Below are 144,179 nucleotides of genomic sequence, written 5' to 3'. Positions count from 1 at the left end.
TTTAGTTGGGGCCCAAATAACTGACCCTAGAAACATTGCTGAATCTAGGGTAAGTTTATATCATTTGTTCTTGAAATTTAATATGGGACTGCTAATGCATAACAACACTTATGTTACGATGAAGATACATAAAGTATTGTGCTGCAGATAAAAATAATTACTAAGGTCCATTCTGTCCTGCTTATAAAAAAAACAAATATATAGTGGGAGATACTACTAAAGATGAACTATTCTGAGAGATAGCACTATAGTAAGTTTGTCATTAGGCTATAAGTCTGAAAGCCAAAATTGAAAAGACATTTAGAAAGAATGGTAGAAGCATAGAAAAATTAGGAACATTAGGTTTCCATATTACAGTGAAATTATACTTTAAAAACTTGCAATGATAATATAATCCTGTCTTGTCTCTTTGGGTGTTTTCTAATCTCATTTAAACCTAAACCAGGATTCAATATACAATGGAGACAAAGACGTGACACAAAGATTATTCTTGTAAAATAAGGACAGAATTTCCAACTCAACGTAAAATGCTATTGCATATCCCTAACCCAAGCAGATTCAAAGTTATAATAGTAGTGTAAACAATTTAGTTATACATTATAAATATAGTACCATCAGAGGATGGTAGTCCTTTCAGCAAATATGTTCTGTGAATAAGAACAGTTATGCTCCTAAACTATTTTGAATACATCATTCTTATAAAATCCCAGGTAACTAAATTTAGTACGATTTTTAAAAATGTTTTCTTAGTGCAGTATAGAGTAGTGGTTAAGAATGTGTGTTGGATATCAAATTCTATTTCTGCCTTTCTACTAGCTCCATGACCTTGAACAAATTACTTAACCTCTCCGTGTTTTAGTTTATTTTTTGCACAACTGGGGAAATAATTATACCTAATTCATAGGGTTGTTATGAGGATTAAATGAGTAAATTCATATAAGCCTCTTAGGATGGTGTATGGCATTAAGCAAGAGCTTAGTAAGTATTGACTAGCAACAATACTAACAGTAATAGTGATATATTATTATTTATATTGATGTTACTGTAAAATTAGTCCTTTAGTTACAAAAAGGCAATTATAATTCAGTATCCCAAAATTAAATATTGTAAGTAGAGGTTAGAACATTTTTTCCATTTCAGTGTTTAAATTGTCTGATGATGGCTAGGCATATGAACAAGTTAAACTATATTATTCCTGTTTTAACATCATGAAATAGTAAGTATCATAGTCCCTTAGCAACAAGAAATGCTCTGCTGCTGTGGATTTTATAAGGCGAATTTCAATACACATTCAGAGGAAATGCCATTTATAAGCATATGGTTAATTGAGTGCCCACAGGAAAAAGCCCATTAAGTACTACTCCTTGGTGGGCTGGTGAACTATGTCTTACAATTAGTACTTCTCTGTGGGAAAAAATAGAGCTTGTCCTTCTTCCAAGGAAGGTAAAATTGGTAGCATGGGAACACTGAATAGTTTGGGCAGGGTTGTATATTTTATTCTTTTAAATTTGCTCTTCCCTGTATAGGGGGCAGTCCTAGCACAGCCTGCTGCCTGTTCTGGGACCCACAAATACACCCTGTGCTCAGGACCAGGAGTGTCGCCCTGGCAGGATCAAACACAAACCCCTGGGAGATAAGGGGACTGCAAGACATTCCTTCCTCTAATGTCCTGAGTGTATGTGAAGTTCACTGGAGACAATCTGACTCTGGGGGCATGTGTACGACATCCAGCTCACCTCACAGTGCAACATCTGTCCCTGGTAGGGAGGGAGCGGGGTTCTCCACTAGAGCACACAAACACAGAGAGGGAGGGGTGCTAAAGTAGAACATCTCCTTGTGCCGGCAACAGACTGACACCCTCTGGCTGTGGAGAACCGACCCCACTAGTGATGCTGACCTTGTTCTGTCTTTTCTCTAGGATAATAAAAGTTCTTTCCATCAGAACCTGTGTGATTCGTACTTTTGCTGGAGGCCCCAACACCAATATTAGAGTGGGTTGACATCTCTTTAGGTGTCTCTCCTCCTGACTGACATTCCCAATTGGAAATGTAATAAAAATTTTGTAACCAGGTTTTGTTCCATTGATTTGCCTGATAAGAAATTTAGATAAGAGAGCTTGGCTCTATGATACCACCTTAGAGCATAACCTTATTTTGGTGGGGACCATTGAAAATAAGTGTATGAATATGGCTTTCTCTTTTAGTCATGCCCAAAACATATCCATCCATATTACACACATTTTTATTCTCTCGTTCAATTTTGCCTAAATACAGATATTATTTTGACTTGTTTTATGTAATGATCATTTTTAAATATTGAAGATGTTTAGAAATGTGAAATCTGAAATGACTGTACATGCAAATGTACTGTGTGCAAATGAAGAATTATTTCTGCTGTTTCTGTATTTACTGGTTGCTTTTTATAGTTTTTGTTGGCAATCTTACTGATAAAATGAGATGTGTTCTAAAAGTGTTAATATTTTTAACCCAGGTACATCATGTGTAACTGTGTAACTGCTGGTAGAAGATAATTTTTTTATATTTTTACTACTATGCAGAAAAAAAATTATATATTCTCTGGTTTTATAGTTCTTAACAACTCCCTTTTTGCTCTTATCTTCAAAAACACTCATTGAGTAATGTTTTAGTTATCTTCTTTGATGTAAATTTATTTGTTATTGTTCTCTCTCTCTCATTTATGCCTATTTGTAACCCTTCTACCTTTTTTTTTTTTGCTATTATTTATACTGAAAGTAGGGTCTGCATATAAGTGTTCCTTCAAAAAGTGCATCAATAAAAATGACATTACTTCATAAAAATATTTTGTCTCTTTTACTTGGAGAATACCCATACTTCCATAAAAATGGTAGTTGGAGTATTTTCACATTTTGTATGTATGATTGGATGTTAGCTTTATTCATATGGCTTGAAACCTTTATTTCAGTGGGGGAAAAAATGTTAGAAATGAAGAAACCAAGAGTTTATCAATGAGGAGAATGAAAATCAGAAAAAAAAAAAGGCACAGAATATTTTAATAAGCACCTGCATCCCGTTTGACAACTAATAAAAGAATATTTGGTCTGTGTGGGTTGTAAAAGAGAACATTATATCAATCCCAAACACACAAATACTCCTCAGCTAAGATGGCACTTCTGCCTAGGAACCAGGCATACCCTGGGATTATTATGTCACTGCCACAGCAATGTCTCTAAAGCCAGATAAAGATGAACTAAGACTCTTGAGTTACATTCAATAGCTCAATAGGGAACTGATAAAAACCTGTTTTATTTCATATCTCCCAGTTTGGTTTGTATATAAATGAAAGAAAAGGGTTAGTTCTAAATAAACTATTTTAAATGCTCTTTTTCATCATTAATTCTCCATTCTTATATTTCATTAAAGCTACAGAAGTTTTGTTGTTATCCTTCAAATTTATCTTTGTATACATCTAGATTCTTTAGAAGATACCTAAATACAATTGAGAAACCAGTCACACATTTTTAGTGATCCTTAGTGAAAGGATTAAGCAACTATACTTTGCTACAATAGATCATCTGAAGTTTTCAATAATTATTTTAAATAACTGCCTGAATCAAATTTATTGGGTATTTTATCTGGTGAGTTAATTTTAACCTATTTGTTGTTATGTAAATTTCTCAGTATATTTCTATGTTAGGCTTAAACTGACACACTAGTCCCATAATTTTAAACCAATCATTTCAGATCTTTCTTCGTGTATAACTCTATGTTAAGAATGCAACTTTTAAAAAAAATGTGTATCTTCCAATTTTTTATTAAAACAAAACAAAGCAAAAAAAACCACAAAGGTTTTGTGAGAAGAACCAAAACTAAAATAATTTCTATCAAAGGAGTAATCAAACAAAATAACTAATAGTCAAGGTAATTTTCACTTTCACCTTTGGGTGTTTAAGAACATTTTAGTGTATGTAAGGATACTGGGAATATTAAATTTCTCATACAAGATGTAAAAGTTTATAGAAATTTAGGAAATGTTTAGATGAAAATGATAAAAACTTTACCTGAAGATATTAAGCAGTGATTCTCAAGGAGAGGGAAGAGAATGATCATCTTCCCCCAAGAATTCCTACATAATGAGAGCTGCTACTGAGAGAAGTGTGTGTACATATAAATGACGTGGAGACTGGGAAGCAGTTTTAGAATGCAAGTTTGAAATAAATAGATACTGTGTTCTAGGATGAGAAAAATAAGTGTTAGTAAAGACATCAGTTCTTCAAAAGAAACTGATTCAAAATGTAATGACTAATGAAGGGATCTCACCTTAGCAGATATTTAAAATATACAGCAAAATGAAAATAACTGAAACAATGTAGGAAATCAACTTCCAGAACGGTGGGAGTGAGGACATCGGTGAACTCGCTTTCCCAAAAAAACAACGAAAATACTGGCAAAACAACTAAATCAGCCTTTTCAGAACTTTGCAAATGAACCAGGGCCACAGGATGAACTGAAAAATTGTCTATCCAAGAGCAACTACTGTACTTGAGGAATACAGTGGGTCAGTGGCATTTTAATGAGGTGATAGTCCCATCCATTCTTCCTCCCCAGCTCGGTAGCAACGTAGCCATGAAAACCATCAGTCCCACAGCCAGTGGAGAAGACTGACCTCTCTGGAGTTTAGTTAAAAGTAACATCCCACAACACAGTCAATATTTTCCATGTTTGCAGCATCCTGGAAAATCTCTATTGCCAGCATTTTATGACTATTTGATTTGATTCAGAGTGAAAAAAAAAAGTCCTACCTCCAGGACATTGCTGAAACAATAGCAATCTGCTGGGAGCAACAAACCTGCCTAAGGCTCTAATTTCAGTTGAGGTAAACAAGAACCTGGCCAGGAATTTAATAGGAAATCCTGGAGGAGTAGACGACCACAGGGAACTTTGAAATGCTTTGACACAGTCCCTGAGGATCTAAAAGGTTGTGTTAATCCACAAGGCTGTGTGCGTGCTCAGAAAAGACAGGGCAAAGAAGAAGTCCCAGTCAATCACCTCTGGCAGGCATTGAGGTCCTATACAAGGAGGAAGTAAAAACTAAAGCTTTCTTATAAACTGCCTGAAGTTTGAAGTGAAACTTCTCACACGGATTTCCATGGCAAAGAGTGGAAGACAAAAAGGCAAGGTATTTCAGGAAATATGACTGATCATTGGCTGACCACTAAATTATAGTGACCTAGAGGTGAGCCCCAAGGAAACAGCCTTAAAATTAAAATAACTTAAGACTTTAAAGAGCTAAAAGAGAATTCCATGACAGGGAATGCAGAACCTACACAATTAGTACAAAAACTTGCTAAACAACTATGCAACAACAAGAAAAACAACAACAAACACTGGCAGTAGGGAGGGAGGAACCAAATACTAGAGTTATACAATATATTATCTAAAATGTCCAGTTTTCAACAAAAACTACAACACATACAAAGAAACAGGAAAGCATACCAAAGATGCTTTGGCAGTAAAAAGCAGCCAAGGAAAATGTCCCCAAGTAGGTCTACATTCTGGAATTAGTAGACGAAGTCTTTAAAATTAGCTATTAAATACATGCATTTTTTCATAGAGTGAATGGAAACCATATCTAAAGAATTAAAGGAAAGTATGGCAGCAATGTCTCATGAAATTAGAGAATACCTATAAAGGGATAGATATAAAAAAGAACCAAATAGAAATTCTGGAGTTAAAAATTAAAATAACTGAATTAAAAAAGAAATTCACTAGAAGGGCTTAATAACAGATTTGAGCTTGTAGAAAAAAGAATTAGCAAACCAAAGATGGGTCAACAGAGATTATGCAATATGAAAAATACAGAAAAAAGAAAACAAATGAACATTGCCTCAGAGACCGGTGGGACATCATCAAGCATAGCAACATATGCATAATGGTGGTCCCAGAAGGGGAAGAGAAATAAAAAAGGGAAGAAAAAATACGTAAAGAAATCATGGCCAAAAATGCCCCAGATGTGATGACAATAATCTACACATCTAAGAATCTCAACCAACTCCAAGTAGGATAAATTCAACGAGATCCATACATAGACACATTATAGTCAAACTGAAGAAAGTCAAAGACTAAGAGAAAATCCTGAAAGTAGCAAGGGAAAAATGACCTAATCATGTATAAGGGATACTCAGTCAGATTAATAGTTGATTTCTCATCAGAAATGTGGGGGCCAGAAAGCAGCAGATTGACATTTTCAAAGGGCTGAAAGGATAAGACTGTCAACCAAGAATTCTATATGCATCTAAACTCTCCTTCAAAAATAGAGATGTTCGCAGATGACATGATTTGGTATGTAGAAAATTTCAATGAATTTTTTTTTAAAAGCTAAAACTATTGAGTTCAGCAAGGTGGTAGGATACTACATAAACATGCTAAAAATCAATTGTATTTCTATATACCAATGATGTACAAATGGACACCAAAATTTAAAATAAAGTAGCATTTAGAATACCTCAAAAACTGAAATTCTTAAGTATAAATCTAGCAAAATATATACAGGATTTATATGCTGAAAATAACATAGCACTGAAGAAAGAAATAAAAAAAATCTAAAATAAATGGAGAAATGCCCTGTGTTCAAGGGCTGGAAGACTCATGGTATCAGTTCTCCCCATACTGACACAGGTTTAATGCAATTCCTGTCACAATCCAAACCAGAGCTTTTGTGGATATAGACAAGATTATTCTGAAATTTATATGAAAAGGCAATGAACTAAAGTAGCTAAAACAATTTTTAAAAAGGAGAGTAAAGTGGGAGAAATCAGTCTACTCAATTTCAAGACTTACTATATACCTACAGTAATCAAGACTGTGTGGTATAAGTGGAAGGACAGATACTTAGATGAATACAACAGAATAGAAAAAGCATATACAGACCCACACAAATATGCCCAGCTAATTTATGACAAAGGTGAACCTCATACAAAAGTTAGTTCAATGTTACGTATGAGGGAGTCCCGATTAGAGTGAGTGCTGACGTCTCCTCAGAAACCATGGAGGCAAGAAAGCAGTGGGCTGAAATACTTAAACTGCTGAAAGAAAACAACTGTCAGCCAAGAATTTAATATCCAGCAAGACTTTCTTTCAAAATCAGGGAGAGATTAAGACATTCCCATATAAAAAAGCTAAGGGAGTTCATCCCACTAGATTTGCCCTAGAAGTAGCTAAAAGGAGTTCTTCAGACTGAAACGAAAGGACACTAGACAGTGGTTCAAAGCAGCATAAAGAAATAAAGACTGGAGGTAAAGGTAATCATTTGGGTAATTATAAATGCCAGTATTATTGTGGTGTATTGTTTGACATGTAACTCTACTTCCTACATCCTATCGCTGCTAAAATGCAAATGCATAAAAATTAATGATAAATGTATGTTTGGACATATAATATACAAAGATATAAGTGGTAACAAGCACAAAAAATGGTGGGGGGGACAAAGAGATTTAGAAAAAGTTTATGTGCAAGCTATTAAAGTTGAGTTGGTATCAAATCAAATATGACTGTTATATATTTAGGATGTTAAATTTTAACTCCATGGTAGCCACAAGGAAAACAGATGAAAAATATATCCAGAAAGAAATTAGAAGGCACTCAATATGATACAACACCAAAAAATCAAATAAATGTAAAAGTAGGCATTAATGGAAGTGAGGGGCAAAAAAGGAATAAAACTTACAAAGGCTAAATAGCCAAATGGCAGAAGAAAGTCAGGCACAAAAAGTATCATAAATTTTTTTAAAATGTTAAAATAAATTTCATCAGACTAAAAACTTTTCTCAGAAAACTACCATATGACCCAGCAATCCCACTACTAGGTATATGCCAAAAAGAATTGAAAGCAGGGACTCAAAAAGATATTTGCACTCTGAGTCATAGCAACATTATTCACAATTGCCAAAAAACGGAAGCAACCCAAGTGCCCATCAACTGATGAAGGGATAAATAAAATGTGGTATATACATATGATGGAATATTATTCAGCTGTAAAAAGGAATGAAGTCCTGATAGATGCAACAACATAAATGAACCTTGAAGACATCATGTTAAGTGAAATAAGCTAGACACAAAAGGACAAATATTCTATGATCTCAATAAGAATAAGCAAAATCATAGTCAGGAGCCAAAACATAAGTTACTAGGGCACAGGGTGGGAATAGGGAATGGGAAGTTAAGGCTTAAAGAATACAGGGCTCCTCTTTGGAATGATGGAAATGGTTTTCATAATGGATGGTGGTGAAGGTAGCACAACATTGTGAATGCAATTAAGAACACTGAGAAATATATCTGAATTAGGTTAAAAAAGAGAAATGTTAGTGGGTACATATGATAACAGAATTAAATTAAAAAAAAAATCCACGGATCTACACTACACAGTGAATCCCAATTTAAACCATGGACTTTAGTTAATAGTATAATTATAAAAAAAAACATGCTATCATCAATTGTAACAAATGTTCCACACCAATGCAAGTTGGGGGTGGGGTGGTGTGTGGGAACCCTGTATTTTAAACATGATTGCTCTGTAAACCCACTTCTCTAATAGACAAAAAAATATATTAAAAAAAGACATTGTTGGTTCTGTTTCCCTAGGGAATACTGACTAATACAGAAAACATAAACAGGTTGAAAATAAAAGAATGGAAAAAGAACAACAGAACAAAACAGTCCTAAAATAGAATAAATACCTAACACAGACCCTACAACTTAATACATGATAAATCAATGGAAACAAGATGGATTATTTATATAAAGTTACTTAGAAGTTTCTGATTTCCAGTAATCATGGGCTGGGTTATGAAGTTTAACTATCCTGTTAAAATCTTTGAAAGCTTTTAAAAAGTGGTTTAGTTCCAAGCAAATTTTTGGATAGGAGCTTGTACCAGAGAGATGTGAGAACATGGAGGCACCAGAGCACTTCATGCCCTGAAAGCACATACCAATCTAGAATACTTGGGTCAGGGTCTATGCAGGACCACAGACGCAGAAGTTAAGGTCCTGCCCTCACCCAGGGTGAAAAGTCTTACTGGATACCTTTCCCACATTAGGTGAGGAACCCAAAGAGATGTATCCTCAGAGTAAGAGAGAACCAGATGGAGGCAGGTCAAGATGGCAGAGTGGTGAGGTAGACGTTTTAGTTACTCCTCCAGGGAAGTAGGTAGAAAGCCAGGCACTGCGTGGACCGGACACTGCAGAGCAATCTGACTTTGGGCATGCTTCATACAACACTCATGAACACGTGGAACTGCTGAGATCAGTGAAATCTGTAAGCTTTCACAGCCAGGGGACCGCGCCCCTCCCTGCCAGACTCAGTCCCGTGGGAGGAGGGGCCGTCAGCTCTGGGAATGAGGAGGGAGAACTGCAGTTGCAGCTCTTATTGGAAACTCATTCTACTGATCCAAACTCCAATCACAGATAGACTGAGACCAGACACCGGAGAATCCGAGAGCAGCCAGCCCGGTGGAGAGGAGATAGGGTAGCAAAAACATCAAGAAAAAGCCCCAAAAATAAAAGCAGAGGCTTTTTGGAGTTCTGGGGAACATAGAAAGGGGAAAGGCAGAGCTCAGACAGTGTCAGGCTCATATGCAAATCCAGAAGAAAAACCCTTTCTCTGACTCCTGGACCTTTCCTTAACGGCCCTAATTGCTTTGTCTCTTAGCATTTCAATAGCCCATTAGATCTGCAGGGAGGGTCTTTTTTTTTTTCTATCTTTTTCTCTTTTTCTGAAACAATTACTCTAAGAAGCCCAATACAGAAAGCCTCAAAGACTTGCAATTTGGGCAGGTCAAGACAAGAGCAGAACTAAGAGAGCTCTGAGACAAAAGGCAATAAGTCCAGTGGCTGAGAAAATTCACTAAACACCACAACTTCCCAAGAAAAGGGGGGTGTCCGCTCACAGCCATCATCCTGGCGGATAGGGAACACTTCTGCCCATCACCAGCCCCATAGCCTAGAGCTGCCCCAAACAACCCAGTGTGATGGAAGCACTTCCAATAACACACACACACACCACAAAATTGTGCGTGGACATTAGCCTTCCCTGCACCCTCAGCTGGTTGTCCGAGAGTTGGAAACGTGGAGCAGTGTGAATTAACATGCCCCATTCAGCCATCCTTTCAGCAGACTGGGAGCCTCCCTACACAGTCCTGCAGCCCAGAACCGCCCTGCGGAGACGGCACTCACCTGTGACACAGCACAGTCATCCCTCAACAGAGGACCTGGGGGTGCATGGCCTGGAAGAGGGACCCACTCGCAAGTGTCAGGGGCCATACACCAATACCAAGGACTTGTGGGTCAGAGGCAGACACAAACTGTGGCAGGACTGAGCTGAAGGATTTGACTATTGCAGCAGCTTTAAATTACCAGGAACACCAGGGAGATTTGATTGTTAGAGCCACCGCCACCTCCCTGACCACCCAGACACACACCCCATATACAGGGAGGGCAACACCAACTACACACACAATCTTGGTACACCAATTGGACCCCACAAGACTCACTCCCCCACTCACCACAAAGACAAAGCGGGGAAGAACTGGCTTGAGGGGAATAGGTGGCTCACGGACGCCACCTGCTGGTTAAAGTGTACTCCACAAAGCTGTAGATCTGACAAATTAGAGATAAGGATTTCAATCGGTCTACAAATACTTAAAGAACCCTATCAATTTAAGCAAATGCCAAGAGGCCAAAAACAACAGAAAATTTTAAAGCATATTAAAAACCCAGATGATATGGATAACCCAAGCCCAAGGACCCAAATCAAAAGATCAGAGGAGACACAGTACCTGGAGAAATTAATCAAAGAACTAAAGATGAACGGCAAGACCATGGCACAGGATAAAAAGGACATGAAGAAGAGCATGGCACAGGATATAAAGGACATCAAGAAGACCCTAGAAGAGCATAAAGAAGAAACTGAAAGAGTAAATAAAAAAATAGATGATCTTATGGAAATTAAAGAAACTGTTGACCAAATTAAAAAGATTCTGCATACTCATAGCACAAGACTAGAGGAAGGTGATCAACGAATCAGTGACCTAGAAGATAACAGAATGGAAAATGAAAGCATAAAAGAAAGAATGGGGAAAAAAATTGAAAAAATCGAAATGGACCTCAGGGATATGATAGATAAAATAAAACATCTGAATATAGGACTCACTGATGTTCCAGAAGGGGAAGAAAAGGATAAAGGTCTAGGAAGAGTATTCAAAGAAATTGTTGGGGAAAACTTCCCAAATCCTCTAAACACCATAAATACACAAATCATAAATGCCCAGCAAACTCCAAAGAGAATAAATGCAAATAAACCCACTCCGAGACACATTCTGATCACACTGTCAAATACGGAAGAGAAGGAGCAAATTCTGAAAGCAGCAAGAGAAAAGCAATTCACCACATACAAAGGAAACAACATAAGACTAAGTAGTGACTACTCAGCGGCCACCATGGAGGCGAGAAGGCAGTGACATGACATATTTAAAATTCTGAGCAAGGAAAATTTCCAACCAAGAATACTTTATCCAGCAAAGCTCTCCTTCAATTCTGAGGGAAAGCTTAAATTTTTCACAGACAAACAAATGCTGAGAGAATATGCTAACAAGAGACCTGTCCCATTGGAGATACTTAAGGGAGCCCTACAGACAGAGAAACAAAGAAAGGAAAGAGAGAGACATGGAGAAAGGTTCAGTACTAAAGGGATTCAGTATGGGTACATTAAAGGATATTAACAGAGAGAGGAAAACATATATATGACAAACATAAACCAAAGGATAAGATGGCTGATTCAAGAAATGCCTTCATGGTTATAACGTTGAATGTAAATGCATTAAACTCCCCAATTAAAAGATATAGATTCGCAGAATGGATAAAAAAAAATGAACCATCAATATGTTGCATACAAGAGACTCATCTTAGACACAGGGACACAAAGAAACTGAAAGTGAAAGGATGGAAAAAAATATTACATGCAAGCTACAGCCAAAAGAAAGCTGTTCTAGTTTGCTAATGCTGCCGGAATTCAAAACACCAGAGATGGATTGGCTGTTATAAAAGGGGGTTTATTTGGTTACACAGTTATAGTCTTAAAGCCATAAAGTGTCCAAGGTAACACAAGACCAATCGGGTACCTTCACTGGAGGATGGCCAATGTTGTCTGGAAAACCTCTGTTAGCTGGGAAGGCACGTGGCTGGCATCGCTCCAAAGTTCTGCTTTCAAAATGGCTTTCTCCCAGGATGTTCCTCTCTAGGCTGCAGTTCCTCAAAAATGTCACTCTTAGTTGTACTTGGGGTATTTGTCCTCTCTTAGCTTCTCTGGAGCAAGAGTCTGCTTTCAACGGCCATCTTCAAACTGTCTGTCATCTGCAGCTCCTGTGCTTCCTTCAAAGTGTCCCTCTTGGCTGTAGCTCCTCTTCAAAATGTTACTCACAGCTGCACTGAGATCCTTCTGTTATGTCAGCTCATGTATAAGGCTCCATTGATAACTGCGACCCATCCCAAATGGGTGGAGCAACACCGCCATGGAAATTATCCAATCAGAGTCATCACCCACAGCTGGGTGGGGCACATTTCAAAGATACACTCAAAGAATTACAATCTAATCAACACTGATACGTCTGCCCACACAAGATTACATCAAAGATAACGGTGTTTGGGGGACACAATATATTCAAACTGGCACACGTAGCAATATTAATCTCAGATAAAATAAACTTTAAATGCAAGGATGTTAAGAGAGACAAAGAAGGTCACTACATACTAATAAAAGGGGCAATTCAACAAGAAGAAATAACAAATCATAAATGTTTATGCACCCAATCAAGGTGCCACAAAATATATGAGAGAAACACTGGCAAAACTAAAGGAAGCAATTGATGTTTCCACAATAATTGTGGGAGACTTCAACACATCACTCTCTCCTATAGATAGATCAACTAGGCAGAAGACCAATAAGGAAATTGAAAACCTAAACAATCTGATAAATGAATTGGATTTAACGGACATATATAGAACATTACATCCCAAATCACCAGGATACACATTCTTCTCTAGTGCTCATGGAACTTTCTCCAGAATAGATCATATGTTGGGACATAAAACAAGCCTCAATAAATTTAAAAAATTGAAATTATTCAAAGCACATTCTCTGACCACAGTGGAATACAATTAGAAGTCAATAACCATCAGAGACTTAGAAAATTCACAAATACCTGGAGGTTAAACAACACACTCCTAAACAATCAGTGGGTTAAAGAAGAAATAGCAAGAGAAATTGCTAAATATATAGAGACGAATGAAAATGAGAACACAACATACCAAAACTTATGGGATGCAGCAAAAGCGGTACTGAGGGGGAAATTTATAGCACTAAACACATACATTAAAAAGAAAGAAAGAGCCAAAATCAAAGAACTAATGGATCAACTGAAGAAGCTAGAAAATGAACAGCAAACCAATCCTAAACCAAGTAGAAGAAAAGAAATAACAAGGATTAAAGCAGAAATAAATGACACAGAGAACAAAAAAACAATAGGGAATAAATAACACCAAAAGTTGGTTCTTTGAAAAGATCAACAAGATTGACAAGCCCCTAGCTAGACTGACAAAATCAAAAAGAGAGAAGACCCATATAAACAAAATAATGAATGAGAAAGGTGACATTACTGCAGATCCTGAAAAAATTAAAAAAATTATAAGAGGATACTATGAACAACTGTATGGCAACAAACTGGATAATGTAAGGAAATGGACTATTTCCTGGAAACATATGAACAACCTAGATTGACCAGAGAAGAAATAGAAGACCTCAACCAACCCATCACAAGGAAAGAGATCTAATCAGTCATCAAAAAGCTTCCCACAAATAAATGCCCAGGGCCAGGTGGCTTCACAGGGGAATTCTACCAAACTTTCCAAAAAGAACTGACACCAGTCTTACTTAAACTCTTTCAAAACATCGAAGAAAATGGAACACTACCTAACTCGTTTTATGAAGCTAACATCAATCTAATACCAAAACCAGGCAAAGATGCTACAAAAAGGGAAAACTACCGGCCAATCTCCCTAATGAATATAGATGCAAAAATTCTCAACAAAATACTTGCAAATGGAATCCAAAGACACATTAAAAAAATCATACACCATGACCAAGTGGGGTTCATTCAAGGTAGGCAAGGATGGTTCAACATAAGAAAATCAATGTATTACAACACATTAATAAGTCAAAAGGGAAAAATCAAATGATCATCTCAATAGATGCTGAAAAAGCATTCGACAAAATCCAACATCACTTTTTGATAAAAACACTTCAAAAGGTAGGAATTGAAGGAAACTCCCTCAATATAATAAAGAGCATATATGAAAAACCCACAGCCAGCATAGTACTCAATGGTGAGAGACTGAAAGCCTTCCCTCTAAGATCAGGAACAAGACAAGGATGCCCGCTGTCACCACTGTTATTCAACATTGTGCTGGAAGTGCTAACCAGAGCAATCGGGCAAGACAAAGAAATAAAAGGCATCCAAATTGGAAAGGAAGAAGTAAAACTGTCACTGTTTGCAGATGATATGATATTATATCTGGAAAACCCTGAGAAATCAGTGATACAGCTACTAGAGCTAATAAACAAATTTAGCAAAGTAGCAGGATACAAGATTAATGCACATAAGTCAGTAATGTTTCTATATGCTAGAAATGAACAAACTGAAGAGACACTCAAGAAAAAGATATCATTTTCAATAGCAACTAAAAAAAAATCAAGTACCTAGGAAAAAACTTAACCAAAGATGTAAAAGACCTATACAAAGAAAACTACATAACTCTACAGAAAGACATAGAAGCGGACCTTAGAAGATGGAAAAATATTCCATGTTCATGGATAGGAAGGCTAAATGTAATTAAGATGTCAATTCTACCCAAACTCATCTATAGATTCAATGCAATCCCAATAAAAATTCCAACAACCTACTTTGCAGACTTGGAAAAGCTAGTTATCAAATTTATTTGGAAAGGGAAGATGCCTCGAATTGCTAAAGACACTCTAAAAAAGAAAAACGAAGTGGGAGGACTTACACTCCCTGACTTTGAAGCTTATTATAAAGCCAGAGTAGTCAAAACAGCATGGTACTGGCACAAAGACAGACATATTGATCAATGGAATCAAACTGAGAATTCAGAGATAGACCCCCAGATCTATGGCCGACTGATCTTTGATAAGGCCCCCAAAGTCACTGAACTGGGTCATAATGGTCTTTTCAACAAATGGGGCTGGGAGAGTTGGATATCCATATCCAAAAGAAAGAAAGAGGACCCCTACCTCACATCCTACACAAAAATTAACTCAAAATGGATCAAAGAGCTCAATATAAAAGAAAGTACCATAAAACTCCTAGAAGATAATGTAGGGAAACATTTTCAAGACCTTGTATTAGGCGGCTACTTCCTAGACTTGACACCCAAAGCACAAGCAACAAAAGAAAAAATAGATAAATGGGAACTCCTCAAGCTTAGAAGTTTCTGTACCTCAAAGGAATTTCTCAAAAAGGTAAAGAGGTAGCCAACTCAATGGGAAAAAAGTTTTGGAAACCATGTATCTGACAAAAGACTGATATCTTGCATATATAAAGAACACTTACAACTCAATGATGATAGTACAGACAGCCCAATTATAAAATGGGCAAAAGATATGAAAAGACAGTTCTCTGGAGAGGAAACACAAATGGCCAAGAAATACATGAAAAAATGTTCAGCTTCACTAGCTATTAGAGAGATGCAAATTAAGACCACAATGAGATACCATCTCACACCAATTAGAATGGCTGCCATTAAACAAACAGGAAACTACAAATGCTGGAGGGGATATGGAGAAATTGGAACTCTTGTTCATTGTTGGTGGGACTGTATAATGGTTCAGCCACTCTGGAAGTCAGTCTGGCAGTTCCTAGAAAACTAGATATAGAGTTACGCTTCGATCCAGCGATTGCACTTCTCAATATACACCCGGAAGATCTGAAAGTAGTGACATGAACAGATATCTGCACGCCAGTGTTCATAGCAGCATTATTCACAATTGCCAAGAGATGGAAACAACCCAAATGTCCTTCAACAAATGAGTGGATAAATAAAATGTGGTATATACACACAATGGAATACTATGCGGCAGTAAGAAGGAACGATGTCATGAAACATATGACAACATGGATGAACCTTGAAGACATAATGCTGAGTGAAATAAGCCAGGCACAAAAAGAGAAATATTATATGCTACCACTAATGTGAGCTTTGAAAAATGTAAAACAAATAGTTTGTAATGTAGAATGTAGGGGAACTAGCAATAGAGAGCAATTAAGGAAGGGGGAAAGATAATCCAATAAGAACAGATAAGCTATCATGGGTAAATTTAATGTTCTGGGAATGCCCAGGAATGACTATGGTCTGTAAATTTCTGATGGGTATAGTAGGAACAAGCTCACAGAAATGTTGCTATATTAGGCTACTTTCTTGGGGTAGAGTAGGAACATGTTGGAAGTAAAGTAGTTATCTTAGGTTAGTTGTCTTTTTGTTACTCCCTTGTTAAGGTCTGTTTGAAATGTTCTTTTATTGTAAGTTTTTTTAAATTTTTAAAATTTCTTTAATTTTTTATACAGTTGATTTTTAAAAAAAAAGTTCATTTAAAAAAATAAACAAGGAAAAAAAATATGCAGAGCCCCCTTGAGGAGCCTGTGGAGAATGCAGGGGTATTGGCCTACCCCACCTCAATGGTTGCTAACATGACCACAGACATAGGGGACTGGTGGTTTGATGGGCTGAGCCCTCTACCACAGGACTTGCCCTTGGGAAGACGGTTGCTGCAAAGAAGGGGCTAGGCCTCCCTATAACTGTGCCTAAGAGCCTCCTCCCGAATGCCTCTTTGTTGCTCAGATGTGGCCCTCTCTCTCTACCTAAGCCAACTTGAAAGGTGAAATCACTTCCTTACCCCCTACATAGGATCAGACACCCATGAATCTCCCTGGCAACGTGGAATATGACTCCCGGGGAGGAATATAGACCTGGCATCGTGGGATGGAGAACATCTTCTTGACCAAAAGTGGGATGTGAAAGGAAATGAAATAAGCTTCAGTGGCAGAGAGATTCCAAAAGCAGCCGAGAGGTCACTCTGGTGGGCACTCTTATGCACAATATAGATAACCCTTTTTAGGTTCTAATGAATTGGGGTAGCTGGCGGTAGATACCTGAAACTATAAAACTACAACCCAGAACCCATGAATCTTGAAGACGATTGTATAAAAATGTAGCTTATGAGGGGTGACAATGGGATTGGGAAAGCCATAAGGACCACACTCCCCTTTGTGTAGTTTATGGATGGATGAGTAGAAAAATGGGGGAAGGAAACAAAAAAGGCACCTAGTGTTCTTTTTTACTTTAATTGCTCTTTTTCACTTTAATTATTATTCTTGTTATTTTTGTGTGTGTTAATGAAGGTATCAGGGATTGATTTTGGTGATGAATGCACAACTATGTAATGGTACTATGAACAACCGAATGTACGATTTGTTTTGTATGACTGCACGGTATGTGGATATATCTCAATAAAATGAATATTAAAAAAAAAGAGAGAGAGAACCAGATCTAAACCTGCTCTCCCTACTCACAGCTGCAACAGACTGTGAAGAGCAAGAAAAGAAAACGTTCCCAAGAAGATTTGGCCACAGAGCATCTAACTCACAGATTTGCTCTTTAAAAAATGGATATCCTAGGTCAGTCAAGGATTCTCAATTTATGTAATTGAAATAGTTTTTACTGATCATGCTCCCAGTTACCTAGAAAAAGCAAACACAAAACATCTTTCAAGGAGGGAACATCTATCATAGAACTTGGGAAACTTCCATAGTTGATTATTCCAAGCCAACAGCTGGCAAGCAAAGATAAATAGACATACAAAGAAACAAGGCAACATGAATAAGAGCAGAAAGAAACAACAGGCAGCAGAAACTAAACCTCATAGACTTCAGATATTAGAATTACCAGATACATATTATTTAAACATGTTTCTGTGTTTTAGGAAAGAACAGACAAACTTGAAAACATCAGCAGGGAAAAGGAAACTAAAAAAAAGTAACCTAACAGAAAATGAACCAAACAGAACTTCTAGAAATGAAAAATATAATAACTAAAATTAAAAGCTCAGTGGACACGTTTGGCTACAGATTGGACACACAGAAGAGAATTAGTGATCTGTAATATACATCAGAAGAAATTATCCAGAATACAACATAAAAAGAGAAAATTCAATTAAAAATACAGAATAGAGGGTAAAAGACATGGAGGAAGAAGAGGAGAACAAAAATGGAGGCCAATGCTATATTTGATGAAATAATATCTGAGGATTTCTCAGAACTGATAAGACAACAACTTACAGAGTTAGGAGGCCAGGAAATTCCAAGTAGAATAAATAAAAATAAATATAATCCACACTGTAGCAAACCAAATGTAAGAAAAAGTCTTAAAAGGAACCAGAGAAAAAAGATAATTTCAAAGGAACAAAAGTTTGATATATTACTGACTTTTCAACAGCAACAGTGAAGACCAAAAACAGAGTGGAATGCACTGAAATAAAATAAAATATAAATCTATTTGCAGCAAAAAAAGTTTTCTAGAATGAGAATGAAATAAAGACATTTTCAGACAAACAAAAACTGAGAGTGTGTAATTAGCAGAGTCTCACTAAGGAAATTCTACAGGAGGTATTTCAGGCTCAAGAAAGTGACCTCAGATACAAAGACACAGATTCAAGAAGAATGGAATAAACACATGTGAGAAAATGTAAATGAATACTGACTGTATAGAAAATTAAAAAGTCGAGTGGGATTTTTAAAAAGATGTATTAAAAATTCTAGACAGCAAGAACTTATGTCAGGAGGAAGTCAGTGGAGTTAGAGCGTGTTTAAAGTCCTTGCATTATCAGGGAAGATGAGGGTAGAGGTTTTGATAAACTTTAGACCCTGATATGTTAAGTTTATGGGGTAATTGCTAAAAGCATAGAAATAAGATATGAAAATTTTAAACTATTAAAAGAAAAATGGCATGATAAAAATAATAAACCAAAAATGGCAAGAAAGTGGAAGAAAGAAAGAAGAGGTAAGTCAAATACATACAAAATAAAATAGTAGACATAAACTCAATATAACAATTATGTTAAATGGTCTGAATTCTCAAGTTGGAATAGAAAGACTATGAATCTGAAGACAATGACACCTATATGATATTTATAAGGTACATATCTAAAAATAAGGATACAGAAAAATTGGAAGTCAAAAAACTGGAGTAAATATATATGTATGATTCTTATTTAATATTAACACAGCCATACCAACATTGGTGTACAAAAGAATTTGATGTAGCTATATTGATAGTAAAGTAGATTTTAAGGCAAAAAGGAGTATCAGAGATAGAGCCACTTCATAATGACAAAAGGTTCAATTCAATAGGAAGATATAACAGCTTTATAAAAAAAGGTTTAAAATTTACATGCACTTATTAACATAGTGTCAAAATATATAAAGCAACAAAAAAGTCAGAATAAAAAGAATAAACTGTACAATCATAACAGGAAATTTTAATGCAACTCTCTCAACAATTAAAAGAACAAATATCAAAATGGATCAAAGACCTACATATACAAGGTAAAACCATAAAATTCTTAGAAGAAAACATAGGGGAAAATCTTCATGACCTTGAGTTTAGCAATGATTTCTTAAATATGACACCATAAGTATGAGTGACAAAAGAAAAAATTAGATAAATTAGAACACCTACAACTCAACACCAAAAGCCAAACAACCCAATTTAAAAATGGGCAAAGGACTTGAATAGACATTTCTCCAAAGATATACAAACGGCTAATAAGCACACAAAAAGATGCTCAACATCCATTTGTCATTAAGAAAATACAAATCAGCGGGATACCCCTTCACACCCACTAAGATGGCTATTATTTTTAAAAATAGAAAAAATGAGTGTTGGCAAGGATGTAGAAAAACTGGAACTCTCGTACATCACTGGTAGGAATATAAAATGGTACAACATCTGTTTATATGTTTAGCTGTCCCTCAAAAAGTTAAACACAGTATTACCAAATGAACAGGCAATTCAATCCTAGGTATATATTCAAAAGAACTGAAAACAGGGACTAGAACAGATACTTGTACACTACTGTTCATAGCAGAATTATTCACAGTATTCAAAAGGTGAAAACAACAACCCATGCTCATCAAAAGATGAATGTGTAAACAAGATTTGATATATAGAGATACACACATACACATATACAATAGAATATTATTCAGCCATAAATAGAAATGAAGTTTCTAATGAAACTTGAATCATAATGAACCTTGGAATCATAATGTCGAGTGCTTTATATATCCAGACATAAAGGACAAATATTGTATGATTCCACTCATATAACATATCTAGAATAAACAAATCCATACAGACAGAAAGTAGATTCCAAGTTGCCAGGGGCTGGCCTTGGAGAAGGGTGGAGGGTGGGGACACAGAATGGGGAGTTATTGCTCAATGAGTACAGAGTTTCTGTTTGGGGTGATAATAAGTTTTGGTAATGGGATTGTGGTGATGGTGGCACAACACTGTATATACAATTAATACCACTGAATCACATACTTAAAAATGATTAAAATGGGAAATTTGAGGTTCACTATTACCACAATAAAAATTAAAAATAACAGACCAATGATATTAAAAAATTCATTCCAACAAAATTACTTAACAAATATTTACAGAGTACCTATAATTTAAAAAACAGTAACCATTAAGTTAGATTGTTATTTCAAAGTAAATTGTGATGGGTTCAACTAAATGCAACTCAAGGAGACAAAAAATTTTGGAGGAAATAAAGTTGAAAATATTTAAGCAATATCAACATTGGTAAGGATTTTCTAAAAGTAAAAGCAATAGAGAAAAATAAAGGAAAAGACTGATAAATTTGATTTACAAATTTTTAAGTCTTGGGTCAAATATTATAAAACAAAACCAAATTAACTAGGCCCTTAACGAATATGCAAAGAAAAGTAAATATTCTTAATATACGAAAGCTCTTACAAATAAATAAGAAAAAAAAGGATACCAATGTAAAAATAGATAAAACTCTTAACCCAGGTTAAATCAAAAGGTAAAAGAAAAGATATGTCCAAGATTGTAGCAGCACAATTAATAATAGCTATAAACTGGAAACTATAGTAGAATGGACAAATAATCCCAAATCTATCTTTGCCAGTAGAATAGATAGATAAATTGTAATATATTTATCCAAAGACAATGAATGAACTATACATTCAAAAACATTGAATAATCTCATAATGTTGAGAGAAAAAATTCCATATATAAAAGATGTATGTACTATGTAATTTAATTTGTATAAAGTAATCTTAGGTGTTTAAAGTCAGGGTCGTGGGCTGGCATGGAGGGATCTCATGACTGGAAGAGTCTTGCTTCTAGGATGTTTCTTGAGATTCAGTTTCTTGATCTAGTTATTGGTTAACGAGAGTTCTCATTTTGTGAAAATCCACTGAGGGCTTCACTTATTATTTGCACACTTTTCAGTATGTATATTACACTTCAATTAAAAATTTTAAAAATATGATATGCGGTATCCTCAGCTAACTTCTGCCACACTCTATTAACTAGTGCTTTTAACTTAAGAAACAATTATCAAATCCCATTGGATCCAAGCATTTTGAAACATAAGGATGAGTAAACCAGAGTCCCTTCGAGTTGTGTACAATGGGTCATTGTTAGAAAACTAGAGCAATGGAATTGCTAAGTCTCCTGTGGCACGATTTTATCACGTCTCAGTGTTTGAAGATCAAACCAAATTGATTTAAAACTTCTCTAAAAAATTAAATATATCCAACCCATAAAATGATTTAGTCTATTATTTTTCTAACTGATCAGGCAAGTCAGCTGTTGAACATGCAGGCTTTGTATAATGAAGATTTTGTGTTTTTTAGGAGGATCCACAGTAACACATTTGATAAACTTTTATCTTAATGTGCCTTTCCGGAATACCAGTGTGACCTCAATCTGAACAAAGCCTTAGTTGATGATGCTTGCAGGAGGTAGCTTTGCCATTTTCTCAGCCTATATGCTTGTTATTGAATGCAAATCAGATTCATCATTGAAGATTTCATCTGCCATACAAATGCATAATTGGCTATGTCTGAGCGACCAACCACGTTTTGTCCTGAGCAAATTGCTCAAACTGCATTAAGCATAATTAGACTAAAATGGCAACCTTATTAATTTGTCCTTTACTTGTTTTCCAACGGATTGGGCCTTATTATTATGCAAACATACTATAAAGAACAGCCCTATAAAAAGCTCATTATTAATTTCTCTTCATTCATAACAGGCTTTTATGCTGAAAGATACATAAAATAATTTCTAATTATGTTTATCAAACTGTTTCCTTTTGTGTATCTTATAGGAACCATGGGTTAACAGTAAGACAAATGTGAAAAATTTCTAAACTAACCACTGCTCTTCCACCTCAATATATTTTAACATACACTTTTATTGATGAAATCAATCAACATAGAAATCATGAAATTATAATTTTAAACAATGTATTTGTTGACTCCACATTTTCCCTACAACATATTTTTCTTAAAATCACATTCACTAAGCTTCTTCATATACAATCCACAGAATTTTATTTGTAAAATGTTCACCACAGTTCTTGATTTCCCAAAAGCAATGACACCTGTTTTGTTCTACTTCTTTTACTGTTGTTTTGATTAGGTAAATGTGGAGAAAATGAAATGCATGAAACTGGCTGTCATCTGTGATCTGACAATTTCATCATAACTGGTTTAAGCAGGATGTGCTTCACACTGAATCTCTAAAAAGTCTTTGATAATCCACCTGCTCCCAGAACTCAGACTTGGCCACCAATGAAGTTTTTGCAGGCTTAGAAATGAAATCCTTATCCATTAAAGGCTAGGGTGGACTTAGCTTTATAATCTGGCTTAAGTTTTGAGTAGATAGATTCATGCAGTTATTCTTGTGATTTTATATTTCATCAAGAAACTGAATTCTCTCAAATTCAAACATCGCAAATTAATTAGGGATGAGTTATTATTAAGCATTTTGTAAATAAAGCACTTCTTACAGGTTGTAAAAGTTATTTCTATAGTTTCTATTTGGGTGAAAATTTTCACTCTTTAAAGGAAATATTTTCATAAAATCTGAATCAAGCTCTTCCACAGCACTATAGGTCAGAACCGGCTTGCAAGGGGAGGTGTTAGTCTAAATGCGTTTAGTTATGGACTTGCCAAAAGAATTCACTATAAGAGGATGACATATTAAGTTGATGACATATTAAATTTAATGATATATCATATATTTACAAAAGATAGCAAATATTAGTTGCTATAGCCCAATAAAGCACTTGATAACTTACATCAAGTTGATCAACTGACCAGTTTTCTTTCAATGCCAAATTTTTTGCATAAGCTGTTCCTTTACTCTAGGATACTCCTTTCCAAACACTCTGACTATTTTGCCTTTCCAGTTCAGGACTCATCTCCTTTACAAAGCCTTCTCTTACCCTCATGGCCACATTCAAACCTTACTTTTCTGACAGCAGTTCCTATCTATTCTACGTATGTAACTACATAATCACACATAACCTTCGGTTCTCTGTTTAATTTGTGCAGGTCTTCTATTCCTCTTAAGATGTTCTTCAAAAACAGCAACTCTAACATAGATGATAGGTCGATAGATATATGTAGATAGATAGATATAGATACATATATACATAGATAGAGTCAATAAATGTTTGTCTAAGTGGATTCTATGCCTCTCACAGCATCTCTTCTTCTTTTCCTTTTTCTAAATTAGCCATGCCTCTAGTTACTCCTACCATCTGTGGTGCTACTGTTTTTTCTACATTTTAAAATAATTTTCCTTAAGTATAAATATCTATCAGGTATAAATGGAAGTTTGCATGTACTATGTATACAGCATATTCATATAATGCAATTGGTCCTAACATTCAATAGTATAATTTTGTCAAAAGGCAAAGACTCCTGATATAACACTTAACAGGTACTCAGTGAGTATAAACAGAGTCTGATTTTTATAAATCTAATTTTCACTGGGCAAATCCCTTGTTTCCTCTGACTTCAAAATGGAATTAATAAATTCTGCTTCTCTCTAGCTCAAAGAGATGGCATAATGTAATGTTAGTGTGCTCTGAACTCTAAGCAGAAACAGAATATATGTTCAAGTTATAAATGACCTAGAGCTAGCTCACTTATCTACAGAAAGGGTATTTATTTGCAAAGCACTGATATCTGCAACCTGCTAAAGGCATTTTCATGGAAACTAAATTCATATTGGCTCTAGGCACTAAAACTCATGAGAAGCAACAATCTAGTACAAGAAAAAGGAAAGAACTTAATTAAAAGCAGCATCTAACAATTTAAGTGACCACAATGCATCTGAATTTGAATTACACTAGCCATGACCAAAGTAACCAAAACTTTTATCAGAATTGTGGGAACAGGGCAGTTAAGCTAACAAATGTGCATGACGCTCAATATTAAATTGAACTATGTGAAGTTGATGGTATTTGGGCTTTTTTACCTACAAAAATAGCAGTTTTATGTGGTTCAGCCTAATTATATTAATATATTGATTTACATGGCAAGATTCCTATTAAGAGTTGTCTTCCTGATATTCTAGAAAGGCAGAGGAGCAGGATAAATGACTTGCCCAGGTACCCAGTAGGACAGTTAAGACTATACTCATATTTTGTGTTTGTTTTTTTTTCTTAGCTTGACTACCACAAATAAACCCATCACATTATTTTCTTCACTGGTGTATTATATTAGTTCTTCTTTACAACGTCAGCAAAATTATCTCAGAACTCAGTGGACCTTAACTGCTAGCCTAGACTTGTACCACCGAGCTGGTATTTAATACAGACTAGGAATCAAAAACCCAGGTCCCAGTCTCAGTTTGGCCATGGCAATTCCCTTAAAATCTAGATAAGAGCTCACTGAAGAATAATTCCTTGACCCAAGATAGAATTCTGTGAATCTAGGGGGTGGGAATGCTAGGGTTTCTTATTTACCACAAGGCCCAAGATTCTGCTGAATGTATTCCATTTATGCATCTTTTCCTCTTCCTCCACAAGCTGTCACTGTCTCACACTGGACCCTGTTCCTAAATAATTCTTTTTAAAAAAAAGAAGACAAAAAAGAGGGAGAAAAATGAGGAAAAAGGAAAAGGAAAAGGAAAGAGGAAAAAGAAGGAAGAAGAAGATGGAGTCACTTATTCAGGAATTTATGTACAGAGCTGGTTGTACTGCAGAATGGAGAGCTAGGAAGATTTAAATGGAAAGGATGAATACTAAATATTCCCGTTCTTTAAGGTGCTGCAGTGCCCCCAAAGGTTAACAATCCTTCTCCTTTCTCCCTCATCTTTGTTTCCTTCTGCACCGCCTCCATCCCCAGGCCCTGCTCATTTCTCATGTAGAACAAGCACTTGAGCAATCCCCTGTGTCCTTGTCTCCAGCTTGCCTTGTGCTCAGAATCTCTTTCTTTATTCCCTGGGGTCATTCAAGGTATTTTTTCTAAGCAAAAAAAGTTGTCTCCCTAAGAGAAAAGAAACTCTTCTATTAACCATAAAGATAACGATTTTGTCATTCTCCTATAGCAGGAGTATTTTGCCTAATAACTTATACTCTCGAAACCTTAATTTTTTCACCTGTAAATTGGAGGCATTCTACCTGATTTGCTTGTGTCTCAAAGTCATAAGTATCGACAGGTATCTATATTTATGAAAAGTGTTATACAAACTGTGAAGTTCTATACACATCTGAGAGCTTTCCGTGGAAAAGATCATGGTTTACATAATACTGGGTTTCAATTGGGAAGGATTTCAACTGCGAAGTACCCATGTGTCAGGTACTTAAAATACATTATTTAATTTATACCTCACAATATTGAACAGTCAGCACCACCATTTTACATACGGAGAAACACACAGAGCAATGACAAATAACTTGCCCAATATCAGATAGCTGTTAAGTAGGAGCCACAACTTAACCTAAGTCTACAACTGCCTACAAAGCCTGTGAGTCTGTTTGTTCACTTGTTCATTTTTTATTACACCACAGGGTGAGGTTTGAATTACTAAGCAAAAAATATTTGGCAAGTCACTTAATATATCAGCATTTCAGGGGTTTTTCTTTGTAAATCAGTAGTAATATCTGTGCTGCCTGCCTCACAAGGATTTTCAAGAGTCAAATGAAGTACTTTGAAAATCTGAACAACCATTTACGTAGCAGTGTTCATTGAGAAGAGGTGGATGCAAAGTAAAAGTATTTGTTCTATCAATAATTTTAATCTTTTAAGTTTCAGTTATCAATATATCATTTCAAAAAGAAACTAAGTGTAGAAAAATCTTAATTGGTGTAGGTTCTCAAAAAGAGAAATCTCAAACATAGAAATAGAAAATAAATGTTGGTATTTATAGCCTTTCAAAATTTGTGTTTTAAACCTAGATACACATACTTAAGTGAAGAATACTTAGAATTCAAATGAAGATAATAGAGATTATTTTGTTGAGGGAAAAAGATTATAAGTACCTCACTATATATTCAAAACCTCAATAGTATAATTTCAGCAAACATTCAAAATTTTAATAAGGTCTTTTACGCTAAAAATCAGTTGTGGTCATATTGTATTGACATGTTTGTGATGTCCAAATAAGTACATGAAATATTAAACAAATTTTGGAAATGTGAGTGTATGTGCAATTTTCCTTTGATCATTATATTCTGTTATGATGAAAACATTGACAAGAGTGTACAAATATTTTTATTGGCTGATATGTATGTAGTTATATTTTGGGCGGCCACTTAGCATTAGCCATTATAAATTCACATTTCCTGTGAACTCTATGAGCATAAAACTGATGAATTTTGCCATATTATAGAACCCTAAAGTTATAGTGTGATACAATTATTAAGGAAAAAAGCCCATTTTGTTTTAGAAATTTGTCATAGGGATTTAAAAGGTCACACAAAGTTTGCAGAAAACTGTAAAGGAGGAGGAGGTGGAACAGTTCCAGGAATTCACACAGATCTGGGAATGGTTCACATTCCCAATAGCTAGAATGGAGAAACAGCTGTAATACACAGAGTGTCAGGTACAGTTCTCAGAAGATGGACCAGATCAGCCCTAGTCTAAAGGCTGCTCTGGCCCTGCCTCACCAAGCTTTAAAGCGAGCCATAAAGTGATCAACTGTTTCCATGTGACTCACTTGCATACTCTCCCCCCAAAACACACATGCTTACAAACACATGAAAATATTTAAAGGAACATAAAATATCTAGCATTTAGCAACATTAATTTCACAAAGTTGGGCATCCAATAAAAAATTACCGGGAACACAATGAAGTAGGAATATATGACCCAAAATGAGGAGAAAAAGTAATCAATATAAACAGAGGCAGAAATGACCTAGGATGGGGAGGAAATGGAAAACCATTGAAGAAATAATAGCCAAAATGCATCCCAATTTTCTGAAAACTATTAATTCCTAATTCCACAGGGTTCACTGACCCCAAGGAAAAGAAAAATTAAGAAAATTATATGATAGGGCACTTAGTAATCAAATTGCTTAAAACCAGTGATAAGGAGAAAATTCCAAGAGTAGCTAGAGAAAAAAGGAACATTAAATACAAAGAAAGAGGAACAGTAGACTTCTCATCAGAAACAATGCTAGCTAGAAGACCATAGAGCAATATCTTAAAAATGCTGATAGAAAAAAACTGCAGTTCTATACCCAGCAAAAATATCGTTGGAAAATGAAGGCAAAATACGCACTTTTTCAGCTTTACAAGACATGAAAGAATTTATCACCACAGGGCAAAGAAATTCCTTTAGGCAAAAGGAAAATGGTACCCAATGCAAACAAGGATCTATAAAAATAACAAAAAGTACAAAAAGTGGTAAACATATGAATAAATATAACAATACTTATTTTCTTAATTTTTAATCTCTTTTAAATAAGATAAGTGGTTTAAAGCAAAAATGGGTTTACAACATATGTATAATGTATGCAAAAATTTCTGGGGAAGGAAAAATAGAAGTATAATATAATGACATTCTTACATGAAGAGGTATAATATGTAGAGGGCGATTAAGGTAGCATGTATAAAATCCACCCTCAGCAATGCCGGAAATATGCAACATGGCCTCCAGGGCTGATGCAACAACAGCTTAAGTTACCCTCAGCCTTCTTTACAGAAGTAGTTCGCGCCAAAAGTGCTAGTTCGCGCCAAAAGTGCTAACCTTACATCTGCCATCTACCCTAGCAACAGCAGCCACCAATCCTAGACCGCCACGAGCCCTTGCTAGCCACTTCCCCTTCTCCTTGAGTATATATGCTCTGCCTCTTCAATAAAATTTTGCAGCTTGATCAGAAACCTGTCTTGCTGTCGTTCCTCGCATCTCTTGTCCCATACCATTCCTCCCTCACAGGATTCGGAGTCTCCGTTGAACGTCCCGCGGGCCGGGACAAACTGGCACCCAACGTGGGGCTCGGAGTTCTGTGAGAGACGGAACGCCGCACTCAAGGAGAGAGGCCTCTCACACTCACCGCACCCGGGATCGCGGCGAGGAAGCGCGCTCGCGAGACAGATCCGTTCAGCAGTCGATCAGTGCCGGCAAAAGGAAGAAACGGAAAGAAGAAAAGAAAGCAACAAAAGGTAAGCCCCCACCCCCAACATGGGACAAGCAATCTCCCAACATGAATTATATATTAGTCAGGTCAAACAATCACTCAAGGCACGAGGAACTAGAGTTAAGAAAAAAGATCTCACGCGCTTTTTTGATTTTTTGTTAAAAACCTGCCCTTGGTTCCCTCAAGAAGGTACTATAGACCACCAATGCTGGCTAAGAGTCGGCGACTGTTTAAAAGATTATTCCCGGACCTTTGGTCCTGAAAAGGTCCCGGTTACTGCCTTTTCTTATTGGAATCTAATTAATGAAATCTTAAGAGTCCATTCTTTAGCTCCAGACATTCAAAACCTCTGCAAAAAAGGAGAGGAAGCTTTGAGAGAGCACTCTCGTCCCGCTTCAGCATGCAGCTCAGTAATTATTAACATACCTAAGGATCCCCTAAACAAAAACCCCAACAGGGATAGGCCAAATACCCCAACCAGTCAAGCTAGTCTATCGCCCGATCAGCACAATATCGAACCAGAGGTTAAAATTTCTCCCTTTTTGGAGGAACCGGAGGCTAAAATCTCTCCCTCTTTGGAGATCAACTCCCTTCCTCCGTTTCGGCCACCCCCTTACGCACCCGATTTTCCAAAACCATATTCTCATTTTTATTCAGTCACGTCCTTACCTCAGTTCCGCGCTTTGGAAGAGGCCACAGAAAACCTCCGGCTACATGCCGATAACTTTAGAGAAACTTTTAATCAAGAGCAGCTGCGAGCCGCCAATTTGCTCGCCGACCTCTGGTCGGCAACTCAAAGCGTTGCAGCCCTTGTGCTTCCAGAAAACGCCCACTCATCACGTCCCCATTGCGCTCACCACACCTACGCCTTTCCAGTTACACGTAGTCAAACCCAAAATGGCGCCGCCAGCCCCCAAAATGGCGCTGCCAGCTCCCAAAATGGCGATTCCAGTAGCGAAAGCGAGGAAAAGGAACAATCAAATCCCCCTAGTTCTAACGAAGAAGAGCAGGAAGAAGCTAGTACTACTTCAACAGTTAAATATAAAAAACTCAGTTTAAAATATTTAGAAAAATTAAAAAAGGCAGTGAGTGATTATGGCGCTACCGCCCCCTTCACGCTCACCCTATTAGAGAGTCTCAGTGAAAAAGAACTCACTCCTAACGATTGGTCCCAATTAGCCAGAGCTGCCCTGTCCGGCGGCGATTTCCTGTTGTGGAAATCCGATTATGAAGAGCATTGTAAAAAGTATGCCACCCGTAATGCCCGTAAAGCCACCTCTAAAACCTGGACATTAAACAAATTTTTAGGTCAAAGCCCCTACCATCAGAATAATAAACAGGCTCAATTCCCAGGTCTCTTAGCGCAAATACAAACGGCCGCGCTTAGAGCATGGAAAAAACTTCTGCAAAAGGGTGCCGCCACTGCCTCTCTTGCTAAATTAAGACAGGGACCTGATGAACCGTATAGCGAATTCCTTAGCCGCCTGCAAAACGTGGCTGAGCGCTTATTTGGGGCCAGCGAAAACGAAAGTGATTTTATTAAACACCTGGCCTATGAAAATGCTAACGCTGCCTGCCAAGCAGCAATCCGCCCCTTTCGTAATACCAACCTTAATAATTACATAAAGCTCTGTTCTGGCATTGGGCCCACTCAAACTCTTGGAATAGCCATTGGTGCCGCCCTTCAAAAATTTTGTAGTGCAGCATAAAAATTTTACGGCACAAGCAAAGCCTCCAACATGCTATAACTGTAAGCAACCTGGCCATTTTTCAAAAAATTGCCCCGTGCCACAAACCGGTTCCTCCTTACCCATTACTAATAAACCCCCATTGCCGCCCTCTATTTGTCCCCGCTGTAAAAAGGGGTTCCATTGGGCATCTGAATGCCACTCTAACGCAGACATTAATGGCCAACCCCTTAAGCCTAAGCTCCAGGGAAACTTCCAATGGGACCGGCCCCAGGCCCCAACCAGAACAAACCCAGGGGCAATACGGTTTGTTCAGCCATCCCCAGTCGCAGTACCTGCGCTCCCAACTATAAACCACACTGCTATGTCGCAGACTTATGGAGAGCAACAGCAGGAAGCGCAGGGATGGACCTCTGTACCACCTCCAAATCAATATTAACCCCAGAAAACAGTCCTCTCCTCATACCAACGGGAGTTTATGGACCACTGCCCCCAAATACCTTTGGCCTCATCTTAGGAAGAGCCAGTACCGCCCTTCACAGGATTCAAATCACCCCAGGTGTGCTGGATAATGATTTTAAGGGTGAAATAAAAATAATCGCAGCCACCTCAAGCAACATTGTCTCTATTCCTCCCGGCACCTGAATAGCACAGCTTGTAATCCTCCCCCTTCAATGCATTAACTCAAACTTCAAAAAAACCCAGCGCCCCACAGAGGGCCCTGGATCTTCCGATATTTTTTGGGCACAGCCAATATCCCATAATCGACCCATCTTACGATTAAAATTAAATGGTAAATCATTTGAAGGTATTTTAGACACAGGGGCTGACGCCACAATTATATCCTCAAATCACTGGCCTAAATCCTGGCCTCTCACGGCCGCTGCCACCCACCTACAGGGAATAGGAGAAGCCACAAATCCTCTACAAAGTTCACAAGCCCTAAAATGGGAGGATGAGGAAGGGAACACTGGTACAGTTATACCATATGTTATCCCCCATCTCCCCACTAATCTATGGGGCAGAGATATCTTAACTCAAATGAAAGTTTTTATGTGCAGCCCTAGTGATACAGTTACTGCTCAAATGCTCAAAATGAATTTTCTCCCTGGCAAAGGCCTAGGCAAAGCTAATCAAGGAATAAAACTGCCCATCTCTATAACACCTAATACAGGTAGAACAGGACTTGGGCTCCCCCAAAATTTAGCCTGATGGCCATTGACATCCCTGTACCCCATGCTGAAAAAATTTCGTGGAAATCCATAGAACCAGTATGGGTTGATCAATGGCCCCTGACTCAGGAAAAGACCCTAGCGGCTATAAAGTTAGTACAGGAACATCTTAATGCCGGACATATTGAACCTACTCAGTCCCCTTGGAACACTCCTATTTTTGTTATAAGAAAAAAATCAGGTAAATGGAGACTGCTACAAGACTTGCGCGCCATAAACAAAGCCATGGTACCCATGGGGGCGCTGCAACCCGGTCTCCCTTCACCAGTTGCTATCCCTATCAACTTTTACAAAATAGTTATAGATTTAAAGGATTGTTTTTTCTCCATACCTCTTCACTTAGAAGACAGGCAATATTTCGCCTTTAGCGTCCCTCAAATCAATTTTCAGGGCCCTATGCCCCGGTTTCAATGGAAAGTCTTACCACAAGGCATAGCCAATAGTCCGACTTTATGCCAAAAATTTGTTGCTGAAGCCATTAACCCTATCAGACAGCTATGGCCACAAATCTACATTCTTCATTACATGGATGATGTCCTATTAGCAGGTGAGGACGTAGATAAATTACATTTTTGCTTTCAAGACCTTCTTAAAAATTTAACAGCAAAAGGTCTTCAAATAGCCCCCGACAAGGTACAAACCTCAGACCCTTTTTCTTATCTAGGGTTCAAACTTTGGCACCAACAAGTTTTAACACCCCGCATTCAATTGCGAACCTCCCGTTTGCTAACGTTGAATGACTTCCAAAAACTCTTGGGAGACATTCAATGGCTTCGCCCCTACCTAAAACTACCCACTGAAACTCTCCTACCACTCTTTAATATTTTGAAAGGAGACGCAAGTCCCTCCTCTCCCTGAAGCATAACTCCAGAGGCAATGCAAGCGCTTACCATCATAAATCGAGCTATCCAAAATCAAACTTGCTTTCAAATAAACTACCACCAGCCTTTAATTTTTATAATTCTTAATACAATTCACACGCCTACAGGCGTATTCTGGCAATCCAATTTAAAACAACCAAACGGGCGAGGCCACCCACTACTCTGGGTTCACCTCCCAGCTACTCCAACAAAAGTGCTCTCGCCATACGTTGCTCTTATAGCTGCCCTCATAATTAAGGGCCGGCAAACTAGCCGCCAACTGTTTGGAAAAGATCCCGATTCCCTTATTGTCCCATACACCCAAGATCAAATCCATTGGCTTTTCCAAACCAGCGATGAATGGGCTATCGCATGCTCTTCATTCCTAGGCGATATTGATAATCATTACCCAAACGACCCATTAATCCAGTTCGCTAAAATCCATCAATTCACTTTCCCAAAGGTCACTAAAGCAAAACCCATAGACTCTGCTACCTTAGTCTTTACTGATGGTTCAGCAAATGGGACCGCAGCATATGTCATCCAGGGTCAAGCATTTTCCATGCGCTCTCCCTATACCTCAGCTCAACCTGTCGAGCTCTATGCAGTCCTGCAGGTTTTTTCCCACCTTCAAAACCAACCTTTTAATTTATACACTGATAGTGCGTACATAGCTCAGTCTGTACCACTATTAGAAACAACTCCATTTATCAAACCATCTACCAATGCAGTCCCCTTATTTTCAAAGTTGCAAAAATTAATTCTCAAACGGCAGCACCCCTTTTTTGTGGGACACCTCCGTGCCCATCAAAATCTACCAGGTCCTCTTGCAAAAGGCAATGCGCTAGCAGATGCTGCCACTCAGTTAACATGCCCCAATCTCTGCGATTCTCTAACCTTAGCTTCCCAAGCCCATGCCCAACACCACCTAAATGCAAACACCCTCCGCCTAAAATTTAATGTTACAAGGGAACAAGCAAGGGAAATTGTTAAAGCCTGCAAAAACTGTGTAACCCAACTGCCAGTCCCTCATTTGGGAGTTAACCCAAAAGGGCTTATCCCAAATGAAATCTGGCAAGTGGATGTCACGCACTTTGCCAGCTTTGGGCAACTTAAATATATTCATGTTTGCGTTGACACATATAGTGGATTTATTCAAGCTAGTTTGCAAACAGGAGAAGCTTCAAAACATGTTATCTCTCATTTACTGCACTGTTTCACCGTTTTAGGCCAGCCTAAAACCATTAAAACAGATAATGGACCTGGGTATACTGGCAAAAATTTTCAAACCTTCTGTCAACAATTACAAATCAAGCATACTACAGGAATGCCGTATAACCCCCAGGGGCAAGGCATAGTAGAACGAGCACATCGCACCCTAAAAAATGCTCTGTGCCGCTTAGCCGAAAGCACTCTCAATCTCACGAAACAACGTCCCCGAGACCTTTTACATCATGCTCTTTTTGTTCTTAACTTCCTAACTCTGGACGATGAAGAACAATCTGCAGCCGACAGACATTGGCATCCCAAAACACAGATGCAACAAGCCACTGTTATGTGGCGTGACCCCTCAACATCAAAATGGAATGGACCTGACCCTGTTATCATCTGGGGACGAGGTTCTGCTTGCATATATGACCAAGAAAAAGAGGGTCCTCGCTGGCTTCCAGAAAGACTAATTAGACATATTAATCCTCCACTGTCAAAACAAGCCCCAAAATCCCCCCTTCCCTTTAACAATAACCTTTCCAGGGAACAAACCCCTCCCTGAGAAAAAATTTCTCTCCTTTTTTCTCTTCCAGCACGTCGCCAACTTTGCTGTAGCCTGCCCAGAACACGCCCAACCTACGTGCAGCCGGCAACCAAAACAGGCCCAACTTACAGGTGTTGCTGGCCTAGGCACCGGAACCGCCTCTATTATCCTCCACAACCAAGGCTTCTCCAGCCTGAGAGCTGCTATAGATGAAGATTTAGCCCGCATTGAAACCTCCATCACCCATCTTGAAAAATCCCTTACGTCCCTATCGGAAGTTGTTCTCCAAAACAGGAGAGGCTTAGATCTGCTTTTCCTTAAGCAAGGAGGGCTTTGTGCTGCACTAGGCGAAGAATGTTGCTTTTACGCTGACCATTCTGGCATAGTTAAGGATTCCATGACCAAACTTAGGGAAGGAATTGAAAACCGCAAACGTGAGCGAGAAACCCAAGGAGGTACCTCCTGGGGGCTTAACAGAATTCTCCCTTACCTCCTCCCTATATTAGGCCCCTTTATAACCATACTCCTTATAATATCTTTTGCACCTTGGACCATAAAAAGAATAATACAGCTAGTTAAGGACCAAGTTGATTCTGCCCTAGGCAAGCCTATTCAAGTGCATTATCACCGGCTTCACCTCGCTGACCAAGGTGTGGATCCAGAAAATCTGCCTGCTACCCACCCTTTCGGGTAAGAAAGCCCCCTCCTACGGGAGCAGCATATAACTCGAAAATATGCTTCTAGCTTATGCTATGATTGGTACCGCTGGGTGCGAGGCAAAGCACTGCAAAGGAGGGCCAAAACAATTAAAGGCCATTTTTGAGCTCCTTGAGAAGTATGCCTCATTAGCATAGGGGTTCGCTCTGCACAAATTCCCCTCCCCAGAAAAACAGAGCCACAAACAACTTGGGGAATGAGGCCTCTACTTCCCCCAGCAGGTTAATGCCAAAAGAATGCTCGATCAGCATTCTTCTTCCATCCTTTTGAAAAACAAAGGGAGGAGATGTAGAGGGCGATTAAGGTAGCATGTATAAAATCCACCCTCAGCAATGCCGGAAATATGCAACATGGCCGCCAGGGCTGATGCAACAACAGCTTAAGTTACCCTCAGCCTTCTTTACAGAAGTAGTTCGCGCCAAAAGTGCTAGTTCGCGCCAAAAGTGCTAACCTTACATCTGCCATCTACCCTAGCAACAGCAGCCACCAATCCTAGACCGCCACGAGCCCTTGCTAGCCACTTCCCCTTCTCCTAGAGTATATATGCTCTGCCTCTTTAATAAAATTTTGCAGCTTGATCAGAAACCTGTCTTGCTGTCGTTCCTCGCATCTCTTGTCCCATACCATTCCTCCCTCACAGGATTCGGAGTCTCCGTTGAACGTCCCGCGGGCCGGGACAATAATACTACATGAACATGGATTGTGAGAATCTAATGATGCATTCTAAAGACTTTAAAGCTACTACTACTAGTACTACTGCAAAATAAAAGAGGGATGACTAATAAAACAATAAAGGAGATAAAATGGAGTCATAAAAATTACTCAATGAAAACAACACAGAAAAAGAGGGAAAATGGGGGTAAAGAACACTTGGAACAAATAGAAAACAAATAGCAAGCTGTTACTTTAAACCCAGCTATACTAATAATCACAAATTAAATTAAAATGGTCTAAACACACTAAGTAGAAGGCAGAGATTGTCAGATAGGATTTTTAGGAAAAGCAAAACTCAACTATATATTGTCTACAAGAATCTGAAGACGGAATAGTTTAAAAGGACAGAAAAAATACGCCATACTAATAGTAATCAAAAGAAAGCTGAAATGGATTTTTAAATACTAAGTGAGGTAGATTTCAGAGCAAAGAATATTACCATTGGTAAAGATGGTATTTTCATAAAACTAAAAGGATCAATTCATCAAGAAAACAAAAAACCTAAATGTTTCTGTACTCAGTAACAAAGTTTTAAAAATACATGAAACAAATCTTAAAGGGGAATCAAGGAGAAATAGACAAATCCACAATCATAGTTAAGAGATTTCAATACCCATTCTCATTAATTTACAGAAAAACTTGGCAGAAAATCAGCAAGAATATAGAGGCTTTGAACAGTACTAACAACCAACTTGATTTAATTTAATCTTTAAAAGCTTCAAGCTTTGGACAAGGGTGTCATGACAATTAAATGATAAAGGAATAGTTTTCAACAAACAGTGCTGACAACTGTATATCTACACGCAAAAAAAAAGGTTAGGCTCCTACCACTCACTATATACAAAAATTAACTTAAAATGGATCACATATCTAAATAAGAGCTACAACTATAAAACCCTTAGAAGAAAACACTGGAGTAAATCTTCATGACCTTGGATTAGGCAATAGTTTGCCAGATACAACACCAAAAGGACAAGTAGTAAGAGGAAATAAATTAGACTACTTCAAAATTTAAAACATTTGTGATGCAAACAAGACTACGAAGAAAGGGAAAAAGACAGCACACTAAATGGGAGAAAATATTTGCAAATTATATATCTGATAAGAAATATGTATGTTGAATATATAAAGAAATCTTACTGTATAAAAATAGAAAAACACAAATAACCCAATTAAAAATGGATAAAGTATCCAAATAGGCACTTCACCAAAGAAAATGTAAAAATAGCCAAAAGGACACAAAAATATAGTCAACATCATTAATAATTAAGAAAATGCAAATCAAAACCACCATGATAAACCCACAACTTCTCTAATCAAAAAAAATATGCAATAACACTTCATACCTCCTAGGATGGCTATAATAAAAATTAAAAAGAAAACACAGACAATAGCAAGTTTTGACAAGGATGTGCAGTAACTGGAAACATCATACATTGCTGGTGGAATGGAAAATGATGCAGCCACTTTGGAAAACAGCTTGTCAGTTCCTCAAAAAGTTAAACATCGCATTACCATATAACTCAACAACTCCACTCCTATGTAAATACCCAAAAGAAATGAAAACATATGGCCACACAAAATCTTGTAAATAAATACTCATAGCAGCATTATACATAATAGAATGGAAACAACTCAAATGTCCATCAACTGGTGAACAGATAAATAAAATGTGCATACCCATATAATGGAATATTATTTAGCAATAAAAAATAATGGAGGACCAGGAACACTCTATGCCTTCCTTTCCATATGTGTGGTTCTCCCATGCTGCATGATCTGGATTCTTTTACCGTTTATCCAGTAAAGGAACCCCAAGGATTATCAGCGTTTGCAGTTGTAAAACCATAGCATAAATGGAGGAATATGGAGCACTAGCATTCAGTTTGCCCTCCAGAATTGCAAGTAAACAGCCAGAACTGTTTGAAATAACTCTTTGTGGCAGGGCTCCAGAGACCAGAAGAACATGGTACACCATCCAGACAAGAGCAGAAGAAAGAGCCTGATAAACTGAGGTGAAAGCTATGAGTAGATCTCTCCATGCCATGGAAGCTGATGCTCATCCCCCACTGGCATGGCAGGAACCTTAGAAGCCACTCCCTGGCTGAAAATAGAAGCTCTCTCTCCCAGGAACAGGAGTGGGGGACATGGCCAGGCACCAATTGTGCCTTCTGATTAGCAAATTTGGACTGCTGGGTACTAGCTCCAGGATCAGCTAAATTTACAACCCACCCAGGACAGAAAGCAGCCAACAGACTTGGTTTCAACCCCACTCCCAGCAGGGGAGGAAGTAGGGTATATTTACAGAAACAGTAACTGCTTGGGGTGTCAGGGATCCATTTGCTAAAGGATGACTCTTCCCCAAGAAGGGGGTGAGCAAGCCAGGAACTGTCTGTGGCTTTTGATTAGTGAATTTGTAGTACTGGATTCCAGTTCCAAGAATACCCAGTTTTAACCTGCACAAGACAGAAAGCAGCTGGCAGCCTCCGCCTGCCAGGGGTGGAAGTGGGGCTGAATGAAAGACACAGTAACTTCTCAGATGGCAGAAGCCAGGTTGCTGAAGGCTGGCTTTTCCCAAAAAGGGGGGCAGGGACTTGGCCCAGTGAAGTTTGCAGCTGTTGTTTAGAGAATTCTGATCCCAGATCTTGGGATCTGAGCTAGTTTCAACCTCCTCCAGCCAAAAGTGGCTGGTAGCCTCTGTCTCAACCACACCCCCAGCAGAGGCACAGTGCATTGAGAATTAGAGGTACAGTACCACCTTAGGCCTGCAAGGAACAGTTGGCTGCAGAATGCAATCTGCTGGGCACAAAGGAAAGCAGAGAATCGGGGAGACATTACAGAAAAGAGTGGCATCCTTCCAGGTCTCCTCCCCAGGGCACTTCAGAACTGATACACACCCTCTTCATGGGTCCCTGGGCCTGTTTTGACTGGAAAAAACTGATTTGGGAAGGTCTTCTCCAGGGATACCCTTCTCCCACAATTAGCCCTCCAGGTAAAAGAAGCTAGATATAATGAAAGGAGTGTTAAAAACATAAAGAGGCAAATCAAAAACGAACAGAACAGATCAACATTCCTGGAGGAGGAACAGGGGAAAGGAAGCTGTCACCTGGGAGTGAAACAGTTGCATACCCAAATATCATTTCCTATATCCAGGGCAAGAATCAAATGAATATGAACTGAAAAAATTCTGATCAGTTAAACACAAGATATTCTAAAAGTCTAAAACAAGTTGAACCAAGTGTCCAAGAAGACCTTTAGCACAAAGCCAATCAACAAGAAAATGATAGGTAAGTGAGACAAACTGACCTCCAGAGGATACTCACCAAGAAAATAAAACGCCTACAAACCAAAAAAAAATTAGAAGCCATACTAAGAAACAGGAAGACAGGGCCCAGTCAAAGGAACAACTTAAAACTTCAGATGAGATACAGGATTTGAAACAAGTAATCAATGATGTTCAAACAAATCTCTTAAATCAATTCAAGGAGATGAAGGAAAATAAGGCAAAAGAGATAAAGGACATTAAGAAGACACGGTGAGCATAAAGAAGAATTTAAAAGCATGCAAAAAAAATCAACAGAACATATGGGAATGAAAGGCACAGTAACAGAGATTAAGAACACACTTGAGGCATACAACAGCAGATTTGATGAGGCAGAAGAGAGGATCAGCGAATTAGAGGATAGGACATATGAAATCTTACAGACAAAAGAAAAGGCAGAGAAAACAATGGGGAAAAAAATGGAGCAGGGTCTCAGGGAATTAAAGTACAGCATGAAGCACACAAATATGTGTGTCATGGGTATCTCAGAGGAGAAGACAGAAAAAAGGGCAGAAAGAATATTTGAGGAAATAATGGCCAAAGAAGGACACAAAGATGCATATCCAAGAATCACAGCATACTCCAAACAGAATAAATCCTAATAGACCTACTCCAAGACACATACTAATCAAAATGCCAAATGCCAGAAACAAAGAGAGAATTCTGAAATTGGCAAAAGAAAAGTAATTCATTATACACAAGGGATCCTCAATAAAATTAAGTGCCAATTTCCCATCAGAAACCATGGAGGTGAGAAGGCAGTGTTATGACATATTCAAGGTACTAAAAGAGAAAAACTGCCAGCAAAGAATTCTTTATTTGGCAAAACTGTCCATCAAAAATGAGGAAGCAATGAGGAAGAGTTTAAATATTCACAGATAGAAACTGAGAGACTTTGTGAAGAAGAGACATGCCGTACAAGAAATATGAAAGGGAGTACTAGAGGCTGAAAGGAAAAGACAGGTGAGAGAGACTTGGAGGGGAGTGCAGAAATGAAGATTATCGGTAATGGTAACTAAAAGGGTAAAAAGGAGGGGGGGAGGCAGTGACAAAAATAAGACATGTCATATAGAAGCCAAAGGATAAAATGATGAAGCACCGCCTTTACAGTAATAACATTGAATTTTAATGGGTTAAACTCCCCAATAAAAAGACACAGAGAGGCAGAATGGATAAAAAAAATGTTATCCATCTATATGCTTTCTCCTAAAGACTCACCTTAGATGCAAAGATATAAATAGGTTGAAATTGAAAGGCTGGAAAAAGATATTTCATGTAAGCAGTAACCAAAAAAGAGCGGGGGTAGCTATACTGATATCGGACAAAATAGACTTTAAATGCAAAACTGTTAAAAGAGACAAAGAAGGACATTATATATTAATAAAAGGGAGAGTGATGTCATCAACATGGCAATGTAAATAGCTACTGAAAACTCCTCTCTAGAGATTCAACCAAAAAAGGACAATTCTGAATTGTTTGAAACTCTGGTGTAGGATATAGACTAAAGAAGGACCATGCAGGTGATGAAGAAAGAGAAGAAATATTATTAGGAATCTCTCATTCCAGACCAGCCAGTCCTCTCCCCTCCCCCTCACTCGGGCTCAGTGCGGGAAAGACGCAGAATCAGCAGATGGGATCCCTCCCACCAGGGACACAGATTTTAAAATCTCTCACAGCAGTGAGACATACTCCCACTGTTTGAAGACCCGGGGGACAGGGGGGTACAATTCAAGGCCCAGGTCATTGAGGGACAAAGAGACACAAATATGGACAGAGACTGTGTTTCCAGCCCTGGATCTGTACCCCACCCTTGAGGAAAGCAGCAGCCAGCAGCCGTTTCCCTGCCTTGGGGACGGCTAGAGTACTAGGTCAGCTGAGGGAGTACTCTGCCACAGGCGTAGCCCCACATGGAGCCAGATTTTGGCAAAGTGAGGGCATAGGAAACGCGCAGTTTCAGTTCACCTGTGAATAAAACTGCTAAAAAAAAAAAAAAAAAGAGTACTGGAGTACTGATGCACACTACAACATGAACTTGGAAACATACCACATGAAAGAAGCCAGTCATAAAAGACCACATATTGTATTATTCCATTTAAGAAAGATACAGAATAGGCAAGTCATAAGGACAGAAAGTAGATTGGTGATTGCCTAGAGCTAGGAGGGTTGGGGGGAAATGGGGAGTAACTGCCAATGTGCATGGGGTTTCTTTCTGGGGTGAGGACTATATCCTGGAATTTGATAGTGGTGATGGTTACACCACAGAATGAATATACTAAAAACCACCAAGTTGAACATTTTAAATAGGTGAATTGCATGGTTTGTTATTTATACCTGAATTTTAGGACTGGGTAGGGAATGGGAATTGACTGATAATGGGTATGTCGTTTCTTTTAGAGGGGGATGAAATGTTCTAAAAATGATTGGAGTAATGGTTACATAACACTGGGAATACACTAAAAAGCACTAAACTGTACACTGTAAATGTATGAATTGTATACTATGTGAATTATAATTCAATAAAGCTATTTTTAAAAAACATTCTACCCAACAACAGTAGGATACACTTTTTTTCCCAAATTCACATGGAATATTTACAACAATCAACCATATTCTGGGCTATAAACAAATCGCAACACATTTTAAAGATTTAAAATCATAAATATGTTCTCAGACTAAAGTGGAATTCAATTAGAAATCATTAATAAAAAGATATCTTTATAATCTCCAAATTAAACAATACATACACCTCTATACAACCCACAGAGCAAAGAAATCACAAGAGAAATTATAAAGTATTTTGAACTGAATGAAAATGAAACACTACATATCAAAAGCTGCGGGTAAAAGTTAAAGCAGTGCTTAGAGGGAAAATGTACAGCATAAACACAAATTTTAGAAAAGAAGACAGGCCTTAAACTATTGGCCTAAGCTTTCACCTTAAGAAACTAGAAAAAGAAGATCAAATTAAACCTGAAGCAAGTAGCAAAAAGGGAAACAATGATAAGAACTGAAAATCAATAAAATAAAAACATGTTAGAGAAAAATTAGTTAAACCGAAAGCTAGTTTTTTTGAGATCAATAAAATTTATCAACCATCAAGCCAGGCTGATCAAGAATAAAAGACAGAAGACATAAATTACTAATGTTATGCATGAGGGAGGGGATATCACCACTGATTTGCTGAGTGAGTTGCTATATGTGCATCGTGGGAACACAAGCTCAAGTACAACAAAAACTTCCAGCACATGACTGCTTTATTACTTACACAGCACAAAGGGTCCAAAAGATCAGGGAAAGAGATCCCATTATGGCTGGTTCCCTGGGGAAATTACATAATGATAAAAGGGTCAACTGACCATGAAGACATGGTAATCCTAAATGTTTTGCACCAAAATACATAAATGCAAGATACCTGAAGCAAAAACTGATAGAACTGAAAGGAGAAATAGGCAAATCCACAATTATAATTGGAGACTTCACTCCTTTCTTAACAACTGATAGGACAATGACAAAAAATCAGCAAGGATACAGCAGAGCTCAACAACACTGTGAACCAACAAGATCAACATTTATAGAACACACCACCTGCTGGGGAAGTCATAGGCACATGCTCAGTGGCCATCTCCCAGCCCTCACCTACCCGCCACCTCCTTTTCCATTGTGCACAGATGTTTGTCTGTTTCCATTCCATAACCCAGGGGAGATGTTAGGTCTAAAGAAAAGGCCTGAACCAGTCTTGAAACCACAAAACCAGAAACAAGCAGCCTCAGATGCTTATCAAGGCAGAAATTCTCAGTGGCAGGAACTCCTCCCCCTGGGGTAGATAAGTACTCCACACTTGAACAGCACAGGGTCTGTCCCCTCTGAAATGAAGTGGGGTAAATGGAGTTTCCATCTACTGACCCTGACCTGAGCAGTTTGGCCTCCCCAAGAGGCCAGCCATGATGGGATCTCATCCCCTGCTCTTTTGGACACTTTGTGCTATGTAAGTAAGAAAGCAGTCATTTGTTGAAAGTTTCTGTTGTGCCTAAGTCTGCGTTCCCACCATGCTCACAACCCAAAAATAGAAGAATACACATTCTTTTCAAGCACCCATGGATCCCTTACTAAGGTAGACCATATCCTGGACCATAAAACAAGCATCAACACATTTAAAAAAATTGAAATCATACACTGTGTTGTTGTTTTTTTAACCAAAATGGAATCAAATTAGAAAGATAACAAGATGATCTGCAAACACTGGAAACTAAACAACATACTTCTAAATAATCTGTGGGTCAAAGAGGAGGTATTTAGTGAATGAAATGGAAAATGCAACATATAATTCTTGGGACTCGACTGAAGCAGTGCTGAAAGGGAAACTGATAGTACTTAGTGCTTACATTAGAAAAGAAGAAAAGTCTCAAATCAATAATCAAAGTTTCCATTTCTAGAACCTAGAAAAAAAATAGCAAAATAAACCCAAAGCAAGCAGGAGGAATTAAATAATAAACATAAGAGCAAAAAGTAATGAAATTGAAAAGGAAAACAATAGAGAAATCAATGAAGCAAAAGTTTCTTTGAAAAGATTAATAAAATTGACAAACCTCTTGCTTGATTAACAAAAAAAAGAGAGAAGACACAAATGACCAATATCAGTAAGGAAACAGGGATATCTATACAGAGCCTACAGATTGTCAAAGGATAATAAGGGAATACTATGACTAACTCTACACATAAGTTGACACCTTAAATGAAATAGACTAATTCCTCAAACATTATAAATTATCACAATAACACAATATGGAATAAATCAAATAGCACTAAAACTATTAAGGAAATTTAATTTATAAGTTAAAAATTCCAGTAAAAAGAAAGCCCCAGACCAAAATGATTTCACTGGAGAATTTTACCAAACATTTAAAGAAGAATTAACAGCAATTCTATAGAATCTCTTTCAAGAAACAGAAAAGGAGGGAATATTTCCCAATACCCTAATACAAAAAAAACAGACAAAAACATCCCAAGAAAAGAAAACCAAAGACCAACAACCTTTATGAATATAGAAGAAAAATCCTAAACAAAATAATAGCAAACCAAATCCAGTAATATATAAAAAGAACTGTACAGCATGACCACATGGGATTTATTCCAGTAGCACAAGGTTGGTTGAATATATGACTGATTTTATTATTAATTAGTAGAATAAAAGTAAAAAAACCACATGATCATCTCAATATGCAGAAAAAGGAATTGCAAAATCTGAAACACTTTCATAATAAAAACAATCAACAAAGTGGGAAGAGAAAGGAACTTTTTCAACCTGATAAAGGGTATCTACAAAAACCCACAGCTAACATCATACTTAACAGTACAAGACTGAAAGTTTTCTCCTTGAGATCAGGAAAAGGACAAGGATGCCCACTCTTGCCACTTCTATTCAACAGTGGGTTGGAGATTCTAACCAGGGCAATTAGGCAAAAAAAGGAAATAAGAATCATCCAGATTTGAAAGGAAGAAGTAAAACTCTCTCTACTTGCGGTGAAATGATCTTGTACTTAGAAAATTCTAGGAATCCACTTAAAGAAAACTCTTAGTTCAATAAGGTTAGAGGATGAAAAATCAATATATAAAAGCCAATTTTACCTATACACAAGCAATGAAAAGCCAAAATATGAAATTAAGAAAGAAATTTCATTTACAATAGCATCAAAAAGAATAAAACACTTAGGAATGAATTTATCAAAAGAAGTACAAAACTTGTATACTGAAGACGATAAAATATCATTGAAAGAAATTTCAATAAATAGAAAAATATTTCATTTACATGGTTTGTAAGACTTAATATTGTTAAGGTGGCAATACTCCCCAAATTTACACACAGATTCAATGGAATCCCTTTCTAATTCCCAGCTGGCTTCTTTGCAGAAATTGACAAGCTGATCCTAAAATTTCTATGGAAATACAAGGGACCCAGAATATCTAAAAAGATTTTGGAAAAGAACAAAGTGGGGGGAGTCACATATCCTGACTTCAAAATTACTGCATAGCTAGATAAATGATGGATAGATATCTAGACAGACAGGTAGGCAGACAGCAAATGTGACATGTGCCTTCCCGTGTGACAGAGGAACTGCAGATGCCAGCAGCCTTTTTTCAGAGTCCAGGTATCAGTCTGTTGATGCCTTAATCGGGATATTTTCATGGCCTAAGAACTGTAAATTTTAAGTTAATAAATCCCTATTGTTAAAAGCCAACCCATTTCTGGTAAATTGCATTCTGGCAGCTTTAGCAAACTGAAACAAGGATAAACCCAAATAGATCCACACCACAATGTTTGGTTGCCCTATGTCAACACCAAACTGCTAAAGATAAAGAGAGAACTTCTGAAATCTTCAAGAAAGAAGTAACGTGTGGCACACAAGGGAGCCTCAGAAGGCAGTGGGAAGACGTTTAAAGTGCTGAAAGCAAAAAAATCGCCAACCAAGAATTCTGAATCTAGCAAAACTGTTTCAAAAATGAGGGAGAGATTAAGATATTCTCAGGTAAACAAAAGCTGAGGGACTTCATACCACTAGACCAGCCCAACAAGAAATGCTAAAGGAAGTTCCGCAGGTTAAAAGGCAAGGACACTAGACAATTGACGAAGCCACATGAAGAAATAAAGATCTGTGGTAAAGATAATTACATGGGCAAATATAAATACCAGTACTATTGTAATTTTTATTTGTAACTCCACTTTTTACTTCCTACAGGATCTAAAAGGCAAATGCATAAAATATAATGAAAAATCAAAGGTTTGGGACTTATAGTATATAAACATGTAATTTGTCACAAGAACTACATAAAGGTAGGGGGATGGAAGGGTATAGGAACATAGTTTATGTATACTACTGAAGTTAATTGGTATCAAAGCAAAAATATTGTTATTGAATTAGGATGTTAAATTTAAGCCCCATGGTAGCCACACAGAAAATATCAGAGAATATATAAACTCATCAACACAGAAAGTAAAGATTACCAGTGTTGGATTGGGGCAGGGGTAAAGGGGAGTTAATGCAAAATAGTGTAGGGTTTCCGTGTGGACTGAAGGAAGAGTCCTAGTAATGGATTGTGGTAAGGGTACAAACGTGATTCATCTCACTGAATGATATGCTTGGAAGTGACGGAAATGAGAAAGTTTATGTTGTATATGTTTCTACAATTTTAAAAAAAGAGAGAGAAACCAAAAGGATGACAATTAAATGCAATACATGATACTGGATGAGTTCTAAGAATGGAGGAGAAAAGGCTCAAAGGGACATTACTGGTACATAAGAAAAAAATTGGAATATAGAATTAATCTTATCAATGTTAAATTTCATGAACTTGATAACTGCACTTAAAGTGATTACATAAGTGAATATCCTTGTCTGAATGAAATGTAGATGGAAGTATTATGTGTTCAAGGGCTCTGATGTGTCCAACCTGCTCTCAAATGTTAAGAGGATGGATAGATGGATGGATGGATGGATGGATGGATGGATGGATAGATAGAACAAGCAAATGTAGAAAAATGCTAAAATTGGTGAATCTGGGTATCTGGATGAGTTACTTTGGAGTTCTCTGTATGGGGTTTGTATTGTTTCTGCAGCTGTTAAATAAGTTTAAAATTATTTCCAAATAAAAAGTTAAAGAATAAAACTTAAAAAATAAAACTTACTACAAAGCTACAGTAATAAATAATGTATGTCAACAGCATAAGAATAGACATAGAGAGCAATGACACAGAATTAAGAGTACAGAAATAAACCCATACATTTATGGTCATATGATTTTTGACAAGGGTGCCATGATAATACAATGGGAAAAGAATAGCCATTCAAAAATTGGTGTTGGAACACCTGGATAGCCACTTACTATAGAACAAAGTTGGACATTTACAGTATGCAAAGCAACATAAACTGGATCAGAGACCTAGACATAAGAGCTAAGACTGAAACTCTTAGAAGAAAATGTAGGTAATAAATCTTCCTCACCTTGTATTAGGCAACGGTTTGTAAGACACCAAAAGCATAAGCTACCAAAGAAAAAATTAGATAAATTAGACTTCATCAAAATTTAAAACTTTTATGCTTCAATGGACACTATCAAGAAAGCAAAAAAAAAAAAAAAATGCACAAAATGGGAGAAAATACTTGCAAATCATATTTTCCAAAAGGATCTAGTATCCTGAATATATAAAGAAATTTAGAATGCAATAATAAAAAGACATTGCTGAGGGGAATGTAAAATGTTACAGCCACTTTGGTAATTTCCTTAAAAGCTAACATACACACTTACCATGCGATCCAGTATTTGCACTCCTGGGCCTTTATCTTAGATAAATGATAACTATGTGTACACAAAAATCTATATACAATTACTCATAACAGCTTTATTGGTAACAGCCTTGCTGTTTTGGAGCTGTTATGTATCCCCAAAAAAGGCCATGTTCTTTTAATCCATCCCTGTGGGTGCAGAGCTATTGTGGGTGGGAAGTTTTGGTTAAATTGAGATGTGACCCAGCCCTTTCAAGGTGGGTCTTAATCCTTTTACTGGAGTCCTTTATGAGAGCACAAAGACAGAGAAACATCCACAGAAGAGGAAAGAGCCACTGAACCCAGAACCTGAAAGCAACAAAACCTAGTAGAGAAGGACCAGCAAATGCCGGCCATGTGCCTTCCCATGCAACAGAGGTGTCCCAGATGCCAGCAGCCTTTCTTCAGAGAAGGTATCCTTTTGTTGATGCCTTAATTTGGACATTTTCATGGCCTTAAAATTGTAAAATTGTAAGCTAATAATCCCCCTTTGTAAAAGCCAACCCATTTCTGGTATATTGAATTCTGACAGCTTTAGCAAACCGAAACACAGCCCAAAACTGCAAATAACCAAAATATTCTACAACAGATGAATGGTTACACAAAGTATGTTACATCCATATTATAGAATACTACTCAGCAATAAAAGATAATGAACTATTGATATACATGCAACTTGGATGGATTTCATCAGCATTATGCTGTATGAAAAAAAGTCAATCTCAAGAGGTCACATATATGGTTAATTGTACAAATATAAGAAAGTTCTTACATGAACTAGAACAAATGCACATCACTATTAAAAAGTGTTAATAATAGGGTGGTATATGAAAAAATGCAATTAATGCAAACTAAGGACTATAGTTAACAGTGACATTGTAATATTCTTTCATCAGTTGTAACAAAGGCATATAGCAAGGCTAAGAGTCAATAATATAGGGGTATAAGGGGAAATGGGATTTTTTTTTTTAGAAATGAGAATGTTCTTGTATTGATTTTGGGGTGAATGCATAGCTACATGATTATACCAAGAGCCATTTATTGTACATTTTGGGTGGATTGTATAGTGTGTGAAAACAACTTTTTTAAAAATAAAAATAAAAACAAAGGTCATACACTCTGTGATTCCATTTATATAACATTCTTGAAAATGACAAAATTATAAATATGGAAAACAACTGGTATTCTCCAATGGTTAGAGATGGTGGCAGGGAGGTAAGTAGATGTGGCTATAAAGAAATAGCTCAAGGGAGATCTTTGTGGTGATGGAATAGTTCGATATCTTTATTGTGATGGCAGTTGCACAGATCTACATGTGCTAAAATGACATAGAACTATACACACATTTTATACTGATGTCAGTTTCCTGGCTTGAAATTGTACTATAACTATGTAAAATATAAACAATCAGGGGAACTAGGATATAGAGATCTCTCTCTACTATCTTTGCAACTTCCTGTGAATCCATAATTATTTCAAATTAAAAAGGTTTTATAAATTCAATAAAAAAATTAACAAATTCATCCTATTAATAGACTCAAAAAGAGAAACCATAATTTTATCTCAATAGATGCAGAAAAAGCATTTGGGAAAACCCACCATCTATTTATAAACACTCTGAACAAATTACATGAGAAATGGCAGCTTTGAAAAACCTACAGCTAAGAACATTCTTAATAATGGCATAAGAGTAAATGATTTCCTCCTAAGATCAGGAACCAAGTAAAGACATCTGTTACCATCATTTGTATTTAACATTGTATTGGAGTCCCTTATCAGTGCAATGAGATCAAAATAAAAATTTTTTAAGCATACAGATTGGAAAGGAACAAGTAAAACTGTTTTTATTCAAAGACAATATGAATATCTCTATAGAAAATCCTAAAGAATCTATGAAAAAAGTACTAGAACTAATCAGTGTGCTTAACAAAGTTTTAGGATACAAAGATAAATTATATTTTTATATAGCAATATTTCCTTTAGTATTGCTCTGTGGTTGATCAATTCTTTCAATGTTTACTTGTCTGAAAATGTTATTTTACCTTCATTTTTGAGAGATGTTTTCACTGAGTGTAGAATTCTAGGTTGGAGTTATTTTCTTTAACTACTTCAAAAATAACAATCTATTGTCTTCAGACTTCCATTGTTTTTATTGACATGTCATGTGCCATCAGCCGTATCCTTCCTCTGGCTAATTTTCTTTTTTTATTTTTTAATCATTTTTTACTGTGGAATATACAAATTTACATAAAAGTAATTATCCAAGTGTAATTTAACAAGTAGTTAGAGACCAAATTTCAAAAAATGTTATGGGTTACAGTTCCACAGTTTCAGTTATTTCCTTATTGTGAAATATATATGCAAAAAGGTGATAATTTTCCAAGTATGATTTAAGAAGTAGTTATACAGGAAATTTCCAAAAATGTTATGGGTTACAGTACCATACTTTCAGTTATTTCCTTATTGTGAAATATAACATATGCAAAAAGGTAAAAACCTTCAAGGTACAATTTAACAAGTAGTTATATAGGAAATTACCAAGAGTGTTATGGGTTATAGTTCCATCATTTCAGTTCTCTCCTTCTAGCTATTCCAATAGTTATATTTAATTTTAACTTTTATTTTGAAATTTTAGACTTACAAAAAGGACGCCACTAGTTTACGCTTTACCTAGGCTCCCTAATAACATCTTATATAACCACAGAGTACGTGTCAAAACCAGGAATTAACGTCAATTCAAAAAACCTTATTCAAATTTTGCCTCTGGCTACTTTTAAGATTTTTCTCTTTGATTTCAGTTTTTAGCACTTTTACTATGACGTTCTTAGAGTACTCTTCTTTGTATCTACCCTTCCTGGGATTTGTAATACTTCCTGAATCTGTGATTTGAGAACTTTTGAGAAATTGTTAGAAATTAGCTCTTCAAATATTGCTTCTGACTCATTCTCTCTTCCAGGACTCCAAAGTGACTCTCAGAACTTTTATACCCAACTTATTCTATATTCACTGGAAGAAACTGTCTTAAGAAGAACTAATCTCTTTACGTTAATATTTTTCAGATTATCAAGCCATAAATTGCTTAACAAAAAGGAAATAATTCTTTACTTTAGGGTGGGAAACAAAGTTTTTGAATAATTTCAAAGCTATAAATATCTTTCTTTGATTTGTACCTCCTTGTAAACAGATGCTTTCATTTTAAAAAGGAAGCAACAGTCTCAAATACTGTTTTGATACTTAAACTGTATTTTATAAACATTAACTTCTATTCACCCACACTTATGGAAAAAGTCTGCACCCTTCATTTATTACTAACAGGCAGGGATATATGGTTGTGGATGCATATTTCTGTTTCAGCTTTTGTTTGAGCAGCTTCCAAAACGTCATCCTATAGATTTTGGAATTTCTGCCAAGTTCAGCTCAGATTAAGTTTCTTTGTTAGAACTGCTTTTTAAAGCATCTGGATCAGAAATCACATACTTGTGCTGCATAGCAAAGAAACATTTGGAAATCATCAGAAAAGTCATAATAGAGGATGATGGTATATTGTATGTTTTTTCTCAGGGTAAGTAAAGGCTAAAACAAAAAGAAAATTATTTTTATTCAGAATTTAGAAAATTCTAGGATGATAGTGTGAAAATATTTTCACCACCTGTAGCTTACTTAGAAAATCATGTTATTCTGCATACTATTGTTCCTAAAGCTATCATGGATTATTTCTGGGTAAAAGTAGAGATTTCTACCTTTTACCTAACTTCATTGCTACACACACACACACACACACATATGCACACAGGCACACAGGTTAAGAAGACATACAAGCTTAAAAATTTTTAGCTTAACATCATAATTGTATATTCATTTCTTCCCCAAATCAACAAACAACATCTATTTGAGGAAAGAGATTGTCCTAAATTTGGTTCAAATTTCATTAGACTACAATAATCCCATCTGCTCTCCTAAAGAGAAAGACCCATCTTTTTTATTACACACACACACACAAAATCTCCAACAAAAGCCTTAAGTTTCTAATATAGTACATTGTGTCATTTTCATAAATGGGTCAGAATTTCATAATGAGTCTCAGAACTTTCGTACCTCTGAAGTAACCTTTAATTTCTAATAGTTTTCAAAATGATTGATGGGTTGTGGAGAAATCATTTAATTATCCCGTATATAGCCATGAGAAGGTACACTTAGGTTGCAGTCTGGACATCCACATGATTTAGTGATAAGCTCCAGACTGTGACATCGGAAGAAAAGAATACTTTTTTCTGGTCAGAGTGTGACCTTTGTCATTGCTTCCTTCTGTGCGTTGTTCCATACTTAAATTGAGAAATAACTTTCTCCTCTATGTTCACTTCAAAAGGATGGCATGAGCCTTAAGAAATCATCATGGTACATCCCAACCTAACTATACCTTCTCATGATTAAATATGGTATAATCAATTGATCTCTCCAAATCTCATAAATCATATCATACATTAGCACCATTTTGGTGCTAATTAAGATGTCTGTAGTTATTTTTGTGAAGCACATCCTTCAAAGTAATTGGGCTGGGCTTTTTTGTTTTTGTTTTTCAAAATCCCTATTACATGTTTATTTCTGTTGATATTAGCCAAGGAAGATGTCAGAGAAAAGGTAGATCCTTCAGGGAGTAAGGAAATGCACTTTTGCGTCTTTAAAGCCTACCTTATCTCCACCTTAAAGAAATAGCTAAAATATGATGTCTGAAATATATGCAGCAATGAACTTTCATTGATTGATATAAATATGCATGGCTTTATCCAGCTGCATGCTGCCGGTAGGAGTTACAGGCGTATGTAATACATTATAACACTCATTTTATGGAAGCTGATCCTAATGGGACAGTGGAAGGAGAACTTGCTCCAGCTTTCTGGAAAAGCAATTAATCCTACTGCTTATGTAGCAGCCATGTCTTGGATCACACTGGTGTGCCAGCACCCGTTCTCCTTTTATTAAAACAAAAATGCAGCTGCTGACCAGGAGAGCAGCTCGACAAGTGGGGCTTTCACCATGTTGGTAAGAGATTCATATCCAGGGTTGACATCATTTCAGCTATGGCCCTTTCATTATTAAAGTTTGGAATTTCAAGTTTGTTTATTAAAGATTTAAAGCTATAGGTTAAATCACCAAATTGAAATCCACTTATTTTCCTATCCTATGATAAGTGGATAAGGGTTGCTGGAAAATGTAGTTTTCAGATTTCACCACCAGATGAATTATTTTAATTGTGAAATGCATTTTATCATAAAGAAACTGACATTTAGTTTTTTTTCCCGAATCTAGCATTTCTTCTTCATAACTAGCTTTCCACATCCCTCAGTTTCTTATAAGTACATTTAGCAGTTGTTTTAGAGCTGTTGACTGTTAAATATTAGTAAAAATTGTGGCCAGGACTTTTACTTGGCCCTTTGTGGTAACTTTATTGTGTACTTCATCTGTTTCTAATCAGTCTCTAAATTGATAATTCTTTGAGACACGTGGCATTCACCAATGTTTATAAAGATTTTTAACTCTCTGTATAGTCTTGTGCTAAAGAGCCTTTTCAATCTGTAATCCAATCTTTTTCATGGCAGTGCATCTTTTATTGTATAAACAAATATTAGCAGAATGCTTTTTATCTAGGATTTAATGTAAATTCTATTTTAAAAGGGAGAATTGACATTGTTTAGTTAACAAAGGCATTTTTAAAAAGACATTAATGAAACAAAAAGCTCCAAATAAATTTTAAAGTTTCTAGTGGCATTTTAGCTCTTGCTTTTTCATTAAATCATATTCTATTGGGCTTCACTTTGACTTCCATAAAAAAATCATTGTACTAAAGTCCACTGACTGTGTACACAGTGGCTGTTATTCTCATGCCCTGTGTATTCTGCACATATACAAGCAATTGGATTTTGTAGTTGTTGTTATTTTTTCATTTCATGATTTATGATGAAAGCAAAATTAAGAAAAAGCAATTGGAGGGAAGGCTGCAACATCAGTCTGACATCTCTTTTTTAAAGACTATTTAAATAGTTTAGTTGCATATTGCAGGAAGTCAGGTGGGAATAGATGCAAAGGTTTGCAGTTCTTAAGATAAACATATTGCCTATTATAATGGTTACAATTACAAACACTTGTCATCATTGGGATGAAAAATAAAGAGATATTTAGAAAGATAATTCTGATGGAGTTTTACATGCAGTGGTAATCAATAATTTAATGGTAGTCAACAGGACAAGTCTCTTGGAGAAATTGTAATTTTTGCTTTCTACATCTACATTTAATGTAGATTTAAAGATCCACAAAAAATGGTTACTTGATACAGAATCATAAAAATAATGTTCTGATTCCAGTTTCATTTTAGAAAACAGAAAACTTAAATTTCACAAAGTACATACCAAACATCATGAAGGATACTTGAAATATGCAGTTTCTACTCACCGAAATTATTATCTGTTATTACTTATCATTAACCAACTTGTATTTATATCTATGTCACTGCAATTTGCTAACATAAATATCAATTTATTTCTTCAGCCACACATTGTTGGTGCCAGAAATAAAAACCTAAATACTGACTTTTCATAGCCCTATGCTCAAAGTGTTTATCCATAGCACAGTCAAAACTATAGAAATAAAATTTTCTCTAAAACATTTTGGCTTTAGGTGATATCATAATATGATGATGATTATGATGTCTATATCCTATGTCCAGATTTTATTGATTCTTTTGTTAATATTACTTCCTATTGACACAGACTTCCTTATGAATAATGAGTGACTGACACTATCCAAATCTTACAGATATGGAAATTGAGCAACACATGTTTTTAATATTGTAAAGGTGGGAACTGAATTTAGGTTTTCTACTAAGTTCGCAGTCTATGTACCCATTACTGTACTAGATGTACCATTATTCTACCAAAATAATCATAAGTCTCAAAAAGATATGGAGACTTATAATCAAAGAATGGCTGAGCATGGAAGTTGAGACAAGATTGCCATTGCCAGAAGAAATCAAGAATGATTTTTTAAAAAATCTTCTTTCCATCACTTCCTTCCAGTGGAATTGGCAAAAACAGCAAAACACACAATTTTCAAGAAATTAATAAAATTAAATATTTTAAGTAATGAATGTGACAACTTACTAAAGTCATTGGTATATCTTAGGAGAGTGTAGACCAATCCATGATCTTAGGGGAAAAAATCAGTTGAAGATAAGAAAAAAAATCTTTGTTTAGTTTTCTACATTTCTTTTAAAGAAATAAGAGAATCAAAGTATATTCATTTTTTTTATTAAATTCAGTTTTATTGAAATACATTCACACACCATACAATCATCCATGATATACAATCCACTGTCCACAGTATGATAACATAGTTATGCGTTCATCACCACAGTCTATCTCTGAACATTTTCCTTACATCAGAAAGAACCAGAACAAGAATAAAAAATAAAAGTGAAAAAAAACACCCAAATCATCCCCCCATCTATTCATTTTTTATGTATCCCAGAAAGGCATATATGAACTCTAAATTTTCACTTATATAAAATTATATTGTATTATATATAATATTTCTAAGTATGTCATATAGTTGGTGTTGTGTCTTTGTGTATGTGTACACGTATATATGTATCTGTGTGTGCGTATGTGTATGACTGTGTATGTCCTGGGAGTGAGAGGAGAAAAGCAGAAGGAAAAAAGTTGGGGAAATAAATAAATAGAATAAAGAAAAAATGAGACTCAGAATAAGTCATAAGCAGAAACGTAAGTATTTATTGAGTACCTACTATGTGCTCAGCATGGTGCTTATAAATGGGATGAAGGGGAAAGTTAAGACATGGCCTCTGCTTGCAAAGAATGTAAAATTCAATGGGAGTGGCCAAATAACATATGAAATCAGGTCTTCTTTGTTTCCCTTAGGAGACAACAGCTTCTTTGCTAAAAATCATGGTGCATCGCAACTCCTTTTACTGAGAAGCAGGTCTATTTTAACGCTATCACATCCCTATTTTATGATTGTCTAGAATATAGGGCTAAAGATTTAAAGTCACAGGTTTTGCAACCCTTCCTCCTCCTCCTCCAGGAGCCAGATAAAGTTAACCTGGTATTTTAATTCAAATACTGATGTTAGGCTGGAAATTCTCCCTCTTTTGCCCCAGCCCTTTGTGTATTAAAGAAAAAAAAAAATATTAACAGAAAGGACCTACAGAAACACTTAAATTATCAGTAGGGATAAACTAGCAAGAAATAAGTTTTCTCATGTTATTCTGATACTATTAAAATTATTTCAAATAACATCAAAGTTTGATATGAAGACTTTAAAATTAACATCCTTTTGAAAACAGCATTGTTACTGGAATTGTATAGCTCAAGATTGTTTTACAATAGAGAAGTCATTTGTGGTTTGTTTGCAGCATTAAATGTGGCTTTAAATGTCAGAGTGTAATGAAATTAAATTTATGTCACTCTATTTTTTGCTTTCTTTTCTATGGACTAATCATGAATCTACTATGTCACTTGAGTTTGCTTAACAGCTGTTGTTGATGGTCTTAATATATAGTAAGGGCGGTTATAATGAACTCAGAACAATATGCTGAAAATTTTTATGAGTCAATTCATAACGTACACGTGAACCTGTCAAAAAAAATCAATACCTTAGTGGTGGATAAAGTTGTGGGACTCTGAGATCAGAGTCCTGAGATTATTCTATCATTTGTTTTCAAGTTTTTAAAAATATCTACAGTATTTTTAAATAATATGTAGATTACATTTTCATATTTTTGGCTTTCTGTCTTGCCTCATGAGGTTAGTAAACAAATCAAAGATTCCTTAGTAGGAATCTTCTTCCAATCTAATAGTTTCTAGAAGTTAAGAAAAAATGGGTATGATGATATTAATTTGCTGTTAACTAATGCTGTACAACATTGCCAAATGACAGTCCATCTGTCAAATTAATGTCATGACATCCTGCTTGTTACTATTAATATGTTATAGAGGATGAAATGTGCTTTTTTTAGATATGTTTTACATTTGCACTAAGTAATGGAAAAGTACAATATATTATGTGCCTGTGCCTTGAGGAAAGTTTTTAACAAAAATAATTGAAGGCAATAAATCTTACCCCCCATTTCCTCTTGTTGCCCCCATCCCATATACCTTCTGTATTATTTTATACCCTGTACACAGCAAGCCTTCTAGATAGTGACAAAGACTAAGCACTATTAGGTACATTACAGAATAAAACCCACAATGCCTGCCAAACGTTTTCTTTGCTTGGAACATTGATTTAATAAACACATTCTATGATCACCTATATGATATGATGTGATCCCCTTTTCTAAGATTGAAATGTACTTTTGAATGATGATGCTCATAAGACACGTTTTTGAAAATAATTAAGAACATCTACAAGCTAATAAACCTCTCTAAAATTTTAATTTGGTTGTATATCTGGTAGGTGTTATTGCTTAAGAGAGTTGGGGGGGGACTTGAATGATTTATAACGTGTTTTTTTTTTAATTGTCATAGGCAGCAGTGATAAAATTTAGTGCAGAGAAGTGATGTGATTCATATTTGATATATAATTTATTATTATCTTTAGTCATGCCTTGATCTTGCCAACATTCCCTATTAAGAATTTTTTAAATTTGAAGATGATTCATTTTGAGACACATCATGCCAAGAATTGCTCGTGGCTTTGCTTTTATATGTAAATACACAGCATACATGATTATTATACAAAAGACAGCATCTTTTCAATATAGAGTTTTTTTACCCTTTGTGTAACATCCTCCAGAGTATTTTTCACAAGTGCTTAAATGTGACAATATATTGTGAAAAGTGAATTTTTAAACTATTAAATGGAATACTTTTCAACAAGAAATAATGATGTGAATGGAAACTAAATCAATATATATGAATGTAGCCCAGGCTTGCAATATTGGTTTATCCATTAATTTTCTTTGCCCAGGTGTGTGTTCGGTGGGAAGTCATCTCACAAAGTGATGACAGATGCATTTTACTCCGAGCTGGTTAGACAAGCCCAACATCCTGTACTTTTCATGCTTAAAACTGTTTGGTTAGGAACATTACCTATAAATGCTTAAAATCACAATTCATGAAAACTGTTTATGATCTTTCTAAAGGAAACATTTTTTAAAGATTTCAATGAACAAATTATAAATTTTAAAACCTAGGTTGGAGAGAATTTTCTTCATACTTTTATTTACCCTAAAATTCTTAAGGAATAATTTCAGAACAGAATTTTTCTAAAATGGAAATATTTCATTGAGTTTTCACAATTAAAAAGTAATACATTTGTGTTGTAAAATTCAAGCAATATAAAAATTTTGAAAGTGGAAATGCCACAATATCTCACCTCTCAGAGAAAACTATAGCAACTATCACAACTATCGCAAACACTTTGCTGTATATTCTTCCAGGATTTTTTTTTTTTTACAAAATACATTTTAAATTTAATTATACTTATTCATAGTATTTTGCAATCTGCTTTTTTTCACTTAATATATTGTGGGTAGCTTTTCATTTCAATACATATAGAGCTGGAAGATAAGTTTTAATAATGACATGGTATTCCGCTGTATAGGTAAACCCTGATATATTTAATGAAATCTGCTATTGATGGACATTTAGATTTTTCTAATTTGGGGTTATTTTGAACAATGTTGCACATGTTTGATGAATTCCTTGGAATAAATTTCTAAAAATCAAAATTATTGGATTTAAGTGTTAGATATATTAATGTTTTATATATCTTGTCAAATTGTTCTCTGAGAGCATTTAATCAATGTGCAAATTTATAGTGCCACCAACAGTATATGAGTATTTCACAACTTTGCATTCTCTAATATCCATCTTTTTAATATTTGCCAATAAGACAAAATAAAATTTATATTTCATTGTTTTAAGTTATAAATCTTCTATTACTGATCAAGTAGTACATCTTATACATATATTGATAATTTTAGGTTTCGTTTGTGAATTACCAGGTCATACATGCCTTTTTCCCATTTTTCTAAGTATTCACCTTTTTCTTATTGATTTGTAAAAGCCCTTTATGTAGCAAGGATATTAACACTTTGTATCTTTTAATTTGGTTAGAAGATATTATATTTATCATGTGGTCAATTTGTGGTCAATTTTAGCATTCTTTTTAATGATAGTTTCTAGCTTTGGCGCATCCTAAAAAAGGTCTTCCTCACCCCAAGAGTTTCTTTTCCTAGTGCTTAGATAGTTTTGTTCTCTTTTTGTCTCTTTACACACTTTTAATCCCTATATAATTAATGTACAATATATTGCACATATTTAAAGTACATAATTTGACAATTTGTTACAATTTAAAATAGAAGTACAAGAAGAAGGAAGGGCTACCTTCCCAGGCCATGAATACAGGGAGAAGACCAGAGCCCTTGGTTGGTGACAACAAAAGTAAGAGTATAATATTTCATCATGGAATGCAAGGGTATAATCTCCATTTTATATGTAGAGAAGACACTTAGACAATTTGTCTAATACTAGGTAAGAAATTTGAATTGAACAATGGATTAAATATAATTCAGTAATATATTCGATCAGATGCAATTAGAATAAACTTTCAGGTAGCTAAATAAGCAGGAGGTAAAATGTATAGTTCTGTTAATTTTGGTTTATTTTAAATCACTGTATTCTGCCTATAACCAGGCAAGCTGTCATTTTAATCCCAGGGCCAGCCCTTCCACTGCAGTGCTGTGAATCCCTGAGGAATATAAATTAAAGCTGGTCACTGAGGAATATAAAGTAAGGCTGGCCACTTCTGGAGATCTCTTTAGGACCACTTATGTGAAATGAATAATAGGGTTAAATTTTTAAAAATTAAATCCAAGGTGATTTCCCAGAAGTTATGTATAAACCTTCATCAGGTACATTTTCCATTTTGAGTTCTTGTGGATGGACGCCAATAGGGTGGTGAAGCCAGCACCGCATACTGCAATATGTGCAACACTTAAATGCTTAGTATCTGAAACTTTCATGGTTTTTGCTGGGTATAAAGCAGCATCTATCAAGTCAGGTGAGAATAACAAAAGAGAGGAGTTTTTGTAGGTAAAAACACCAATTTCCATAAGAGAATAGAATCCATGATGCCTATGATACTTTTCCCAATATCTGATCACATGAGAAGAAAATGTTACTTATCTTGGGTGGTTTTGGAGGAGGGGAAAAAAAAAAAAAGCTATATATATATATATATATATATATATATATATATAGTTTTTAAATCTCTAGACTTAAGCAGTTTAGCAAAGAGAGACTATACTGATACACATTTACAATACCTATAAAAAGCCAGTTCAGAAGAACAGTAAAATACATTAGAATGGACAGAAGCCTGATGTGGCATCTTTCCATGTTGCTTTTCTGTTGCTCAATCCAGAAAAGTGATGCATTCATAACTTCCTTGGAAGGGTGATGAATTGAGAAAATCATCTTCTAGTGAAATTCTGAATTCAATGAAACCATTCTGGGGACAGAAGAGAAAACAGGAAGAAGCTTTGCGTTAGCAGTTACTTTACAGGCCCACCAAGTTACCAGAACAGCAACTCTGGCATTTTTTTAGAGATCAAGGAGACAGCAAGCAAGGGATAAAGAAAATGGTGTGATTTCTTTGGATGCAGCTGCCCCTGGCTGGCCCTTATTTATATTCCTCCTCACTGGTAACATTAGAAGGAAAAATTGAACACCTTTAGTAAACAAAATCCTCAGGAACCTTCATAAATTCAGACTTTATAAACTGAGGTGGAGATTGCAGTGCAATCACAGGAGTTTTAATAAAGGAAAATAAAATCCCAAACCCAGAATTTGAAAATCAGGAAATTCTCAGTGTTGATGAAAGGTATGGATGTGGAGATTTAAGGAACTGCAGGAACTGATTTCCCATAGAGAGCCTTAGAGCCTACTGGCATCCACATTGAATAGTATTCCTTTTATCCCCCGTTATTGTAATTCCTGGCACAATTTCTCATTTGGCAATTGGAACTAATTAGGTTCTGTTGCTCACTACAATTAGAAAACTGTTCCATTTTTAAACACCAAATTTATTTATTTAGAATTACTATATTCCCTCTATGAACCAATTTGCTGTCATCAGGTTTAAATAAAAATATATCTCTGAGTCATGTGATTTTAATTCAAATAGAAATTCCATGACTGAAAATTTCTCAAAAGATGATGACGGCAAACAGCTCTCAGTTCCTAGAATTCAAAAAACAGAAAATTCACTAGATCTAGCTACCAATCCCTGGAAAATGCACGGGGATTTAGATTCATTTATATTTTCTTACTTTTGCATTTTCCTAAGTAGAGTTAAGCAACATGGTATAGGGAAAAGAGGAGGAAACTGGAGTCGGAGAGAGCTGGGTTCTCAACTTACAAGTCAAGTGACACAGAACAAATTTAACTTTTCTGAGCCTCAAAGCTTTAAAGTTCATATACCAGGAATAAAAATACCTATTCTGTATTCCTCATAATCTAGTTGTGAGAATCAAAAGAAATAACGCAACTGAAAGTTCTGAGCAAAGAATAAAGTATTCAAATGAAAATGATGAATGTGATATACAAAGACATATATAACTAAGCAATTTCTGCCAGAACTTTAAAATGTAAATCTTATCGTGGTATTTATTTCCCTGCTTACCTACCACAATTAGCTCTCTGTTGACCATAGGACAACTTTGGAACCCTTTACCAGGGCATAAAAAATGTAAGCAAATTTTGCAGCTTATAGTTCACCATTCCCCAACACAGGCATGCGTCAGCCTCAATGACCTTCTCACTGTTTGGCAAGCAAACCATGCTATTTTACACTGCCAATTCTTTGCTCATGCTGTTCCTTCTGTCTGCAAGGATATTCTCTTTATCTGTCAAGACTCAACTGAAATGAAAGGCAATAGAGAGTAGGGATTATGAGTGGCTGGAATGAGTTCCTATTGCCCAAGATGGGTGGTATAAGACACTCCAGGGTGCCATCCCTCCACAAAATCTTTCAATAACTAGCAAAACTGGCAGAGCCAATTTCCTCAAAACTCCAGAACACAGTTAAAGGCTTACAATAACTGGGAAGTGCTGAATCAAGAAAACACAGCTTTAAAAATGGTAGATTCTTGCAGTACCGTTGCTGATCTCTCTTCCTCCCCTTCCCAGCATGATGTGGTGCCAGCCTGCATGCCCACTTTGGGTCCCTGGTCCTCTCCCAGAGTAGGCAGAGTAACCCCTATGTGCATACAAAGTTGCCTGCATGTTAGAGCCAATCTATTGGGTGGCAGCCTGAAAGAATGAACCAGGAAACTCATCTGGGGCTCACCCTCCCAGAATGTGACCCACAGGCAGAAGCAGTTTGTGGACAGCTAAAGCAGTGTAAAAACCAATTAAATCAAAGTGGCCTGGAGCAAAGGATTACCTGCTTTTTGTCATACAATAGAGTACTCTGGAAGGGGACAGAGTCTATTTCATAGGGAGTAGAAGGGGTGTTCAAATTCCTATAAATGGGGGAATTCCTAACAGCACAAGCCCAGGACAACATGCAGGGTCAGAAAAGACCAAGAGGATCCTGCACTTCACACTTGCCTTGGACTGATCTTCATGACAGAAGCGCTAAACTCTGAAAAAGAGCACCAACCAGTGCAGAGCCAATATGCAGAACCCGTGAAAGTTGTTTTTTGCATTAGTTCATTTTTGTTAGTTCCTGACAGTCAAGGAAATCTCTGTCACATCACTAGATGAATACAAACTTAAGGTACAAATAGCTCAGGGATAAATTCCAGAGTCAACACTTTAAAATATTAAAATACACAATGTGCAGCAAAAGATTACAAGACAAACCAGAAATTGTGGGCCTTCCTAAGGAACAAGATAAAAATCCAGAAACCATCAATGAAGAAGACCAGACTATGGACATATCAGACAAAGATTTTAAAATAAAAAGATCTCAATGTGCTCAAGTAGAAAAAGGAAAACACAAAATGAATGAACAATCTGAGAATTTCATAAAGAGATAGAAATTTTAAAAAGGAACCAAATGGAAATATTGGAGTTGAAGACCACAATAACTGAAATGAAAAATTCCCTAGAGGGTTTCAACAGCAGATTGGAGCTGACAGAAGAATCAGGGAAGTCAAAGAAAGTCAAATGAAATGAGTCAGGCTGAGGAGCAGAAAGCAAAAAGAATTTTTAAAAGTGAACAGAGCCTAAAAGACCTGTGGGACACCACTGAGCATTCAAATATACATTATGGGAGCTCCAGAAAGAGAGAAAGAGGCAACAGAAATATTCAAAGAAATAATGGCAGAAAATTTCCCAAATTTAATGAAAGACATTACTATGTATATTCAAGAAGCCCACTGTTCTGGTTTGCTCATGCTGCCAGAATGCAAAATACCAGAAATGGATTGGCTTTTATAAAAGGGGGTTTATCTGGCTACAAATTTACAGTTCTATGGCCATAAAAGTGTCCAAACTAAGGCATCAACAAGAGGATACCTTCACTGAAGAAAGGCCAATGGTGTCTGGAACGCCTCTGTCAGCTGGGAAGGCACGTGGCTGGCATCTGCTGGTCCTAGGCTGTGTTTCAGCTCCTCTCTCAGCTCCTGTGTGTCCTTAGCTTAGCATCGCAAAACATTCTTTTGTCCACAACTCTAAGCATCTCTAAGCACCTCTGTCAGCTCCCAAGCGTCTCTCCAAAAGTCTCTCTTACTGCTCTTGGGGCGTTTTGTCCTCTCATAACTTCTCCAGAGCAAACTCTGGGCCAGCATCTCAAAGTGTCAGCAAGCTTCTGGGTCTGCTCCTAGCTTAGCATATCCCAGGGCATTTTCATCTCTCTGCTCTCTGTGTGAGCTCCCTTTAAAGGACTCCAGTAAACTAATCAAGACCTACCCTGAATAGGCAGGGTCAAATCTCCATGGACACATTCAATCAAGAGGTCACACCCTAATCAAAAAGATCAGTCAATCTGCCCTCACAAGATTGCATTAAAGAATATGGCTTTTTCTGGGGGCCATAATACATACAAACTGGCACACCCACCAAACCCCAAACAGGATAAACCTGAAGAGAACCACTTCTGGACACATAGAAGTCAAATGGTCGAATGACAAGGACAAGGAAAGAGCTCTGAAAACTGTAAGGAAAAGCAACATGTCATGCGCAAGGCAGTCCCAGTAAGATTGAGTGCTGATTTCTCATCAGAAACTATGAAGGCAATGGGACGAAATATTTAAAGTGCTGAAAGAAAACAATTGACAACCAAGAATTTTATATCCAGTGAGACTGTCTTTCAAAAATGAGGGTGAGATTAAGAAATTTTCCAATTAAAGAAAAAGCTGAGGGAATTGTTCTATAAGCACTAGACTTGTTCTATAAGCAGTGGTAAAGGGAGTTTTTCAGACTGAAAAGAGAGGACTCTAGACAGTGGATTAAAACAATGTAAAGAAATAAAGATCTCTGGTGATGGTAACCATATGGATAATTATAAATGCCTGTACTGCTGTATTATATTTTTTGGTATGTAAATCCACTTTTCACTTCTTGCAAGCTTGAAAAAGCAAATGCATAAAAAGTAATAATAAATCTATGGTTTTGGACATACTATGTATAAAGATATAATTTGTAACAAGTACAACAAAAAGGGGAGAAGACAGAGCGGTATAGGAAAAGTGCGTGTATACACTATTGAAGTTAAGTTGATAGCAAATCAAGCATGACTGTCATAGATTTAGGACATTAAATTTAAGCCCTGTGGCAACTACAAAGAAAATATATAAAAATATATACAGAAAGAAATGAGAAAGGATTCAAAATACCACAATACAAAAAGTAAAATAAATATAAAAGTAGGCATAAATGGAAGAAGGGAGAAACAACAAAAAAAAAGGTATAAGACTTACAAAGATTAAAGAACAAAATAGCAGGAAAAAATCTGTTTTTTCAGTAGTTACTTTAACTGTAAATGGATTAATCTCTCCAGTCAAAAGGCAGAGGTTGGTAGAATGGATAAAAAGGCATGAGCCAACTACATGCTGTTTACAAGAGGCTCACTTTAAATTCAAAGACATAAGTAAGTTGAAAGTGAAAGGATAGAAAAATAATTCCATGAAAATAGTAACCAAAAGAGAACTGGAATAGCTATACTATTATTGGATAAAATATACTTTAAGTCAAAAAGCATTATGAGGGACAGAGTTCAATTCAATAAGAAGGCATAATAATCATAAATATATATGCAGATCTGGAAAATATATGAATATATGAATATATGAATCAAATACTGACAGATTTGAAGGGAGAAACAGATAATTCTATGTTGATAGGAGGCTTCAATACACCACTTTCAATAAAGGATAGAACATCTAGACAGAAGATCAATAAGGAAGTAGAAGACTTGAACAATACTATAAACCAATTAGAACTACAGACACATATAGAACACTTCACCCAACACAGCATAACATAAATTCTTTTCTGGTGCACATGGATCATTCTCCAGCATAGAACGTATGTTAGGTCACAAAACAAGTCTTAATAAACTTTCAAATATTGAAATTATACAATGTATCTTCTCCAACCACAATGGAATGAAGCTAAAAATCAGTAACAGAGGGAGAAATGGAAAATTAACAAACATGTGGAAATTTTTAAATGTACTCTTAAACTACCAATGGAGCTAAGGGGAAATTAGGAAATATCTTGAAACAAATGAAAATGAATAGGCAACACACTGACACTTATGAGAGGCAGCAAAGTCAGTGCCAAGAAGGAAATTTACAGCTCAAAATGTTTACATTAATAAAAGAAGCAAGATCTCAAATCAGATTCCTAACCTCCAAACTGGTGGCTCTAGAAAAGGGAGAGTAAACTAAACTCAAATCAAGCAGAAAAAAGGAAAAAACAAGATTAGAGTAGAGATGAATGAGAGAATTAAAAAATGGAGAAAATCAATGAAATGAAAGGGGTTCTTTGAAAAGATCAGTAAAAATGTCAAATGTTTAGCTAGACTGGCAAAGAAAAAAAGAGAGAGGATGCAAATAACTAAAATCAGAAATGAAAGGGGGGGCTACTACTACTGACCCCGCAGAAAATAAAAAGGATTATAAAAGGAATCTATGAACAATTACCAACAAATTAGATAACCTAGATGAAATGGACGAATTCCTAGAAACACAAAACTACCTACACTGACTCAAGAAGAATCAGAAGATCTCAACAGATCAATAACAAGTAAAGAGATTGAATCAGTCATCAAAAACCTCCCAACAAAGAAAAGCCCAGGACTGGATGGCTTTGCTGGTGAATTTTACCAAACATTCAAAGAATAGAAGAAGAGAGAACACTCTCTAATTCAATCTATGAGGCCAACATCATGCTAATACCAAAGCCAAATAAAGGTGCCACAAGAAAACAAAATTAAAGACAAACATCCCTAATGAATATAGATGTAAAATTCCTCAACAAAATACTAGCAAAGAATCCAAAAGCACATTACAAGACCCATGATAAAGTGGGGTTTATGCAGGTGTGCAAGGGTGGTTCAACATAAGAAAATGAATAAATGTATACACCACATTAATACGATGAAGGAAAAACAGAACATGATCATGATGCAAAAAAGACATTTGACAAAATCCAGCACCACCCCTTATTGATAAAAAACACTTAGAAAACTAGGAATAGAAAGAACTTCCTCAACACACTAAAAGGCATATGTAAAACAAAACAAACAAACAAAAAACAACTAACATCAAACTCAATGGTGAAAGACTGAAAGTTTTTCCTTTAAGTTCAGGAACAAGACAAGGATGCCCACTGTCAACATTGTACTGGAAATTCTAGCTAGAGCAATAAGGCAGTAAAAAGAAATAAAAGACATTCAAATTGGAAAGGAAGAAGTAAAACTTTCCCTATTTGCAGATGGCATGATCCTATACACAGAAAATCCTGAAAAGTCTATAACGAGAACTAATAAACAAATTCAGCAAAGTTGAGGGGTACAAGAGCAACATGCTAAAATCAGCTGCATTTCTATACACTAATAATGAACAATCTGAAGTGGAAACCAAGAAAAAATTCCACTTACAATAACAACTAAAAGAATAAAATATCTAGGAATAAATTTAACCAAGGATGTAAAGGACTTATATGTGGAAAACTATAAAACATTGCTAAAAGAAATCAAAGACCCGAATAAATGGAAGGAGATTCCATGTTCGTAGATTGGATGATTAAATATTGTCAAGATGTCAATTCTGCCCCAAGCAATTCACAGATTCAATGCATTCCCAGACAAATTTTCAACAGCCTTCTTTGCAGAAATGGAAAAGTCAATCATCAAATTTATGTGGAAGAATAAGAGGCCCCAAATAACCAAAGCCAGTTTAAAATAGAACAAAGTCAAAGGACTCAGACTTCCCTATTTTAAAATTTATTACAAAGCTGTAACAATCAAAGCAGCCAGGTATTGGCACAAGGACAGACATATAGACCAATGGAATCAAATTGAGAATTCAGAAATAAACCCTCACATCTATGGCCATTTTTTGACAAGGGTACCCATTCCACTCAATGGAAAAAGAATAGTCTCTTCAACAAACATTGCTGGGAAAAAGCAATAGAATGGAGGTGGACCCCTACTTCACACCGTATACAAAAATCAACTCAAAATGGATCAAAGATTTAAATGAAGAACCAAAACTATAAAACTCCTAGAGGAAAACAGAGGGAAGCATCATCAGGACCTTGTGTTAGGCAATGGGTTTTTAAACTTTATACTAAAGGCATGAGAAACAAAAGAAAAAAATAGATCAATAGGACTTCATCAACTAAAAACATCTGCACATCAAAGGACTTCATCATGAAAATAAAAAGACAACAGAAAGGGAGAAAATATTTGGAAATCATATATCCACTAAGGGTTTAATATTCAGAATATATAAAGAGATCCTATATCTCAACAACAGAAAGAGAAACCAATTTTAAATGTGCAAAAGACTTAAATAGACATTTCTCCAAAGAAGGGATACAAATGGCCGAAAACCACATGAAAAAATGCTCAATATCATTATCTATCAGGGAAATGCAAATCAAAACCATGAGATATCATTTCACCCCCACTAGAATGACTCCTATTTTAAAAATGGTAAATTACAACTGTTGGAGAGGATGTGGAAAAATAGGAACACTCATTAATTGTTCGTGGAAATGTAAAATGGTATAGCTACGTGGAAAATAAGTTTGGCATTTCCTCAGAAAGTTAAGTATAGAATCAACAATATGAACCTGCAATTCTACGTATACAGCCTAAAGAACTGAAAGCAGGGACTTGAATAGATATTTACACACCAATGTTCAGTCATCAAAATATGGAAGCAACCCAAGTGTCCATCAACACTGAATGGATAAGCAAAATATGGTATATATATATATATACAATAAAATACTATTCAGCCATAAAAAGGAAGATAGTTATGATACATGGAAGAACATCAATGAGTCTTGAAGACATCATATTGAAGGAAATAAGCAGGACACAAAAGGACAAATATTGCATGATATCATTCATACGAAATAATTAGAGTAAGCAATTCATGGAGTATTAAATTAGAATATAAGTTACTGCTCTGTTTCTTGTTAGCTCATTTAGCCTTTTGTCAAATTAATTTACTTCCCTATGCCTCAGTTTCTCTATCTGAAAATGGGAACAACTAAAATTTGTTGTAAAATTAAATGAAATGATATAAATATAGAGCATATTATAATGTCTGACACATAGTACATGGTAAGACAATTAATGGTAGATAATTATCTTTATTACTATTTTTAAATGTCCTCTTTTCTGTGAAACCTTTCCTGACACCCTCAGACAGAGTTATTCCTTTAGTTTCACAGCACTTTTTTTACATACTCGAATGGTACTACGGGAACATATCACAAATAACATTTGAAATGACACTCCTGTGCATTTACGTACTTATATATGGTGTTTTTATTGTGAATTATAGTAACTTGAAAAAAGTGCTTAACCATAAACGTATATTGTAATGGACAATTATGAAATGAAACCTGTGTGTTATTTAATTGTCACACTGATTAATCTGGGAACTGTATTTCCCAGAATCCCCTTCCCTGCATGATTCTGGTTTAGAGTTGGCCAAAACAGCAACTTGAATGAGACTTGGGAGGCAGAGGTGAAGCAGTAGCCACTGCTCTCTGAAGTTCATTGTATTAGGTCAAGCGACAGAGGGATGCAGAGGTCCTGCACGTTCCAGCTTGTCCTTTCTCTTCTCTGCTCAACACGCAACTCTTTTTCCCAACAGCTGCCCCAGACCCATTACCAGATGACTGGCTGCAGACCCACAGGGGCAACAGCTTCCCATAGACTTTGCCACTACTTGTCCTTTTTCAATGCCATTTTGGCACCTGGATGTGCTTGGCTTCTCAGATAGACCAGGTGGTGACTCCTCTGCTCCTCCAAATGGCCCTTGAAAAACCTTACTTCTCCAGCAACTCCCACAATTGCCTTAGGTCTAATTCCTATGATAAATCATTTATCCCATTTCTTAACATGGGTCTGCTTCCCTGATTAAACTGACTACTACACCATTATCCAGGTCAAGAACTAGAAGATCACTAGTATACTAGAAGCCCCCTCTATGTCCCTTCCTGTCACATTCCCCTCCTTTCCCATAGAGGTAACCATGATCCTGACTTTTATAGTAATTACTCCTTTGCTTTTCCTTATATCTCAAACTAAATATATATGTATGCATTCCTAAAATATATTGCTTAGTTTCACCTGTTTTTGAATTTTATGTTAATGGAATCAAACTATATGTTCCTTTGTGCTATGCTGCTTTCACTCAACATTGTTTTTAAGATTATTCATTCATGTTACTATATGTAACCCCAATTCACTAATTTTCACAATATGCCACAATTTAAGTATTTTATTCTTTTTAAATTATCTATGTGCCTCTTGCTCTCATTTGATTAAAAGAACTATGTCTTATTTATCTTTGCATCCTCCTCTCATTCTACTCTGTACAACCCAGCACATAACACAGTGCTTATCTACTTCAACTAGGACCCCAACACTGCATTACAATACTACCCTGTTTCTTATCACTTTCCTCCTCCTAGGCAACAGCTTTTTCAAGTCTTTTCCATTACATTTAAACCTTGAACTCTCTTGCCCTCACCTTCAGCTGATGGCTCCTCTAAGTTCCCAGGGGAAAAAAAAAAAAAAAAAAAAGATGTTATCCGACATGAATTCCTTTGACTTTGTGCCACCAGACTTAAAAACCTACCTGCACCCGTATCCATCTTTTCCTTCTTCTCTCCCACTGCAATGAAAAAAGACGTCTTTCCTATTATCTAAGATGAATTGTTCCACTGGTGTTATAGATTCCATTTCTGCATACTTCTCAGAGCCTTTATTGGTTATCTTCTCTCTTTCCTTTATATTTAACTACTCCTTCTAGAATTTAATCTTGCTCAGATCTCTTCTATCTTAACAAGAATATGAATTAACTTATCTACCATAGTTTTGTCCTCAGCTACTGTACTCTCTTCTCTCTCACAAACTTCTTCAAAGAGATGCTTCTAATTCACTCTTTCCATTTCTTCAACTCCTACTTACTCTTCAACCTTCTACAATCTCACTTACTCCTGAACCATCCCCTGGAACTAAAGCAGAAACTCATAATTAAACCAACATAATGAAAATTATCTGATATTCTCCCTTGCCTATATAGAACAGTCTGATTGGTGCCTACAGCACTGAAAACTTACAGCTAACATGCTTCTACCTAGGACACAGATAGATTTTTGTTCCCACTAGATGAGTTATAGGCTTGCCAAGAATTAGCTGTGTTTGTTCAACCTGCTTATGCCAGGTATACTTGTTACTGGAATCAAATAATTTAACTTATTATTACATGAAGCATTAAATAATTATTAAGTGAAATACAAATAGGAAAAGATATTTATACGAAAATTAACATGAATGCTTTAGAAAGATGCAAAAAGGGAAAATTGCTTTAAATTTTTCCACGGAACTGGGTTAAGCAAGACAAGACTGGGGGTTGGGGGAAGTCATAAATATCTAGGAGGATTCTGCATTCAGATTTCTTCATGAGCACTTAAGTGCTTGATCTACTTTAAAGAAACCACAACAGGGAATCATAGACAAAGCATTTATCGATATGATTTATGAAAGGAAAATGAGGCTGCACTCCAATAAATAGATCATACTCAAAGAAAAGGTTTAAACACTATATCAAAAGCGACTGGCAAATAAATGTACATTTATATGTTTTAGGTTAAAATATCATGTTAAAGAATGTAAAATATTTATCTATAATTCCCCAATTTAATCACTTTTTCAATGGACTAACCAATTCCCAGGTCCGCTCACAACACGTTACAGGGTTTCTACTATACTCTTGACGGAATCATCCATAAGTTATATTCTTCAAATCCAACAGATACTTTTCAATTTCTAATTTATTTAACCTCTTGGCAACATGTGACACTATCAACAACCCTCTATGAAATGCTCTCTTTCTTCGGTATCCAAGTCACCACCCTCTCCCGATCCACTTCCTTCTTCTCTGGCTTATTCCTCAGTTTTCTTTGTGGGCCCCTCTTCTGCCCAGCTCTTAAATATTGGTGTATCTCGGGGGTCATTCCTAGGTCTTGTGTCCGTTTCACTCTACACACTCCCCTGAGGTGATCTGATTCACTCCTATTGGTGACGACTCTCAAATCTATAGTTCTAAGTCCAATCTTTGTCTGAGACACAGGCTTGCATATCCAATCCCCTAATTAACATCTTCACCCCCACTAGCACCTCAAACATAGCATCTCCAAAACTGAATGAATCATCTCTCCCCTACTGGATGATTAGAGCTGCTTCTCCAGTGTCCCCAGCTCAGTGAATGGCCCTAATTCCCACACCAGGTACCTGATGGTCAACCTTAGCTCTTAACAGTCCCTGATCTCTGACATCCAGTAAATCTTCAAGTCCTGTTGCTTCTACCTCCTGAGCATTTCTCAAATCCATGAACTTCTCTCCATCTCTATTGCCACATCCTCTTCTAGATTTTTATATAACCTATTAAATGATTTCCCCATCTCTAGTCTTTCTTCCCTCCGATCCACTCTTCAGTGTGTGTGCAACTGGAATAGTCTGAACACCTTCACATGGTTTAATAGGCCTTGCATAGACTGGCCTCTGCCAATCTTCTCCTGTTATTCCCTCAAACATTCTAGCCATATTATACTTCTTTCAGTTCCTGCAACGGCGTGTTCTCTTGCCCTCAAGATTTTACACAAACACTTCCTTCTACCTAGAACATTTCTCTTCATCTTTCAAATCTTGGCTTTAAAGTCACTTCCTAAGGAATGCTTACCCCGATCTCTAGACTAGCTAAGATCACCATGACATATGTTCTCAGTACACCCCCTTTACTGCAATTACTTATTTAATGTTTTTCTTTTTGACTGGATAAAATCCCTGTAAGGGTGGTGGCATGTGTGTCCTAGTCACTACTAAATCTCCAGCCCAATGCCTACCTAGTGCATAGTAGACAATAAATACTTGGTGAGTGAATGAATGACTAAACAAATTGGCAATGGGTAGCACTCAGTAACTGCTGAATGAAGCAGTCTTAAAAACAAATTTGCCACAGTTTGCTATCCAGAGATTTGTCCTCTGCAAGCTCACTGGCATGAGAGATGTTATTCCAGCATCTGGAATTCTGGAATTCTTTTATGCCTTCAGAACATGTGATATATTCTTCTAAATATTGCAACAGTAGCAAATATTCACCCTTTGCAATTGGATTTTATTTTGGAAGCAGCAAAATCATTCAGAGCCAAATGGGTGTTAAGGCTGGGTACTGCTATAGGAGGTAAAGAATTAAGTGTGACTATAAATTAATGAGTCTGACTTTTTTGTATGGCTCATAAATTGGGTCATAAGGCAATTCCAGAAGAAAAGTTACAAAAATGTTTTGAGCAATGGCATGATTATTATAATGTTTGTATAGCTTCCCAAGGGAACTCCTTTGCAGAGGGCACTGCTCATTTAGGTATGGGTTTTTAAATAATTCTTGTTTTCCTTTAGACACATTTTCTACATACATGTGAACTTTTCTCAAAGCTTCAGGGAGAAATGCTAAGTAAATGTTACTTATCATCATCATTGTGAAAAATGTAATAATATGCAAAGCATGTACAAATTAACCATCATCATAATTTGGCCACAAAGCACAACAAAGTGAAGTTGCTTTAGCCCACCTACTTCAAATATCTCCCCAATTAAGATAGCTCTCCAGAGTTCTACCCACTGTGAGATGGGGCGGGCTCAGTTTATTGGAGCTAATGAGTGAGTCCAAGGTTCACTGCCACAGACGGTGCCTTTAGGTTCTGGTCAGACATCTCAAAAATATGTATTATTGGTCACCAGGGAGATCTCATGCAAGAACAGAGCTGGATAAATAAATCTATCTTTCCTATTAACCGCAATAGTACTAGATCTCCTTTAGATGCACCAGAAATTGGGGTAAGCTATACTATGCACTTACCATGCAAGCATTACTTTTCGTACCAGAAACCAAAACTAAAAGAAGTTAATTTATTTTTCCATTATTATGTAGCTAGTAATTGGAAGAGGTAGACTGAGAACGTACGGTCTACATGATTCCAAAGGCCACATTCTTTCCTGTTCACTCAAAGTACATAATGAACCAAGCCATCACCATTCTAATTCTATCATTCTAATTCTCTTTGTGGCCCATGCTCTCACCAGTTTCTCAATCTTCTGGCAGCTTTGCCTTCCTCTAAATGAGCCTCAGAGTTTTCTGTTGAGTATCTTTTTCTCAACTGCTTACTATATTTTTGAACCTGTGATCTCAGCTATCACTGAAGAGCTGTGCCTGACTTCTAACTTCATTGCCTAAAAAGTTATTACTGAAGCTCAGATCCTGCCTGTCATCCTCAGAGGACCTGCCCTATGAAACTAACTTGTTGTGAGCTTTGACTCATAGAGAATGGCAGTGCGCCAAGCTTTCTCTTTGGAAATTTTCTTTCTGCCACTTAATATTGAATCTTATATGGGAAACAGGGATTGACGGAACATTTCCATTTACCAAGTCTAATATCTATACCTTGTCCAAGTAGAGACTCCAGTTTGGATCTGGACCTTCCTACCAGTCTCTATCCATCTCCCAGGGGATGGATTACCATTCAAACATGTTTGTCATATCTCCTTCTTAACTGTGCCCTTACATAGGAGGCTTCTGGTGAATTCCAATTTAGTTATCACTTTTAACTTGGAAGGGAAGTATGATTTGTCTTAGGTAGGTTGACAAGTTATCTCTGTTTCCTGGCTTAATACTAGAAAAGAGACTATAACCTAAGAGCCTTAGTGCCCAGTGACAGAGAGATAATTATCTAAAGGAACTTAGAAATTAATTAGCAAGACTTTGTTTCATAAAAATCAGGAATACATTCAAATATGCACCAAACCATAAATCCATTTTGCTACCTATTTAGAAACTAGCATACTTTGACCCCGCCTTCTTGTGCTTTTCCTTTTGTTTATATCCCTGAATGATTTTATGGAGTTTATTTTAAGGTCAGTAGAGTCTGTTTCCAGCTCATCATAAAGTTTAACTCCTCATCTGTCCTTCCCCCCTTATCATCATAATTTATTCATTATAAATATCTCTTAAGTTGTCTATGTGTGTAGAGTTCTTTTCTAGGCCCTAAAATTATACAGACTCCTATAAGCCATGCTCTATTATCAAAGAATCCCTCAGATTTTAATGGGAATATTATACATGTAGAAAAAAAATTCTTACCTAAGGAAGTATTTTTAAGGATATAAAGAATAATCAGAAAGAAAACATGCAATGAGGAAAACTAAGGGGACCTTAAAATTGCTGTTCTAGCAGATCTCTCTTCATTCACATATTTATCCAACATCTTACTCAGAGCAGCTTACAGTATTATCTAATTTTCCAAGGGCTCTAGAAAGTAATTTAGCAGCAGGAATTATCAATCTTACTAAATATACTAGGGAACTAAGGCACAACGGGACTTACCTAAGGTCTCATGACAATTATAGAAATGATACTTAGGCATCCTGACTAAAAAAAAATTTGAAAAGAAGTTATAGGTACTCAACATTGTATAGTTTTAAGACGCTGAAGAGTTTTTACTTAGGTTGCCTGTTCTTGTTTATTTCAATGTCATATTCCAAAAGCATATATCTATTTGGTTTTGTTTTTAAAATCAACTAGTGTGAATTTAAAATAGCAGATTTTTGCTTTCTCAAATAAATCATTTATATCAAATTCATCTGTTCCTCTTCATATGGTATTTCACAAGTGGGTTTGCAGCTGGCTGCTTTAAAAACTGGAATTTGGATTCTATTAACAGTCCCAGTGAAAGATTCCTCTGCAGTATCTGGGCTTCTTCATTGTTACACATAGTGAACACGGCTTCAGCACAATTACCTAAAGCTCCTTCAATTAGAAATTGCAAGATAGCTGTCATCAAACTTAGATAATGTGGACCAGCCAAGCATCTGGCAGAATTCATATGTGCCACAGATTGAATACCTACATTGTTTTCTCATCTTGAAGCAAATACATTGCTTTTATAACTAATGGAAAAATCACAAGTGTTCCAATTATCCTGGTTTTAAAAATACACATCCAACAAAGCAAACCTCAAAGTAAAATGCATGTTAAAAAATATCATGGTTAGGAAGTCAATAAAATATCTTTACTTTCATCAGAGTGAAACTTTAGAATCACTATTAAGACATGAAATACAAAAATCATGAGGAACTGATAGCTTTTGAATAAGGAGCACAGTTGCTAAGCATAAGGAATTTTACCGTCTGGAAAGCCTATTTAAAACTCACTCTCTAAGTCATTCTAGTATTTCCAAGCAAAATTGTATCATATAGCAGAAAACGGTAGGAGGCAAAAGAGGCCTGGAATTTGGTCCTCACTCAGCTGTTAAAAGACAGTGTAACTTTGGGTGATTCACTTAACCTTTCTTAGCCTCTGTTTCCTAATTTTAAAAATGAAAGTGTTGACCCACATGGTTTCTAAATTCCATATCTCGGGAACAGTGATATTTGAAATTGCTTTTTAGTAGTTGAATGTTAGCAGGAATTATCCACTCTTTTCTTACACATCAATTAGCAGGTCCCTAAAGTCATATAGGTGGGAAGTAAAGCAGTATCTTTGCCTGAATGCAAGAAAGTTTAATAAACATTTAAAAAATCTCTCACCCTCACTTAGAAATTAACAGAAAAGAGGTTTCTAAAAGTCCATCCTGATTATCTAGGAAAAACTATGGTCACTATACTAAAAAGTAAATCATATAGAAAAACACATTAACAAAGACCAAAGAGTAATAAAAGTGTGCTCATCCACCCATATCAGTGAGGAAAGGCAATGTGTTTTTATACAACTGAATTGAACAAAAATTAAACTTATGAATACTAGGGCTACCAGAGAGAGGGAATTGTGATCATCTGGAGCTAAGAGTTTCTTCATGTAATCACAGTGATGACATCATTCACAAATGGCAGACATAGTAGAGCATTTATCTTTCATTCCACAAGGTGGTGTGTTTTATGTATAAACTAAGTTGGGGTAGTATTTTTATTCTGAATCTAATGATATGTTTTTAAACGGTTTTCTTATTTTGCCTTGTTTGTACATCACTTAGAATCCTGCCCATGGGTCTTACAAATTGCCTGATGCCAAAGCAGATACATGTACTCGTTCCCAAATTGATAACATATGCCAACATTTTCTGTGTTGCCCTCAGTAAGCATAACATAGGGGTATTCTTGACCCTGATCCCAATGAGAACTCTAAATGCATTCCCTCTCCGATATCGTGGCAGATCAGTTTCCCCTGTGGCTTTCTGTCCCTGTGGCTTAAAAAAATTAAGGACATGATCCTTTACAGATTATGGGAAATATAGAACAGGATTGAATGAGGTTTGTGAAGTTAATGTTAGAAGTTATTTAAAACAAAAGTTGAAAAATTAATGCCAACGAAGTCACCAACTTTACCCTCTCTAAAATCACTACAGCCCAAATGCCTAGGATTTCTGCCTTTTCCTGCCTTCCATAATACTTTCTCCAACTGACCCTCTTCTCAGATACTTACTCTAGAATGCACACCAAGATTAGTTTCAAGGCATTCAGGTTAAAGGTGTGCATTTCTGATTCTTTGCGCTTGCCTTCTAAATCTCAGGTTCAGAGACGTCTGTAAACCGAAGATCAGTGCTCAAGTACAGACTTCTGCAAAAACTGCAGTGTATATGTAGAGTACATCAGCATTCATTCATTCACACAATCATTCATTCTCTCACTCATTTGTCAAATATTTATTAAGTGCCTTCATTGTTCCAAGTATCATGTTAGGCATTGAGGATACAAAAAGGGAATGAACTCTCTCTTAAGAGTAATATTAGGGTAATGATAGCATCAAAACTAATTTTCAGCAAGATAAATGACTTTAATAACTTTTTATTTTAAAAATCATCCTTTATTTTTAATGTTTTTACTCGTTCTATTTTGTATTTGAAAATATTGTTTCATTTATTTTCTACTTTCCTGACTTGAAGATAATTTAAGCTAAGGATAATTTATGGATTATATATCACATCTTACCAGACAAAAAAATATATATATATATATTTATATATATATATATATATATATATATATATTTATATATATATATATATATATATATCGGTAAATGTTTTAAACATTTTATGAGTTTTTTGGTGGTTCCTGATTATTATTCTGTTCTAATTTTTGCTTTAAAATAGTTTTAGATTCTCATTGTATGCTTCAATGGCAAAATGATAGAAAAATGGAGGGAAACAGTGGGGATTGGAACTTGAATGTTATTTATTTAGAGAGGACTATAATAGGTATGAGCTCAGAGATCAGGAGACAGGACACACCACAAAAGCAAATAAAATTATTAATAGGACACATAATGGAAGGTTTAACTGTGTCTACAACAAAAATGAGTAGTCGCTTTCCACCCTAGGAGGGGCTGGTTGTCTTGTTAAAGAGTGTCCTCATTCAAATGCAAAGCAAAGCCAGTGATCAGATGCCTTCCTAACTAGAGATTAGCTCAGGTGTTTACCTTCAACAGTCCTTCTACTCAGGGCATAAAAATTGGAGTGTTAAAATGAAAAAAGTATTTTGTGTATTGAGAGAAAATGATGGTCTAAATGGTAAGGTAATTCTTATTTAAACTAAAAATGATTCTTTTTCTTTCACTCAAATTGAGTCATCAGAACATTCAGTATTATGCTTAAGCCAGTGAAAGGAAGAAAGAATAAAATATTCAGAAGTAAAACATGCCCATACTCAGAGTTTCAAGTTAGAAATGGTTGGTTAATTATTTTATTAACTTACTATCCACTTACAGTACTTAGTGCTTTTAGTCTCTGAACTGCTGACAAATATTAACAAATTGATTATTACAAATTCTTTAAAGTTTGTTACTATTGTTGATGAGATTTGTAAGGCAAAGAAAGAATAAATGAATTAAACTGCCCAACTGAACAAATCATTTCAATGAGTGTACATTGGGCTGGAAGGACTACAGCAAGCTCAAGATACCCTTAAGTAAGTTAGTGCTATTCTGGAACAATTCAGGAATAATTCATGATTGGACATGATTATATGCCAAAATAGTAAGTGCAATAGATCAGAGTAGAGAGTTAGAAAACCAGATCTACAGTCAATCTCAGAGTAAAGTGCTTTTTTGCTTCTTGGGGCATGGGAGGCATTAATATACCTTGTCTTCCTCTTACATCTTAATCACCTCAGTAGTTACACTGAGTTTAGGGAAGGGAATTGTTCTCCCTCAGTTAACTCTGACAACATATGTAACATACCACCCTTGCACTCATAGCAGTTACTTTAGCATCTAACATGGGTGCAAACCCACTGGCCAAATTTTCCAAAAGCAAGAGACAATGAACCAGCCATTCCCCCTCTACTCCGATCTATTGCACTTACTGTCTATTTTGGCATATAATCATGTCCAATAGTGAATTATTCCCGAATTGTTCCAGAATAGCACTAACTTACTTAAGAGTATCTTGAGTTTGCTGACCAGAAAGTGGAGATGGACACCATTCAGTTTTCTACATTTGGAAACCACCCCTCCCCCTCCCTTATTTTTAAATAAATTAAACTATTTCATGAGATTTCCAAATACATTCTTTTGACATATGGTAAGAGTGTAAACATACTGGATTTATTTCAGGGGAAGAAGCCATCTGACTGATTCAAACAGTACTCCAGAATTTATTCAGTAATGTCAAAAGTGACAACTTCTTTTTTATCACTTTGGATTCACAAAATTGCATCAGGCAGGAAGATATATGCCTGATTTTGATTCTCCCAGACAAGCATTTTTCTTCCATGAAGGATCTGAAATAATACTAAAAAGCCAACTTGTATTTGTATGGGTTTCAGTGACTCTCATCCAAAATTATTTCCCATGAATGTTATGCCAAGTCTGTGAAACAATAAGGATACTTCCTGACACCAGTAATTTCTCTCTGGCATATAAAATGCAGGTCATTTTATTGCTATCACTGTTCTCTAAATTTAACAAACTATCTTGTATTGCTTTTGCAAAGTGAGGCAAGGAGGGGCAGTGAGCAGGTAAGTATTGGAGTATATGTGAAAAACCAACAGAATGTGAGAAATTTCCTAAAAATAGAAGATTTCTAATAATAGAGATATTCTTACAGTTTGAAATTAGCAATGCAAAATTCAAAGCATAGTTTAACTGAATATAGAGAAAGTATGCACTGGGATGAAGTGAAGTACTTCCCAAAGATTAAGTCTTCATTCCTTTTCATTAGGGAGAATCCCTCCCGTGCACACATGTCACCATGCTAATAGGCAGCAGGGGACACTGTTGCACCATGTTTTCTCCCCAACGTGAGGCCTGGGGATGAAATCAAGAGATCATCTGCTTGTGAATATGAGGTAAAGAGCCCATTTTTACTGCCAGGATTTAATGTGAGGTTGATGGGAAGTGACATGATCACTGAAAACAGATCCATATGGAGTCTCATGATTGATGTGCAAATCTCGACAGCAGAAACCCAGGCTGTCAGTTTGCCTTTGTGGTCATCTTATTGAGATCAAGTCAGGAAAGGACCCTCTTTGTTTCAAATATTGGGGCATGAATTACAATGACAGAGGAATGAAGAGTTCTTCTATCTGGCCCTACACTCCCAAAGTCTAAGCAACAGGGAAAATTTCTCTAAAGGTGAGATTCAAGAATGATGAAATCCCCTTTAACAAATTCTCTTCTTTGAATGAAGAACATTCCCACTTAATAATTCACTCAGACCTGTTTTCTTGTTCAAAATAATGTTTTATTATCCCTTGAGATGGTTGGTATTACTTTCAAAGTGTTTGAAATCCTTCCAGATATATGTGTGACAACTTTGGTTATCTTGGGATTTTGTAAAATGGGGGATTATGGCCCTTCATGTGTTTGTTTGGGTTTAGTTGCTTCCATAGTACACAGAGAAAACATGAGCTTGCCATGTGCAATATAAGAGGGACTGACTTGAATTAGGAAGCCTCTCCACCTGAACCAAGTTTGGGAGACATGCAGTTTGACTTTAATTGGTATAATCTGATCAAGCATATCAAAAGATGAAGTATTTATAGGCTCTAAAGTGAATGGTATTCTTTAGAATCTCAAAGAACTATAAATTCTGTTAGATACTAATGGTACGTGATTCTGTTCAGAAAAGTACTTAGCAGCAACGAGAAAAATGTTGGCACTGGATAATGAGATGTGTAGTGGAAAGGGACCTGAACCCAAAGCCTATGTATACCTCACTTCAATGGTAGATTCTACTTATATCTGGGGGGGGGGGGGGGGGGGGGGGTTGTTTGGGGGTTTGATTGGCTGGCTCATTTTATGCTTGTTTTAATAATAACATTTATTAAATACATTTATACTATAAAAGCAATACATATTTTGTTACTAAAAATGGGAAAATATAAGAAAAACCATGTGTATTTTTACTACAGAGACAATCACCATATATACAATTTCTTTTTAATTTAAAAAGTTAAGTTTTTAAACTTAACACTATATCATAAATACTTTTTGTGTTAAATTCTTCTAAGTTTTCTTTTATGAACTACAATGATAATCATCAAATGAACATACTATGGTATTCTTAACCATTCCCTCACTGATGTTTATCACTTCTTAACATTAAGTGCTGCGACCGAACATCTCTCTGCAAAGTTGTATCTCTAGATCTTAGTTTATATCTATATAATTGGTTCCCATGTATAGAATTACTAGGTTAAAAACTACAAAAACTTTTTTAAAGGCTTTTGAGAGAAATTGTGAAATCGTTTTCCAGAATGGCTGTTTCAATTTACACTCTCTAGCAGAGCGTAATAGTATTCATTTCATGGCTCATTCAGATGGCTGATTTTTGAAACTCTCTTGAGATTTCATGAGGTGCACTGGAATTTGGAAGGAGATGAGGTTGCTGTTTGACCCCTTCCTTAACCTCTCCTTAATCTCCTCCATCCAATCTTCTTCACTATGAGACAAATTACAAAATGCCTCCCACAATTGTGTGAAAAATAATACAGTAAAAACAAATAGAAAATAACCCATAACTCAAAAATACTTCTTAAGCACTTGCTGTACACAGAATTATGCTACATACAAAATTTTTTTAAAGCTGGGAACACCTAATTTGCTGTGTGACCTTGAGCAAATTAGATAACCTCTTTGGGTCTCTGTTTCCTCATCAAGGAGGGCACTGGAATTAGCCACACTATCTCTCATGTGCTTCTGACTATGTATAAGCTATCTTCGATGCCAACAGAACCATTTCCCAAAAGAAGAAGGACTCTTCTAACTACTATTCCTTCCAAAATCCTAATAGAAAGTGCCTGCAATATATACTTCCAAAAACTTTCAGTGAGTTCAAATCTATATTGTTATACTGGGGTAACTTTCACGTTTCTACACACATTTACTTTAAAGAAATACTATGACGAGAGCACAACCTTCCCCTGATCTTTTTGTCAGTTAAGCAAAAACAGATGAAAGTTATAGCAAAGAATCCTTTAAAATATAAGTTCACTGCAGAATGTGCCAAATTAGGCTCACAGCTTTGTAGAGTAGTAATCACTGGCTTCAGTGGGACTTTCACACAATCATCAACATCAGAACTTGGGACATGTAACTACAACCCCAAAGATTTCTTCTAAAACAGAACATCACCTTATGTGAGCTGCAATTGACATTTTGTTTATTTCATTTTAGTATATACTCTTAAACATGATGCTAGCAAGAAAAAATCATACATTATTTCCTAGCAGGATTTTTTCTTACAGAATATTTAGTTAGATGTGTTTTCTAAGAACAACTTTATCGAGATAAAATTCACATCCCTTAAAATTCACCCCTTTAAAATGTACAAGTCAGTGGTTGTTAGTATACTCACAGAGTTGTACAACCATCACTATAGATGTTTTAAAAAACATAAAGTGAAAGGATCTGGGCAATATACCAATCCCTTGCTTCTGTTAATTGGATTTAATAATAGGTATATACGTTTTTATTCAAGACCTTGTTTGTAAGAATTTAAACAATTCAGAGTTAGTAAAATAATTGAATGTGTATTATGGATACATTTTCAGTTTAATTTGAAATCCAACATATACCAACTCCTGTTTGAAAATCTTTTGTTTGTTTACATAATATAGAAAAATTGAAAGTGTATAAGTGTTTGCTCGTTTGATGGTTTTGCATATGACTAAAGATGAACAAGAGGCTTAGTAAAATTCATATGTTTCTGAATGAATTTTAAATATTTAGGAGTCATTTAAAAATTTTGTCTCCCTCTACTTACTTATGGTCTAATGGAACTTTAAAAATATCATGCCCAAAGAAAAGTAACTGAAGGGGATAAAGTGATAATAGTTGTCTTTTCTCTTCAAGCCATAAGGAAAAAAAAAGCCATTCTCCCAGAAAGCATAGGTATGTTCAAAGTAATAAATAGTAACAATAGAGACATCTATATTTTTTCCTAAGCATTTCATACAACTGATTATGAAAGAGATAGCTCTTTCTTTAGGTCTTCCTACTTAAGCCTTTGCTATAAGATTGTTAGTCATTTTTTTCTTAACTATGTTACAAACAAGCTGAATAACTTTCTACTGTACTGAATGGCTTTTCAATTACTTGTACGTTGGAAAGTATAAAAACATAATGCTGAGGCAGGGCAAGAGGCAGCACAGAGAGGTGTGGAATTTAGTTAGTCCTATAGAGTAACTAGTAAATAGCCAGGAATAACTAGTTAAATAGTCTGGAACAACTGTTCGGGGACATCCATGACTGGATACACATCATACACCAGCCTGGAATGGGTGGAACAGCTGAGATCACAGCATACGACTGTAAGTAAAGCTCTCCAAGCTGCAGAGCTGGTGCTGCTCCCCCACTGGCACAGCAGGCTGAGCTGAAATACTTCCCTCTGGAAAAAAGAAGCTGGTTACCTGTAGCAAGGGGAAGTAACTCAACCAAGTTCCAATTGTGGTTTTAATTAACAAATTTGGACTACTGAATACAAGCTACAAGCACAGATAAACCCAGAGCAAATAGGAAAAGAATCTGAGCCCCACCCTCCACCCCCATGGAGAGGAGGCAGGGCTGACAGAAAAAAATGAAATAAATAAATAAATAAATAAATAAATAAATAAATAAATAAATAAATAAAAACAGACACTCTCAGAGACAGCTGATCTCAGAATACTGGAAAGTGGCTGTGTCCCAAGAAAAGGGCACAGAGAACCGGGTACCAACACTGGTCGACTGGTGAAACTAGGGAGGCTGGGGAATAGCTCTGAAAAGGGGCTTTCTCTCTTTTTCCTCTTTTTTCTCTCATTCTGAGCAGCTCATTAGAAAGCCTCAGGCATTTTCAATCGTCAGTGCTGACCCAGGCAAGGGTGGAGTTAACAGAATCAGAGAGAAAAAGGAGGAATTCAAGTATAGACGATAACTCCCTAAAGGGTGTCTCTTGCCTAAGAAAAGGGGGGTGGAGCCCAGCTCAAGTGGCTGTCCTGTCTCAGAGAATTCATTCCCCAGGACCTGGGTGGGGGGGAAACAAACCAAAAACAACTTAAGCTTGGCTTCTGACACCCTCGACCCCTGAGAGTTAAAGGGATCTCACCTCTTTACACCAGTGGGGAGCTGTGGGCTGACAAGTGCCACCTGCTGGACAGGATAGGAAAAGCACCGAGTCTAGAGGTCTCACAGGAAAGTTTGACAACCTGCTCCTCAGGGAAACTTGATACTGATTAAATCTTCCTCCTGAGTCCTGGGACCGTCTGGTCTGGGAAAATCAGATTGGAATAATCAAGGAAACCAGATGCCTAGACAACAAAAAATTATGAATCATATTAGGAAAAACGAAATATGGCCCAAAGGAACAGACTTACACCTCAATTGAGATACAGGAATTGAAATAACCAATTAATCAAACAAATCTCCTAAATCAATCCAAAAATCAAATTAACAAGTTGAGGGAAGATATGGCAAAAGAGATAAAGAATATAAAGAAGACACTGGGCAAACATAAGGAAGAACAAGAAAGTTTGAAAAAACAATTGGCAGAATTTATGGGAATGAAAGACATAATACAAGAGATGAAAACCACAATGGAGTCATACAATAGCAGATTTGAAGAGGCAAAAGAAAAGATTCATGAGTGGGAGGACAGGACATCTGAAATCCTACACACAAAAGAACAGACAGGGCAAAGAATGGAAAAATATGAGCAGGGGCTCAGGGAACTGAATGACAACATGAAGCACACAAATGTACATGTCATAGGTGTCCCAGAAGGAAAAGAGAAGGGAAAAGAGGCAGTGTACCAGTTTGAATGTATTGTGTCCCCCAAACGCCATTATCTTTGATGTAGTCTTGTGGGGCAGACGTTTTGGTGCTGATTAGATTTGCTTGGAATGTGCCCCACCCAGCTGTGGGTGATGACTCTGATGAGATATTCCCATGGAGGCATGGCCCCACCCATTCAGGGTGGGACTTCATTAGTGGAGCCATATAAATGAGCTGACTCAAAGAGAAGGAACTCAGTGCAGCTGTTGAGTGACGTTTTGAAGAGGAGCAAGCTTGCTAGAGAGGAATGTCCTGGAAGAAAGCCATTTTGAAACCAGAACTTTGGAGAAGAGGCCAGCCACGTGCCTTCCCAGCTAACAGAGGTTTTCCGAATGCCATTGGCCATCCTCCAGTGAAGGTACCCGATTACTGATGTGTTACCTTGGACACTTTATGGCCTTAAGACTGTAACTGTGTAGCCAAATAAACCCCCTTTTTATAAAAGCCAATCCATCTCTGGTGTTTTGCATTCCGCAGCATTAGCAAACTAGAACAGATTTTGGTACCAGAGAAGTGGGGTGCTTTTGCTGCTAAGTTTGCAAATACCAAACATGTTGGAATGGCTTTTTAAATGGATAAGGGGAAGATTCTGGAAGAATTGTGAGGAGCTTGATAGAAAAGGCCAAAACTGCTTTAAAGAGACTGTTTATGGAAATATGGACTCTAAAGATACTTCTGATGAGGACTTGAGCAGAAATTATGAATGTGTTGTTGCAAACTGGAAGAAAGGCAATCCTTGTTTTAAAGTGGCAGAGAATTTGGCAAAATTGAGTCCTGGTGTCAGATGGAAGGAAGAATTTGAAAGTGACAACCTGGAATACTTAGCTGAGGAGATCTCCAGCCTACGTGTGAAGGATGTACCCTGGCTTCTCCTTGCAGCTTATAGTAAAATGCGAGCAGAGAGAGATAAACTTAGAACTGAACTCTTGGGTTCAAAGAAACCAGAAGCTGATGGCTTGGAAAATTACGAGCTTCCAGGGGGTGGAATCCCAGAAGCTACAGCCCAAAATGAGGATGTAACCAAACATGGAACCCAGCCGCCATTTCAGTACAAGCCAAGATTGGAAAAGGAGTTAAGCAGAAAGGATTTGTGGAAAGTCCTATTGTCTGATGGCTTTGACCCCTGTGTGCTTCATGCAAAGCCAACAGAATTTTTGTGAGATCTTTACAGACAGAGCCGTTGCCGTTTTGGACTGGAGGAGACAGAGAAGGAAAAAACTGAAGGAAAAATTTCTTCAAAGACAGAGCCATGGAGGTTGAGCTCTGGGGTCAAGAGGCCTTGGGCTGGGAGAGCGGAGCAGCCCACATGCATGGAAAGGGTGAGTTTGCCCTGGAGGTCAAGGGTGGGCCTTCCACCTCAATGCTCAGGAAATGCTTTGCCACCCCAGGTCCCAAAGTGGATGGAGCACATTCCCAGGGAATTGGGGAGAGCCTGGCTGCCACCACACCGTTCTGAAGGGGTTGAGCATGTGCCCTAGAGAGGGAAAGAAATCCGGGTGCTGCCCCGATGTTTGAGGAGGATGGGGCCAAGAAGGTGGTTTCCCCAATGTGTGGATATGTTGGAGCACTCACCCAAGTGTTTGGAGAGCAAAGGGCTGCCACAAAGGCCCTTAGGAAGGGTTAGACTCCTGCACTGCCAAGCCCCAAGGATGCAACGTTGTTCTGTAAATGACTCTCAGACTTTGACATCTAATGGAGTTTGTCCTGCAGGTTTTAGGAACTGTTTTGGTCCTGTTAACCCTGTTTTCCTTACTGTTTCTCCTTATGGCAGTAGAAATGTTTATCCTATGAATGTCCCTCCTTTGTATATTGGGAGCACATAACTTGTTCTAAGTTCACAGATCCACAGCTAAAGGAAAATTATGCCTCAGGACTGACCATGCATATAATTGGTTTTGATAGGATCTTGTACTTAACTTTTGTTACTGAAATAATTTAAGTTTTTGTGATATTGTGATGGAATGAACGTATTTTGTATTTGGAAAGATAATGTCATTTTGGGGTCCAGGGGGTAGAATGTGCCAGTTTGAATGTATTGTGTCCCCCAAACGCCATTATCTTTGATGTAGTCTTGTAGGGCAGACGTTTTGGTGCTGATTAGATTTGCTTGGAATGTGCCCCACCCAGCTGTGGGTGATGACTCTGATGAGATATTCCCATGGAGGCATGGCCCCACCCATTCAGGGTGGGACTTCATCAGTGGAGCCATATAAATGAGCTGACTCAAAGAGAAGGAACTCAGTGCAGCTGTTGAGTGATGTTTTGAAGAGGAGCAAGCTTGCTAGAGAGGAATGTCCTGGAAGAAAGCCATTTTGAAACCAGAACTTTGGAGAAGAGGCCAGCCACGTGCCTTCCCAGCTAACAGAGGTTTTCTGGATGCCATTGGCCATCCTCCAGTGAAGGTACCCGATTACTGATGTGTTACCTTGGACACTTTATGGCCTTAAGACTGTAACTGTGTAGCCAAATAAACCCCCTTTTTATAAAAGCCAATCCATCTCTGGTGTTTTGCATTCTGCAGCATTAGCAAACTAGAACAGGCAGAAACAATAATAGAGGAAATAATCACTGAAAATTCCCATCTCTTTTGAATGACATAAAATTACAGATCCAAGAAGTGCTGTGTACCTCAAACAGAACAGATCCAAATAGATATATGCCAAGACACTTAATAATCAGATTATCAAATGTCAAAGACAAAGAATTCTGACAGCAGCAAGAGAAAAGCAATCCATCACATACAAGGGAAGCTAGATAAGACTACGTGCAGATTTCTCAGTAGAAACCATGGAGGCAAGAAGGCAGTGGTATGATATATTGAAGATACTGAAGAAGAAAAACTGCCAACCAAGAATTCTATATCCAGCAAAACTGTCCTTCAAAAATGAGGGAGAGTTTAAAATATTCTCTGACAAACACACAATGAGAGAGTTTGTGAACAAGATACCTACTGTACAGAAAATACTAACGGGAGCACTACAGACAGATAGGAAAAGACAGGAGTTTTTACATGAGGGAGAACAAATGAATGTCAACTTTGCAAGGTGTTAAAAATGGGGTGGTATTTGGGGAAAAAATACAATCAATGCAAACCAGAGTCTATAGTTAACAGTAACATTGTAATATGCTCCCATTAATTGTAACAAAGGCAATGTACCAAAGCAAAATGTCTATAAGAGGGGGATATATGGGAGGGGCATGGGATTCTTGGCATTGGTTTTGTTGTCTGACTTTTTTATTGTATTTCATTTTAATTTTATTTTTCCTTTTGTTGATTTTTAGTTGCCATTTTGTTGTTGTTGTTGTTGTTGTTTTTGCCTCTACCTCTTTCTTTGTGGAAGAAATGGACATGTCCTTATACAGATAGTGTTGGTGAATGCATAACTATGTGATTATGCAGAGAACCATTGATTCTTTACTTAGGAAGGAATGTACAGTGTGTGAATAAAACCATCTAAAAATAAACAGAGGGATACAAGTGCTGGAGAAAATGTGGAGAGAGGGATGTACCTAATCACCATTGGTAAGGAAGTAGAATGGTGCAGCCCATCTGGAGGGCAGTGTGGTGGTTCCACAGGAAACTAAGCATGGGCTGCCATATGGTCCTGCAATTTGGTTATGGGGTATATACTTGGAAGAACTGAAAAGAGGGACACAAATGGACATTTGTACAGTGCAGTTTACGGTGGCAATATTCACGATTCATAGTGGATAGAGGTGGCCTAAGGGTATACCAACTGATGAACAGAATGGCAAACTACGGCGTATACATACAATGGAATACTGAGCAGCTACAAGAAGGAATGACGTTGTCAGGTGAATGGACATTGAGGACAGTTAACTGAGTAAAATAAACCAGAAATGAAAAGAAAAACATAATGCTTCACTAATACAGACTAACTATAATGTGCAAGCTCTGAAAATTGAGTCTGAGAGCATAGGTTATCGGGGGAGGCTTATTGTAAAGGTTCCTAGATTGTAAGCTCTTATAGCAGTTACGCCTTTTTCTGAGTTGTAATGGTTACTTCTAAATTCTGAGATGCTGAGCTCTTTGTGTATAATATGGTCGGTCCCTCGAACTCTGGGTATCTGTGTGACACCTGAGATTCAGAGCTAGAGTCCAGCAGCTATGAATGCCAGCATTACCCCATAAAGCAAATGTTATAGAGTCTGAAAAAAGAGATTAGACTTCAATTAGAGATATGAACAAAATGAACTTGGTTAGGTCTAAGGTAAATTAGGCCAAAGGGTAAAGGACAATATTGGCAGGGTTTCTTAAACTTCAACTTCTGTGTGAGACCAAAGGAAGAGATGTTTATTAGGTGCAAAATCTATATTTTTGTAACACACTATATAATTTAACTTGTATGGTCAGTTTACTCAAACAACATAATTACATGGAATGTTGAATAGTGAAATCTGGTTGGTTTGTACAGGTTAGCGTGAAGCTCTGACACATCCCAGAGTAATGTGGGCAGAGAATAAAGATGTATTTGCAAAGCTCCCTTGAGGGACTGGAGGAAAATGTGGGAATATTAAATTTCCCCACCTGGGGAGTTAATGACATTCTTACAAACATTTAGGGACTACCAGTTTAGAAGGCTGAGCCCTCAATCTTGGGTCTTGCCCTTATGAAGTTTGTTACTGCAAAAGAGAGGCTACAGCTACTTAAAATTGTGCCTAAGAGTCACCCCAGAGAACCTCTTTTGTTGCTCAGATGTGGCCTCTCTTTCTAAGCCAACTCTGCAGGTAAACTCGCTGCCCTCCCCACAATGTGGGACATGACTCCCAGGGGTGTAAATCTCCTGTTACCATGGGACAGGACTTGTGGGGATGAGCTTGGCCCTGGCATCATGGGATTGAGAAAGGCTTCTTGGACCAAAAGGGGGAAGAGAAAGGAAACAAAATAAAGTTTCATTGGCTGAGAGATCTCAAATAGTCAAGAGGTCATTCTGGAGATTATTCTTAAGCATTATATAGATATTATAGGTATTCCTTTTTTAGTTTTTAATGTATTGGAATAGCTAGAAGGAAATACCTGAAACTGTTGAACTGCAACCCAGTAGCCTTTAATCTTGAAGACGGACTGTATAAACTATACAGCTTACACTGTGTGACCATGTGATTATGAAAACTTTGTGGCTCTCACTCCCTTTACACAGTGTATGGACAGATGAATAGAAAAATGAGGACAAAAAGTAAATAAATAATAGGGAGAGATGTGTGTGGTAATGAAAATCTTCAAAAATTGACTGTGGTGATGAATGCACAAGTATATAATGGTACTGTGAACAACTGATTGTACACCGTGGATGATTGTACGGTATGTGAATATATCTCAATAAAATTGAATTAAAAAAAAAACACATAATACTAACATTTTAAATTTATATAAAACATTTTCTCCTTAACACTAGGTAAGCTTTCCAATAAGGTTTCTTATTTTTCTTCCCCAGTCTATCTCTGAGGAATCAAATGGGTTATCATAAATTATTCTCTCACTATTCAATTCAAGAAATCGGGACTCATTTTATAGATGGAATATTTGAAATAAACCTCTCATTAGATAGGTAAAAAAAGGGGGAAGGTTAATATTTTTGGCTTGGACCTCTATACAGAGCTGAATGATAAGAAAATGTAAATGTTAATACAGATTCCTTGAAATGACCTTGAATAAATCATTTACCCCTTACATGCCTTATTTTTCTCATCTGCCAAATGACAGTAAAGAGTGGCTTAGTTGTATGGTGGCTTAAATACTGTGATAACCAAAAGCAGTTGTCTATCACTAAATAATTGTATATATTCAGTTGCTTGGAAAGACATCAACCAATTAATATTTTTAATATCACCAATCCGTTTTCTGTGGTATCTTTATCTACATTTGGGAAACTAGACAACCTCAATCTAAAACACAGTTTTGAAACACTGAAAGAATATATAAACTAATATAGATTATGATTTTTAGAGAAATAACGAATATTGATTTTTGTTCTTCTTAAGTGAAATTGTGATATATGGAAAGCAACTTTAGCTTGAGGAAAATAAGATGACTCATACTGAGACATAAGAAAAAATCAGGAAAAATTGTGAGACAGCAGAGAATGAATACTTAGCTGGAAAAAACAAATTTATAAACAAGCCAGAGACTGAAAATGGCGGGCGCAACTCATTTCTGAAAAACTGGCTGGTTATTTCTGGGAATGTTCTGTGTTTCATAAATGTGATTTGTACGTTGGATGCTAATTATAGAAGCGGCAGTGTCCTCTAGAAAAAAACGATGTCCTCTGCTATCGTCTTATGTCCTTCTGCTTGCTGTCAAACCAGGAGGGAAAGGGCAAAACCCAAAACAACATGCTCATGGGAGCAAGACTGTGATCTAGTGGGCTCAGTGAACCCCCATGGGTTGAATCACCTGCCTATGTGTGACTGCTCCATAACTTCACCCAACTTCACTCTGAAGTGAGTTTACATCATCATTAAACTACACAAACATAATTCTTTTTAAATGGTTTCTGTAGTAATACCAGCTGATAGAAGCATGTACAATCAGTGGAAATACAGGAAAACTCCTATGAGGTGGAAGCATCTTCTGGATGAGATTTCTCTTTAAGTGAAACTTAAATGGATTCCTCTGACAATCAGAAGAAATCTCAGCCCCAAATCATTTTGGTACTACTGAGTCCCACCTTCCTCAGTGAAGTAACTTGAAAGATTATTTAAAGGCAATGCTGACTGTACAGGCCTAAAATTGTTCTTTTTCATCATTTCATCAAACGATTTGGAAAATTCTGGCTGTAGATGGCAGCATCACACTAACGCATTCTTTTGAAAACCTCCCACTGCTAATTTGGGAGAAAGACTAAAAGTTCTCTGGTGCCGGGAGGACTACAGTTTATCCATTAGAGACAGGCCACAACTTTTCTTTGTTGAGTGTGAAACTTTCCTTGACTCTGCAAGCATCTACCTTTTAAATTCACTACAGTCAGACTTGTCCTCAAAGCTCTGCTCATGTTCCTTTGGTGGGGGGGAGGGGTGTGGAAAACACAATCAGTGTGCATTTTGTTAGTGCTTCTGAAAATACCAATTGTAGCGCCTTGGAAAACTCACAGATTTGTCAGCATTTCACATTAATGAGCCTTTTTATTTGTTTGTTTTTCTTCCTGATTTATAGACAGCACCCCATTGTAGAGGCAATATATCTTCATTTAAATAACTTTCAAGTTATTTATGACTGGAAATGACTTTGAGGCTGGGGTATTTTACCTTGTTTTATTTTTGTTAACAGTTTCATTCTGATGCTGGTGATAACTGTGGAGCCTAAAATAAAAGCAGTTTAACAGAGTTCTCTGCATGATGGGAATTGAGTTAATTGCATGACAGACCCAAATTTTCCACGAAAAGTCCCTTTGCACTTCCAGCTACATTCTGCCAATGTAAATTTATAACAAAATAAAATACTAAGTAATTAATCAATAAATGATGAAAACTCACTATGTGCCAGACACTATGTGAGGCTCTTTTATATCCTATTTCATTTAACCTTTGTTACAAACCCATAGTTATTCTTATTTGGCACATGAAGAAGCAAGGGCAAAGAAACTGAATGACTTGACCAAGATCTCACAGCTACTTAGTGGTGGAGCCAGGCAGGGAATTCAGGTGTTTTGGGTTCTAAGATGAGCTCCTTCAGAACCATTACAGCTGCTTCTCTGAGGAGAAAGGCAAGCTAGTAAGTGTGGCAGGAGAATTTAAGACCAGAAGGTGGATGTGATTTGCCAAGACTTGGAATGGGTGATGGGTGACTTTTAAAATTTGTTTGTTTCTTAATTTAATAAATATTTATTAAGTGACTGGTATGTACCAGGCCCAGGATAGGAACTGAGGAAACACTGACATATCCATAATACACGGTTCTTGCCCTCTTTATAGAGGGAAACCAGCACACTGATACCATTGATTCTCGCTATTCACAATCGTTACAGTCTATAAAATCACTCTGATGACAAATTAGCAAATACTGAACCATTGTTCCTAGGGGAAACAAAGGGTTAGGTTCCTGAGAGCCTCTGCCACAGCATTTTGTATGATCAATACATAACCTGTTTATATGTGTTTCTGTTTAAAGACAGCTTAGTTATTATATAGTGTTGTTTCATTAACACTGAACTCACAGCCGACAGCACTGTCACTCACCCCGAACAAGGCTAATCTAACACACATTTTCTCCATGAGGCACATCACAGCCTTCTTGTGCTTGGAGCACTAGACAGCATTTCAGCACAATGCTTGGGGGCCATTTTAAACAGTGATATCACCAATAAAAAGCACAAAAATGCAAGAAACAAGGTACTAAAGGTACCATAGAAAGGACATTTGTTTACAATATGAGAGCTGAAACAAGAAGGCACAGCATCACCTTGTTCGACCTCAGCTGGGACTTTGCACATTGGGCAACTCAAAGTTTCTGCCACTCTGCACGTGTCCACAAAAGACCTTGAAAGCACTGAGTGCCCTGAGGCTTTCCACATAAGAAAGCTCCTCCAACTCTGACTCAGGCTGTTTACTTTTACAAGTCACAATCCATTCCCATTGCCTACTCCTCGCCACCTCACACACAGACTAAAAATTAACCTCCTAACTCCCTCTTGTCTGCGTCTTATCACCACGACCACCACCCACCACGACCACCACCAGCACCACACTCCACACCACTGAGTACTTTTCCTAAAACAGAGCAGACCAATCACACCACTTTCCCAAACAAATCTTTTACTGCCTTCCAGTTGCCTTCATAATAAAGCTCAGACTCTTTAACATAGTATCCAGGCTACTCACTTAAGCCCCATGTCTGTCTCTGTCTCTCTGCTCTCTTCCCTCTTCTTCCTTTTACTATGTAATCTAGTCACACTGGACTACTTATTGTTCCCCTGAACATATTAAATGTTCTCTTTCCCTAAAATGTTTTTCCCATCTTCTCTAACAAAATCTGACAAAATCCAATTTTCAAGGTCTAGTTTAAATGTCACCTTTTCTGTGAAGCCTTCCCCTAACTCCCTAGGTTAAATTAACACTTCCTTCTTTAAATTCCCACAACACTATTCCTACATTTTTAGTGCACTCAGCATTTTGTTTTACAATTAGATATGTTCATATATGCCCGTTAAATTGCAAGAACTTTTATACTCACCTTAGGGTATGAAAATCTCTAGCAATTCCTCAAAAAATAAAATAGTGGATACTCAAAATATTTATTGATTGAATATAGCTTAGTTATCTGAATTCAGAGGCATTAAAAATAATTAGGAAGAGAAAATGAAAATACAAATTAAGATAGGCATGCTCTCGGCAAGGAGTATACAGAAAGCCATATAAAACATATGTAAGTAAAAATACAAGTCTGGGACCATTTGCTGCGGAGTCAAACATCCAATTCATCTCAGTGGTCCCTGAGGTGGCACTGTTATGGCACAATACAATATAACTGGCACTAAAAGTAAAAATTCTCTATCATTAGGAAAGCACTTACAGTTTGTTCTATACAGAATGATTTAAGGAAGCATGGTGGCATAAGGGAAGACATACAGATAGATGGAACAGAATTGAGAACCCAGAAATAAATCCATATATCTAAGGTCAATTGATTTTTGACAAGAGTGCCAAGACAATACAAAGGGAAAAAAAATCTCTTCAATTAATGGACAAGTGGGACAACTGGACATTTATTTGCAAAAGAATGAAGTTAGACCCCTACGGCACACTCAATATAAAAATTAAATCAAAAATGGACCAAAGACCTAAATGTAAGAGCTAAGGCCAATAAACTCTTAGAAGAAAACTTAGGTGTATATCTTCATGACTTTGGATTTGGCAATGGATTCTTAGAAATGATATCAAGTGCACAAGCAAAAAAGAAAAAAATAGACGAATTGGAGTTCATCAAAATTAAAAACCTGGTGCATCAAAGGAATATCAAGAAAGCGAAAAGACAACCTATAGACTGGGAGAAAATATTTGCAAATTGTATATGTGATAAGGATCTGGGATCCAGAATATATAAAGAACTCCTACAACTCAACAACAAAAAAGAAACAACCCTGTTTAAAAATGGGCAAAGGACTTGAATGGATATTTCCCCAAACAAGGATATTTGTTTTTCCTGTTCCTTTGTTTTATTTTATCGGGGAATTTTGTTATTTTTATTTATTTTTTGATAAATAAATTTAATCAATAAAAAAAATCGGCAAAGGACTTGAAGAGATATTTCCCCAAAGAAGATATATAAATGGCCAATAAGCACATGAAAAGATGCTGAACAGCATTAGCCATTAGGGAGATGCAAAACAAACCCACAATGAACTACTACTAGGATGACTGTAATCAAAAAGTCAGATAATAAGTATTGGAAAAAAATGTAGAGAAATAGGAACACTGGTTCATTGTTGGTGGAAAATGTTAAAAAGGTTGTCATTCTGTGGAAGACAGTCTGGCAGTTCCTCAAAAAGTTAAACATAAAATACCATATGACCTGGCAAGTCTATTCCTAAGTATATACACAAAATAATTGAAAAAAGGGATTCAAACAGATACTTGTATACAAATTTTCATAGCAGCACTATTTACAATAGCCAAAAAGACAGAAGCAACCCAATTTTATCAATAGATGAAAGGATAAACAAAATGTGATATACAACTTACAATGGAATATTATTCAGCCACAAAAAGAAATGAAGTTTCTGACACTTGCTACAACATGGATGAACCTTGAAAACATTATGATAAGTGAAATAAGCCCACACTCAAAAGAACAAATACTGTTATGACCCCATAGATAGGAAATACCTAGAATAGGTAAATTTACAGAGACGGAAGGGAGTTATGGGGAATTATACTGCTTAATGGGTAAGAGTTTTTGTTTGGGGTGGTGTAAAAGTTTTGGAAATAAATAATGGTAAATGGTAGCACAACATTGTAAACGTAATTAATGCCACTGACTTGTACACTTAAAATGGTTAACGCAGAAAATTTATATATATTTAACTTGAAAAAACAATAAACAAAAAAATGACACTTCAAATGGTTAACACAGGAAATTTTATATATATTTAACTTGAAAAACAAAAAACAAAAAAATGATAGACCAGAGGCTTGGTTCCAATTGGTATCTTCTGGCACCTGGGCCATTCGGATGACAGGACAATTCATTTATGCATCTCTCTGGCTAAGTGTTCTTTTTGATCTAACTCAATAACAGTATTTTCATGGGTGGTATTTTTGTTGTTAAATGTGGGTTCTTATTTTTCTCTACGAATCACTTAAGTCAACATAGGTGTGGGTGGGTAAACAGAGGAGATAAGGTGCTAAATCTGAACCTGTAGAAACATTCTATTTTCAGTAGTTACAGTAATGACTCACACAGTTGTAATAGTTTTTTTCTGGTTTCTCTTCATGGTGCATATTGAGTCTGGAAATTAAAAAAAAAAAAAAAAAAAGGTGGAAGTAGGAGGAAAACGCTTCCCATCAAGGCACAAGACTTCTAAAGTAAAGGTTTGCTTTTGAGTAACAAAAACGCACATGAAACACTTGAAAGAAAAGCGAAGAAACTTAATAGTTCTCGGGTAGAATTAGTCACCAGAACTTTGTAATACCTTCCAAAATGCTTCTTCTTTGAACTTTCAATTGAAATATTACCTGGGTTAATTAGCATGCAGCTTCTTGTCTTAGCAATCAACACGCTTAAAAACTGGGTAGAGAAGTCAATGGTAATGTTAATCTAGGGTGTTTGAGGTTCCTTTTAGCTTTAAGATGCTTCAAAGTGCCCAACCTTCCAGCTCCACAGAAAAACAGGTGTTTGTTAAGAAACTTTTCAACTTGATTTCTCTTCATTTTCATTGTTGTTCAGTTTTCATGGAGATAACAGTTCCTAGTAATAATTGAAAAGAAGTTCAAAGCAAATTGAAAATAATTTTTGAATGAGTTCAAACAGTTTACAATCTATATAGTGTAGTACTGTTCATTTTGTACTCTCTTACTCATAGGTAATATTGTTTGATCATTGTTAACATGTTGGGTACAAGATCAATGATTTCTGCTTGATAATACCTTGCACTTTAAAGTCTATTTAGTGTTTACTTATCATCTGGTTTTAATGTGGTGGAGTCATAATACATAAAAGAGAATATTCACTAGGCCCCATCTTTTTTAAGTTACCACCCATTAACACAAAAGTTGTAATGTTTTCTAAGATGCCTTCATTTAATTACCAGTTATGCTGAACTTTTCACAAGTTGCATTAATGGTGAGTCATGTAAATAAAAATCTACCAATGTGTACAAAAGAACAAAAGAAGAGGCAAAAGAAGTATCAGCCTCTAGACAAATGCAGACTTTTCAAAAGGTACAAAGAAATAACCTTTTGTCGACTTTCCATCCTATAGAAGAGCTATAAGAAAAAACTAAAGAGTCTAGGACCATGTAAACATTAATTGAAAACTAACATTTTCAGCAAGTGTGCATGTTGCTTTTTATGCTGAACATAGTAATCCTTAAATCATGTCTCTGAAAAGGTTTTCTTCCCCAGATAAAAAAGTTGCAGCAACTTTTCTTAAAGGTATAGTTTCCCTTTCTGGAAATTTCTTGATATCTTTATTAGTTTTGGTTTAAAAAGAAAAAAAAAAAAAATTTCCGTAGTAGTGATTTGGAAAGTAATTACTGGCCACTGTGAGAATATTTTGTCTTGCTTTAGAATTTCTCCTATTAGATAAAGTCACTAATTTCTGTTATTAAACTATGTCATAAACTAATATTAAGCTTTTTCATAGTAAGAATTATACTTTTCCTGGTAAGATCATGATAAATTGATATAATAATTGATATAATAATTCACTAATCAACAAGTATTTATAGTATGCCTATAACAGAAAGATAGAAAGTGTAGTTAACATTTAGGCACCCACAATGTACAGATATTCTTCGAAGTACTCTGCTTGTCTGCACAACAGAGCTGTGAGGCAGGTACTGTTATCATCCCCATTTTACAGACATGAAAACTGAAGCATGAGAGGTAAGAGATGTGACTATTTTGCAGTTATTAAGTTGTATAGCTTGAATTCCAACCCAGGTAGTCTGATTCTAGAAGATATACTTTTAACAACTTCACTATGCTGCATCTCAGGAACAAGGTTAGTGAGGAGACTGAGTAAGATGCCAGTAGAGAAACTTTGTAAAGCACATAGTAATGTGCAAATAATAATAGCTACCATTTTTTTTTATAATTCAATTTTATTGAGATATATTCACATACCATGCAATCATCCATGGTGTTCAATCAATTGTTCACAGTACCATTATATAGTTATGCATTCATCACCACAATCAATTTTTGAACATTTTCATTATCACACAAAAAAAGAATAAGAATAAAAGTTAAAGTGAAAAAGAACATCCAAAACATCCTATACTCCCATCCCTCCCTACTATTCATTTGCTTTTTGTCCCCATTTTTCTACTCATCTGTCTATACACTGGATAAAGGTAGTGGGAGCCACAAAGTTTTCACAATCACACTTTGCAAAGGGTTTTTAAAAGTCAAGAAACACTAAGAGTCTTACATCACCCAAAATTGCGTTCCAAATCTCTCACTCCTGTCTTTTCCTGTCTGTAGTGCTCCCTTTAGTATTTCCTGTAGAGCACGTATCTTGTTCACAAACTCTCTCATTGTCTGTTTGTCAGAGAATATTTTAAACTCTCCCTCATATTTGAAGGACTGTTTTGCCAGATACAGGATTCTTGGTTAGTGATTTTTCTCTTTCAGTATCTTAAACATATAATACCACTTCCTTCTTGCCTCCATGGTTCCTACTAAGAAAGCCGCACATAGTCTTATCAGGCTTCCTTTGTACATGATGGATCACTTTTCTCTTGCTGCTTTCAGGATTCTCTCTTTCTCTTTCACATTTGATAATCTGATTATTAAGTGTCTTGGCATAGGTCTATTGATATCTATTCTGTTTGGGGTATGCTGGGCTTTTTGGATCTGTAATTTTATGTCTTTCATAAGAGATGGGAAATTTTCATTGATTATTTCCTCTATTATTGCTTCTGCCCCTTTTCCATTCTCTTCTCCTTCTGGCACACCCATGACACGTACCTTCGTGTGCTTCATGTTGTCATTCAATTCCTTGAGACACTGCTCATATTTTTCCATTCTTTTCCCTATCTGTTCTTTCGTGTATAGGATTTCGGGTGTTTTGTTCTCCAGTTCCTGAGTGTTCTCTTCTGCATCTTGAGATCTGCCGTTGTATGTCTCCACTGTGTTTTTCATCTCTTGTGTTGTGCCTTTCATTTTCATAGATTCTGCCAGTTGTTTTTTCAGACTTTCAGTTTCTACCTTATATTTGCCCAGTGTTTTCTTTATAGCCTTCATCTCTTTTGTTACATCTTCCCTGAACTCATTGATTTGGTTTTTTATTTGATTTAGTATATTTCTTTGAAAATCTTTAATAGATTGTTTCATTAAAGTGAAACAATATTTCCAACTGTATCTTGATTGAGGTGTAAGTTTGTTCCTTTGGCTGGGCCATATCTTCATTTTTCCTATTATAGACTATAGTTTTCTGTTGTCTAGGCATCTGGTTTCCTTGGTTACCCCAATCAGATTTTCCCAGACCAGAACAGGTTCAGGTCTAAGAATGGGGATATATTCAGGGAGTATCTTAGAAGAATGACAGACTTGCCTGTGAGGTCTTCTGTCACATGCTTTTCCTAACCTGCCCAGCAGGTGGTGCCTGTCAGCCTGTCACTCCCGACTGGTATAAGGAGATGTGGCCCCATGAGTTTCTGTTTTGGCTGTTTTCACCCATGCTCTGGGGTCTGGTTCTGAAAGGAAAGCTGGGCCCCACCCCCTAGGGAGTTATCATCTGCATCTGAATTGTCTCTCTGTTATCTCCAGCCCTGTCTGGGTCAGAGCACTACAAATTGAAAATGGCCATGGCTCTCTCTTCTGAGCCCCTCAGGTTGAGAGAGAGAAAAAGGGACAGAAAGCCCCCTTTTAGAGCCAGTACATTGCCCCCCAGTTTCATTCGTCAGCCAGAGGTAACATCTGGTCTTCTGGACTTCCCCTTCCGGGACAGATGAGTTTTCTGGTTCTTTAAGGTCAGTTGTCACTAAAAGCCTCTGTGTGCTTCATGGGGATTTGTAGCTTGTATTCAGCAGTCCACATTTGTTAATTAAAACCCCAGTTGGAGCTTGGTTGAGCTATATTCACTTTCTGGGAGAGTGCTGCTTTCAGCCTGCCATGCAGGGAGGGGGCTCCCTGCACAGGTCTGCAGTTTTTGCTTAAGATTTTATGCTGCAATCTCAGGCATTCCTCCCAATCCAGGTTGGTGTATGATATGTAGATAGTCATAGCTGTCCCCCAGCAGTTATTCCAAATTATTTACTAGTTGTTCCTGGTTGTTCATTAGTTTTGTTCCAGGGGACTAACTAAATTCCACCCCTCTCTATGCCACCATCTTGCTCCCTCCGATAGTTACCATTTTTGGAGCACTAGTATGTGTTGAGCACAGTGTAAAGTAATTTACATGTATTATTTTAATCCTAGGAACTGTTGCCATCTCCACTAAAGATGATACAATTAAGGCAAAAAAAAAAAAATTTTTTTGTGCAGTTGTATGTGGGAGAACCAAGATTCAAACATAGCTGTCTGGGTTGGGAAACAGCTGCTAAACCACAATGCTATGCAGTCCATCAAATGCTGATAATTACAAACACAATCTGTGTCCTCCCCGGCGGTGAATTTTGTCATGAAAACTTTTCCATTTACATTGCATGTGTCTGAAACTACATATTCTTCCATCACAGGGGATTTATTCCATGTAGAACCAAAAGAAAGTGTTACAAAGCAAAATATACTTGTCACTTAAGTGAAGACCTTCAGGACTGGCACCAATAAATAACCTGCTTACCTCCTTCATATGCATTTAAAGATAGGGAGCACACATGTTCTAAATGTCCTTCAAATACGCTGTAGTCAGTAAAGAAAACCAATGAAATTCAATTGTGATTTAGAAGTCAAAGAGTCCAATTCATTATTATCTAATTCATTACTTCTTAAATAAGAAATGCCAGCATTCAACCTCTTCTGAGGAATTACAACATTTTAAATAGCCAGAGACACATAAACAAATATATCCTAAGTTGGGACCCACAGCTCAGTGGAAATGATACGCGCTCCAAACACCCTGACTTTTGTGGAGTTAGATGAGAAAAATAGAGCAATTTCACTTTAGTGCTGGTTTTTAACATTTAATTTCCTTTTTAAAAGTAGTTTGACCTTTGTGGAATATGGGAAATGTAAAAGGGCTGGAATAAAGGCCCAGGGTTCCCCTCCCACCCCTCCAAAACCAATCATTAAAGGATTCCTAGACCAGACCACCTGCTTTAGTCTTACTTGGCTATATTCAGAATGATGGGCTCATATCATCTAACAGCAAAAACGCTAAATGAATTTGCTGCATGAAAGACATGCAGATAAGTTGTCTCTAGCAGCTATATACTTGACATAATGTGGCATATTTACCTAACAGCTTGCTATGTGCTTCATTTGTGAAGTTCCTTTTCAATTGCTGTTTGTTTCTGTTGGACCATATGTGTTAAAAATAATATAAGGTCAAATTCCATAGGAAAGCATAGTTCTGATTGAACTTCCAGTCCCAAAATCTGGACGTAAGCCAGTAAGATGTGGGACTGCAGCAGGGATAGCATGCCTTGCATTGCGGCACTCAGAAGCGACTACTTAGGTTGACGAACTCGTGATGAGGATAGGTTTTGGAAAGGTATTTCAACCAGACGAATTAGCCAAGCAGTGAGATGTAGCAAAAAAGTAGGTAAAATATGTGCCACCTTTCCCAAAGGTAGCTAAAAAAAATGCTCTGGGAAAGATGAAATAAGTAAGGGAGAAAAGTTAGCTGCACTGCATGCCTCATCCTGTTTAAAAATAGAAGTGAAAGCTCTTAAAGTAATTTGAGTTAGACTAAACAAGTCCAAGCCTTAACTATAGCCCTAAATATATGTATAGTTTAATAGTTATATAATTTGTGGTGCAATTTATTAGCGCTAATTTGCCTTTAAGCCCATTTTAGAGTACAAATTAAGATATGAACTCTGATAAAAATGTGTTTTTGTTGTTTCTTTGTTTTAATTTTTTGAGAAAGTTTAAAAATTTTTAAAAAAAAAGCTCTATAATATCCCCAAAACTTTTAAGTTCTGAAAGGATCAGTTTATCTTTTTAATTTCCTTTGTAAAATAAATACCCAGCAAAACACACATATTTGTGTTGACACTTTTGTCAACAATGCTATTCTTCGAAACAATCTAATATTTACCACTTTTAAAAAAATGGATGATGATTATAACCATGATTGTGAAAATGATGACCTCTCTTCCTAAAAGATTTTAACCATTGCTTAGTCACCCTCATACCCCAATTTTTACTAATTGAATTTTGGTTCTAGCTTTTATTTCCTCTCTGGAATACTTTCTTTCCATCATCTGCCTGGAATGTCTTTTCGTCTTTTTCAGTGTACTGAAATGCTGCTCCTCTTTCAGGGTATGGATAAAATATTACCTCCTCCAGAAAGTCTTCTCTATTCATCACCCTCTATTCTTCCCAAACAGGTTTACATGCCCTACTCTACAATTCCATAGGACATAGTACTGTGTCTGTTACAGTACTCGTGACATTATATTATAATTAGTATATATTTGTCATTCTCCCAAATTAATTGTAAGCTGCTCGAGGGCAGGAACTGTCTTATTTATCTTGGAAAACTTACCCACCTCACCCCCAGGCTCAAAAATCAGCATAAAGCACATATGGTTGACAATATTGTTTTAAGCCAAAGTAAAAAAGTTTTCTGTGGGGCTAAAAAAGAAAAAAAAGCAAAAGAAACCTTCCATTCTCCTGCTGTTTCTTTCTTTTAAAATTGAACTAGACTTCCTATTTGCCCACATTCTCCACAATGTGGATATGAGCTTTCTTGCCTTATATCTGCCAATCTGTGTATCCATTTTCCTTATCATGAGATTGGACATCTTACTTTGAATCCATTTATATTTTCAAAAAGTATGGGTTGCCTGGGTACTGTGTGCCAGGCACTGCTGAGATTTCCATCAACACTGACTCCTCCTTTTCCTAAAATGCTGGTATGATAAGATTTACTACAACCACCATCATTCGTAAAGTATTTTACAGCTTACAAAATACTTTCACAGCTGCCATCTCATCAAATCTTCCCAAAATGTATGAAGTGTATATTACTGTTGTCTCAACTGGTAAGGCCTTTTCTAGCTTCCCGGCTTACATCCCTGGAGAATGCTTCTGCTAATGCCATGTAGAATCATACGATGAACAATCTCTAAGGAACTTTACAAGTCTGGTTCCTTCATCTTACGATGAGTAAAATGGAATCGTTGCACTGTACAGATGAGTAACCTGAGATCTGGACAAGTAGAGAGACTTCCCTGTCACTTATTCTTAATAAATGGCAAAGACTAAACTGGAATAGAAGCTGTCTTCTGAGTCCTAGTTCAATGTTCTATCCACTACCCACGTTGCCTCTAGGACAGAAGTTTGAATACATCACCCTCATTTTTGAGAAACTATACTTATTCATTTTGGGGAAGGATCAGTTCTGACAGTTTTGTAAATCTCTTTGTTTCTGTCACAGTCTTCTTCCTGGATTTGTAGTCACTTTTCCTCCTTTGCCTGGCACTTACACTACCCTTGTCATGTAAACAACTTTCTTTATGCAATTTTCTCTCTCTAGTAGGTTTTATCTGATGGTCTAGCTTATTAACCATCATTGTTTCAAATCTCCTAATATCTTGGCTTTTATTTCTTGTTTTCAATATTCAGATAGTTAGTTGGATAGTTTTATAACATATACCCAAAGGTCTGATGAGTGCTTTGGGTAATGGATATGTGGACTCCATTGCCCAGTACTCTTCCTTTGCCAAGATCTCAGAATTTTAAACTGGAATGAATGCTAGAGTCTAACTCCATCATTTTACAGATGATGAAAGTGTGCTCCAGTGAAAAGAAACTTGCCTAAGGTTATATAGCCTGGATCCAAATCTAAGACTAACCAAGATCTTTCTACTACATTGTATTGCTTGTTGCCCAGAAATAAGAAAAGATTTCTGAACAATGGCACAGAGATGGGAAATTAAGGAGTTTGTACTGACAAGGCCCCCCAAACTTGATAATCCTAAACTGGTCAAAAAACTGAACAATTTTAGAATTCTGCTTGTAAAAATTGACCTTATTTTGCAATTAAACCTGAAGTCTTCTGAAGAGTCTGACAAACCTCATCTCCCAATTTATCAAATTATCAAAAATATAACCATCTTTCTCTTAAGGAAAGTTATCTTTTTTGTGACAATTTTCTCAGAATTGTATGCCATTTTATCTTTAAATACAAACCTGATTCTTCTTTTCATGGGACATTCTAGGGGAAATACTGATAGCACCTCAGCTGAAACTAACTGAACTTAAACACAGCATGTGAACCTTTTATAATTTATTGACAAGATTTAAGCATGAAGTGTGATTTTTGTAAAATTTGGTTCTGCAAGACGGGGTCTTTTGCATTGATTTAGGATCTTTAAATACAGACGGAAAGTTTCCAGACTTGAGAGTGTTCACATTTTCATAGCTTAATTATAAATCATCTTTCATTTAAAAGATTTAAAGACAGGCTAAAAACCTAAATCTTTTCAGTCACCTTCCTAACTAGGAAAAGCCTCTAGATGAGCCTTATTAAGGTTTTTCCTAATGGATTAGAACAAACAGTTTGATAATGTTCAAATAGAACAAATGCCATCACAAGGAAAACAACTTTTTTTCTCCAAGAGTTAAATGTAAAATTAGGTGTCATTACAGGGCATTTGGAAGACGTTTTAAGGCAGTTCTAGCCCAAGCAGGCCAAATCGCTCAACTGTAATGGGCAGCAAATCAAAACCAGAGTGGTAGGCTTGTTGTTCCCCTATTTGTTTTGCTTCATTCAGCTTGATTATTTTGGCAAAGTTAAGCTGAAACGGCAATGCTCTGAAGTTCTGTAAATGTAAGCTTTTAATTAGGTAAAAGCCTCTTGCAGCTCTTGTTGAGTGCTCATTTTGTGCTTGGAATGCTTTATTCCATACTTTGGCATGTTTTGAAAAGAGTGTGGTACTCTGAGCTGACTCCCTCCAGTAGCCACGAAAACCCTCTGTGGATCCAAGCAAAGTTTCATCTGCTTGGATGTTGCTATGCAGGTGCCTGATGCATTTGAATATCTCTAGGATTTTCTGCATATTTGCACTGTTAAATGAAAACTGAATACTGCTTAAAAGTTAACCCTGATTAAAAGTTTTCTTTTTAAAAATTATTTTTAAATTAAAAAAATTTAATTAGAACTACTTGGAATAGTAGGCTTTTCCTGCTTCTTTACAGCTAGGTCTCAGAAGAGGGTAATTTCTACTTTACTTTTTCAGCAGTATTTTCTCAAATGCTTAACCGATTTGTATGTTTCTCCATCTGTGGTTTAACTAAGAAATGTAACATAAGAGAAAAAAACAGTTATCAAATGATGGTTCAAGGCTGTGGTTTTGTTTTGTTTTTTAAGAGTAAAAAGTCTTATGTTCTTTAAATTGATATTTTTCATCTGGATTAGATTTTAAAATCTTTAAATAATACTCTCATATATTAGGGCTTTAAAAGATTAGGATCTGCTTTATGAAGAATTCATTTAAGCAATGTAGGAAATCAAGAGGAAAATCTTGATCAAAATCAAAAAGGTCACTTTAACTTTTTTTTTTTTTTTTTGGTGTAGTTAGAGGACATTCCTAAATTGGCTTCCTTTTGAAACAGAAAATATATTGCTTATGAATTAGTAACCACACTTAGAGGATACTCAGTTTTCGATTAGAATCTGGTCTGCTTTTTATCTTATGTTATATAAAAAGCAAGCACCTTTATGAAAAATGAGTCCTGTGGTATATGTGTCAATATCCAAATGTTAAAAATGTCTACAGAAAAACAACTGCCCCCCACAGACCATCTTATAACTCTTATTCTTGTAAAACAGGTGTCTGAATTGAATTGAGAGCTTTGGTTTTATTTTTGTCAGTGTTTAATTTCCTACCATGCAAATGCACTTAGTGTGATGAGATTTATGCGATTAAATGTGCAAAATGACAAACAAGGTTGTTGGGTGCTCATCTTCCTCTTTAGTCAACTAATCACCTTTGGATCCTGGGCTCTGTCAATGGGCGAGTCCCAATGCCCATAAGCCGCATTTATCAATCTAAATATTCGACCAGCACATGAACACATAAGTTAAGGTTGAGGGTTAAGACAAAAGTTACAGTCTGGATTTAGGTAGGAAGCCATTTTATACTCCTAGGTTGGAACTAGTTTTCTTAGTTAATCCAGGCATCTTTCACCTGGTTATGGTGACAGCACTTCTCCTGGTTATGGTGAAGCACATGTACTTCAGCTTAAATGGGAATCACAACAGTCTGCCAAGACTGAGAGCCTCAAGAGAGGTAAACTGGTCCAGATCGCATCCTCTCCTAGCAAAAAGGTGACTGAGGAGTCAGAATTATTTGTTCTTGGAAGCCAAGTAATCACAGAGAGGTTTATAAAAAATCACTCCTACACCGGTTCTCTAGTTTGCCCATCTCCCACCCACCCGGTCTAACACACAGCTGAGGAATCGGAGGTGGTTAACAGCTCTCTCCGAGGTCAGGCTTACCTCCCTGCAGGTTCCATCATCCTAACATAGGAGTTGTAAATGGCTGGGATTTATGAAACACTGTCTTAGGGAACACATGAAGTATTTTATGCTGATCCCTCTCTTTGAGGTACAAGCCAGGACTGTCAATGCAGAGAGTTGTGATGGGGAAGCTGAGGCACTGTGTTTAGAGGACACACACACAGACACACACACATACATAAGCATAATCGTCATAATATGTAGTATTCATGTATGACTGTGACTTGACTAAACTCTTTTGTAATTCTATGGAACTCCGCACACAAAACAGGTTATGACTTTGGTGTTTTGTGGTACAACCAAGTCTTCTACCACCCAATTCCTCTTGCCAGCATCAAACCGATCTGATTGCTTTTCTTGTGGTAAAAACACAATCTGATAAGGACAAGAATTTGCTTTAACTCATAGTTGGCTTGAAAATATGTTGCTGATAAAAAGCTCCAGCTAAGCATATTTTTTAACCCAGATATCTCATACTTTGAAGTGATTATTGAATGTGTTCTTTATAAAGAAAAGGAAAGGAAGAGAAGGAAACTAAGATAAATTGAGTATTAATTTTGTGCCAGTCTCTATGTTACATGTTTTCACACATATTTCATTCAAACCTTATAAAACCTGCAAGATAAATATTATTTTCCCCGTTTTAACAGAGGGAAAAATGAGACTCAGAGAGGGTAAATAACTTGAATAAGTTACTTAGTAATAAGCTAATATACAGCAGAGTCCAAATTCAAGGCCTAGTGTGTCCCATAGTTATTAGCCAACCTACACCAGGAGAGGACATTTGGGTCAATTTAATTGCTATTAATAAATATCACAGAAAGAATGGAACTCAGGCTCCCTTAAGGGGCAGGCTCAATATATAGAGAGCCATGTTCATGCAGATATTAAATATAAGCACAAAAGAAAAACTTTCCCAATTCTACAGCTTGTGGCATTTGAGAAAAGCTTCCCACAAAGACTCCACTTTAAAAATAATTGTACTAGGATTGTGGGAGGTAGCACAACATGGTGAATGTAATTAATAGCACTGAAATATATATCTGAATGTAGTTAAAAGGGGGAATGTTGGGTTGTATGTATGGTAGAATAAATTTTTGAAAAAAAATCCATGAAACTCTACTACACAAACAGTGACCCCTTAATTAAACCATGGACAATTATAAAAATGTAAAATATTTTTATATGTAAATATATGTAAATATAAAAATTATAAAAATGTACTCTCATCAATTGTAACAAATGTACCACACCAATGCAAGATATTAATAATAGGGTGGTATATGGGAATCCTGTATTTTATTCATGATTGTTCTGTAACCCACTTCTCTAATTTAAAAAAATAATTAAAAAATAAAACCCAGATCTTATAAAAAAAAATGAATGAATAAATAAAAATAATTGCACTGTTTTAAAGTCTTCTGAGATAACTGTGAGGAAATCTGAGGCAAAATGAGTATCCTAGGCTTGAGGGATTCAGACTTTGTGGGAGAGTAAATTGTAGGACAGCCTGGTGACTTTAGTCAACAGTTCAGCACCTGGGTAGAGTAAAAGAAAAATTGTATGGAAAAAGGAAATATTTCTATTGGCTATTTTACCTTTCTAAGCACCATTTTAGATGGAGCTCTCTCTAGAGGCAGCAGAGAATGGAAGGAACTGTCTCTACTTCCAACTCTTAGTATCAATGGTTTTAAATTCTGTGAACGTTAAATTTGCCTTGTAAAGCATCTTGTGCTCAGATGCTAGAAGCCTCAACAACAAAAAAACAACAGTAATCAGGCCCAATACAAACTTACAGGCCAGATGACAGCACTAGGGCATGGGGCTCTTCAAGGCAAAACAGCAGCTTCAGGAGGTGGATAAGATTCCACCTTATCGACGTTTTTGCCTAGGTGCCGGTGATAAAAGTTATCTGTGTGCCTATGCCTGGTTGATGTTTTTCCAGTTGATGTTTTTCTGGTTGATGTTTTTCACGGCCGTTCATATTTCTAACAGTAGAGGTCCTCAGTGCCACAGTCCTTCAACTAAGATGTTAATTCCCCAGTAAAACTAAATTCTCCCACACCTGAATTATTTAGTATTTATACCTGCTTGTTCAACTTAAACAATTTTATGGTTGCAATCGTCTTTGTGACATTAACAAATGAAAAAACAATAAAATTTTAGTCCTAAGTGTTTTGATCTTCGCTTAAAATTTCACAATCTTTTGTAACAGCTGAAATAATGTATCAAAAATCAGTTGACTCAACGGTAGAATATTTGAAAATATATATCTAAACCATTCTGTTGAAATTTTGGAATAAAAAGACCATGAGAAAATGTTTATGGAAGATTTTAACGTTTCTTGTGATGAAGAAAAACAATTATTTTGGGGTTAGGGGATGGTAGTCCGATTGGCTAAAAAGTGCCAATTTGTATTGTCTATTGGGCTTAGAACTAAAGAGCTACAAGGTAAACTTAGGGGGTCTTTGTTTTGGCCCCCGGGGGGTTAGTTGACTTTTCTGCTTGAAAACACATTTCACTAAGAACATCTCCATTTAATCCTTCTTTTCACCAAAATCTGACATTGTCCTTGACTTACAGTGTCTGAGGAATCGCTAAATTCTACCTCCTATTTATTCCTTGTGCCATTTCTCATCTCTCTAGCCCCCACTGCCACTGCCCTAGTTCAAGTCCTTGCCTTGGCTATTAGAAACACCTCTTAACTAATCTCTTTATTTCCAATCTACACTGGTCCCTGCAAATTTACAAAACAACTCTTCAAAAATGCCATTTCCTTGCTTCATACTTGGAGAGGTTTGCCATCATTTCTGAATAAATCCCAAATTTCTTAGCATGGTATGCCAGTTCCTTTATAACCTTGTTCCTAACTACCTCTTTAGCTTTATTGCTTCCGTCTCCCCTCACCACAACCCTCAAACTTGTGTCCCAACATACACTGAACTCCTTCGAGTTCCCCAAATGCACCAAACTGTTCCAACCCTCCTGTCTTTGCATACTGTTGTTCTCTTTAACCTTACTATTCTTTCTTCTCTCACTCCTCTCACTCCTTGTCTGCCTTTAAGATCCAGGCTAAATGTCTTCTGCTCTGTAAAACTTTTCCTGAACCCCAGGCAGTATTCAACATTACCTCCCTTGTGCCAATACCCTACAGGATATAGTCTACCACTATCATACTCCTCATATTATGTTAGTTATTCCTCCTATTAGCCAGTGGTTCTCAACAGAAGGATGGTTTCCGTTGATCCCCTGCTGCCTCTTCCCTCAGGAGACATGTGACAATGTTTGGAGACTTTGCTGATTGTCACGACAAGGAAGGGGATTGCTACTGGCATCCAGTGGGTAGAGGCCGGAGATGCTGCTAAGACACAGGAGAGCTTCCACAGCAAAGAATTATCCAGTCCAAAATGTCTAGTAATGAGGTTGAGAAGCCCTAGGCCTGATTATAAAGTTGTGTCTTTTTCAACTTTGGATCTTCAGGATCCAGAACAAGACCAGGCAAAAATTAGGTACCAAATAAACACTGGCTGAATGAGCAAAAAATCCCCTAGAATGATTCTCTGGAGGGAATCCTAGTCTCCATCCAAGGATAGAAAAATAAGATTATTTGTGAAAACAACCAAAGCCTAAATTTAATCACATTCAAAGGTGTAATTTGAAATTTATTTTAACATTTCCTAAGCAATTCATAGATTAGATCAAAGCTATGATATGATTATGCGCCTAACTCCCCATACCAAAAGTCATAAAATATCAGAAAACAAACACCGGAAGGAAGAAAAAGTCCTTAAGATGATATATTTTGAAGAATCCCTGGAAGAGAACACAGACGATGGAAAAGAGGAAATAATCAAAGAAATAATAGAAGAAAGCTTTCCAGAGCTTAAGGAAATTTTGATAGAAAGGGGCCACATGAGAACACAAGGATACAGAGAAGTCACAGAATACCAAAGATAAAGAGAGGAAAAGCAAATAAAGGAACAGATAGCAGACTGACATTATATATCTCATTATTAAGATTAGATGTTAAAAAACAATGAAACAATATCTCAATGTAATGTAAGAAAATGGTTTTAAAAGTAAAAACTTATTCCTAGTCAAATTAATATTTAAGTAGGGCAAAATTAAGACATTTTCAGACTACATGAAACTTAGAAACATCACCCACAACCTTTTGAGAGAATTAAAAAAAGATGTAACCCAATCCCCTCAATGACATTCAGAGGAATACAGGAGAAACAAGAAACAAAAGGTAAGTCTAAACGATGTCCATGTTTGTGTGCATAATGAAAATCAATTAACATCAGTCTAGAACTAAAATACCAGATGATTGCAACATGAAAGGTGAGAAGAACAAGAAGAGACTAGAGGGTAGTAAATGAATGCTTGCTATGACTCTTGTCTTGTTGGAAGCAGTAGCCTGTAATTTTTATATATAAATTGATCTAAATATATATATATACTAATTGATTTTTTAATTACAGAAAAATAAAAATTTTTAAATCAATGTTAAAAATGTAAGAGCAACCATTAGAAAAAATTGAATAAATAATTTCCAAGACATAAAGGAAAAAAGAACTGAATCAATCCAATAAAAGGCAAAAAAGAAGAAAAAAGAAACAATAAGAAATCATAGTAAATAGAGAACATAAAATAAGGTAGCAAGATTAAATCTAAATATATTAGTAATAACAATAAATATAAATAGGTTAAATATACCAATTAAAGGGAAGAAAATCCAATTGGGTTTTTCAACAATCTTGCCATATGCTGTTTACAAAAGGCATATATAATATAAAATGATAAAGAAAGGTTTAAAATAAAGTAATGGAAAAAAGATAACCCATGTAAATACTATCAAAAAGAAAGGAGATATAGCAATATTAATTTCAGACAAAATATTAATTTTAATCTGAAAGGTGAAAAGCATCAAATGATACAAAGGATTTTTTCATATTGATAAAAACTGATTTACCAGGAAGAAATAAGAACCCTGAATTTTTATCAACCAAGAACATAGTTTTAAAATATATAATATTAAGCAATAATTGATAGAAAATATAAGGAGAAATTGACAAATCCAAAATTAGAGTGAGTTTTAACCACCTTCTCTCAGAAATCAGGTGATCAAGTTTTGATACACACAAAAAATACAGATATAAAGGATTTAAATCACACAATTGACCAAGCCTGATCTGAAAGATCCATATGCCATCACTCCCAACAAAGGCAGAATACATATTATTTTCAAACATCCATGGGAGAGTCTCAAAATTTAGCCAAGTATTAGGCTATGAAGGAAATTTTAACAAATACCAGAAAAGCAGAAATCTTATAGCCCACAAATCTCAAATCATAATACAAAAAAAATAGTAATTAGTAATTAATAGTTAAAGGATACCCTCCCAAAAGCTCTATATATGGAAAAAATTAAACATCTTTAATGCCATTATAGCACATCACAAACTATTTAGAAATGAAAACCAATAAAAGCATATTTCAAAACCTACTGGAAACAGATAAAGTGATAATACGGAGGAAATTTTAGAACCTTATATATATTTATTAGAAAATAAATAGAAAGATTATATAAATTAGAAAGTTAAAATTAATGAATCAAGCATTCAACTCAGAGGACTATTAAAATTAAGCAATAAAATAAACTCTAAAAAGAGAAAACAATTAATCAAGATGAAAGCAGAAATTAATCTATTTTCAAACCAATAGATCTAATAAATAAACCAAAAATTGGATTTTTTTTTAAAAAGACCAATAATATATACAAAGTTTGGTAATTCTGATCAAGAAAAAAAGAAAGCACAAATGCACACATTGGAAGAGATTTTAAATTGTACATATATGCCAATAAATTTCAAAAACCTAAATGAAATGGAAGACTTTCTAGGAAAGTATAATTTAGCAAAATCTATTCCACCAGATAAAAGCTTAATATACCAAAAATAATAAAAGAAAATTTTTAAGTGGGAAGGGTGCCTTCCTCTAAATAATCACCAAACTATTTTTTGTGGATTAACTCTACAAAGCCTCAAGAAATTATTGTTGCTTTTGACAAATAACATGCTCCAAAACACAGAGAATAAACTGAAGCTTTCTAACTCAACCTCCTAACCTGAGACCAATTCTAGTCAAAGGCAGCATACATTTAGATATAGGCCAATGTCATTTATGAAAGATTCAAATCAGGATTTATCTCAGGAATGCAAAGATGATTCAATATTTTATAAATTATGAGATTAACAGAGAAAAAAAATTAATCTCAACTGTGCCCCCCCAATAAGAACATTTCATACAACTCAGCACCCATTCCTCATTAAACAAACAAAAAAAAAAACCCCACCGTTTTATAGTAAATTAGGAATAGAAGTAAACTTAACTTAATGTGATAAAGTTTATCAGAAATCTATAGAAACATATAAGCCTCCCCTTCAAAGCCTGGAATTAGATAGGATTCTGTCTCCCTTTCCGGGCTGCTATGATGACTACCACACAATGGATTGGCTTAAACGACAAAAATGTATTGTCTTACGGTTTCAGAGGCTGGAAGACGGGCTTCTGCTCAGGTCGGTAGTGTTCTGGCAAGCTGGTAATTCACCTGGAGGTGTCCTCTCCTTTCTCGTCCGGGTTCCGCTGACTTCCAGCTTCTCGATCTTCCCCACTGTTTTCTCTCTATGAAGTCTCCACTAACAGGATTAAGACCCATTCTGATTTAGTTGGCCAACCTTAACTAAAAATAACCTTCTTCAAAAGGTCCTATGTACAATGGGTTTACACCCACAGGAATGGAATTAAGAATAAGAACTTGTTTCTTCCGGGTGCATAACTCCATCTATCAGCGTCCACCTTAGAATTTCGAAAAGACACGGTCTTCTCATCACATCCCAAAAGCCTTCAACCATTTTAGAACAACTGTAAATGCAAAGTCTCATCAAAATTGAGTTATAGGCATGGACCATCCTGGAGCAAAAATTCCTTTCCAGAAACTTGGAAAATAAATTACCTGCTTACAAAATACCATGGCAGGGACAGGCATAGGATTGCCATCCCCAATTTCCAGAAGGGAGAAATTGGAAGGAAAACAGGAGTCACCGGTCCCAAGCAAGTCCAAACCCCAGCAAGGCAACCTCCTTTAGTTTCAAGGTCTGACAGTCCTCTGGGGATGGTGTCTTTATCCTCGGGGCCTGCTGGACCGGCAGCCGGACCCTTTCCAAACGCTGGCGCAGCGGCCATGTTCTCAGCAAACGCCGGCACCTTGGCCCCACCCTCTGGACGCTTCAGAATGGCAACCTGTCCGTAAACTGGGGTGTAGCCTATATCCACTTCATCCATTGGGGAGTCTTCCACACCCTCCCTCAACACCTGGGTGTAGACCCTACCCCCCTCTGAAATTTGGGTAGCAGTCGTACTCTCCTCAAACAATGGAGCAGGAACCGAGCCCCTCCAAGCACGAGGCAGCCCGCCTTTTAGACGCAGGTGGGTGGGCCGGCTCTCTTGGCCCGAGGAGATTCTTCAGTCCAGATCTTTGCTTCCATGGTTCTGCCCTTGAAGACATTCTTCTTTTAATTCTTCCCTTCTCTGTCCTTTTCAGTCTGAGATGGCAGTGTTTCTGTTCAAACTGTGCAAAAACTTTGTTAGCTTTGGGCACAGCTGAAGGGGGTTCAGGCCATTAGAGAAAAGGATTTTCCACAGATCCTTCCTGGATAATTGCATTTCCAATCCTGACTTCCTCTGAGATGTCTGACTGGATCCGTGCTCAACCACACCATCTTGAGCAAAGGGTGGTTCATTTAAACCCTCATGTGGAGCCCGGTTCTCTGGGCACTCACTTCCTGGAAGCTGGAGGCGGGGCGGAGGGGCGCCTGCGGAACTGGGGAAGGCCCTGATAGAACCACTTCTGGCCCTGGTCTCAGAGCACACACAATCTGGGTAGGCTGAGAATTTCCCAAATCATCAATTTCTAGTTCCTTTGTGCTTAAGAATTTAATTCTCAGCTTATCCCTTCCCACTCTCATTTTACTATAAGCTGCAAGGAGAATCCAGGCTGCACCTTCACATTTAGCTTGGATATCTCCAGAGCTTAATATCCAAGTTCATCACTTACAAGTTCCACTTTCAATCCAACATTAATTAGGATATTCTTCAGGCAACTTCTCTGCTACTTTTAACAAAGCATCACCTTTCCTCCAGTTTCCAATAACACATTCATCATTTCCTTTCTAAAGCCTCTTAAAGGTAACTATAACACCCATATTTTGATTGACAGTCTCTTCAAAGCCATCTAGGCTTTTCCTGTCACATACCTCAATTATTCTAGCCTCTACCCATTGCACAATTTCAAAGCTGCTTCCACATTTTTAGGTATTTGTCATAGCAGCACCTCACTTACCAGTACCAATAAGTTAACCTTAGTGTAATAGGCTGTTATGATAAATACCACACAATGGGTTGGCTTAAACAACAAGAATTTATTGGCTCGTGGTTTAGAGGCTAGAAAGCTTGTTTCTGCCTGGGTGGGTAGTATTCCAGCAGGCTGGCAATCCTTGGGGTTCCTTGGCCTTCCCCTTTCACGGTGATGTCCTCTCCTTTCTCTTCTGGGTTCCCACTGGCTTCCTGCTCCTTTCCATGTCTTTCTCTATAAGGCCTCCAGTAATAGGATTAAGACCCATCCCAACTCAGTTGGGCACTCTTTAAAAATATCATCTTCAAAATGTTCTATATACAATGGGTTCACACTGACAGAAATGGGATTAAGATGAATCCCATTTTTTTCTGGGTATACAACTCAATCTACCATAGATGCCCCATAACTATGGTTAATGTTATACAGAAAGCCAATGCAATATGAAAAGGAAAAGAAATAAGAATAATAACTATTGGAAACAGAGACAAAAGTGTCATTATTTGCAAACCACATGATAGTCTAAGAAAAATCAACAATTATCAGAACTCATAAGAGAATTTTGCAAAATGGCTAAAGAACAACATAGAAAAATCAATAGATTTCTTATATCGCAGCAATTACTGAAATAGAAAAATTTCTGGGAATAAACCTAAGAAAAAATGTGTTTGATCTATATGAAGCAAACTACTAGATTTCAGTGAAAGTCATAAAAGATGAACCAGTTGAGATGAATATCATGTTCTTGGCTCAGAAAACCCAACATTATTAAGATGTCAGTTCTCCTCAAGTTAATTTATAAATTTAATGCAATCCCCATTAAAATCCCAATAAGTATTTTTCATGGGCTTGTAAGCTAATTCACAATTATTTATTGAAGAAAAACTGAATGAGATCATAGAAGAATTAGCTGATAAAGAACAATGTTGGGGACTTGCCTATCAGATATGAAAGCATAAAGCCATGATAATTAAAACATTGTGACACTGGTGCAAAACCATTAGATCAATGGAACAAATGGAGAGTTCAGAAACAAATACAGTCATAGAAAGAAACTTAATTTATAATGAAAATGGTATTTCAAATCAGTGAGAATCTAGTGCTGAGGTAATTGGCAATTTAGAAAAATAAAATCAGATCACAACCTCACATCAAATACAAAACTAAATTTTAAATAGATTACAAAGCAAAATATAAAAAATAAAAATAAAGTGTCAGAAAAATATGGAAGAATATTATAAATTTGGTCTGTAGAAGTCCTCCCTAAACATGACACAAAATTTAGAAGCCATAAAATACAATGGATTGACAATAAATGAAAACCTCTATAAACTGAAAACACAATGTTTTTTTTAATGACACCGGCATATGCTTTTATAAAAAAATTTTTTAATTGTATACTTAAGATCTGTGAATTTTACCATGTATAAATTATACAACAATTTTTTTAAAAAAGGGAAGAAAAAAGGGATAGATAGAAAATACTTGCAACATATGTAACAGATAAAGGGCAACATTCAGAATATAAAAAGTACCTGCAAAGCAATTAGAGGAAATTATAAACCAGGAGTAAAAAGGGCAATTGACCAAAGAAATAGAAATATCCAATTAACATCCGAAAAGATTTCAGTACACATCAGGAAATATGCAACAATGAGTTATACTTTTTGTTCATCTGATTGACCCAAATAAAAAAAGATAGCTGATATACAGTGTTGGTGAGTGTGAGCAAGAGGCACTCACATGGATCACTGAGAGCAAGAGGTACTCACGTGGATCACTGAGTACTGGTGGATATAAATGGCTTTCGAAAGGCAATTTGACAATTTGAATGGCAATTTTAAGTGCCCATCAACTTATCAATTCAGTTTCTTGTACCTGCATACATTGAAGCATAGAATGTTTGTTGCATTATTGTTTATAATAACACAAAACAAAAGAGGAGCAACCTAAATATTCATGGACCTGATTAAGTAAACTATGATTCTATGGATACATGGAATACAATCCCGTTTGTGAACAAAAAAATAATCAAAATGTTACATATATATGTATATTTTTCCCATTTATGAACAAAAAATAATCAAAACTTTACATATACATGTATATTTTTATATATAAGACATAAACATGTAGAAAAATGACCAAGAAGGATACTCCAAACTGTTAATAGTAATTATGTCCTGGAAAGGGAGTAGAATTGGGGATAGGGATGGGAAGGAAGAACTTTCAATATTTATTCTGTTTATACGTATTTTTTATTAATTTTGTGAGAATATGTTTCTTGTATGTATAATTAAAAATTTACATAAATGTTTAGAAATGATACCTGTATTATAAAAGGAATATATATTTATTATAGAAAATTTTTTTAATTCAGAGGAGGAAAATAGGAAAATAAAAATTAGCCTATAATCCAGAAATAGCCACTATTAATATTTTGATGTATAGCCTACCAAATTTTTTCTGTTCACATATATGCATTTTTTAAAACAAATTGGATATTGGCTATTGTGACCATCTTCTCTAATGTGAAGAGATTTATTCAATAAATACTAAGAATACAATGATGAGTAAAAGTATAATGTATTTCATCAGCCCTTATTGTTTTACTTTTAAGTTTTCCCCAATATTTCACTCTTATAATCAGTGCTGAATAGCACTGATTATAAGGTATATCTCTATACCTAAATTCTTATTGTTGTTATTTCCAGATATTAGATTCCTAGATTGCTAGAAATATTATTACTAGATCAGAGGTAATGTGCATTTTCCAGGCCTTTGATAGGTATTTTCAAAAGCCCTTCAGAAAACTACTATTTATACCCACCAGCAGTGTAGGAGAGTGCCAGTTTCCCAGTGCCCTGATCCACATTGGATACTGTAATTTTTTAATATTTGAATTTGATAAGTAAAATCTAGTACTTTGTGCAGGGGGGCATAGGTTACAGGAGACCTGGGGTACCCCTTCTTGCCCATGTCCCCAACTAGAAGCCAGCTTTGTCTTTTACAAAATAAAGCCTCAGTTGGCTCTGCCAACCGAAAAAAAAAAAAAAAAATCTAGTACTTCGGTTGTTATTTACATTTGTCTAATTTTTATTAATGAATGAAGTTTAATATCACGGATGTTAACCTTTTGACAGTATGTTGCAAATACACATACACTTTCTAGCTTCCAAGCTATAAACTATTACATGTGTTTGCCTCCAGAGATCTCAGTAATATTCGCTGCCAAAACATGCTTTTAAGCATGTACTATATATTTTGTGTTTGTATGAAATACATCATCACTCTACATACTAAAAATAACAGTACCATTTTGGCTTGTGATTAAATCACATATTCCCTTATAAAAACATGAATTTCTTTTCAATCAATTAATGAAATTTAAAAAATCAGAATGCTTTCTGGAAAACTCCATTCTTTGGAGAAGCTTTCTTTATGAGAAATTAAAATCTGCTTTAGACTTTTACATGGATTAAGTTTTAAATTAACATAGAAGAATAACAATATGAATCAATTTGATCAAAGAAAAAGTGTCACTAATTATTTAAACAAGACACTTACAACAAGGATTTAAAGGCAAAGAAGCGGATTTCCCTTGCATGTGGATCAAATCAGAAGTATCCCATAATTGACTCTTTACAAGACCCTGCTTCAGTATAATGGACTAGATATTAAAGCTCTAAGTATTTAAAGCTAGTTTCCGTCTTTCTCTAAATGGAAGCCTGCCACTAAGAGCTATTTTACAAGTCTGACACATTAGCTGCATCACGGAGAAATACATTGGCTCTGCTTCTATGGTCCGGAATTCCAAGTGCTTTCAACAGTTAAATGGTGTGAAATGGGTAACATTGAACCTGTGAGAAGCAACGAGCATCTTAAAAAATAAATTCCAGATGGGAAAGTTGATGGGAAGGGATATAGATACCGTAATGGTTCTTTTCAATAAATTAATTCCTGCCCCCCCACCCCTCAAAAGCTCATACCTTTTTTTTTTTTTTTTTTTTTAGCTGACATATGTGTACCTGACTTTGAAAAGAAAAGAAAAAAAAAAGCCTGTAATTTTTTCCCCTTCTATTAACATTGTTTGGGAACAAAGGGGGTTTTGTAAACTGTTGCTGTCAGATCAAACACACGAGTAGAATAAAAGGAATCATATAAGGAGTATTTTATAACTTTCTTACAGCAGTAAAGTCAAGAGGGTGAAGTCAAGACTGCAGCTCTTTCTTACAGTGTAATGTTAGATTAAATAACTAACCCTCTCATACTTTAGTATTCCCCTGCAGAATGGAGTTTCTGGTACCTACCACTGCAGTACATTATGCAGGGTAACATGATGTGTTTTAATTAACATATCCAGGTGTTTAGATCTCACGGCATCTCTGGAGTTCACATTATGAAATAACTCTGAAGAAACATTATAGTAGTGAAAAAGGTTTTAATGTTTGACCAGATGTGTTCTTGAATCCCAAATCTGCCGCTTAGTAAATATGACCTAAATCAGATTACTTAATCTCTCAGAGCCTCAGTTTCCTCATTTATACCATCTATAGGACTGTTGAGAGGATTATACAATTCAATTTCTGAAAAGTAGTAAGTAGAGTGGCTAGCTTATAAAGCCTCAAAAATCATAGCTATTATTATTCATAGTAAATGCTTATTGAAATAAATTTCTTTTAATTTTTCTCCCCAGACAAAATATTAGACTAAGTGATACTAAAAAGAGGTCCTAGTGTGACACCCAAACACTGCCCATTCTTTCTCTGGTATGGAGTACAAAATGTTGAGATTTACAGATCTGCTTTGACCATCCAGTATAACAAATGGAATGGAGCCAAAGCAACACCCTCCAATAGGCTTTTTAGGTCCTTGCTTCATATCTTAACCAACACAACTGCAATAACCAACAGCTCCAAGGTCCTGCAGTATTCCATTAGAGTGAGGGTCGCACTGGCCAATACAAGGAGGGTCTAACTGCAACTCCCACTGCTCCATTTGGCAATAACTACTCGTAAGTAAAAGGTGCTGGACAAGTCAGGATAGAGATCTGGCTCCAACTCTAGTTAAAGTTCTCCATGTTTTCATTACCAGCTCCATTTTATGGTTTAGATCTTGGCCATAGTAAACTCCAGATTGAATAGACGCCTCAAATATACATCTGAGACCAACAGTTAGGTTTAAATAGCAGTCAAGTTGCCTGCACATGCATTTTTGAAATGGGGCATAGAAAGGGTTTTAAAAAAAAAAATGTCAGGCGTCAAGCAGCCTCACAAATCATTTTTACGTGACTTCCTGGACCTTTGTTTTTAGCAAATCCTTTAACAGGGGATTGACTCATTTGTGTGTTTCTTCAAAGGAAGGATTTTGCAGGTAGCTCTTCATGAGGCCTGCTGTCTTCTAGAGTTCAGGAGAAAGAGTTTTAAAAGAGTAGAGATGTTTATTTTTGAGGAGTCACTATTTGGTACCTGCAGCCATTAGCTCAGTAACTCAATCGCTGGCAATCCCTGTAGTAAAAGCATCTGTCTATGTAGTCCTGTAATCCAGTGCTCCAGCTTTGAGACCCCCAACTCTGAACTGGAGGTAAAACTATGACATGTGAGGATCTCGTTAGCACTGTTAGTAAATGGACTTGGTTCCACGTTAACTTAAGATTTGATTGCATCTCATTAAACAAAGATTAATTCTGTTGTGTGATATCTGCTTTGAAGGTAGAACCATTCAAATATTATGAAAGTATTCTCAGTCCCTTCATGTGAAATTTTTGAAATAAAAATGTATGTGTAATGTAGATGGCAAATATGCTTCTAACTAAGTTAAAACATAAGCAAATCTACTTAACCAAAATGCCACATTTATTCTCATTTTATTAGGCAGGTGGTATATATATTAGATGATTTCCCTCTCGGGTTTTACATTTATTTCATGTGTTTTCTCCAAAGAACAGGAGTTATTCTGTCAAAAGTGGGGAGGTGAAACCTCGGTTAAGGGGATACTGCAAATGCTGCCCTTTCAGCACAAGTAATTTATGGTTTCATAATATTCCAGGTTTCTCTTTGTCTGTTACATGACAATTTATGACCAAGTTATTTTCATGTTTCCCTTACCCCTTGCTGTAAGCCTGAACAAATAAACTGTGTATACATGGTCTGTTGACCCATGCTATTTTCCAGGTATCATTATTTTTTCTTCCCTTGACCTCATGTGACATAAGAAGTTGAAATCTGCATTGCGTATTTTAATCCAGAAGGCACATTATGTGAAACATAACTGATGAGAATGAGTTTTTGGGTTATTTTGTTTGAAATTATTGTTTAAAGTAGTCCAGCTTTTAAATTCCAATATTCTGAATATAGAAAAAAGGTTTTGGCTGCCCAGAGAATGCCTGTAAAAAAAATACATATATCTTTGGTATAGCCAAAGGATGACTATTTTCAGTGATAACACATTTGCCCTTGAGTTTTTAAAAAATTTAGTATATATAATAGTGTAAATAATAATGTAATAAACACCTCCTTACCCACTGCCTAACTTAAGAAATAAAACACTAACAATAAAATTGAAGCACTGTATGCCTTGCTCCCCAGTTGCATCCACCACCCCAGAGAGAATCTGGTATTTATCTTTTCCAGGCATTTCTGTATATTTTTATGATGTATATATGTATCCCTAAACAATATGTAATATTAATATCCATTGTTTCAAACTTCATACAAATGTTATACTATATGTATTCTTCTGCAAATTGTTCTTTTCTCTCTACATTTTGTTCCTGAGATTCATGTAGCTTTGACCTACTAATTTTCACTGCTGTGTTGTGTTACATTGCATGGTTATTCTACACTCTATTTGCAAATTCCCATTGAGGGACACTTAGCCTGTTTACTATTTTTTTGCTATTCTCAACATTGCTACTATGAACAATCCATAGTATGTAGAACATTTGTGCACATGGGCAAGAATTTCTCTAGAGTACATCCCCAAAGTGGAACTGCAGGGTCATAGCATAAAGAATGTATTGCCAATTTATTCTCCAAAGTGGTTGAGCCAAATTACACTCTCACCAGCAGGGTCTGCTCCACTATCTTGCCAACACTTAGCATTATGAAATTTTATTTCTGGTTAATCTGGTGGATGTGACATGATACCACATTTTCCTGATTATCTCAATGAGGTTTAATACCTATTCATATGCTTATTGGTCACTTTCATCTACTGTAAAATACATGTTTCTACTACTGTTTTGTCCATTTTCTCTTTTGGATTATTTGTCTTTTTCATACTGATTTGTAGAAATTCTTTATGTATGTATCCTTTGTTGGTTCTCTGTGTTACAAGTATCTTTTTCTAGTCTGTGTCTTGTCTTTTAACCTTTTCTATGGTTCGTCATTTGGTAAACTGAAGTTTTAATTTTAAAGTAGTCAAGTTTATCCATTGTGTGTTTTTTTTAATGTCTTAATAGCCTGATAACAAATCTTGATTTTTGGTGGAACAAATTTCCGAACCTTGTTTTTCTTTGAAATTATGCCCTTGGATTTTGAAACTACAGTTAAGTTATTCTTGGCTTTTCCACTAGTGTTACTTTACCTTTAATATCAATTTCTAGCCATCTGATGATTTCCATAACTTTGTGAATATATTTTTCCAGAATTCATACCATAACAGAGTTCTCCCCCTGTCCCTGTTCTTCCCCTACCCAATCTCCATCCCAGCCCCTCTTCTGCCTTCTCTGATTTTCAGAAAAGCATAAAAGTTCTGGTTATTGCTATATAGGTTCTATAAAAATCCAAGAATCATAAACTCTTCAAACTTTAATGCTAACAGGAATCAGACTGATTTAAACCCCTTCGAAATGATATGAAGATGAGAAAAGTTTTAACTAAATCAAATTTTCTAAGCAATAGAAAACTACTCATGATTAAGTAAAAAGAGCATATGCTTTGGATTTGGGCATTGCTTCTCTTACTGACTAAATTATTCAACCTTTCTAAACCTTGTTTATTCATCTATAACATTACCTGATCCTTGCCCTCCTATGATGGTAAGTACATTACTGTAGGAGTACAATCTTACGGGATTTGAGCAAGCTTCCCAAAGGAGTCAATGTCTCAGGTGAAACTTGAAGAACAAGCAGGGTTTAGAAGTAGGGAGGGACATTCTAGGCCCAAAGAACAAGATGTTTTGGAGCAGTTCACAGGGCCTAGACCACAGCTTTATTTTGATCATTAATGAAGAAAAAGACCTCCAGAGGCTTCTCTGCAGGCCATGTACTGCGGGGATGAGTTGGAACAAAGGGGTTGTCCCTTTTATTGAGTTTGGGACTTGACTTTCTTGTTAAGCATTTCAGTGCCACGTTCGAGCAAAGGTGGTACAGAGCAGGGGACTCCAAAGTGTTGTCCACGGACCCCTGGGAATCACAAGATCCTTTCAGAGGATCCACAAGGGAAAAACTATTTTCTTAATAACACTAAGACATTATTTTCCTTTTTCACTATGTTCACATTTTCACTGATGGTGAAATGCTATCACCAAACAATAGTGGTTGTTGCATTCTTCACCACCATGCAGTCACAGTAAAACACAAACCAACAAATAAAATCAGCCAATTTCACTTGAGAATATCCTTGATGGAGCAGTAAAAGCTATTAATTTTGTTAAATCTCAACTGTTGAGCACACAACTTCTTAAAGTACGCATAAAGCACTTCTGCTGCTTAGCAAAGTACAATGTCCACCTCAAGAAAAAGCACTTGTGGAATTAAGCTGCAAGCTGAACTAGCTGCTTTCCCCCCCACCCCAGAACCTCACTTTTACTTAAAAAAAATGACTGACAGACAAATTCTGGTTACTCAGATTTGGCAGACATTTTCTCAACAATGAACAAAGGGAACCTGTCACTACAAGGAAAAAAACTGACAGTATTTATTGCCAGTGGTAAAATTCCAGCATCCAAGCCAAAATAGAATTTTGGAAAATGTTAAGACATTTTTTTATGAAAGCAATGTGACATTAACAAATATTATTACAAAATTTTTTAACTTTTTAGCTTGAGATAATTTCAAATTACAGGACAGTTGTAAAAATAATACAAACTCCATGCAGAGAACTCCAGCATAACTCACCCCTGCCCAGATACCCAGATTCACCAATTTTAATATTTTGCCATATTTGTGGTATCATTCCATCTATCCATCTCTCTCTGTCTATCTAACTGTCTATTTTCTGAACATTTGATAACTGGTGGCACATATCATGCTCCTTGAGCACGTAATACTTCCACGTACATTTCACAAGAATGATGACATTCACTTATATATTCACCTTATGTGCAGTTATCAAGTTCAGGAAATTTAACATTGATATAAAGCTTACAATCCATATATTCTAATTTTTTCTTATGTCCCAATAATGTCCTTTTGAGCCTTTTACCTCCATTAGTAGATCCCATCCAGGATCATGTATTACCTTTCAATGTCATTATCTCTTTAGCTGCTCTTTTTTTTTTTAAGTGGAAAAATATATACAACATAAACTTTCCCCTCTTAACCACTCTCACACATCCCATTCAGTGGGATTAATCACATTCACAATGTTGCACTACCTTCACCCCCATCCATTCCCAGACCTTTCCCATCACTCCAAACAGAATCCCACCTCTGCTCCTTCAGGAACTAGGACCAGGCACTGGAACTGGAATTGGGGGTTGGCTCCCTGCCAAGTGATGAGCGGGTGGAACAGGGGCCAGCAGGGGCGCCAGGAGACCCCACCATTCTTAAGTTGCCTTCTGCTTGATTCGGTGCTCTCCCTGTTACTGAACTCATTTAACTATTTTCTGGAGCTTTAAGAAAGATGTTTCTGACAGGTGTGCTTGTTGTTCAAAGTTTCTGTGTAGGGACAGAGTCCTGCAGTGTCTCACTCAGCCATCTTGATTGGGGTGGGGCCATTTTTTGATATTGTAGAATGAAATGTGTCAACATTAGGAAGAAATACATAAGTCAGAGGACCAGTATTTTCTAAATTACCAGTGCATGAGATTACAAAATCATTTATGGGGAAATGATCCATTCAAAGCATGTGAGAGACCACAGATTTTAATGTAACCGTACAAAAACATCATTGATAAGGTTTCAGATTCTACATTGCAACTACCCTTTAAGAAACTATCACTTGTCAATTTTTTCTGTTGTATCAAAGAAAAATAGCCATAATTATCTCGAAGACTACTAAAAACAATCTTCCCTTTTCCAACTACATGTCTGTATAAGGCTACATTTTCTTCATATACTTCAACCAAAACAACAATTCACAATAGATCAAATGCAGAATCCATTGTCTTCTACTAAGCCAGACATCAAAGAGATTTGCAACATTATGAAACAATGCCACTCTTCTTGTTCTTTTTTGTTTTTGAAAATACAATTTTAAAAAGAAATGTTATTTATGTTAATATGTGATGGGTTTGTTAAATTGTTATTTTTAGGCCCTTCTCTGAAGAGCTCAGAGTATTTTCCGGACATTACTTCATTCAATCTCTCAGTAACTGATAGTGTGGGAGAGAAGAGCAGGAGTTATTATCTCTATATTACATATTGAGGTAATAAATATATTTTTAAAAATTTCTCAGTTTAAGTGAAATAATAAATATATTTTAAAAAATTTCTCAGTTTTAGTTTCTAAAGCAGTAAATACCATTAGATATAACCCACATGTATAGGAAATTTTCAGGGTCCTCAATAATTTTTAATAGTAAAGGGTTATGAGACCAAAAGGCTTGATAATGGCTGGTATAGAAGAAGGTTTGGGATCTAAAGAATAAAGTAACAGAATTAGGAATAACAGAATTAGAATTAGAGGTGGGGTTGAGGTTAGCAGACATCCAAGCTACAAATTAGTGTAGTTGATGGACTGTATTGAATTAGGACAGGACTATGATATTTAAAAGGTAGCAGCACAGTGTAGTAAAGGCACAAGAGTCAGAGCTAATTTCTCCTTCTAATTCTACCATTAAGTAACAGTTACTCCAAGTCAAGTAACTAGAAGTCACTTTGTATTAGGCTTGCCAGATTTAGCAAATAAAAATACAGGATGCCCAGTTAAATTTGAATTTCCCATAAACAACAAATAATTTTTTTAGTGTAAGTATGTCCCAAATATTGCATGGGGTTCAAATTTAACTGGGTATCTTGTATTTTATCTGGCAACCCTACTTCTTTTCCCAGGTTTAATTTTCTCATAAGTAAAATAAAAGTGTAAGCTAAATCCCTATATCCTTGAACTGGAGCTTGTCTATGATGGGGAAAAGATAAAAATTAGAAAAATAAAGTGTGTTTGTGTGCATGTTTTGATATAAAGTCACAAACAACCCTTTAGTGAGAAGGACTATCACTTATTATGACATTGTGTTTCCTACTTCTTTGGTGTTATAATGTGTCTTCTTTCATGAAATGATGTGTATTATTTTTCTAAAGTCTTTGCTTGGCAAAGTTTAGAGTTAATCCTTAAAAATGTCTTGAAATTTTACATGTATAAAAATCCAAAACACAGGAGACTGTGCTAGATGGTGGCTAAATTTTCTCCCAGCTTTCACATTCTGTGGACCTTGTCTTTGCAAGTCAGAATACAAGAGGTACACAGGTTCTTTTACCTGACATGCTGTATGACTCTAACATGATTTCTTTCCTAGGCAACATTTTCCTCAATATGTAATATAGAGATAATAACTCCTGCTCTTCTCTCCCACGCTGTCAGTTACTGAGAGAATGAATGAAGTAACGTCTAGAAAATACTCTGAGCTCTTCAGAGAAGGGCCTAGAAGAAGAGAGATTTGCCATTACCCTGTATTGGGAGCAATATTTGAGTTTTTAGGATGAACTGAAAAGCTAAGAGTATACTTAAGGTATTGTTTTTAATTTGCACATCTTCAGTTTAGCCTTAACAACATGTTTGCTATGATTCTGGGAATTTTGTGATCTTAGTTTAGTGTTGACATTTTACATCCTTCCCAGGACTCTAAGATCTCTTTAAGGAATGCATGGTTAATGTAGTAGAGAGAAAAATTAAAAATCACACTGCATCTGCAAGCCAAAAATTCAGACTTTATTGGCTTCCAACACTGGCCTTAAACAAACATGACTCGTTTTTCTGGAAACACCTGTCAACTTAAAACGTGCAAGAAGGATAAAGCCAGAATCCTCAAGGTTCACTAAATAGCTAAGTCAGACATCATTTCTATTCTTCCAAGGGTTGTAGATTGCTTGTTTATTTTTCCATACAATTTCTTAGACTAACCTTTCATCAAAAATAAAAGCTAAATATGGTGCATCATGAGCAGAGAATTCTTGATCCAATGCCCCAGAGATTACCTGACATGATTATTCCATATATTCTGTATTCTCAACCAAAACAGACTTCTTTTTAAAGAGAATCCAGTTTCCAATGGGTTTAACCTAGAAAAACAGCAGAAAGCTAATAAAAGCTAGGAGGCTGGTCCAAGGAAAGCATTGTGGTTGCTACACGTTTAGAGGCCTCGTCCGGTGGAGAGATTTGGAATAGCTGCCAATTCCTCTAGTGAATTTGCTGTTCTCTAGGATGTGGGATGGGGTACCTGGTCGACTCCTGGTAAATTCTTGTCCAGAAATAAATTATCCTTGACTGCTTTCCTGTTTTGCCAAAACTTGGAATAATTGAGATACTTGAGTTGTTAACAGATTTAATCCTTGGAAAGAAAGGAAGAATGTGAGTTTGGAGACAACTTCTCCAGTTTTCTAGTGCTTGTTCTTCACCACCCAAATTAGAATTGTGTTTATATTTTGTGGCAGAGCTGAGAACCACATTTCTTCAGAGAAACATAGTTGAAATGCATGGAGTAATGCCTGCCACCCCCCTGTCCATTATCTACCATATATCCCACACCATGGATTTTCAGGTATTTTGTCCAAGAAGTATAGCCTAATTGCTATTCAAACCTGAGTTGATTCTTCTGGTATTAGTAGCTGGGTAACCTCAGCAAGCATCAGATGGGTAATGACCTTTCTACTCTTCCTAAAGCCTCTTATTTATAGGATCCCTGAATCTGGTGCTCTATTTAAGTTCTATTATCAGATTTAGCTCCTAGGAATTTAGTCTGATCAGGAATTTTTTCTTTCTGAGTTTCCTAATGGGTTTCAAAATCCATCTTGCCTTCTTCATTCTCTGCTGGGATAACTGAAGACAAGGAACTCATACAAATTTGAATGTTAAAGGCATTAAAATGAGCATTTTTTATTTTGAACTGGATTTGGGACCTAGCATGTTCCAATACTTCCCTGAGTTCCGGGTTTCTTTGGCTGCTTCACAACATCTTAGAAAAATTAATTACACATCCTGTAGGTGAGAAGTTCCGTCTAGTAAGTTCTATCTAGTAAGCAAACAATTTTAAAACATTCTGATCTCTAAGGAGGAAAGTAACCATAGAGTACAAAATAAATGTCCTTATGAGAAAAATCCCTTTGAGGCTCAACTGATGCTGCCCTGAGATGTCTCACTTCTAATTATTATGCATGTGGGGTCCCAACTCTACTTAGTGACTTTGGAAGGCAAATGGCAAAAAGAGAAACTCTTGTGTGAGATGAACTCAGCCTGTTGGGTTATGGTGGGCCTGAATTGCTGAGACAGCCACATTGCTCCAAACCAACTCCTAAAACCACTTAAAAGAACCTTCCTCCTTGCAGCCATGGTGAATCTCATAGATCTCTCCCCTTGACCACAGAACAAATTACAATCATCATGATCATCATAATGAAAAAAATCTCTTATTAATTGAAAGCCTACCATGTGTCAGTAATTATACTCTTCTTAAAACGACTCTGTACAGTAAACCCTAATGTAGACCATGGACTAAAATTAATAGCACAATTATTAAAATGTTCTTTTATCAATTATAACAAATGTACAACACTAATGCAAGGTGTTAAAAATAGGGCTATATATAGGAACTCGATTTTATGCATGATTTTTCTGTAAACCTACTATTAAATAAATAAATAAACAAAAATTTAAAAACTGATATGAAATAGAAATTTCTACCATGAAAAGCATTTTGTATGAGTCATTCATAGCATTAAAAAAGTTGAAATATAAACAAAAATAACGGGCTTTTATTCTGAAATAAATGTTTAAACCATGAAAAAAAAAAGCCTCTGCAAATTAAGGTATTATAATCTCCATTTTGGAGACAAAGAAACTTTGAATCAAAGAGATTAAGGAATCTATTCAAGCTAGTAAAAGGACTGGAATTTAAAATCAGTCCTGTAGCCTTAGATGCCTTCTACTCTAACCCAGTCTTCTCTTTATATGAACAGGAAAACTGAGTCCAAAAGAAGGTAAATGGCCATTCCAAAGTCATACTGTCAGTAAGTTGAAGAAGTGGAGTCAGAATCCAGTTGGATGGAATTTTTTTCTTTCATACTCTGATCCTCCATGATCTGACGAATCTTCCACTACGGCTTAAGAAGATTGGATTGGGGTAGACAATACACTAGGTGATAAAACAAACCTCAATAAATTTCAAAGGATAAAAATGATACGAAGTATTTCCTGTGACCATAATGGAATGAAATTAGAAATCAATAACAGAAAGAAATTTGTGAAACTCACAAATACATGGAAATTAAACAACTCATTCCTAAATAACCATGGAACAAAGAAGAAATAAAAAAGGGAAATTAGAAGGTACTTTGAGATGAATGAAAATGAAGATGCAACATATTAAAACTTAGGGGATGCGGCTAAATCAGTGATTAGAAAGAAATTTATAGCTGTAGAAGCTTATATTAAAAAAGAAAAAAGACCTCAAATCAATAGCCTAAACTTCTACTTTAAGACACTGGAAAAAGAAGAGCAAACTAAACCTAAAGCAAGCAGAAGGAAGGAAATAATAAAGGTTAAAGCAGAAATTAGTGAAATTAAGAATAGAAAAAGCAATAGAGAAAATCAATGAAACTAAAAGCTGGAAATATTTGGGAATTTCTTCAATCTGATAAAGAGAATCTACAAAAAACAACAACAAAACAAAACAAACAAAAAAACCCAGAGCTAGTATTACACTTGATGAAAAATTAAAAACATTTCACTGAGAATAGGAACAAGACAAGGATGTCCACTCTTGCCACATCTATTCACATTGTACTGGAGGTTCTATCTACTGCAATTAGGCAAGAAAAAGAAATAAAAGACAATCAGATTAGAAAGGAAGAAGTAAAAGTATCTATTCACAGATAGCTTTATCTTGCATGCAGAAAATCCACTAAAAAACTAATAGAAGCAATAAATGAGTTAAACAAGGTTTTAGGATACATGATCAATACACAAAAGTCTATTGTATTTCTATACATAGCAATGAATTTCTATACACATCCAAAAATGAAATTAAGAAAACAATTCTATTTACAATAGCATCAAAAAGAATAAATTACATAGGAATGAATTTAACAAAAGTAGTGCAGAACTTATACTCTGAAAACTCCAAAAAATGGTTGAAATAAATTAAAGATCTAAATAAATGTAAGAACACCTCATGTTGATGAATCAGAACACTTAATATTGCTATGATAGCAATACTCCCCAAATTGATCTACATTTTCCATGCAACCCTTACCAGAATCCCAGCTGGCTTCTTTGTGGAAACTGAGAAGTTGATTCTAAAATTCATACAGAATTTCAGTGGACCCCTAAATAGCCAAAACAATCCTGAAGAAAAGAAGAAAAAATTTGGAAGACTCACATTTCCCAATTTCAAAACAATTTCAAAGCAACAGTAATCAAGACAGTGTGATACTGGCATCAGGATAGACACATAGATTAATGGAATAGAATTGAGAGTCAAGAAATAAACCCATTGTCTTTGACTGACTGATTTTGACAGGGGTGCCAAGACCATTTAGTGGGGAAGAACAGCTTTCAACAAGCAGTGCTGGGTTAACCAGTCACATGCAAAAGAATGAAGAAGTTGGGTCATTACTCAAAAAGGATCAAAAACTTAAATGTAAGAGCTAAAACTACAAAACTCTTAGAAGAAACATGACCTCAGATTTGACAATAGATTATCATATATGACACCAAGAGCACGAGCAACAGAAGAAAAAATGGACAAATTGGACTTAAAATTTAAAACTTTTGTGCTTCACTATCAAGAAAGTGAAAATATGACCCACAGAATTGGATAAAATACTTGCAAATCACATTTCTGATATGAGATTTGTATCTAGAATAAAGAACTCACAACTCACCGATAAAAAGTCACATAACCCAATTTTAAAACAGGCAAAGGATCTGAAGAGACCTTTCTCCAAAGAAGAGTTACAAATGGCCTGCAAGCACATGAAAAGATGCTCCACATCTTTAGTCATCAGGGAAATGCAAATCAAGACCACAATGAGATACAATTTCACACCCACTGTGGTGGCTAGAATTAAAAAGTCAGAGAAAAACAGTGGGATGAGGTTGTGGAGAAATCAAAATCCTGTACTGCTGGTGAGAATACAAAATGGTGCAATCACTTTGGAAAATAGTCTGACAGTTCCTCAAATGGTTAAACCTAGAGTTACCATATGACCCAGCAATTTGATTCCTAGTTATATACTCAAGAAATTAATGCATATGTCCATACAAAAATTTTTATACTAAATGTTTATGGCAGCATTATTCATAATAGCCAAAAGGTAAAAATGGCCTAAATATCCACCAACAGATGAATGGGTTAAAAAAATGTGGTATACACAAGCTAGGAGACTTTGTGACCAAGGAAGGTCTTAGGAAAAATGACTTTCTATTGTATGCTTTTCCAAGCAGTGAGCGTATTTTTGCATGATGTTTTCCATGCAGTCCTTTAGAAGATTTTCTTTCTTAACTTTCCTATTTTTTTCCCTGTGCTATATAGATTGGAAGTGGTATTTGAGGAAAGGGACATTTTGATGAATGGAATTCTCACTGGTACACCAATAAATTGCTGATTTTGTCATGTGTACCAGTTCATTTCTCCAGAGGTAATATCCCAGTTTTTAATATATTTATTTTACCAGGGTTGTTTATTATTATTTTATAACAGAGAATTTAATTGGTTTTGGAAAGAGTCTATTACTCCAAGAAGTGTGAGACATTAATAAACTGGAGAATTATCTGAGAAAAAAAAAAATGTGGTATAGGGGGAGAACCTAAGATGGTGGCTAGGTGAGACAGGGCAAAAAACACCTCCATGAAAAATACTAGAAAAAAACCAGAAGGTGACCCAGAATACCAGTTTCAGCAATGCACCAGCTAGACAAGCTCTGCTAGAACCACAGGGGCCATGCACTTGGTGAAACCAAGAGTCTGCATTCTGAAATGAGTGAATAATCTGGCTGAAAGACCCGCGGCCATGCTGCAGTGTGGGGAAGCCGGGGGTTGGCGTTTGGAGATGGACTGGTTCTTTAAAAAAAAATAAAAAGGGGGAAAACCCAGGAGCGGCTGCAGTTGCGACAGTGGGAACCGCGCAGTGAGGCATGGCAGGCGTGGGCTGAGCCAACCTCTCGGTGTCTGGCATGGAGGATAGCCTGCTGCAGATTCCCTCAGGGCCAGGGGAGTGGAGGGGAGAGCCAAAAGGAGAAAGAAGCCCTGCTGCTTGCAGCTGGCTCCCTGACAGGCTGGAGACACCCCTGCCCAGGGCCGTGCCCACAGCCCAGAGACGCACCAAGTTGTCCCGGAGCTGGGAAGGAGGAACTGTGCGAAAAGTTGGTGGGGGGGATTGAGACACCCCATTCAGCCATCTTTGCATCAGGCTGATAGTGCCCCTGCAAGGCCCGGCAGCCCGGGGCTTCCCTTGAGGGATGGCGCGCACTTGTGACGTAGCACACCCTTCCCTCAGCAGAGGTCCTGGAAGATCACAGCTGAGAAGGAGTGCCCGCTCAGAAAACCCAGGGACGCTATGTCAATGCTGATGGTTTGTGGGTCAGTGACAGAGAAAATCTGGGGCAAAACTGAAATGAAGGCTTAGACTCTTGCAACAGCCTTGAATCTCCGGGAACACCTGGGAGGTTTGAATATTAAAGCTGCCTTGCCTCCCTAACCACCCAGACACATGCACCACATTCAGGGTGGACAGCTCCAACAACAAACCCAAACTGAGTTCACCAACTGAACCCTGCAAAAATCATTTCCCCGCACACCACAGAGACAGAGTTGGGGAGAACTAACTTGAGGGGTATAGGGGACTTGCAGATGGCATCTGCTGGTTAGTTGGAGAACGTGTACGCCACCAACTTCTATTTCTGAAAAATTAGATTGGTATTTTTTTTTACAACTTGAAAGAACCCTATCAAGCAAAGCAAATGCCAAGAGGCCAAAAACAACAGAAAATCTTAATGCATATGATAAAACCAGACGATATGGAGAACCCAATCCCAAACACCCAAATCAAAATATCAGAAGAGACACAGTACTTGGCACAATTAATCAAAGAACTACAATCGAGGAATGAAAACATGGCAAAGAATATAAAGGACATGAAGAAAATCATGGCACAGGATATAAGGGACATAAAGAAGACCCTAGAAGAGCGTAAAGAAGATATTGCAAGAGTAAATAAAAAAATAGAAGATCTTATGGGAATAAAAGAAACTGTTAGCCAAATTAAAAAGACTCTGGATACTCATAATACAAGATTAGAGGAAGTTGAACAACGACTCAGTGTCCTAGAAGTCCACAGAACAGAAAATGAAAGAACAAAAGAAAGAATGGAGAAAAAAAATTGAAAAAATTGAAATGGATCTCAGAGATACGATAGATAAAATAAAATGTCCAAATTTAAGACTCATTGGTGTCCCAGAAGGGGAAGAGAAGGGTAAAGGTCTAGAAAGAGTATTCAAAGAAATTGTTGGGGAAAACTTCCCAAATCTTCTGCACAATATAAATACACAGAGCATAAATGCCCAGCAAACTCCAAATAGAATAAATCCAAATAAACCCACTCTGAGACATATTCTGATCAGACTCTCAAATACTGAAGAGAATGAGCAAGTTCTGAAACCAGCAAGAGAAAAGCAATTCACCACATACAAAGGAAACAACATAAGACTAAGTTGTGACTACTCAGCGGCCACCATGGAGGTGAGAAGGCAGTGGCATGACATATTTAAAATTCTGAGAGAGAAAAATTTCCAACCAAGAATACTTTATCCAGCAAAACTCTCCTTCAAATTTGAGGGAGAGCTTAAATTTTTCACAGACAAACAAATGCTGAGAGAGTTTGCCAATAAAAGACCTGCCCTACTTCAGATACTAAAGGGAGCCTACCGACAGAGAAACAAAGAAAGGAGAAAGAGATATAGAGAATTTTAACAGACATATATAGAACCTTACATCCCAAATCACCAGGATATTCATTTTTTTCTAGTGATCATGGATCTTTCTCCAGAATGGACCATATGCTGGGACATAAAACAAGCTCAATAAATTAAAAAAAAAAAAAAGATTATATTCAAAGCACATTCTCTGACCACAATGGAATACAAATAGAAGTCAATGATTTTTGAATTGTAACTCCACTATTTACTTCCTACATGATATAAAATACACAAACTCTAATGACAAATCAGTGGTTTGGAACTCAATGTAAAATATGTAATTTTTGACAAGAACCATATAAAGATGGGGGAATGGAGTATAGGAACATAGTTTATGTGCCCTATTGAAGTTAAATTGGTATCAAACAAAACCAAGATTGTTATGGATTTAAGAAATTAATTTTAAGTCCCACAGTAAACACAAAGAAATTATCAGAGAATATGACCATAGAGATGAATAGTAGAGTATGGGTTAAGAGAAATGGGGGAAGGGGAAATGGGGAGTTAAGAAATGAATGTAGGGTTGCTGTTTGAGGTGAAGAGAAATTTCTAGTAATGGATGGTGGGAAGGAGATAGCATTACAACATTCTAAATGTGATTAATCCCACTAATGGAATGCTAGGGAAGGGGTGGAATGAGAAGATTTAGGCTGTATATATGTTTCCACAATTGAGAAAAAAAAAAAAAAAAGACAGTCTAAATAGATGACAATTGAATGCCAAGGATGACCCTGGATGGCATCTGAGGATGGAGAACAGGAGGCTCAAAGGGACACAGTTGAGACACAAGGAAAAAAAAAAAAAGGAAATATAGAATGTAGGCTTTGCATCAATGTTGAATCTCTTGTACTTCTTAGCTGCGTTTAATGGGGTTGCATAAAAGAATGTTCTTGTTCATGGGGAAAAAATGTGGTATATCCATACAATGGAATATTATTCAGCAATTAAAAGAAATGAAGTACTGATACAGGCTACAACATAAGTGAACTTTGAAAATATTATGCTATGTGAAAGAAACCAGTCACAAAAGACCATGTTATATGATTCCATTTATAGAAATGTCCAGAATTGTAGGTCTATAGAGACAGGAAGTAGATCACTGGTTGTCTAGGGCTGTGGGGGATGGGAGATAGGGAGGTGGTAGCCAAAGGGAATGGGGTTCATTTTTGAGGTAATGAAAATGTTCTAAAATTAACTTTGGTGATGGTTGCACAACTCTGTGAATATACTAAAAACCTCTTAATTGTTCATTTTAAATGGGCGAATTGTATGATATGTCAATATTAGCTCAATAAAGGTGTTAAGAAATGTGTCAATGATAGAGAGGATTTTAATTAGAGCACTTACCCCTGTTATTACAAAGCCAAATAAAGAAGCATCAAATAAAAGTTCTCCAAAGGTGAAAGAATGAAAGAAAGGAAGGAAGGGAGAGAGAGAAAGAGATAAGAGGAAGCTCAAATCTGGGGAAAAAAAAGTTAAATGAGGTACAAATCTGAAAGCTCACAAAATCAAGACTGGCTGGAAACAAATCACCTAATTCAAGCTGTCATTCTGTGTGTCCAGATCTTTCTATAAATCACAAGGGCTTCCTTTTTTCAGTTTTAAGTCCTGTGTTTCTTCACACTTGTTTTAAAATTTTTGACCAAGAGGTAAAGGATTTAGTTAGTGCTAACAATGAGAGATGAAGATGATATCTTTACTATGTAGGGGTGGAAGGTAGACAGGGTGGTTAAAATCCCCAAAGTTTAAAGACAACCTGCAGAATGGGAGAAAATAGTTGCAAATCATATATCTGATAAGGGTTTAATATCCAGACTATATTAAAAACTCCTACAACTCAGCAACAAAAAGACAAACAAAGCAATTTAAAAATGGGCAAAGGTCTTGAATAGACATTTCTCCAAAGAAGATAACCAGATGACGAATAAGCACATGAAAAGATGATCAACAACACTGGCCATTAGGGAAATGAAAATCAAAACCAAATGAGCTACTACTTCATAACCTCTAGGATGGCTATTATTTGAAAAACCAGAAAATAGCAAGTGTTGGTGAGGATGTGGAGAAAGTGGAACCCTAGTGCATTGCTAGTAGGAATGTAAAATAGTGTGGTCACTGTGGAAAACAGTTTGGCATTTCCTCAAAAAGATAAACAGATTTACCATATGACCTGACAATTCCACTTCTAGGTACATACCCAAAAGAATTGGAAACAGGGACTCCAACAGATGCTTGTACACGAATGTTCACAGAGGCATCATTCACAACAGCCAAAATCTGGAAACAACCTCTTTCCATCAGCAGATGAATGGATAAACAAAATATGGCATATACATATAATGGAATATTATTCAACCATAAAAAGGAATGAGGTTCTGATATAAGCTACAATATGGATGAACCTTGAAAACATTATGCTGAGCGAAATAATCCAGACATGAAAGGACAAATATTGTATGATCCCACTTATATGAAATACCTAGAAGAGGCAAATCCATAGAGACAGAAAGTAGATTCGAGGTTACCAGGATTGGGGAGAGGTTAATGGGGAGTTATTGCTTAATGGGCAGAGAATTTTTGTTTGGGGTTATGAAAAAGTTTTCGTAATGGATTGTGTTGATGGTAGCAAGACATGATAAATGTTAAGTGATGCCACTGTACACTTAAAAATGGTTAAAATGGCAAATCTTAGTATATATAAACCACAAAGATTTATTGAGAACCTACTGTGTGTTTTTGTACCAGGCTTTGTAGAGAAAACAAAAACGAATGGTATATGATATCCTTGACCATATGGAGCTTAGAGACTCCAGGAGAAAGTGACGGAGCTGGATAGATGGAGGAAGGAGAGAAGAGAATCTACCCTGAGGTTTCTTGGAAAGCTTGCACATTTCACAAGGTTAAAAATATTGAGAAACTCTAACTCAACTGATTATGTTCACTACACTGTGTGACAGATGACTCTCCTTCACTTCTCTAGTCAGGTCGATCTAAACTTTGAGAACGCATATCCTCCAACACATGCCAAAACCTGTCTACACTATGTGGTTTCTCCTTACCTCCCTCGCTTTTTTCTTTATCATCTTGTGTTGATTCCCCCACATCTAAATGGAGGGCTCAGAGGAGAGTCCTTCCTGATCTTGATGATATCCAGCCCTGCCTCCTAGAACAATCACAGTTTACCCGTTGCAGCCCCAAACTGGCCACTTGCTGCACACAAGGTTTCTGTTGCCCTCCCCCTCCCCCTTCTTTTTTCTTTTTTGATAGAGCCGATAATGTTCTGGACAACTCCGCAGTTGCGTCTGGTCTGACCTGCACTACCGTGGTTTTACTAGCTGTATGTTTGGCTCTGGGAGCCTCTCCCTCCATCTATTGTCTTTATTGAGACTATTTGTGTCTCCAGTGAACCTCTCCTAAATCCCCGGCTGTTATCTGGCCCGGGTTTGCGTGTCTATGAAGTGAGTGCATTCTTGTCTGAGGGACGTCAGAGTGTTTCTGATAGCAGCCACTGCCGACCCAACTTTACTACGGACTCAGATTGATATGATTAAGATTAATGAGGCTCACTCTCAGTCATGAACCTATTTAAGGATAAACTTGTAAATCCAACGAGTTCTGAAGATGACTACTTACTACTTACCTTTCAACCTTTAGGGGATTTGAGGGATGATTTACAACTACCCTTTTCCCCTCCAACAATATCATTAGAAAGATGTCATGAAAGACACTGCTTCTGCAGCCCACAGATTACTCATAAAAAGCACACTTTTTATGAATAATAATTCATAGATTATATTTATATATAGATACAATTTTTACTAATGGATGGTGGTTCAGTAAAGGCATTGTGCTATTTACTATGGTTATGCAGCAGATTACAGTTGGGCATATACATGGAATCTCTGTTATTTCTTACAAATAAATCTACAATTATCTCAAAACAAAAAGTTAGAAAAATAAAAGAATCTACAAGGTGAAAAGAACACTAGCAAGCACCACCAGCCATTCCTTCTGTCTCTATGAAATCAATGGAATAATGAAAAGAGCAGTAAACTCAGCCTAAGGACATGGTTCAAGCCCTGACTTTTCACTTTACTAGCTGACCTCAGTCTGAAAAATGGAGATAACCTACCTAATAGAAATTGTCTGATTAAACTATATTAAATTATGAAACCATTAAGTACCAGGCAAATTTAATTACTGTTTTGAAGTCATCCATTTCCATCCTTCCTTTCCTCGGGTTCACTCGCGTGCGATCCTCCCAGAGCCGGCCCTCTCAGCTCTGATCCTGCTCTTGATTCAAGGCAGAACACTACTCTCACCCAGTACCCCCCTATTGAGTGCCAAGTGCTCTGCACATGCTATCTCATTTAATCTTCAAGACAACCCACAAGGTACATGCTGCCAGGATTCAAATCCAGGCACTGCGACTCAAAATCCGCATGCTTAAAGCCATACTGATTTGACGTGTTAACCATCAGGCAGCAATCAGTACCTGTTGCTCTGGCCACCATGAAGGAAAAAGTTAACAGGGTTTTCCTTTCAGGAGGATGCAAACTCACTAGCCAAGAGCCCTTTGGTAAAGCCAGCGGGGAGCCCTGTAAGCCTCAGGAATGGGGCCTTTCGGCAGTGCTGGGAGGGATTCACCAGAAGTTGGTGGCTGGCCTTGGAAAGAGTGCAGTTTGACGCAGGGCCTCTCGGAGCCATTTGGAACACTAGAGGCCAGGAGGACCTGGTGGGCGGCACTCCAGAGGGAGACCTCTGAAACCAACGAGTTTTCCTCAGGCTGGACCTGCAGCCATCCAGGCCTGACACTGATCATCTCCAGATGGGCCTGTACCTGAGCTGAGGAGATCTGAGAAGAGAACAAGAAACCCCCAAAGGAGAGAAAAGGGGATAGGAAGTTTCCTAGCACAGCAGAGAACGGCAGCAGCGAGAGGAGAGCACAACCCCCGCCAGCACTCAGCATTCCACGAAGTGCAAAGATTGTGTCAGCATTTCCATTTTAAACCCCTAATTTCATAGGCTTACAGCTCAAGTCATAAAAATTCACTCTGGGTTGAAGTTTGGCATCAGATGTAGTCTCTTAGCTGTTTCTAAGCCGTGTGCTCAAAAACGGAGACGTTTCTAGTTTCAGACATTTTTGGGGGCTTCTATAAAATGGCACAAAAGCTTCGTTTGAGAAAAATGGGTTTCTATGCTATTGGTCTACAATGCAGCAAATGCCTCCCTTGGTGAATTTGCAGAAAATGTTTTTTAAAAAAGTAGTCTTGTTCTACCAGAAATATGGCTTCCTTACACATTAAGCTAGGGCAGTGGAAGTGAGTGGGATTTGATGTTATTGCACATTCAGAATAACAGGTCACGTGACCTTCACTGCTGCCCACGACCAGGGCTGGAGCTGTCCTCACCCTTTCCAAGTGGAGGCAGCTTCAGAGGGATGGAGTCAACAACTGGTTAAGGCTTTTATAGGTTATGTGACTTTAATATGTGTTTAAACCTCAGATTCCTTTGTTTATAAAGTGGGGATAATTATACTTTCCTTGCAGTGTTAGTATAAAGAGAAGATGTCATATATGTCAACTCTGCCTGACATGTAATAGATTTTTATTGATAGCAACTTACTGGTAACTCAGAGAAGTGGAGGAATCTATAGTGATCATTAGTGAGAAGTCCTCTAACCTCTTCATTTTACGATTTCTACTCCTGGTGGACAGTAACTTCCATCTTTCTCAGCCTACTGCTGCCATGGAACAAATCATCTCCTAATCTTTGGATGCCAAGAGAGAATTAGCATCTCAAGATGCTGCATATTCTTTAGAAGGAGCCCTTTTAAATGGAATGAATACAGAGAGAGAGAGAAAGCCATGGAAGCAAGAAGCTGAAATCAGCAAAACATGGAAGAAAAGGAAGAGACCAGCAGATACCACCATGTGCCTTGCCATATGGCAGAGGAGCCAAGGATCACTGGCAGCTGGTCTTTAGGAAGAAAGCAACACACTGATGATAACTTGATTTGGACATTTTTTTTAAGTCTCAAAACTGTAAACAAATTCCCGTTGTTTAAGCCAACCCGTTTCATCATATTTGCTTGGAGAAGCCTAGAAAACTGAACAGTCAGTATCCAGAAATTACATGTAATTCCTTAAAAGAAATGAAATGAGGAAATACAGTTCACAAAAAAAGTAAATAACATGAAAATAATGATTCACAAAACATTAGTTGAGTGGCCAAGGAACATCTGAAAAGACAATCCCCATCAGTAGTCTGAGAAATGCAAACTGAAACAGAATTGAGGCCTGTTTCATAAGCTTCAAATGGGCAAATTTAAAAATATATATGTCAATAGCAAGTTTTTTAAGAAGGTGGAGAAATGGGAACTATCATATACTTCTGTGGGAGGGCAATTTTCACAATTCTTTGGAAAGCGATTTACTATTATTTGGAAAATTTGTAAGCCAGTAATTCCTCTCATTCTACTCCTAGCAGTACTCCCTTCAGAAACTCTGGAATGGCCATACAGACACATGTTTATGAATGTTCATTACAGCATTTTTGAAAAAGCAAATTAAAATAAAATAAATAAAACAAAATAACAAAATAGAATGAAATGTCTAATGAGAAGAGACCATATATAATAGCATGATAAATGAAATGCTAAAATGTGGTTAAAATGAATAAACTAGAGATACTTATATCAAAACTGATAATTTAAAAAAATAATGTTGAGCAAGAAGTTGCAGTATGCTACCACTTTAATATGAAGTTTGAGAGCATGAAAAATAATGCTAAATACATGTTATAGAAACACAGGAAGTGTGTGACTGCTAAAACACTGAATTCTGAGAGATATTAGCTCTAGTGGGGAAAGACTAGGAAAGGCATCAGGAAGCTTTACTTGCTGGTTTTGAAAAAAAATAAATGACTTATTTAATTGTATCTATTGTGAGTATAGAAAATGTGAGCATTTGATAGAGGAGGATAGTGGGTACGCTGTAGCATTTTTTCATTACACTATTTTCTGTATATTTCTATGTGTCTTAAGATTTTAAGAAATTTATTTTAAATTAAAAAAAAAGATTTCTACTCCTCTTCTCTTCCTCTAACACCTCCCTCTAGCCACTGAAGCTAGTAAAGACATTTTAAAAATTAAGTAAATTGAGAAATAAATTCCAAATGTTTGTGAAACCAAACAAGTGGCAAAGAGCTAATAATTCTGCAGTTCCGGACAGGGGCCTCTTTGTGAGAGAGCATCAAAAATGAGATCAGATGATCAGTCAGCCTGATCTGAGAGAAGGTGGGAGGGTCTGGTCTTTTCAAGTGCTGGGGCTTTGGCAGCTTAAGAAAGAGGAGAAATGGCAGTAGCTCGGGGATGTGACCCAGCTGAAGGAAGAGCAGGACAGGGCAGGACAGCCACCATTTGGGACCTCCCCATCCCTGGGCAGGAGGTTGCCCCTGGTTCCCAAACAGACCTGGAGACTTGGGGAATCAAAGCTTATCTCAGGGGAGAAAGAAAGTGTCTGGCTGTGGCGCCTGGTGTGGGAGCTGGGAGAGGAATCCGTGGCTCTGAGCCTAACCCCAAGCCGCCTACATGATTTTTATCTCTGGAAACAAGGTGTCTGTCAACAAAGGGATTCTCAGAAACATCTTCTTCGTTAATAGAGGTGCTACTGAAAGGTCCATGGAACATTTAGAGGCCACTCGAACCTGAAGTTTAACTTTCACTTTTTAAATGTCAACAGCAAACTGCAGATCTACCAAGAGTTAACAATTTGACCTACTGCTGTCTAATCCTTTTATCCATTGCAAATTCCATTCCAAAGGGAGTCATTAAGGCAAAGTAAAAGCATTTGATGAATACTAACTGGTGAGGGAGAGGAAGTTAGTGAGGTTCCCATTAACACCAGTGCATTTCTGTCTTCATGTTTTTAAATTACTATTAATGCATTCGAAGGAATGCTTATAAAGTATACATTAGATATAAAGAATAATAAAATAAACACTTATGTACCCAAAACACAGGCTAAGAAAAAGAAGACCACCTATCCCACCAAAGACTCCTTGTGTGCTCCTCGGCCTCATCAAATCCCCATCCCTCTTCCCTGGAGGTTCCCCTGTTCTGAATGTCATGTTTATTACTCCTTGACTTTCCTTTAGAATGTGATTCACCTATGTGAGTATGTATCCCTAAACCATATTGCTCAGTTCTTGTTTTGAACTTCATAAATATGGCATCATACTGTATGTATTCCTTTGCAACTTCTTTCATTCAACATGTTTGCAAGATTACCCGTGTTGATGTGCATGGTTGTATTTCATTCATTTTCACTGCTGTATAATATTCCATTGTATGACTACACTAAAATGTACTTAACCATTCTCCTCTTGATAGATATTTGGATTGATTCCAGTATTTTGCCTTTGCAAATCACATTGTTTTGAACATTACTGTGGCTTCCCCTGAGGAAACATGGCAAGAGTTTCTCTAGGAATTTCTCTCTGTTGGGTCATAGAGTTTGTACATTTTCAACTTCCCCAATACACCAAATTATTTCCCAAATGACTTATTTGTTCCAGTTACTCTATGCCCTTTCAAATTCTTGGTTATTTGATATTTTATATCTTGGCAATCTGGTGAATATGAAATGGTATCTTGTGATTTTAATTTTCATTTTTCCTGATTTCCAATAAGGTTGAGGATCTTTCCATATATTTATTATTCGTATTTGTTCTCTTGTGAAGTGACCTGTTCAAGTCTTTTGCCCATTTTTCTATGGAATTGTCTTTTCTTATTAATTTGTAGAAATTCTTTATATATGTTATAACCTTTCACTTAAAATGTTGCAAAGATATTACTGACTTTTCACTGATTTTGGCTGACTTTTGATAAACAGAAGTTTTAATACTGTTTGTTAATACTATCTTCATTCTTTCCTTACACAACTTGTTTCTTACAGGGAGAGAAATAAGGTGCGATTTAGTATACCTTAGTGAGTGGCTTCCCTAGTGCCTCTTGGATAGTATTGATTGGGAGGAATCTGGAGTTGATTCAGTCAATTTTACACATATATTTTTTTTTCCAGAACAGGGATTCTGTCTCTAGAGGCCCCACAAAAGTATGGGCTTTTGTTGACAACTTTCACCTGTTCTAGGGGAGTTCTGCTTAGTGTCAAGCAACCATAAGAGTCTCAAAAAAGATTTTTTACTCCTGAGAGTATGTAAGAAATCATTTAAAAAAAAAAAATTCCTCACCCTTACTTAAGGTTCACAAGGTTCATAATGGTGTGCTACTATGGAGCTGAACAAGCCTGGTATCTAAACAAGTTCCAATCTTTGTCACCATATAAGTTCTCAGAGTCTCAGTCTCCTTGTCTGTTAAATGAAGATAATTGCCCCTGCCTTATTTCCTTGTGAGAATCAATAAAATGATACAGCTCAAGTTCCCACTTGGCAAACAACTCTCACCCCGAGGTGCAGGGAACCAACAGCAGCCAGCCATCTGTGATCTTTGCCGTAAACTTTCCTCCACCAATCCCCAAACTCGCATCTGCACATTTGGCCTGTGTGAATACTCTGGTGAAGAAATAGTTGTTGGGCAGAGCTTCTGTTTTTTTCTTTTCTCTACATACTCAGGAATACTAGCACCATGTATTCATACCATGTGTTTAACCATTCCAACTCAACTCACTCACCAATTTCCGTACATTTGTCAAATGAAAAGCCAATATTTTGTTTACAAGCACAAAATCTTAGGGAGGACCACTAAGGACAAATTACCATTGGACATTCTGATTTCCATTTGTTCATCACAAAGTTTCATGCATATATGTCACCTAGACTCTCATTCTCTCTCTCTCTCTCTCTATCTATCTATCGCTCTCTCTCTCTCGTTCTTTCTCTCTGTGTGTCAGATACACACACACACCCTCCTGCATAGATATTTCTTAGTTACCTTAGTTACCAGCTATGACCAGAATGAAACAGAAGGCAGGTGCAGGAGTGTTTCGGTTAAAAGCTCCCAATTCCATCTTGAGTACTCTTTTGGAAGAACTCAAGAAGCTACCAAAGGTCTTTCCCCTTGATTGACCTTTCCATCAACTGCTCTTGGCCATCA

Source organism: Choloepus didactylus, chromosome 18, assembly GCF_015220235.1.
Source record: "Choloepus didactylus isolate mChoDid1 chromosome 18, mChoDid1.pri, whole genome shotgun sequence".
Taxonomy (NCBI): Eukaryota; Metazoa; Chordata; class Mammalia; order Pilosa; family Megalonychidae; genus Choloepus; species Choloepus didactylus.
This window is presented reverse-complemented; position numbering follows the sequence as displayed.